The following is a 121896-nucleotide window of genomic DNA, read 5'->3' as shown; positions in this document are numbered from 1 at the left end:
TGAATATGTTTTCAATGCAATCTCCATTTTCCTCCCCTTCTGGAATACCCATGACTCGGATATTTGAGCTCTTAAGGTTGTCTGATATCTCTCTCAGATTTTCTTCAATGCCTTTGATTCTTTTTTCTTTTTTTTTTTGTCTGCTTGTGTTATTTCAAACAGCCCATCTTCAAGTTCAGAGGTTCTCTCTTCAACTTCTGTAAGCCTGATGGTTAAACTCTCTGTTTTGTTTTTTATTTCACTGAATAACTTCTTCAGTTCGGCAAGCTCTGCTACATTTTTTTTCAGGACATTCATTTCCTTGTACATTTCCTCTTTCAGGTCCTGTATACTTTTCCTCCTTTCATCATGATGTCTAGCTGAGTTTTCTTGTATTTCTTTCAGTTTCCTTAGAATTATCCCTCGAAATTCCTTGTCAGTCATTTCAAGGGCTTCTTGTTCTATAAGATCTAGAGTTTGAGATTTATTAACTTTTGGTGGTGTACTTTCTTGATTTTTCGTATTTCTGGTATCTTTTTTTGATGTTTATTCATTGTGGCAGGGGGTTTTACAGTCCACAGGTTTGACACTATTGACTGACTAAGATGTTGCTGTGGTTCCCAATTTGGTATGGCTACCTCAGTGACTACTCAGTTGGCCACTAGTGCCTTGCGTGTGTGGTTGCCTCGGGTCTTGGGCCTCTCTGGGGAGCCACCTCTCTGGTCAGCCTGGACTCTGCTGGGCTGGTGGATCACGGGGCAGTACCGCATAGTGTGTGGTCTTTGCTGAGCTTCCACCTCCAGTGCAGGACTTCTCCCTGTTCCGTGTGCTCTGGCCCCGGCTGCTGGGATGCGCTGAGGCACTGCAGAGCGTGTGGTCTCTGCAGAGCTTCCCCTTCCCCTGCAGGATGTCTCCCTACTCTGTGTGTGCTAGGCTGGGCTTGGGATGGAGCCGGGTGGCCGCGGTTAAGCCTACCTGCTGCTGGATCTTGCGGCGGCGGCCCCCCCACAGGGTGTGTGGACTCTACGGAGATTTTATCTCCCCTGCTGTACGACTCTGTGCTCCCTACACATTGGGCCGGGCTGATGGATCGCCCGGCAGCAGTGTGGTCCCCATGGAGTTCCCGCCTCCCCTGCTGGACGTCTCCCTGCTCCTTGCGCACTAGGCTGGGCTGGGAATGGAGCCGGGTGCCTGCGGTGAAGCCTCCCTGCCGGATCGTGGTACGGCGGCCCCGCAGGGCATGTGGTCTCCGTGGAGCTTCTGCCTCCCCCGCTGGACGTCTCCCCGTTCCATATGCACTTGATGTTATGTTTTTATAGTTTAAATTGGTTGATTTGTGGGAGAGAGTGACGCAAGGGACCGTCTATTCCGCCACCTTGACTGGAAGTCTGACAAATTAAATATTCTAAAAGCACAGACGACAGCAATGTAATAGAGAAGCAGACCCATAAGCTACTTGTCACGAAGTCCTCCAGAGATTTCTAATGCAAAGTCGTATTCCTGGGATAAATTTCCTTATGCCATGGCCATCAAAAAGCAGTAATGAATGAATGAGGACGAGGGACCCATATTTCAGTTTTGCTTCAAGTTAAAATCACATTGACTTCTGCCAAGGGCTCCGCGCTCACATCCCCTGCCCGAGGGACCCTCTCCACTGCCAGCTACAGGCCTGTTCGAGCCCTCGCCGCTGCGACAGCCTCTGTCTTCACCGCCCGCCCCCGGAAATGCTTCTTAGTCCCTGCTATGGGGTTTCTAACTACCTTAATTAAACCTTTAGTTCTCTATTAGTACACAAAAATTAAATAACTGCATTTCTTCCAATAAGACCTTTTACTTACCTCTGTTTTGTAAGATAAATAAAACTTCTATAAAGTTTGTCTTCCCTATTTTCTTCTCTACCCCACTTAAGGTCCTAGGTTTTGCTGATTTCATTAATTTCTTTAGTCCTGGGCTTTTTAAAAAAATTGGTTATGCATATTCATGGGGTACAAAGCAGACCGTTACCACTTGTGCCTGGGCTATTTTTAAGTGTGGATCTTTTATTCCAAGAGGCCTCACTTAAAAATTTATATATGTAGGTATTTCAAACATTTCATGGAAAGATTCCTATTATCTTTTATTTTTCCATGAACTTTTTTTCTTTTGAAGTATCCTCGAATACAGGATTCATGCTAAATGAGTAGATTTTAGCTGCTCTTGCCACAAAAATGAAATGGGTAACTGTGTGAGATAAATGATGTTAATTTGCTTCATTATAGTAACTCTTTTACCATCTATCTGTATCCTTTAACATTATGTTTTATACTTTAAGTATATTCAATAAAATTTATTTTAAAAAAATCTAAATGGATGATGACAGCAGGATTGCTAGATTCTGCTAGTAGAGGGTACTTCAAAAAGTTAATGGAAAAATAGAATTAAAAGATAATATGAATCTTTCCACAAACTTTTTGAATTTTATTGCTTGTAGTACTTGCGCTGGACATTAGCTTTCTAGACTTGTTCATCCTGTATATCTGCTACTTTGTATACTATGACCCACATCTCCCCACTTCCTTCCCGCCACCCCCTGCCCCTGGTAACCACTGTTCTGTTCTCTATCTCCCTATACTTGATTTTTTTTTTTTTTTTTTTTTAGATTCCACATATAAGTGAGATCATGCAATAATTTTCTTTCTGTGTTAGCTTATTTCACCTAGCATAATGTCTGCTGGGCTCATTCATGTTGTGGCAGATGGCAAGATCTCATCCTTTTTGAGGTCTGAGTAATATTCCGTTGTATATGTGTACCATGTTTCTTTCTCCATTTGTCCACTGACAGACACTTAGGTTGTTTCCATATCTTGGCTGTTGTGTATAATGCTGCAGTGAACACGGGAGTGCAGGCATCTTTACGAGGTGCTGATTTCATTCCCTTTGGGGCTATGCCCAGAAGAGGCATTGCTGGGCCATATGGTAGCGTTCACTTAGATTTAACTGTATCTATTGCTCACCACTGTTTCTCTTTGTCTTCTCCCATCTTGAGAGCTCTGCTCTGATTTAAATTGTCATTTGGTTAAAATACTTCCTGGGATATTCTACTCATGTGTGATTGTAGATGCATACATAGTATTCTCTCTGAGAACTTGCGTGTCCAAAAATATTTTGTTTTGTCCCTCAGTTGAGTAATACCTTGGTAGGATTGGTGGGATATAGATTCTTGGATCATGGTTATGTCCACTCAATCTATTGATGTTGTTTCTCTGTCTTCCAGTTTTGAGATTTAAAAATGAAAAATCTAATGCTTGTCTGATACTCCTTTTTTTTTTTTTGTGGCTGACAGGTATGGGGATCCAAACCCTTGACCTTGACCCTGTTGTTATAACACTGAGCTCTAACCGACTGAGCTAACCATTCAACCTTGATACTCTTTTCTTTAAGGAGCCTGTTCTTTCTGCTGGAAGATTGCAGATTTTTCTCTTATCTATTTTATCTTGGGAATTCAGAAATTTATCAACTTATACCCTGAGTATAAAGAGTATCAGTTTTATTTAAATATACCTGGTACTTAGTAAATCCTTTCAATCTGAGACTTGCATTTTTCTTCACCATAGGGAACTTTTCTTTTATCATTTCTTTAATTATTCTCTTACTAGTTAGGAATGCTTTCAGGTACAAGCAACAGAAAATTTGAGTAAAGAATAACTTGAACACATAGGTGCTGATTTTCCTCACTTAACAAGAAGCCCAGAGGCAGACAGTTGCTGGCTTTGGTTCAGTTGTTAACAGTGTCAGGGGTTGGGGTGACATCTCTTTGACTCTCCCGGCCCCACCCTAGTGGTCACAGGAAACCGCTGCGGCTCCAAGTACCATGTTTACACTCAAGGTAGGACAAAAGGAGGAAAAAAACCTGCACCAATTGCATATGCACTCATGTCAGGAAAAAACAAAATCTTTCAGAAAACTTGTGTCCCATTGCCACAAGTGTCATACAGCAAGGGAAGCTGGTAATGGGTGTATTTCACTCTTCCAGCCTCCACAATGGAGTCAGAGAAGGGCGAAGGAGCTGGGAATGAGGTTGAGTTAGGCAGCCAACAGCATCTGCCACGTTTCTTTATGTTGGATCCTCCAGGTCTCTTGTCTTTCCCTTTTGATTTCCACCTCTGTGTGTTTTTGCTGTTTTGTGCGATATGTCTCTCACTTTATCTTCCAGACCACTGATCTAATTCTCAGCATTGACTGTCTTCTATTGAATTGCTATATTTAAACGCCATGTTATTGGCCAGCTGTTAAAAACAAATAAACAACAAACAAAACAAAAAGCAAAAAATAAATACAAGCTACGCTTTTTAGTTTGTAGGAATCTTTTTGCATGTGCTCTAATTACATTTTCTTGAGAGTTCCCGTAACTTCCCCCTCTCCCTTTTCTCTTCTGTCTTTCCTGCTAGTTCACCTAGGGCTTCCTCCTTCATGTTACTGAGTCCTCTTAAACAGGTGTGATTGTTCTTTACTTGCTCCTGTTTATACTCTGGTCCTCATAAAGATCAGGCTGTTGATATTTCTAGAACAAGGCTAAACCAGTGTGTGCTGGAAGATCTGCTTTCTGTTCTCCTGGGCCTATGGCAAGGGAAGGGTCTGGCAAATTGTCTGTCAGTCCACAAGTACAGTCCCCCCCCACCCAAGTCCACAGTGGTCAGCTGGTTGGGGCAGGCTAGGCCCTGCAAGGACCACACACAGCCTGCAGGCAGAAGCAGCTCCTCCCTGAGGAGAGTTGGGGTTCTGCTGGTGGGATCACCTTCAGGAACCAGAAAATTCCTTCTACCTGATGCCGAAAGGGGGATGTGCCTTCTCTCCTGCCGCTGGTCTTTCAGCTCTAGCTTAGGACAATGAAGCCCCAAAGCTGTTCTTGCCCTGGGAAATGTAGGGGCTTTCTTCGGCCTTAGGTGTCCCTCCAGGCTTCCTGGTTATGTTAACCAGAGAGTAAGTGAAGTGGCAGGGGGAGGGATGAGAAATTCCTGCAATCAATGCTCAGTTACAGAAATCTCAGGATTCCCTTGAGCCACGTTTGTAATGGTTTTGCTTTTGCTTAATACCTGGATATTTTCTGTACAAACAGATGCTGTAAATCCAAGTGTGACTTACCTGTTTGCTAAAGCTGGCCTAGTAAGGGCTTCTCTGGAGGTGTTTTGTCAGCTGTTTGATTGAATTCGATTAGTGGTTTCAAACAGTGGGTTGTGACCAGAGTTAAAACAAAAAGGATAGCATAGAAAATATAAGAATGCATTGCGTGGTAAGGGTGAGTTTGTTTCGTGCAACTTTTGCTCAGTTGTGTATTTTGTATGTACACAGGGCTATAATATATAATACATTTCTGGGTAATGTTAAAATTATATGAGCAATACTAAATTAGAGGACATTCTGGGGGCACTTGATTTAGCTTCACAAGAGTAAAATTGGAAGATTAGCTCTTTTACTAAAAGAATTCCATGACTCCCTCCACCCCCAGCTGACTTTAATTACCAGCTACCCCGACAGCATTTATGATGCACTATAACTAACTACTAAATAGTAGACTAAACTGCATGCTCACAGTGAATCTTTCCCCAATCCCCCAGGAAGCCCAGGCTAGCCTGGTCTCTCTGCATCATTATGAAATGCTCAGGGCTACTTGCTGGGGCTGTGAGAAAACGTTGCTCCGGTGATTTGGAAGCTTGAGGACCATGGTGGAAACCAGCCCCATGTTCTGGTTCCTGAATGGATTCTAAAGGGCTGTGTGACTTTGGTCACAAACTCTGAGACTAAGTTCCCTCCTGATTCAGACAGGGAAAATTCTCCCTGTCTTGTTTTCCATACAAAGCTACTATGATGACCTGTGTGAGAAGAAAAAACAGCAGTTCAAGCAACGCACGTTGGTAACAGAAAATGATATTTTGCTAATGGAGGGCCTTTGGTTTTTTTCTGAGCGGGGCCTAGAAGGATTTGGTATGCAAGATAGAAAGTAGGTGATGTGGCTAAGAGGAGCTCAGGAACAGGAAGGAGGAAGTTGAGATGCCCTGAGGGAAAATATAGGAAGTGGGAGAAAGGAGCCAGAAAGTGTGGGAGCAGAGAACTGAGCCCTCCCAGGGACCTGACAAGAGTTTCAGTAAATGCCTGGGTGGTTGGATTTCTGGTGGAAGACTGGGGAAGGACAGAGCTCTGCAGTCTGATGTGGGGCTGCCAGCAGTCAGCCCACATAGCCGAGGGGACAGTGGACTTGAGGCATCCATATTTAATGAGCACCTATGTGTGCCAGCACCACCTCCTCCCAGGCACCCAGCCACCATGGTGGTATCTGGCGGTAAGATGGTCCTTCCCACCTTCTAGTGTCGACAATCCAGTGGGGAAGGGGCACTAGCCAAGTAAATCTAGGATGGGCAAACACTCCAATATGTGGGGTGGAAGTGCTTTGTCAATGTAAACTGTGAAGTCACCCTTCAGGGCTCTGGGGGTCCCATAACAACCGGCATGTGGCAGGACAGTGGCTTGTCAACTTCCCTGGCGTAGATCAGCAGATCCATATGTTTTCTGAGTATAAAATCCTTCCTTCCCATCTTCTGCCCACCTTCATTTATAGCTGCAGGATCAAGTCCAGACCCCACTTCTGTGTTCCTTGTCCCCCATCTGTGGTACCCTCGGATTGCCCTGGGACCCCAGCCGGCTCCCCTGAGGCTGCCTCCCCCAGCAGCACCCAGCCTTTCCCCAAGCAGCTGCCTGGCCCTCTTAAGTGACAGGTGTGGCTGCTTAGCCATGATGCTCAGGCACCCGACCACTCCCCACGTGAGTCACCAGGCCTGGCCCAACATCCCATCAGCCAGTGTCCCAGGCTACTTCCCCAGTATGCCTGGCTGAACCCCAAAAAGCCACCCTCTGCTAGCAGCTGGCTTTAAGACTTTTCCTCTGTCAAAGCTCTGTAAGACCAGCTTGGACTCTCCTGTGCTAGAAGACTCCTCTCCTGTGAGGATGAGAGGTGCAAATGGTATCTTCTCAGCCTGTCAGCCCTTGGCCTTAGTTACTTACAAGAATCTATGATGTAAATGGATAATGTGCAAAGGATAAAAACAGGAAATCTACAGAACTGCAAATGGCTAATCAACATGTTAATACACATTCAATGTCAATAATCATCAGGGAAATAAAAATTAAAATGAGAGAATATTTTTCTTTTAAAAAAACGTTCTATTGTGCAATACAGCACACACGTAGAAAAGGATGCAAAGTATAAATATACAACCGTGAGCAAGATGCTGCAGCTCTTTTAGCTGGAGTTTCTCTATGCATCCATGATGTCTAAGATCCTCCCAGCTCTGGACTCCTTGAATCACCATTATCGTCAGTCTTGGTTTACTGCTAATTCCCTGTAGTCGGGTGCGTGGGCATCATGGCTAAGCAGCCCCACCTGTCACTTGAGAGGGCTGAGCAGCTGCTTGGGGAAAGGCTGGGTGCTGCTTGGGGAGGGAGCCTCAGGGGAGAGGCTTGGGAAAATAGCCTAAGCTCTTTGTTTTCTCATTTGTAATTGGGCATTCAAACACTTATCCACTATGCCTCACAGCACTGATCTCAGTGGCTCCAAAAAGTTTTGGAGGAGAAAGCCAGCCGGAGGACAGATACCTTAGGAGGGAGGGTGCCAAGCACAAGGCCAGCGCCTGGGCTATGAGGAAGGGAAGTGGTTCTGGTGGTCTCCGAGGTCTTGCCCCACTCCAGGTACAATGGTTCTTGGTACATCCAACATTGGGACTGAACAGAGGAGTGTCAGCTGTTGGCAGATTTGACTACCTTATTTAGTCCTCAAAGGGTCCCATTTCACAGATGATACTGGTGTCCTGAGAGGGTAACTAATGTTCCCAGAGTCAGCTTGCATATGCCAGGGCTGTCATGTGACACCCCCTGTACTGTCCTCCAATATTCTGACTCTGAACCAAATGGTTTCACAGCCCTGTGCTGCTTCAGGGAGCTCAACTCTCCCTAAACCTGTCCCATTGGTCTTGCTTCTACCCCAAGGGATCCCTCAGAATGAGTCCCCTCCTTCCCCCATGACAGCCTTCAGATAACTGAAGATACTGGTCCTATCCCCAGTCTTCCCTTCCTGTTTCTCTTGCTTTTCCTCAGGGGGCACAGGTCTGAGGCCCACTGGCTCCTCCCCTCTAACATCTGTGACAGGGTGGAAGGACGAAAGAAGTAGGTGACCAATTGGTCCTGGTTTTACCCAGGACTTTCCCATTATTAGCACTGAAAGTCCTGAATCCCAGGAAACCCCTCAGTCCCAGGCACACCGTTAGGGTTTGCTAGGTACCATCCCGTTTTGAAATGGAAAGTCCTAAGTCCCTGGAACCCCCCTAACTTCTAGGCAAACCAGGATGACTGATCACCCTAGAAAGAAGGGACCAGAGAGAGGAAACAGATCTTGCTGGAACATCCATTTTCTCCCTAAAGAATCCAGAGGTTGATAAGTAAAGGAAGAGAGCCCTGCACCTTCAGTGTTCTGGGTAGGACCGTGGGGGATTCTCTCCCAGGTTGCCCTGGGAGCCAAGCTGAGGTGAGGGCCTGGCTGGCATCGTGTGTCTGGAGCAGAGGCTCATGTTCACGGTGAGTCAAGGCGTCTGGGAGAGCTTTGGGTGATGTGGCTGAATGAGCCAATCCTCATACCATCTTCAGGAATATGTAGCTTCAAGACCCTGTCACCTGACTGAAAAAGACTTGCTGAGGAATGAAAAAGTCCCAAAGGATGTGCGGACACACTTGGGGCTCAGGTGGGAAACTGAGACATATAGGAAAGAACCAGACATCCACTGGTTTTCCATCGTAGAAGAACCCCCTCCCACCTTCTTCTCAAATAGCCCCCCTTTACATAGAGGTGTGACCTCACACCCTGCACATGGAGGGGCAGTAAGTTTTGGGGAAAAGCTACTGAAAGAAAGTGAGCCAAGATGCTGGGTACTGTTCAAGCTTTATTAAAGGAAAAGAATCTGTCGGGCTGTGCTCAAAGTAGCAGGCAGCCCAGGGCTGCCCTGAAAATGATGGACAGCACCAGGTGTGGGGGTGGCAGAGCTTATATAGTGTGCCAAGGGCTGGCTGATACCATCAAGGAGGGTCATTATGCTAATGTGGATTGGGGTAGAGAACTGCGTCCTTGCAGGAACAAAAGGGGTTTCTGTTTAAGTCAGGAGGCTTCTTGTAAAGGGAAGGTGGGAGGGGAGGGGAGGAGGTGGGTGGCGCTATTTTGTACTTGGGCTTGTCTAAAGTGGCGCTGGTTATGTTGCAGATCTGTTAGCTACCCATATTGTACTGTTGGGTATCCCGCTCTGCCCCCCACCCCCACCATATCATGAAATGGCCCAGCACCCTAATAGTGAATGACCCCCTAGGTTGCCCCCAACTCATCCACCCATCTATCACCAAGGGGCTGTGTGCATTCAGAGCCTGTCCCTCCCCCAAAGGGCTCATAGGGCACTGTAGACAGTACCCTAGTAGGCTCTGCCAGCTCCTGACCCCATTCTCAGGCCTAGGACCCCACTCTGGAGTGACCATCTTCTGTAGGACCCTCCAGTTTGATTCTCTGGGCTCTGGCCTGGGCTACTCACCCCAGGACTCCTCAAACATCCCTTTTAGAGGAGGAGAGTAGTTCCTCCATAGGATCCACCCACCTGCTGGTACCACATCTCTGCTCCCTGCACCCACCGCTGTGTATGGAAGCCCAGAAGGCTTTGCTGAAGTCTCAGGATTAGAAGAACCTGACCTATGTCCTATCCTACTTCTATCCCCAAACACACTAACAGAGCCTCAGTATATGAAGAGCAGGTCCCACGACACTCAGTGTCTTCCTACATCACTTTCAATGGCTACACAGGGCTGCATGGCGTGACCGTGATATCTTTCAGGAATGGTCCCCCATGGTCGGTTAGTTAGGTTATAGACATGCTCCTCCCCCACCTCCCAACAGTGATGGCTCCTGAGGCCATCCACTCTCCTCAGCTGGTCAGGAGCAGCCTTGCAGCAGGGACAGCAGGGGTCAGTAGGAAGGAGGGCCTGGGCTGACTTCTATGGGAAGCGAGCATTCAGTGCAACTCATCCAGGATCATGTGTTAAGGAGGGGCAGGGAGGGGCAGGTGCAGTGGGCCTCTAGGACAGAAGGTTTGGCCCTGTCTGCCCAGAAGGAAGAAAGAAGTCCCCTGAGGCTCTGAGGGCCCAGAAACTGTCCTGGGGTGGGGGCTGCAAGGAGGGGTGTTCAGCAGCCAGTGTAGGAAGGAGGCCCTGGGACGCATGGCACGGGGTCTGGGGCAGTCAGCCTTCTCTGGGGGTGGACCACCCAGGGCAGTGATAGAGGGCGGGGAGAAAAGACCAGAAGGAGCTTTTAGAGGTAGCTCTTCAGGGGATTTCCAAATGGAAACCTCGAAGTGACTTGGACCCTCTGAGCCATGAGCATTTTGCATTTTCTTGGAGGCTTTTGTTCTGAATCTCCTTGGGCCCCAAAGTCATCAATGTGTGTCCCTCACACCACGAAGGGCCTTCGAGGTGTGACCACAGATGGGTCTTATTGACAATCATAGCAGAGGAAGTTGTGTAATTTTAGAAAGTCAAGCACAAAACATGAATAATCGCTGTTGTCTTTAGTTTTCCTCTTAATACAGAGCATATAAATTTGAGGAGGTCACTTTCAACTCCAAAAGAGTTAGAAACCAGTCCCATGGGGCAGCATTTCCCAAAGTACATTCTGAGGGATCCTAGTTTCTCTCTTTCTCTCTTTTTTTTATGGGCAGCTGTTCACTAGTTTCCTGAGATGTTAATAGCTGGTGTCTGGGGAAAACATGGTTCTGTCATTAAATGCAGTTGAGAGAGGCTGCATGCCCTTCTTTCTTCTTGATATACAATATTCGTTCTCATGTTAAAGGCTACGAAGAAGTCCTCCAGCATTTCCCAGACTTATTTGATAGATCCTTTTTTACAAAACACTTAAAATCTCAGTGAACTACTATTTTGCAGTAACCTACAATAACTCTATGTAAAGTTTCAACTCTAACCAGTATTAAATTCTCAATATTAGAGCTGAGTATATTGTCCCAGTTTGCTTTTTAAGCCATGTAGTTAAATCATTTCATTCTAATGCAGCTGGGACAACAACTGCATTAGAGTAAAAAGCACATTGCTTGCTGGGTCAGACAGCAATTTAACTTCCTAATGGAGAAAAATCAGTTTACTTGTCTGAATTTCAGTTTCCTCATCTGAAAAGTGGGTTTAATTACAACAAATTCCATGGGTTGTGAGAATTAAGAAGTAATTATGTGAAAGCCTTTGATCCGGATTGTAAATAAATAACTGGTAGAGAATGAATGTAGGTCCTTGAGAGTTGAAATGAGAAGGGGAAGAGGAGAAGTGGCCTAAAGTCTGAGCCAGGGGAAGGCACTGAAATGTGTCAAGGAAAGCTTGGAGAAAAATTGGAGTCCCCTCTCAAGAACAAATATTTAGGCTGGCCAGTTAGCTCAGTTGGTAGAGTGTGGTGCTGACAACACCAAGGTCAAGGGTTCAGATCCCTGTGCTGGCCAGCAACACCCCGCCCCCTTCCAAAAAATAATATAAACGTATATAAATCAACTCAAAAGTGCAGTATTTTAGGGGAAGAATTGCAGGAAGAGGAAAAAAGAGGATAGGTATTTGAGTTTTTTAATTCATGTTTTTTTTTTTTTTTAAGATCTAAGAACGTATCAGTTAGCTCTTGCTGTAAAACAAATCACTGCAGACTTTAGTGCCTTAAAACAACAATTATATATTAGTTCATGATTCTATGGGTTGGCAAATTTGGGCTGGGCTCAGCTGGGTGGTTCTGCTGGTCTTGCAGGGATTTGCTCACGTGGATGTAGTTAGCTGTTGGGTTGACAGACTGGATGGGCTAAGATGGTCACTCACATGTCTGGCAGTTGGTGGCCATCAGCAAGGAACCTTGGTTCTACTTCATGTGGCCTCTCCAGCAGACTAGCTCAGATGTGTCCTCATGACAGCAGCCTTCCACAGGGGCCAAAGCAGAAGCTGCAAGTCGTCTTGATTCCTAGGCTTAGAACTCAAACAACCTTACATTCTATTGGTGAAAGCAAGTCAGAAAAACAGCATAGATTTGAGAGATGGGGAAATAGATCCTACCTCTTGATAGAAGAAGCTGCGAAGAATTCATGGTCATTTAAAGTCTCTCACATAGAGGTTACTAAGTCTTGCATATTTGGTGGATTGGGAAGAAATCCACATATGAACTCCCATGTGAATGGTTTCATACCTTCCTGGTGGTGCGTATTTCCCTGTGTTATCCATACTCGCCTTCTCCATTTCTTGTCTTTCCTCTCCTCAATCCATTCTAATCAGGCTTCTGCCCCCGATGCTCCATTGAAAGAGATCCTATCAAGGTTGCCAATGACTGCATCTCGTGAAGCCAATGGTTAACTCTCTGTTCTGATGCCACCTGACCTCTCAGGACATAGGAGAAGGCTCGGTGTATGAATGGGAGTTCCCATGACACTAAATCTCATTCCACATCTCTTTCAACTTCTCCAAGCACCCCATCACCTCAGGCCTTGTTCTCCTCGGACCTCACTGGCTGCACCTACTCTGTTTTCTTTGCCTGATCCTCTTCCTCTCAATGTTGGAGGGCTTGGTCTGTCTCTCTTCTCTTGCCTTGCTGTACTTTCTCCCTAGAAGATCTCACATAGGGCCAAAGTTTAAATTGATCTGATGACTCTCAAATTTATTACTAACCAACCCAAACCTCACCCCTGAGCTCCCTAAACAACTCTGCCTGGATTTCAAAAAGACATCTCAGAAAATAAAATGGGCAAACAAAGTAACTGGTTTTGACCCCACCTCCCCTCCCCCAACTCTTCTTTGTAAATGATAGTGACTTCTACCTAGTTGCTCAAGGCGGGAAAAAACACCTTGGGATCATCCTTGATTTCTCTTTTCCTCACACTCCACACCCGATCCATCAATAGGCCCTGTAGGCTTTACCTCTAATATATATCCCCAGTTCAACCACCTGTCACTGTTCCCAGCGCTAACCCTCGTCCAAGCCAAAACCTTCCAGCACTGGGACTGCTGCACTGTCCTCTTGACCAGTCTTCCTGCTCCACCAGCATCATCCCTTCTTGTCCACCCTCCCTACAGCAGCCTTCTAAAGCACAAACCGGATTCTGTATCACTTCCCTGCTTAAAACCTACCAGTGGCCCGCACTGAAAATGGAACTAAGTGTAAGCCATTTACAAAAGCTGCAAGGCTTTTTCTTATGTCTCCAATCTCTCCTCCTCCTGCTCTCCTCGTAGCCCCTTCTGTGTGCCCACAGATCTCTCCAAGGCCTTTCCTGTCTCACAGCCTTTGCACTTGCTGTTTCTCCCACTTGGAATCTCAGCTCTCAGATCTTCAGCATGTATTCATATCTGGAATTGCCCTTTCCATGTGTTTGTTTTCATGTGTTCATGTCCCCACCATCCCCCACTCCCCAAGAGTATAGAGTAGAAGCTCTTGTCTATCTTGTTGGCAGCTGCACCCCCAGAGCCTGGGCAGGACTTGACTCAGCAGAAGCTCAGTATACATTTGCTGACTGATCTACTGACTGAGAATTACTGCTAAGACTGTGAGAGCTGGAAGAGGAGCGGTCCAACTTCATTGTTTCACAGATGGGTAAACAGAGGCACAACAGCACAGATGCAAACTTACCCAAGCCAAGTTGGTCATGCATGAACCTTAGGTTCCTTTTCATAAACTGTAGTAGCCACTAAAGGCAAGGGTTAGTAATTTTCCCCTAAATCTCCCTGCAATTTATCATGAAAACAGATCTCAGAACAAATTCTGCTTGCCCATACAAATATCTATAAAACAAACTTTAATGAACAAGCAGCCACAAAACCGGTTCATACAACCTCATCTGTAAAATCAATGAAGGCCCAGCTCTTTGTCCTTTTAGGAGCTCTACCACCTTGTAGAAAGGATACGCTCAAGGAAAATACAACAATCTAGAGGCAGGATTCAGTTGGACTGATGGTTTATCAAAACATCTCTGGACAAAGGCCCCCTCAAGGATTTAGCCCAGCGCATTGTCTGTGAGAACTACCTGCTACCCAAGATTCAATGAGCAGTGTCTTAACTATTTTAGCCAGTCTACATATCTTGAATACTATTAATTTCACCTAGGGACAGCTCACTTCTAATACCTGTTATGCTAATTAATAAGCTCAGAATTTCACCAATGCATTCATTATATGGGGTGGATTGACATGTGAGTAGCAGTGTGGATACTGAGCTGATTGTGCGAGACTGCGCGTCTCAACTCCCAGGTTCATTGACTTCAAGTTGGTAATTTAAAATCAGACAAGGTGGAAGCATTTAGACTATGGAAATTGGTAACAGGGTACCCCGCACTCCCACCCTAGCCAGTTTTTAAACATTTACCAGCACACCAGCCCCAGCTCTGAGTAAGTGACCTTTGGAGTGTGGTTTTCTGATAAAATATTGGCTAAACACTTCACCCTCATGACTACCTCTATACCAGTGATGCTTAACCCTGGCTGTGCTTTAGAAATTCCCTAGGAAACTTTAAAATATTACTGAATAATATCAGGTCCCTGCTGGCAGAGTTTTCAACTTGACTGGACTGGGGCTTGGATATCAGGAGACATTAAATCTCACCAGGTGGTTCTAATCTGCAGCCAGTGTCGTATGCACACCTGTATGTCACATCTATGCCACACATTCTAACAGTCCCATTAAAGGGTAATGGCAAAGCCAGCATCAGCATCAGGCCTGCTGACTCTCAGTCCAGAGCTCCTGGCAAAAGGAGGGAAAAGTGGAAAACAGGTGGCCACTTCTTCTGAGGTCTCAGTATTTGCACATTGGCTGAAGATTGGGATCTGGTTGCAGGTTGTGGGTGGGGAGTGACAATGAAGGAGCCCAGAAGCCAGGAAAGGCTGTGCCCACCCCAAAGAGCTCCAGGCTTCCTCTGCTGGAATGGCTCACCCTCTGCACTCAGGGCATCTTACAGGGGCTCAGGGAGGGCCGAGAGGGCCTGCCCTTGAGCTTGTGTGTTACAGGGAATATTTGAAAGATATGAAAAAGTGCAGCTGGCTAGAGAGGTCAAAACAAAGGTCAGGGGCAACTAGAAAGAAAACCCAGATGCGGGAGGAGGGTAAGTAGCTGGGGCTATAGAAGGGTACTTCAAAAAGTTCACGGGGAGATTTGCATTATCTTTCAATTCTATTTTTCCATAAATGTTTTGAATTATGCTTGTAGTTTAAATACAGAGAGTGGGAAGGAGGCTAGGAGGCTAATCTCTCAGAAGGCAAAGTGCTAGGCTAGCCCTCCAGGGGATGAAAAAGGCTACTAGTTTCTAGGGCTGGGGACAGTGACTGGCATCTGAAAGAATGGGTGTAAGGCTATCTCTGCAGGGCTGGGTGGAGGCTCTAGCCCCCAAAGAGTAGTAAAAATTTAGTTTTCTTCCTCAAAAGACAGATAGGACTCTTTTTTCTGGTGGCTGGCCGGTACAGGTTTCTTGTTTTTGTTTTTTCTTATTTTGGTGGTTGGCCAGGACAACTTTTAACATTCTGGTAAGATGTCTTCTAAAATGACCCTTTGACAGTAACTTGCATCAGTGCCTGGTTCCATTTCTCTACTCCACGCAAACACCCTTGCAGGGCTTGTTCCTTTAGTACCAGGAAATTGGTTTCCTTTTTACCCTTCCAGACAGAGCGCTGCCTCCCTCCCCACCCCTAACCTCACTTTCTTCCTCCTAGGGCAGAGCCATGGGGGCTAGGGCCAGCCTGGTCTGATTCTGTGTCTCTCTCTGAGTATGCAGGAGGCTTGGAGCCCAGGGCAGGGGACTGGGATAAGGATGTCATTCCTGGAATTACCACCAGGGACCCCACCCAGCACTGCTTGAGCTCATGACCTCTGGGCCATGCATTTACTTTACTTTTCTTTTCTTTTTCTAAATTATTTTGGTTTTTGGGCTGTGCATTTAATTGTTGAACACAACTCCCAAGCCCCAGGCTGAGCTAGGCCTGGGAGACAGAAGAACAGTGAGTAAAAACTAGGACCATCTAGCGTGGGAGACAGACTCCCACCTCTGATCCCAGGCCCCTCTGATCCCAGGCAGAGAAAAGTCCAGGTCGGAAGAGGCCAGGTCAGACCGGGCTGAGTTTGTGCAGGGAAGGGAGCTGCCTACTGGCCGTGGCTTAAGGAGGAGGTTGGGGGAGGGCTTACCGAGAAGAGGGAGCCCCTGGGCAGGGCTGGGATATCACCAGGCACCAAAGAAAGGGAATTCCAGATCGGTTGGGCAGATCTATTCCACAGTGGAACTGCAGAGTCTCATACTCCCAGACACCTTCCCAGATGCATCACTCCGCCTCCTTCAGGCTGGGTAACTCCACTTCCTTACCCCATTCATGTCTTGCACACTCATTTGCACTTTTAACACTTTGGCGGGTAATTCCTGCCCTTTTCCCATAGTCTAACCTCTTGACAACAGTGCAAAGCCTGTGCTTCTGTGTACCCCGACGGGGCACTGTGGCTGTCTCCCTATCATACTTCTCGTCCACACGCTCCCACGCGCCCCTCCGCGCCATTAGCACTGGCGTTTCCAGAGTTGCACGCGAGCTCATGCACAAACCCCGCGCCCCTGCCGTCCCCCTCCCTCCGTCTCCTCCGGCGTCCGGCGCCGCAGCCCCGCCCCCGGCCCGCCCCCTCCCGAGGCTGGGCCGCCGCCTCGCTCCCATTGGCCGCCTGGCTGGCTGGCTCCCGGGCGGTGGCCGTGATTGCGGCGCTCCGGTGTCAGTTCCAGAGAGGGCGCCGGTGGCGGGGCGGGCAGCCAGGCAGCCGCAGGTGGGGCCTGGAGCGGTGGCTGAGGGACCGAGCCAGGGAGCCCCGCAGCCCCGCGCGGAGCGCCCAAGATGCCCGGCGGGGACTCGGAGCAGGTGCGCTACTGCGCGCGCATCTCCTACCTTTGGCTCAAGTTCTCGCTCATCATCTACTCCACGGTGTTCTGGGTGAGTGACCCCCGTAAAGCCCGGGGAGAGTGGGGTGGGCGTCCACACTCCCTCGACGCCTCCACGCCGGGCCCGGGGTTGAGTCCAGATCTAGCCGCTCCAAGAAGGACGCGGGAGCGCGCCGGCTCCCGGTCCCACTCTCCCTGGGAACCGGGGGATTCTGGCGGCCCTAGCTCAGCCTGCACGGCGGCCGCCCTGGGGGGAGTGTTAGAGCCGGTGGCCGGCCGAGCTTCCCGCGGCTCGCCTGTGTGAACCGATGGGTGGTTTGGCCCTCCCGCCGAGGCCGCTGCCATCAGCGGGCCGGCTGGGGAGGTCGTGGTTACCCGCTGGCCGCGCCCCCCACGCCCACCAGGTATGACCGAGTTTGCCTTCCTGTCAGCCTGTGGAGAAGAGGTGGAAGAAGTTTGTTGTCGGGACTGAGAGGCCTCAATCTCGAGGTCTGGTCCCGCTACTGACGTGCCAATGCCCCTGAGCCAGACGCGTCCCCTGTGTCTTGGTTTCCTCTTTGGTCCAAGGAGGATGCACGTGCCTTTGGCGTGGGGTGGAGGACTTCATCAGACGACGTCTCCCGCCGCTCCTAGGTGCTCGGTTACTGTTTCCGCTGCACTGGGATTTACCTCCTCTTCTTCCTTGTTGGGGCGGGTTGGTAGGGGTTGGGCACGAAGCAGGCTTTGAATTCTACTGCTACCACTTTCTAGCCAGGTGATCTTGGGGAAGTTACTCACCTCTCTGGGCCATGGTGTCCTCATCTGCAAATGGAGGCAGTAATTATTTTCAACTGTTAGGATGCTCGTGGAGATGAAATGAAATAGACCAAGTGCAGTGGTTAGCGCAGAGACCAGCAAAGAGCCCAAGAAGTGTGAGCCATTATTGTGGGCAGGGATCCTGGACCCCCCTGGTATAAGCTGTCCCATGAGACTGAGTTTCTAGAAGGGCATTTCAGACTAGGCTGGGCCCTAGTCTAGAAACGAAGACATCTTTCTACAGGCCAGCTCTACCTCTGCCACTCTAGAATAGCTCCATGTCCCCAGTATGCCATAAGGGTAGACTTTCCCAGGGACCCCAGAGAGGTCACTGATGACACCTCATTTCCCACTCGCTCCCCCCACACACCCTCATGGTTTCTTCCTCAGCCCCTCACTGGATCTGGTCTGCTAGCAGGAGCTGCTGGATTTACCATCAGGACTGGCTCTCTGTGTGACCCCTTTGTGGGTGTGATCTTGACTGGTAGTCAGGAGATCCAGGTTCTAGTCCTGCTCTGTTACTGACTCACTGGGATATCTTAGGCAAGTCACTTCCCTGTCTTGGACCTTAGAGCAGTTAATTGACCTTTCCACCTAGAAAACCAGCCTGAGGCCAGCTTCCACTCCAATTGTCTGACTCTAGGTAATGTGAAAGAGAGATGAGCAGTAGGAGGTTAGCTCAGTTGTTTAGAGCACCAAGGTCAAGGGTTCAGATCCCCATACTGGCAAGCCACCAAAAAAAAAAAAAAAAAAAAAAAAATCATGTAAAGATTTGTATTATCTTTTAATTCTATTTTTCTGCAAACTTTTTCAAGTACCTTCCTATGTTTGGGGGTTGGGTTATGGGGTGAGGACCCATTGGTGAAAGCTCTAGGGAGGCAGTAGTGGTATGTGGGGTTGGGGTGGGGTAATTTGAGCTAGGATTCAGTGGTTCTCACCCACATTGCATCAGATCAACGGGAGAGTTTTTAAAAACACTACAAATTTCTGCACCCTGGCATAGGTATTTATTTAAATTTACTTAAGCTCCCCAGGTAATTGTAGTGTGTAGTCAGGATTGCAAACTGCTGCATTAGATGGTCCCTTAAGTCCCCAGGGATTCTTTGCCTGGATTCTTTGCCTTAAGTCCCCAGGGATTCTGTTGTCTGGTCGAGTGAGCTCTGCTCTCTGTAGGTCAGAGGTGAAGGAAGAAAGGCTAAGTTCGATGGGCAGGAAGGTGGAGCTTACTTTCTGGTTTTACCCCTTCCCTCAATGCGTAATCACTGACCAGTTTCTTAGCCTCTCCACCTCCATTTTCTCATCTGTAAAATGGGTAAGTGATATCCTGCCCTGCATGTCGCTGGACTGTTTTTAAGATTAGTGATATGAGGAGAGTGACATGTGAGCAAGAAAGGTGCTATAGAAAGGTAAATTATGCAGTTAAATAAAAACAAACTCGAATTTTCAAGGCCTCATTCTGTTGCTGTCCTCTGCTGCCCCCAGAGAAGCCCACCCTATCGATTTTGCTTTGCTTCTCTTGGGGCAGGATGTGGCTCAGAACTTGGAATCCTTCCTCTTTAGCCAACTGAGGTTGCCTTACCAAATCTTTGATTCATATCCCTGCAAGTATTTCTGCCTAAAAACCTCTCTAGACATGCCAAGAACTCAGCGACCTGTTGACTCTGCCAGGGCAGCTCCAGGTGCCAGAGTTTGACTGCAGGGCAGAGGCTCAGTGTGAGTAATTTGTCCTGGATGGGTTTGCTGTTAATTGGAAACCATTTACAGGAAAGCCCATTAGTTCTTGTGCCATCCCTTGGGAGAAGGCAGGGGCGGGGCACGGATTACTTGCTTTATAAGCCTGAGTGCTAACACTTCCATCCCAGTCTTTAGGTCTGGAGGGGGCCATAAGTTTTACGATAGCCATGCACCTTCTGTAGGACTTCTGGCTTTAAAAATTGTTATTGATAGGAAATGCATGGACGTGGCACAAAATTTAAAAGTAGGAAAGGGTAAGGGTCAGTGACAAGCCTCTTCCCTCTCTCCTGGCCTGCCCTGTCCAGATGGGACCTTTGTTATCAGTTTCTTGTGATTCTTTTCTGAGATATCCTAGGCAAAGGAGGTCCTAGATACAAACATGTGTGTGTATATATTATATATTCTTTTCTCTTCTCACATAAGGTAGCACACTATACGCAGAACTGTGTATAGCGCCTTACTTTTTCACTTAAATTTAAATCCATGTAAATTTTGGAGAGCTGCCAGGGGCTGTCTCAGTCTGTCTGATGGTTGCATGGACTTCACTGTAGGCTATGCCAAAACTGATTTAATCAGCCCGCAGCTAGGGAACTCAGGTTGTTTCCAATCTTTCGTTACTGTGAACAGTGATAGATATGGTGATTATCTTTGAATGTTATTTTGGTATGTGACTACGCCTGCAGGGTAATTTCTAGAAGTGAATTGCTGAGTTAAAGGGTATGTGAATGTATGACATACATACAGAAGTGTGCCTGTCATAAGTGAATACAGTTTTCAGTGTGAACACGCTTGTACAGTCAGTCCCCAGGTCGACCAACAGAGTGGACAGTGGAAGCCAGAAACTCCCTCACGCCTTCTTCTGGTCACTGTCCCTAGCAGCCTAGAGTAGTCTTGCCTATGTTTGTATGCGCATTTTAAATTTTGATGCTATTAAAAATAATAAATAAAAATTGATGCTATTAAATTGCCCTATATAGAGGTTATACCAATTTTTATATTATTAATATATTTCTTTGACTTAACTTTTAAACTTATATCACTACCACCAATGGGAAACCTCATCGTAAAGAGCAGGTAACAGTTAAAGTAAATATAGTACAGAGAAAACAAAATGATGTGATTAAGTCCTTAGCTACACGTTGTGGGTGCTGAAGGCTGTGACCCCGACACCCACCCTCTCTGTTCAAAAGGGTGTTGGCAAGTGCTGGAGTGTCTTAGAGACAAACTGGCACCCAAACTAAGACTTGGCTCTTGATGTGATTGGAGGAGTCGGGAGGGAATTGAACAAGGAAAACTTCTCAGTCTGTGAGTCAATGTGAATATGACTCTAAACCACTTACAATGATCTCCAGTCCCACACTTGGGGGCCCCGAGAGGTCATGCTTCAGGGTCACTCAGCAGAGCTGGCATGAGCCCCCAGACCTCCCCCTTTTCAGTCCAGTCTCCTTGCACCTTCCAGGATATCACTGAAATGTCTTCATAAGAATGGCGCTCACCCAGAGGCACTTAGAGCCTCCTCTTCCCACCATGCTGGGTGAATCATTCTGACACATGCACCCTCAGCCCGTTGGGGACACGTCTCTAATTTTAGCCCTGCCCACTGGGTATCATAGAGATCGTTTACATGGCTGCTTTTCCTTGCTGGACCGCAGGCTGCCGGAGGTCGGGGTGTAGCTTTTTCATATCCTCCTGAATGCCAGGCTTGAGGATGGGCACACAGTAGGTACTCAAGGAAGGCTTGTTTGCACAACGGTGATTGTGTCCCACCTGTGCTCACTGTGCCTGCAAGGTGGGGATTCAGCCTGGGGCAGAGGCCAAGTTGGGTGTGCAGCCGACAGCGGTCAGGTTTGCTGAGGCCTTGAATTTGCAAAGTGGGCAGGGCTGATCTTGGAGCCACTGGTTCTCTAGGAAGCCCAAGCCTGTTGCCTTGACAATGGGGTAAGGTTTCCAATTGGGTAAGGGTGTCAGGGCTGGGAGTTTTGGCTAATCAGGAGGAAAAGGACTTGGTAGGGGTGGAGGGTGCGTGGGTAGGTGGGTAGGTGGTGAAGGTAATGAATGTGAGGCACTGTGAACTCTCTCTGTCCTTCTCCAAGGGTGGGCCTGCTTACCAGAGCTCTGCCTGCGATTTCTTATATTTTCCTATAGTTTAATGGTTAAGAGTGTGGACTGTATATCAGGTGGTGTGGGTTCAAATCCCAACTCTGACACTTACAGGTTAAGTGACTTAGGTACTAACTTCCATATACCTCGTGTTGCCTTATCTGTAAAATCAATATTAGAACCTATCTGAGAGTTGCTGAGAAGATGAAATGACTTAATATATAGGAAGAGCTTGGAGCATGAGCCTGGCACATGAGAAATACTCCGTCAACGATGAGTTCTTTTCCTACCTTCCTCTCTGTTGTAGATGCTCAAGAGCCTTAGACAGAGCCTGGGAAGGGTGCTTAGAGACACTTCTATGCAACCTTTTTATTTCACCGAACTGAAAGCAGAGGCCTGGAGAGAAGAAAGGAGTTGCCTGGGAGTCCTCAGAAAATCAGTGACAGAACAAGACCAGGACCCATATGTCTTACTCCAGTGTCTTTACTGGGTCCCCATGACCTTTCCAGCCCCCATATTTATTCCTCCCTGGTGTTGGGGTGAGGGTGGATGATAGCTTTTCTGAAAGGAGCCTGGTACTTGGCCTCCCAGTTAAGCGCTAGATGAAGTCAGACAGAAAAGAAAGTGGATTGGGTTTCCAGCAGGAGATTTTTACTTTCGAAAAAAAATAGTATGTGCCCATAGTTTAAAAAAAAAAAAAAAAAATTCAAGCAATTCAGGAAAGTACAGTGAAGACAGTAAAAGTCACCTTTGACTGTACCACCAGCAGAGGACCACTGTTACATGTTGGTAAACATCCATCCAGGCAGCTCATTGTACATACTTGTAAATATTTTATTTCCTTAATTTTTTTTTTTTAACTATGCTTTATTCATTGGGCAGGTTGATTTTCCTCTTCTGCTAGGCAAGCATTTCAAAGAGAAAGCAGAGAAACTGAAGCCAAAAGTGGGGCAGCCCTCATATTGGAGAAGTGGTCAGCCGTGCCTAACGGGCTGTCAGAGATGATCTCACAGCATTGGACTGGGTTCAGGCCTCAGGCACAGAGAGGTCCTCCCCTCCCCCAAGCCTGGCCACCCAGCCTTTAAAGTCCAGTGAGTCAGGACAGCAGCCCTGCGAGGGGTTTGGAAAGCCTTCCAATGCCCTCATTTTACAGATGGGCAAAATACGGACCTGACAAATGTTTTCCTCTCTTAGTCTAGACTTCTGTGCACGATCCTTTACATGAAGGGAAGGATTGCTTTAAGTTGTAGGACTGGATTTTGCTGCCTCTGCTTGTTTAGTGCCTGGAGAAGCAGGAATAAACGACATGCCCGCCTTCCCTGCCCTGAGCCTCTTCTTGCCAGGTGACTTGCAATGCCAGCCTGGGGTGCGGCTCAGAGTAAACCAGATAAGGGACTGATAATAAAATTTCTGTACCAGCTGGCTCCCCACACTGGGGAAAGATATCTTCTGGGTAAGCCAGGATGGGGGGGTGGGGGGAAAGAAGAAAACAAAACCTTTCCTAGAGAGACCTTTGGGATGTGAATGGATTTGAATCGACATCTTGGTGGAAGGCAGGACATTCAGTCTTGACCAGCCATTCTCTCTGGGGGTGGGGGATGGTTTGTTCGTTCATTCAGCCAAGAAATAGTTATTTGATGCCTAACGTATGCCAGGCACTGTGATAAGTACGGGAAACAACTGAACAAGACAGGCTTAGTCCAGGCTTTGGAAGATAGACCAGGCAGTGAATAACCATTGCTTGTGACAGGTGCTAAGAAGAAAATTAGAGAGTAAGTGGGGAGGGATGGGAGTTCCTACTTTAGATGGTGTGGTCAAAGAAGGCCTTTATGGGGAGCTGACATTTCAGCCAAGGCTAAAGAGTGAAAAGGAGCCAGCCATAGAAGAAGGCCTATAGAGAACATCTCAGGCAGAGAGACCGTGAGTGCAAAGGCCCTGAGGCAGGAAGGCGAACATGGCTGGAGCAGATGAAGAAGCCCAGGAAGGGCCAGGTTGTGGGTGGAGAGGGTGGCAGGGGTCTGGTTGTATGAGGAGTTTGGGGTCTGTGTGACTGACAGGGGAGGTTTAATTGTCAGGAGGTGGTAGTGCCATCTGGAGACCTAGATCAAGTGCAGGCTCTTCTGTGTAACCCCAGTGAAGGACGAACTCTCCGAGCCTCCTGGACTCCATCCTGGATACCCCAGAGGGCTGTGGGAGGCTCCTCTAGGCTTAGAGATGTGAAAGCCCCAGGAACACTCTAGGGCCCCGTGCCCATGGGAGCCTTGCATTTCTCAGGGGTGGCTGGGGACATAAGATGTGATGAGAACCTCTGGCATCATCTTGTCAATGGAGGATAGTTTCCGCTGGAGATACCCTGCCTTCCTAGATCCCTGGGGCTGAGAGGGATCTTGGGTGTGCATGGGATCTTTACCAGGGGCTGGGCCCTTTCTAATCCTTAGTTCCTGGGCTACCGTGGCACACCGGCAGAGGCTGTGGGCCACACGATGGGCATGCGGGTGCAGGTGACTTGTTTGAGAACTACCACTGGCATCTGTCACTGAGACAAGAGCTATTTCACTGTGGAAACGGTGCTTGTTGTGTTTTTTTTCAAAACGGGACTTTCTTACCAAGGGAGGCATTTGCATCTTGGCCTTGTCAGGGATTGTTTTTCCCTCCCTCTTCCTGCCTGGGACAGCAGGAACCACCAACTCCCAGGGTGGCTGGAAGTCCCTCTCAGGATGTGTGGACAAGTCACACAGCCTTCTGGTGCTGTTTTCCCTCCCCTACCGGAGTTGGCGGTGCCCAGCCTCTTCCGCTGCACTGGGTGCAGTGTGGGGAGACTGCAGAGGTGGCCAGGGTCAGAGTGGTCACTTCTGTGCACTCACTGTGTGCCAGTGCTGTGCCAGGCGCTGGGTGCAAGGTAGTTGGTAGGCTAAGGCCAGCCCCTGGCCCACCCTATCGCAGAATGCTGAGGCTGGCACAGGATTCTGAGACTGGGTCACTTCCCGAGGTCTAGGCCAGTGGGTTGAGGCCTCCTACCCTGGGAGGATTTCACAAGGACACACGTCCACACTCCAGCCTCAGAGCCTCCGATTCAGTGAGTCTGGGGTGGGGCCCAGCACCTGTAATTTTTAAACTTCCCTGGGTGATTCTAATGTGCAGCTGGAGTGGAAACCCAGCTCCCAGCGGCATCTGTGAGGGAGTTCTGACAGCTGAATCCTGAGTGATATCTAGAACATTTTCCTGACCTTCCTTATGATCTGAGCAGTCTCCAAGCTGAGAGAAGTTAGCAAACATGATCGGGAGAGGCCTAGGAAGGGAGAGGACACTAGCTAGGAGTTTGGAGGGGGTGCAGGGGAGTCTGGGGGCTCAGAGTGGCGAGGAAGGGCTGGCAGAGAAGTGTGGGGATCACCAGCCTGGGGATGTGGGAGACTATGGGAGACTGGGCTTCTCCTGCAGGGGACTGGGGTGTATCCTGGGTCAGGGAGGGGAGTCTGGGAGTTCTAGAATTTAGCTTTTTTTGGTTATCTTTAAAACATTCTTTCATCTGCTGTAAAGGCAGTGTTTCTCTGCATTTAACTTTGTAACCTGAAGAAGTTTCTGTAGAATCAGACTTGATTCTCTTGAGTTAGGGTTTCACAAACTTGGGGGGTGGTCTGTGATCATTTTTTCCCCTTCACTTATGTCTCAAGTTGGAGAACTACTGAAGCTGGTTGTGATCTCTCGAGTATCAATGACCTACAGTTCTGACCCCCATGGGGAGGTGTGGCAGGTGGTGATCTATCCCCACCTTCCAGATGGGGAAAGAGTGCCAGACAGGTGAGATGAACTTGCTTGGGATCATGTGATGAGCTAGTGGCCAGTTAGTGGAAGGATAAGGACTTGAGTTCTGACTCTGACCATTGAGCACTTTAGTGGGTTGAATGGTGGCCCCATCAAAAAGCTATGTCCATTTGAAGGTAGAACCTGTGAAGGTGACCTTCTTTGGAGAAAGGGTCTTTACAGATACAAATAAGTTCGGGATCTTGAGATGAAATTATCCTGGACTCTCTAGGTATGCCCTGAATTCAATGACAAGTGTATTGTTTTCTCTTTTTTTTTGGTGGCTGGCCTATGGGGATCTGAACCCTTGACCTTGATGTTATAACACCTCACTTTAACCAGCTGAGCTAACTGGCCAGCCCCCCAATAACAAGGATCATTATGAGAAAGGCAGAGGGAGATTTGAGATGGACAGAGAGAAGACACAGACATGCGGAGGGAAGGCCATGACGGGGCAGACATGCTGAGGAGCGCTGGGGCCACCAGAAGCTGGAAGAGGCAAGGGAGGATTCTCCCCTAGAGCCTCTGGAGGGAGCGTGGCCCTGCTGACACCTTGGTTTTGGACTTCTGGCTTCCAGGACTGTGAGAAAATCAATTTCTGTTTTTAGTTACCTGTGTGCTGTAATTTGTTAGGACAGCCCTAGGAAACTAATACAAGCCCTTTCCACGTCACCAGGTTGCCTCACTAGGGAGGGGCCCAATTAAGCAGTCTCTGGAAGTCCCCCTCCCTTCTGCGGCTGGGCTGAAGACTGAGGAGGCAGGAGGGGGAGGAGCCAGACGGTAGCCCCGCCCACACTCTCCCACCATCCTGACGCAGGCCCAAGGTCATGCTTTATGGCTGGTTTCTCAGGGGCTTCCCCTCTGCAAGGACAGCCTGATGGAAAGAGGTTAAAACGGGGGGAGGGAGTGCAAGTTAGCTCTCAGGAAGGACTTCCTGGGTATGAAAGTAAGTTAAATTGAAATTGCTTGCCAAACGAGGCTGTAAAATATCTGGGATTCCTTTATGACCTTTAGAACAGGAGCGTCAACCACCTGCTGTGTGCTCTGAGAAGCGTGCTCTAAGAATCCTTTTTCTAGTAGGTCCACTTGGGTGTGTAGTAGGTAAGCCTGGACTTCCAGTGTGCTGAACTTCAGCAGGCCTTGGAGGGCATCTGGTGCTACCCCTTCCTTTTAGAGAGGAGGAAACCAAGCCCCAGGCCACACAGCACATGCCCTGGTTCTAAAACTCTGTGGCCAGTAGGGCAACCTCCTGTGTTCAGAGGGGACGATGGTCACCACTCAGTGATTTCACCCCAGTAGTGTCCTTTCCAGGCGAGGTGTGGGTGTCCACACTATAAATGGGCCTGGGGACAGAGGCCTGACATGCGACTTCTCTGAAAGGGGATGAATGTTCCCTGCAGGGGCAGAACCCAGGCAGCAGGAACCCAGTTTATGCCTCTGGCTTAGTTCTGGCTCAGCCTCTGACCCAGGGTGGGGAGAGGACCGCTGTTTGCCCGGCCTTGTGCTGGGCCTTGGGGACAGAAGATCCGGCCCCTTCCCTCTCCCTTGAGAAGCTGGCACTGAGTCCTAGCAGTGTGTTCAGACAGCTGCAGACATCTGCAATCTGGGTGGGGCAGGTGGGCCTGGCCAGCGGCTCCCAGCAGGCTCTGGTGGGGACACATGGTCATCAGCAGAGAGTTGGGTTCTGGGCTCCCACAGGGGTGGCAGCGGCCCCTTGACTCTGTCCATCCCTGGGGGGTGGACTTATGTTCAAAGCAGAAACAAGGTGAGGGCAGGAGTTGTTCTGGGACCCACAGACACTGGGACGAGGTGGGGCCTGGGTCCCCTCTTTTTATTTCTATTTTCCTTCTTCTCTGTGGTCTCCTCTGGTGCGGCCTCATTTGAAATTAAACTTGACTCTCTTCAACCAGGAGATCCCCCCTGTGCTGCCCTCTGTCTAGTTTGGTTGTGCCTTCTGCATCCTCCCATATTGTCATTTTAAAGTTAACAATTAACGAGGCCTTCCTGCGTGTGGGCTCTGGGCCGAGGTGTTTCCTAGACTGTCATTTACCCCTCCAGCAGCCCTAAGAGGCAGCGCTGCCCCTGCCCGTCTATACTGAGAAAGAGCGGCTCAGAGAGGTTGGGTAACTCGCTGCTGAGGGCTAGAGCGTGAAGCCTCGCTCCCGCTGTTGGCTCACCTGCTTGCTCCCCTGCTGCTCCAGATGTTTGTTCTTCCCTGGGAGAACTTTTCTCTCTTAGAGAGATGGGCCCTTTGGAGATGGGTTGTTTTTTCCTTGGTTCGGTCATTCAGTCATTCGTCAAACATTTTCTAGGCATCTGGGGCTTCTGATTCTCCCTGAGGCTCTGCTGGAGGAGCAAGGGCACTGGAGTGGGGACCAGCTGCAGGGGCAGGGGCTGTGGGATCCCCGGAAGTGGGCTGACTGCACCCTGGGTGGGGAAGGGAGGAGCAAGCAGACTTGAGTGGCATAAGGCACCTGGGCCCGGGTCCCATGGCTCTCTCTGGAACTGCAGGAAGGCAGAAATGGAGCCGGCCTTCAGAATCAGGATTTTCCCTTTTTTGAGAAGGATTTGCCAGGGTATGAGAACTTTTGTTCCTGATGAGGGAGGGCAGCCTGTGGTGGAGAGAGCATTGGCCTGGAAGCCGGCAGACCCGGGTCACAGCTGCTGACAGAGGGCTAATTTGCTGTGTGACCTTGTGGGAATGACAGCCTCTCTCTGGACCTCAGATTGCCATCTGCAGAATGAGGGGGTTGGGCCAGATCCGCATCCCTCTGCTTGTTCCTGGTGGTCCACCAGATGATTTTAGGAGGAACATTTAAAAATTTTAATATATACATAGTAAGGGTAATAATGTATGTTGAAGAAACTAATTAATACTTCAAATCTGTGATTTCATAAATGTTGCTTAAGTTAGGTCAGGCCCATATTTATTTGAGTAAGAAAAGACAGTCAGCATAAAGAAAAATACCAAGTCAATAACAGCACAGGTAGTTCGCCCACATGGCCTGTGCTGAGACGTGCTAAGAGAAAGCCTGGAAGTTCTCAGTGTCTCCTTGATCCTTTCTGATAACTTTGGTAATGTGGCACCTCCTGGTCATAACACAGTCTACGTCCTGCTGACCTTTATAGAAAGAAGGGGTCTCTCATTATGTGTTACAGTATCTTACGGTTTACCAGGGAGTTTCACCATCTTGGCTGACCATTTATATCCCCATCTCACAGTGGAGAGGCAATGGATGCTCAGAGAGAGACGTGGTCTGTCCAGCGTCACACAGCTCCTACGTGGTGGAATGTCTCCAGCTGGCATGTGCTCTTTACCACGTCACACCAGCCCAGCCCTCAGGGAGCTGCCCCTCGCCGTGGCCTTTAGCTCTTCCCATAATGGGCATTTGCTGCACTGGGGTTTCGTTGTCATATCTGTTTGTTGGGGGCATCTTCTCTTGTCCTAATCTTCTTAAAGCAGAGGAGGTGAGGATGTAAGGTGATGAGGGACCCTCTCCCCCACTTCCTCCAGGCTCCTCCCCACGCACAGTGAGGAGCATGCTCTAAAATAAAGCCCTTGGCATCCTGTTTCCTAGTAGGTTCACTTGGGTGTGTTACTAGGTAGGTTCCTGTGACAGCCTCTATTTAGCATCACTTAGCAGTTAGTGAAACATCTGGTTTGGGCATTAATTCCAGGCCAGCGGAGGTCGCCTGCCTGGGCCTCTGGTGAGCTGCGGCCTCTGGCTGTGACCACTGCGACTTCCCTGTGTAAACAGACCTCCTCTTGGAAAACATGGAACTTGGACCTTCCTTCCTCGGCTTTTATTGTAAAAAAATGTAAACATATAGAAAAGGCGAAAGAATGATACAATGACAACACTCATATATCTACCACCTAGATTCAATCATTTTAACATTGGCCATGTTGGAATAAATTGGAGATATCATGACAATTGAGCCCAAATGCTAGATAGTTTGAATATGTGTGGCCTTCCAGGTCTTATGTTGAGATTTGATTCTCAGTGTGGCAGTGTAGGGAGGTGGGGCCTAGTGGGAGGTGATTGGGTCGTGGGGGTGGTCCCTCCTGAACAGATGCATTAAATCACCTCCCCTGGTGGGGGGTGAGTGACTTGCTCTGTTAGTTCTGAAGAGAGCTGGTTGTTAAAAAAAGAAACCTGGTACCTCCTCTCCCTCTCTCTTGTTTTCTCTCTTGCCATGTGATCTTGCACACACCGGCTGCCCTCTTGCTTTTCTCCATGAGTAGAAGCAGCCCAAGGCCCGTGCCAGATGCAGCTGTCCCAGAATCGTAAGCTAAATAAACCTCATTTCTTTATAAATTACCCAGTCTCAGGTATTCTATTATAGCAACACAAAAGTGGGCTAATATACCAAATATCTCAGGATGTGTCCCCAAAAAAGGAGAATGTTGTTAGCTATAACTGCAACACAATTATCATGCCTAAGAAAATACCAAGACCATATTAAAACTCCAATTGTCCGTAAAGTGTCTCTCATAGTGCATTGAAAGAGAAAAAAACGATCCAGCATCACAGTTGGTACATTGCACTGAGTTTCTCTTTGACAGAAAAGGTCCCAGTGCATCTGAAACTTGAGGGATGACCTCTGCGGCCCTGAGCGTTATAGGTTCTGGAGTCCTGGGGAGGACTGTCCAGTGTTACTTGCCTTCACTGTGCCTGATCCAAGGCCTCCTGGGGCCTCTTGCTGCTTAGTGGAAATTCAGAAAGCCAATAGGAAAAGGCTTGCTGGGCCTGGAAAACTGCATGAAGCTTCACTCCCATTAGAAAGAGAGCTGCTTGGTGGCTAGAAGCCAGACCCAAGACTCTCTGAGTGCCTGCCCTTTATCATCAGGTGCACGTGCTGGGCCCTGTGCCAGGCATTGGTAGAGAAGCCCCAAGGAGCCATAAGACCCAGGGCTGGCTGCCCAGTCTGCTTGGGGAGACCCAGCATGCCCTGGTGTGGCCAGGTGATGCTCCGGAGGTTGTGGTGGGGCCGGGAGAGTCCCCTCTTCTTGTACCAGATGGAGAACACTTCGAAGTTGCTGGAGAAGCCCCCAATCAGTAGTTTCTATGTGGAGCTGCAATGGGGAAGTGGACTTTGTTTTTTCTTGAAAATTCTAAACCCTCAGAAAAGTTGAAAGAAGAGTATAAGCAACACCAGCATGCCTTTGAGTTAACAGCTGTTAACATCTCGTCTTAACAGCTCTCTCCACATACCACTTATTTTCTGCTAATTCAGCTGAAAGGATGGCTCAGGCACTATGACACCTCACCCCTAAGTACCAGGCATTCAGCTTTCAAAAAGGGCCTTCTTCCACCTACCACCATTGTCCATCTGGAAAAATCACCATGAAATGAAACAGCATCGGATATACAGTCCATATTTAAACTTCCCCAGCTGCTTCCTTTGTTATTCTAAATATATTTGGTCTTTGTCCCCTGTTGCTGGCACAGAGCTCCTAAGACGGTTGGAATTTCCTGATAGGAGTGTCTTTTATTATTAATGAGCCCATTTCATTACACCTGAGTTTATGTTGATGAGGTGACTGGGGATGAGGCCGGTCATTAGAAAAAACAAGTGATTAGGGGGCTGGAACCTTCAGCCCCACCTACGGACTGGACAGAAGGGGTTGGGGCTGGAGATTACTCTCTATAAAAAACACCTGAGTAATGAGGTTTGATGAACTGCTGGGTTTGGGAACACATTGAGGTGCCAGGAAGGCGATGGGCCCAGATAGGATATGGGAGCTCCTTTGCACCCCAACCCCCACCACACTGCCCTATGCCTCTCTTCCATCTGGCTGTTCCTAAGTTGTATTCTTTATAATAACCTGGTTAATGTAAGTTAAAGTGTTTCCCTGAGTTCTGTGAGCTGTTCTAGCAAATTATCAAACTCGAGGAAGGGGTTACGGGATCCCCGATTTATAGCTGGATGTTGAGGCCCGGACTTGTGATTGGCATCTGAAGGTGGGGCGATCTTGTGGGACCGAGCCCTTTAACTGGTGGGATCTGATGCTAACTCCAGGTAGGTAGTGTGAGAATTGAGTTGAATTGTAGGACACCCAGCTGGTGTCTGCAGAGAATCAGGGAATTGGTTGTTGGTGTTGGAAGGCACTTCATTCCCCAGTTGTCCTTTGTGGCTGATATTTTACTCAGTCCAGGTTACACTCAAGGTTCACCCATTACTTCTGGCCGTGTGTCTCTTCGATCTCCCCCAATCTAGACTATCCTCACTTCTTTTGAGTCCTTTGAACCCTCCAGGCCAGACGATCTGCAGAGTGGCTGGATTTGCCTCATGGTTTCCTCCTACTAGGTTCAGGCTACATACTTCCTGCAGGGGCATCTCACAGGGGACACAGCGGGAGGTACAGGGTATCACATTAGGAGGCACATGCTGTTTGGCTACACCACTGCTGGCCCTCCTGAACCTGACTACTAGTGTCTCCACTGTGAAGGCACTTTCCCTGTGATGATAGGGTTATCACGTGGATGACACTTGGGGCTGTGTGAATATTCTGTTCAGTGAAAGCTAATCCCAGTGCGTGACCCTCTGCTTAAGATATGTCAGTGATTTCCCTGTTCCAACCTCAAAGTAGATCAAATCTGCCTGCTCCTCGCCACCCTCATGTGCCCACCATGGACCAGGCCACTGTGGTCTTGCATCTGGGTTATGGCAGCAGCTTCCTGGCTAGCCTCCCTCTGCTCTCCCATCCCCCCATCTGTATTCAGCACAGCAGCTCTGGTGACTCATTGAAAAATCATAGTTTGATTGGATTACTTCTCCGCAAACTTCCAGAGCAAAAGTCAGAGTCCTCTCAATAGCCTAAATGTCCCCACCTGATCTGCCCCGCCCTCCATTTCCTATACTCTCCCTGTAAAGCTACACGACTATTCAGTTGTTGGGTTGAGGCAATAGCTACGCTAATTGTATGGCTAGGCATTTCATAACTAAAGCCAAAAACCTTTCATTATTTTAGTTATACTAAGTTTCCTTTTGTATTGTTGGGGCTAGGGCTCACAGACCCTTCAAACCCACTGTACAGACAGAGTCACCAGACCCCTCACACGCAGTTCCACTCTAAGTAATTGGGAAAGATCCTGGGAACCGTTGGCAGGTGACACGAGCTCAGTCTGCAGCAGCAGCAGTGGCCTCCCGGAGGGTCCTGGGGGGGCCATGGCAGCAAAAGCCTCCAGCAGCAGTCTCTCCTTGGTCCCCCTGAGAACATCCTGGGGGCGGGCGCCATGGATCAGAGCCACTCGTCCTTTATATTTAAGTCATTAACCCAGGACACCTGGGTGCACATGTGCAATTACATTAGACAATAACCAAGGAACACCTGGGTGCATGTGTGTATTTACATCAAATGCTCGGCAAGATTCTGAACACCTGAGGCGCCTTGACCACTTTTTTGTATTTTCCCTACACTCCCTCAGCAGCGACCACCTCCCCCTTGCTATTCCACTTCCAAGGCCTTGGTACCTGCTGGGATGCTCCATATATCCAAGTGGCTCACTCCCTGCCTCAAGTCTGCTCACCTTCCCTGCCACACCCACGGCCCCTTTCCCCAGCCTCCCTAGCCTTCTATCCTGTTTTATTTTTCCTGATAGCGCTTAGGACCATAACATATTATACATTTTTCTTATTTATTCGTCTCTCCCCAACTAAAACATGAGCTCCACCAAAGCTGGGATTTTTGTATTTGGTTCACCAGTTTTTTATATTGGGTTCCCCAATTCTTAAAACAGTGGCTCTCGAAGTGAGACCTCTGGGGTCTCTTTTCAGGGGGTCCGTGAGTCAAAACCCCTCTCCTCTCAGGAGTGTGTGGTGGGCTACCCCAGAGGCACGTGACTGTGATGCAGCAGTAGATTGAATGGGAGTCCAGCCGCCTTCTCAACAGCCAGACATTAGTATTTGCAAAAATGTACAGCCCCTGCCACTCTGCTCACTTAGTTTTTTATTTCTGGAAAATTTTTTATAACAAAGATGCTATTTATGTGAATGTATAAACCTATTGTTATTTCTAAATGAGTTAATAAATATTTTAAATGTCTCAGTTTTAATTTATTGTAACTAATTGATGGATATCATCCATAAAAACAAGAGATTTAGAGTCCTCAAAAAATTTTTAAGAGTGAAAAGAAGGCCTGAGGCCAAAAGTTTTGAAACCCACAGTCTTAAAGCAGCATCTGGTACATAATAACCACTCAGTAAACAGATGAATGAACTCAAATGAATGACCTTCTTGGCTCATGGGATGAGGCCTTGGTGATCTGGCTTCTGCAAGCCTCCCTGGACTCCTCCTGCTCTCATCTTCTGACTGTCCTTGGCTCCAGCCATGCTGACCTGCTGTCCCTGGGTACCTTTATGGGCATCTGGAACTCCATATCCCTTTTGTCCACCTCAGGAATTCCTGCTTGTCTATTAAATAAGCTTAGTTCCAACATGCCCTCCTCCAGGAAGCCTTCCCTGATCTTACCCATCTGATTTAGTATCTCCTTCTCTCTAGCCCCTCTGCACTCTTGATTACCTCTACCCCAGAGTTTCCCTGACTCTGCCGTGTTTGTTGGTCTTATCTGTTTATTCCCAGTGCCTGGTAAGTAATAGGTGCTTAATGAATGTATGCTGAATCAGTGCCTTGGAATTCAGAATAGGAACTCTCTCCTCCTTGGAATTAACCTTGGACCAAAATGGCTCTAAAGGGGAAATGGTTTCTGGCATCTGATTTGGAACTTGAATGTCAGCATTACAATAGTACTACATGATTACTGAGGTAGAAATAACATTTATTAAACACCTGCTGGGTGCCAGGAATTTTTGCATGGCATCTCGATTCAGGGGCTCTGTGATTCATTTGGCCATTGTTAGCTGGTTTGGGCTCCACCCACTTTCCAGATGGTTACTGTGGGGAGAGTATGGTCTGGGAGGTAAGTCACCAGACTTCCTGTGAACTTCTGGGGCATCCTAGCACATTTGCATAATACGTGAAAACTGTGAAGTTGCTGAGGTCAAAGTTGGTATGTGTTGCTAGATACTGTCACCGCACCCTGCACGCAGTAGGTAATATCTGTTCAATGGGCATAGTTAATGCTGTAAATGTTAGTACCAGTGAAGGCTTCCCATTGTTGTTGGTTTCATAAGTGTTCAGAAGTGGAGAGAGATCCCTACAGCTGGGGTGATGCAGGAAGGCTTCCCCGGGGAGGAAGCTTTGAGCTGAGCTTTGGAGGATGGGTGTTAACCCCTTTTGGCTTTATTTTTTCCAAAAACCATTTGGTCTTCTTTTTGAGGCTGCTGTGAGAGGCAGTGCTGGAGGTGTGTGCCTTGATCGAGGCTGGGGGGGAGGGCATCTTTGTCCCCTTTAGGGTTTTACCCGTGCAGAAGTGTGACGTCCCTGGGCCAGGTGGGAAAGCAGGGGTGGACCTGTGAAGGAGGACTCAGGATAGTGTGTGGGGCAAGAGAAGAAGATTTTGGACCACCCACAGTCTGCTGATCTGCCGGGATTCTAGGAGGGACAGTTAGGGCATGGGTTTTCATGGATTTCTGAAGCAGTGAAAGGAGCAGTGAGGTCATGGCCAACAGAGAAACTGAGGCCCAGAGAGGGGAAAAGATTTGCCCAAGGTCTCACAGGGGCTAAAGGCAGAGCTGAGATCAGAGTCTAGGGCTCAGTGCTCTTTCAAGGTATGGTGCTGCCTTTTTTTCCCCTTTGCCCACTTTGGAGTCATGAGCCCTTGGAGAAGGGCACTTTGTATTCTTTAAGTCCCTGTGCATGCTGGGCACTGGCATTTGTGATCTGATTGCCTCCTCCGCCTTCCCAGCCTAGCTCTGCTCAGTTCAGATATGGGATGCCATGCAGAGGGGAAAGAAGGAACCAAGGGCCACATACATATAAAAAGCGATTTGATTCATTTTTTCTTACATATAAAACTACATTGAACATGAAAAACAGCAAACGTGAAATACTTAGTAAGCCTTATCATTGTCAAAATTATGTAGAGACAACACTTAATTTATATGTGCCCAACTCGGCCAGATGTCCCCTGGGAAATGCAGCCATGGCTATGAGGCCTCAGCCCTCTGCACCTGCTGTTGGAATTTCCTTCATCTCTTCCTCCCTCCTCTCACCTCCTGCTCCCCCCACTGCCTGCTCTCTTTCAGGCAGCTCCCTCCTTTATTGTGGCTTCTCTCAGTATCCCAGAGGGGTCCAGGAGAAGTAAGATCACAGGAGTCCCCCTCCCTCCTATCCCTGAAATTTCTCTTGCCCTCATATTGGGTCCCATAAGGATAACTCCCAGGCAGTCTCTGATAAAGAGTCCAGGCAATGGAAGAAAGGGGATGCCTGGACAGTCCCTGGTGGGCAGGCTGAGCTCTGCTGGAGGGCTGTATAGGACAAAGCCCCCTTGTCTCTCCTCTGTGAGCCTGAGTCTCCTTTTAAAGGGTCCAAGAGAGGGAGACCTGGGCTATCTTACCCACTCCTGCAGGTGGCCTGCAGCTATGAGCAGTGGAGCCTCAGGTGACTGGGTGCTGCAGGGGCAGGCGGCCCTGGACAGAGGAAGGAGGAGGAGGAGGAGGGGTGACCTGTAGTGGTTTGGCACAGGGGTGTGCCCCTGAGCAGTTACTCTAGCAGGAAGCACCCCCCATCCCCACCCTACATAGCTCTTCATCTCTAGGCTCCCCAAGCCTGCATTGCAGAATCCCAGTCTCCATTCCGCATTCCTACCTGCTCAGCTAGAGCGCTAACCCTAGGCTTAGGGCGCAGCTTCCCGTGGCCTGAGCTGGAGGAATTCCTGTCCCCATTGCCAGGGCCAGACATCTAGGATACGTCCAGGGAGCACTGTCATCTGCTCTGGTTGGCCTCTGGCTAATGATTCAGCCTAGCCTGGGGGCTGATCTGGGGCCTACCAGGGCAGAGATCTGGGAAGATAATCACCCAGACACCATTACCCATGAAGTATGGGGACACAGCCCTGGGAGGCAGGCTCTGACTCTCTTGGTTCAGACACATGGAAGGTGGAGAGAGAGAGACAGAGTTCTGGAGAGGGAGGGGAGAAGAAAACCAGGGAAAGGAAGATGTTGGGTGGAGATGAAATTGCTCTTGACTCTTTCTTCCCATGGCTGTTTCTGTGGTTTTCTGATTAACCACGAGTCACTCTTATCCTTAAACCTTAGAAGGCTCTATTCCAGAATGGAGTCAACATAGATTTCTACTTTGGACTTATAGGCATCTGAAGCAATATCATTTCTCAGATTCATTCCTCCAGCAGATACACGGACAGTCCCGTGCTCGTGCAGGGTCCAGTTGTGTGGAGTCAAAGTCCATGCATCCTTCAAGGCTCAGGTCAAATGGTCCTTCTCTGGTTTCTCTAGGAGGAGGTCATTGCTCTGCATCTTGTCTCAGAATATCCTGGTCAGTTATTGTTACACCACTTTCCACACACCTGCCCCTAAGCCCTTGCCAAGGGCCCAAGGATTGGTCAGCTTTCACCTCCAGTGCTTGGTACGATTGTCATGGTTCTCAATTAGAAATTCCATTCTCTGCCCTGGCTGGATTGAATAACTGGGGCTTGCAAACCTGGCTTAGCTTCTTTACAGCCTGGAATGTGCTGTGTGCATGTGGGAGGCTTTTTTAAAATCAAGTTTCTGTCACCATTGCCAACAGGAGGGGTAACAAAACAGACTAGTGTGGCTACTTTGCTTCCTAGAGAGGCTTGTTTTCTAAAGGCCATGTTTCCATCCTTGGGCCTGGCTACAGGGCCTTTCCAGGCAGGCTAGGGAAATACTTCTGCAAATCTTTTCCCAGCTCTGCCCAGACAGCCATAGGAAAGCTTGAGGGAGGTGGAGAGCACTGTCATTAAAGAAGTCATAATAAAGAAGACATAAATAAAGGATAAAGCGTGCTCACGGGCAGAAAGACCTTCTAGAGTCAGTGTCAGTTCTTTCCAAAGGGATCTGTACCTTCAGTGGGGTACCAAGGAAACCCCGGAGGGTTTTTTCTTGGAACTTGATTAGATGATTCTAAAATATGTATGAAAGAATGAAGATTCAAGAATATCCAAGACATTTCCAGCAAAGATGGGAAGGAGGGAATTGGCCTACCAGGTGCCAAGATGTTATAAAGCTATAACATCTTTATAAAGGAGGTTTATTTAGGGACAGGCAGAATGACCGATGGAAGAGAGCCAGAAACAGACCTAGGCACATGTGGAACCCTGGGACATGACATAACAGATCAGTGGGGACAGGAGGACTGGTTAATAAATGGTGCTATGACATTACTGAAAGTAAAAAAAAGCAAGCTGTGCCAGAGACTGTCAGGGACCAAGGATTACAATTAATCAAGTTCTCTGTACTTGATGTCTACTTTTTTAAAAAGGAAGAAGTCCTGCCCTGGGTCAAGGCAGAGTTGACAGCAGAGTGGTAGTGACAAGACCAGGAACCAGCTCCTTTGCAGGCAGTGCAGGCAGCCTCTGCCGCCTTCTCAAGAGTTGGCTTTGGTGCGCTTGGGGAGGAGCCCCACACCTCATGCACAGGCCGCCTGGAGTAGGGCCGGGTCAGTGAGACTGAGGTCCAGGGCTCCCAGAGCCTAGAATACTGCCTGGTGGTCCTGGAGGTGGGGCTGGCACTCGGGGAGACAGAACAGGTTCTATATCAGTTTGGGTTGGGGGCACTGCCAGGACCTCCCTGGTCTTTGCTGCTTTCTTTAGGGGCAGGGTGAGTGGAACAACAGGGACCGAGCTGCTTTGGGGAAGTGGGAGAAGAGATTGTTTTCCCCTGAGTGAAGTGGGTGGCTTCTCTAGCTAGTGGCAGGATGATTTAGGCACATGACTTTTTAATAAGGTTAATCTGTACCTTCAGGAAGGAGCCCTGTGAGAGTGGCGAGGATGACACCCAGTGAGAGATGCCCTGGAGCTGTGCTGACCAATGCGGTGGCCACTAGTTACGTGGTCAAATTTAAATTAATTACAGTGAGGTAAAATAAACAATTCCGTTCCTCAGGCACCCGCTCCACATTTCAAGAGCTAGCTCGTCACATGTGGCCAGTGGCTGCCATACCAAGAATTGCTGTTGTCACAGAAAGTTCTGTTGGCACCTTTGTGCTTTGCAAAGATAATTCACATCAGTTCTCTCCCGGGTCTCCAGCGTAGCCTTGGTGGCAGGCCAGCCAGACAGGCTTCATTTGTGAATCCTGACTCTGCCTCTCCGATGTTCTATGGGTCTTGTCTGTAGAGTGAGGTTGGTCGTTTCTTGGGTGTGAAGATGAAGGGAGATGATGCAGGTATCGTGCTTGCAGGATAATGGCACAGTGTCATTGCTCTATAAATGGCAGCAGGCTTTACTACTTTACAGATGAAGAATGAGGCCCAAAGAGGGGACGTGCCATGGCCAAGGGCATGAAGCTAAGTGGAGGTCCAGAATGCCACCTCCTCTGTCTCACCTCTCCTGCCCCTTCTGGGGCCCGATTTGTACAGGAGAGAAGCTGGGGCCGAAGGTGCTGAGCAGGTGGCTGTTTACAGGGTGGGCTCCTGAGAGGGGAAGTTCGGGGTTTCTCTGGGTCGGTGGCAGGGGCCGTGCGAGCCCTTTTTATGCAAAATCTCTCTCAGTCCTTGGAATTTAGCTATTTCTCACCTCTTTTCAAGCTGGAAACACTGGAAAGTACTTTGTTTTGGCTCAACATGGAGCCCCAGGGCAAGTGCCCCAGGAGTTAGTTCCAGACTAAAGCAGTGCTTAGGCTTTCTAGGAAACACTGGCTCCTCCAGGAAGCCCATCCTGATGTTCTGACAGCTCCCTCTGGCCCCTCACTTCTGTTCAAATTCCAAGAGCTCCCTGCCCCTCTAAAGGTAGGAATTATATCTTGCTTCCCATAGTTGGACCGAGGGTTCTTCCTCTGTGCCAGGGACCCTCTTGGCTCTCTGGGGAAGCCTATGGACCCCGCCTCAGAGGAAGATATTTAAATGCATAAGATGAAATACACAGGATTCCAAAGAAACCGGATTCCAAAGAAATAATGGTTTCTTTAGAATCTTCTGTATTTCATCTTATGTAATTAAATATGTAAATTTCTTGGTGGCTGCACCCGTACGTATTGAGATAAAATTATTAAAATTTTATAAGACGAAATTTGAGAGGTAGTAATAATGTGCTTCTTGATCAATGCATTAAGTCACAAGATCTTGTGAGCCTAATGCTACCGTAATTTTGAAGTAATGAGGAATATAAATGATATTTTAAGATACTGGCAATAACAGTAACATTATTTCTATTGGTGACAAGGTCACAGGTGCTGTTAACACTGCTGTGGTTTGTTGCCTACATTCAAAATGGAAGGAATATTTCAGTTAGAGGTTAACAAAGTAAAAGTGTGACTTTTTCCTCCATTCCCAGGCCAAAGACCCCCTGAATTCCATCCATGGGACCGTCATTTCCAGACTCTCTTCCTCTTCCTTCCCCCGACCTTGCCCCGTGTCTATTCTTCTGACCCCTTGTAACCCTTTGGAGCCCAACACAGGGCTTGGAACATAACAGGAGCCTGGTATATGCCTTTTGGGGTGAAAATGGGCCTTGCAGGTCCCCTTTAAGCACAGAATGGCCCCAGCTGGGGTGAGTCAGCCAGGGACCAGTGACCAGATGCTTCTGAAGGAGACACAGGTGCTGGAATGCCTCACAGGGCCTCCTGCTGCCCAGCAGCTGCAGGAACTGGGCCTCTCCCTGCACAGGAGGAAGCTGGGTTCCAGGCTGCAGGGCTCAGAAGGGACCTTCAGGCCCAGTTTATGCTGGGCAACAGGGCTCCTCTGCAGCCTGTTGAAGATGCTGCGTGGTTGCAAAGCTGGGCTTTTGGGCCTGGCCTACGGGCTGACAGCAACATGCTCTTTCCCTCTTTGGCCCCAAATGGGCATGGCTGTGTGCCCTCCACCCCTAGCCCTGTTCAGCTGAAGCTGTCCTGCTTGACAGATGAGCCATTTGCTTCCTGCACTGAAGCTGGAGTGACTAGCTGCCTGGTGAAGGGCTATAATTAGCAGTGAGGAGCCGACGGGATTGCATGCTGGCTTGACAGATAATTTTATACTCAGATGGATAAACTGATGTCATCAGAGATGTAAATATCATTTGGGAATGTTGAAGTTCCTGGGAAGGTTTACGTCGGCCTCTCCTCATGCCCACTGCCCCTTGGAACATTTAAAGAGGAGCCCAGGTCATCCTTGCTGGGTGGGGAGCCACCTTGGAGTGCCTGCCAGGCTGCTGGGAGGGCTGGGGGGCAGCACTGTCGTTGGCTGGACCAGGAGAAACAGGGCCTGTGATGACGTGGTGCACAGTGTGGGGGGTGGGGGGATGTTGGGAGGTTGCATTTGACACGGGAGCTTTTCCCATGGCTTTTGTGGTCTGGAAATGTTGCAAGGAAATGGCAATGCTTTATAACAGGAGCAAGTGAGATCAGACTGAGGGAAGTTTTGTTTTCTGCCGACCAGGCTGTTCTGGAGTGGGTCCCAGGGCTCTGGGGAGCTTGTAAAAATAAAAGAAGCCACTGACTGCCTTTATGGAGAGGCTGGGGTCGGCTCTGCTCAGAATTGGGCTGATGACAGCTCTGGTGTTTGGGGGATGGTTTCCAAAGCAGAGTACCTTAGCCCAGAAGCACAGCCTCAGACAGGAAGGAGGCATGGGGACAGGCTGGGGGTGGGGTGGGAAGATGTCAGGGCTCACGTCCCCATCCTGCCAGGGAAGAACTTTTTTCCCAGCAGGAAACATTGAACTCTCAAAAGTATATGGAATCGATTCCGAAAATATTAAGATGTAATAGTTGTGCTCATTCTGTGACAGGGTGAGAATTATACTTTTCACCAAGACAGAAGATGAAACCCTTCTCTGCTCCCCTCAAGTACACTATGTCCTTGAATATTTCATTCATTCCATGCCTGGGCTCTGAAGACTTCAGTGCTCTGTGGGGTCTTGTTTACCCATGATCCTCATCTTGGAGCTGGAGGGTCTCTGGACTCTTTGTCTTGTTCAGGGTTAGGGTTTAGCGAGCGATTCCTTACAGGCAGAGTAATTCAGGAGGGGGCATTTGGCCTTCTAAAGGCTGCTCACCGTGTTCTTAGAGGGGCCATGAGGTCAGGCTGGTCTTGAACAATGATTTCACCATGTTCTGGGTTTTGGAGCATGACTGGCCAGATAGCCTCTGGTTAACCTTTCTCTATCAAAGGTGGGTTTTTCCTGTGATCACCATTTTCCTGTAGAGAGGTGTGCGTGCATGCATGCGTGTACACACGTGCGCATATGTATCCTGCCTTATAAATTTAAAAATTTACCCAAGTGGGAAATTCAGTTGATGTCACATCACTCACGATTTTCCTGATATGGCCAACTTGTTAATAAGTGGCCAATGGCAGAGTTCGTTAAAATGCCTTTAGCCCCTCCTGGCCCACGTGTACTGGAAAGGCATTCCTCCTAGACCGGGGGAATGGAGCTCAGTAATTCGATTGTCTTTTCAAACCAAGGGGAATGGCACTTGGCCTTGAAATACAGCAGCATGCTGGGCCCAGCAGAGATGGCTTCCTGGTAATCTGTTGGGCGGTGTTTCTCTGTAAGCTCAGTCTGTCTGTTCGACTTTTGGCATCCCCGTCATCGTCAAAGTTTAGGGGGAAGCAGGCACTTTTCTTTACTCAGGACAGTCCTGGCATTCTTTGGAAGGAGGTCTGGGGGGGCTACTGTGAGGACATGATGATCAATAAAGAGCCCCATGGTAGTCATTTTAAGGCTGGAGTAGACAGTAGGTAACAGGAGGGGTGGCCTCCGGGGTGTTGTGGGTGTTGGCTAGGATAGCCGTGTTCTGCCAACACCTTGTCTGCGTTTTCCCTCACTTCCTCTACGGGGACCTTAGTTGACAGCACCACGGCTTCCAGTTACTCTCCTGTGCTGCCTTTGGTTGAACGGAGAAATCTAGTTATCTGATGACTTTTCCCTGCCCCCAGGCATGTGTGTCCGAGAGAGTCAGAATCTTGGGAGACTGGGTACACAGCATCTGACTCAACTTCCCATGGGGGTCTGCTGGGAAGCCCAGCTGTCATTCCTCCAACACACATCGATCGTAAATGTCCGTTGTACTTGCTCAGTGTCAGGACTGTCTGGGTGCTGGGGGTGCCCAAAACAGTTGGAAAATCCTTCCCGCATGGAGCTTATGTTCTGGTGGGGAAGATAAACAATGAAAAGATTAATGAAATAATGTAGTGTGTTTAATACTGGTAAGTGCAAAGGAGAAAAATAAAATAGGAAAAGGGGATCAGGAGTTTTGGGGGAGGGACTTCCCATTTTTAAATAAGGTGGCTCCGAAAGGCCTCACTGAGCAGGTGCCAGTTGAGCAAAGACAAGAAGGAGGTAGGGGAGTGAGCCACGTGGCTGTCAGGAGTAAGAGCATTCCGGGCACTAGGAGCAGCCTGTGCAAAGGCCCTGGGGTAAGCACACTTGGTGTGTTTGATGAGCAGTAAGGAGCCTAGTGTTTATAGTGTTCCCACTGTTAGAAAGATAGTAATGAGGGATTCTACCTAAATATCCTTTCAAAATTCCTCCTGCTCCAACTTTGGCCTTCCCTGTTGTCATTCTGAAAGTAAATTCCCTGTTTATGGTACTGTGTGAAATGTCCGTCCTACCTTGGGTGACCTCCTTTAGGTGACCTGCCTGTTGAATCCACATCGCAATGGCCCCAAGCTTTCAGGTTTGTAGCGTTTCCACCTCATTATCTTGCTAAAACCTTGCAAAAAGTCATGGGGGTGAGCAGGGCAGAAACAAATGCCTTCTTACCTGTTCTTCAGATGAGAATACAGACTCATATAGTCAAATGCCTGTCCAAGGCCCAGGGTTAGCAGGTGGCAGAGCTGGAAGGTGAACCTGTGTTCTCTGACCCTCGTTCCAGTGGCTTTTCCCCAGACCCACTAGTATTCTCTTCTAAAATGGCATCTCCAAAAAGGGCCTGTATTAGTTTGCTAGGGCTGCCGTCCACAGACTGGGTGGCTTAAACCACAGACATTTGTTTTCTCCCAGTTCTGGAGGTTACAAGTTTTGGATCAAGTTTGGCAGGGTTGGTTTTCTCCGAGGCCTCTCTCCTTGGCTTGTAGATGGCCGTCTTCTCCCTGTGTCTTCATGTGCTCTTCCCTCTGTATGTGTCTGTGTCCTAATCTCTTCTTATAAGGACACCAGTCCTGTTGGATTAGGGCCACCCTAATGACCTCATTTGAACATTACCTCTTTAAAGGCCCTACCTCCAAATATAGTCACATTCTGAGGTACTGGGAGTTAGGACTTCAACAGAGGAATTTTGGGGGAATAATTCAGCCCATAACAGGGTCCCTCTTGTGCCACCTGGGGCGAGCCTCACCAATGGCAGATGCAACAGCCCCTGGATAAACTCTTCTTAGGAAAATCAAGTGACCACAGTCCGTCTCCCCCCTCACTCCCTGCTTTCTCACTGCAGCTGATTGGGGCCCTGGTCTTGTCCGTGGGGATCTATGCAGAGGTTGAGCGGCAGAAATACAAAACCCTCGAAAGTGCCTTTCTGGCCCCGGCCATCATCCTCATCCTCCTGGGGGTCGTCATGTTCATCGTCTCCTTCATTGGCGTGCTGGCTTCCCTGCGTGACAACCTGTGCCTTCTCCAAGTGGTGAGTCAGCCCCACCTATTCCTCAGGGGGGAGGTGGGGGGAAGTCCTTGGAGTCCCCAAGAGAGCTGGGGAGACTGCTCCTGGGCCCCTGGGCAGCTCAGTTTCTTCAGTCCTTGCCTCAAACTAGCTCTTGCAGAGGGTTTCCTAGACCCGACCATCTGACCATGTTGGCCCAGGAGTGCCGAGGCCACCTTCAGTTCTGCATATAAAAACTGATTTGAATACATTCTTACTTGCTTAAATTCTGTGTTCTTCTGGACCCTAAGTTGCAAGGAGAAACCATGCTCAAATAAGAGCAAGGAAAGACAAAAATGGAGGTGGTGGTGAGTCATTAGCTCATGTAACAAGCAAACCCACACTGGGTTCAGATGGCACCACAGGGCAAGTTGGGCAATCTCTCTAGGCACCTCCTAGCTGGGATTGCTCCCACCTAGCATTGTCCTCAGGCTCCCTTTGCCGTGGTCACTGGCAGCCTCAGGCCCACTGAGTCCTGCAGCTCTGAATCCCAGGAAATCTTTCCTGGTAACTCTGGCCACTGTCCCAGGACTATGGTAGGCCTGGCTTGGGCCATGTGCCCATCCTGGACTCAGGGTAGAGTCAACCCTACCTGCGTTCCCTTACTATGGGGTGAGGGGTGACCCCCCAAAGCTGGGGTACAGGGTTGGCAGATCTGTTCACTCTGCACTCACACGTGGGTCTTGACCTCGTTGCCTCCCCTCACATAGGGAACACCTGTAAGTCAGTTTTCTGTCGATTATAACAGAATAGCCCAAACTGGGTAGTTTATAAAGAAATGAAATGTGTTTCTTCTATTTTTGGAGGCTGGGAAGTGCAAGGTGCCAGGGGCGCATCCGATGAGGGTCTTCATTGGGGTGGGGATTCTGCAGAGTCCTGTCACATGGTGTGGGGGGAGAGTGTTTTCACAAGCTTTCATCCTCTCCTTATGAAGCCTCTGGTCTACTCCCTGATAAACCCATTAAACCATGAACTCATTAATCTATGAATGGATTAATCCATTCATGAGGGCGTAGTCCTCTTGATCCAATCACCTCTTAAAGGCTCCACCTTTCAAATACCATGTTGAGGATTAAGTTCCAGCATGAGCTTTGGAGGGGACCAACACTCAACCCGTAGCAAGCCCCTGTAAGCCAGGTCTTGGTGCTGCCTCAGGCCAGAACTTGCTGGAATCAGTTTGGACAATGCCTGTTCTCTGATAAAGGATAGAGGTGGCGTGCATATCCTCTAAGCTTCAGGCATCCCCCCTCATCCTTTCTGGGGGGTCTAGGAAGCCAGTTCTGAGGGGCTGTCTCGGGGGAGCTGGAAACACCGCCCCAGCCCACCCATCAAGCCAGGCCTGTCCCCTGTGGCTTAGCTGGAACAAGGCCCAGCTCTCCTTGTTGTGGGGGAGGGGCATGCTTTTCTACCTACATCTTGTTGAGGACCCCTGGGACACATGTCAGGAACAATCTGGCTGGGACAGCTGAGTCATTCTTCCTGTCTGTCTCCAGAGATGGGCTTTCCTGGGCATGACTGACTGTCCACGTCCTGTGTTCTCACAGGAGGAAGGGGCGAAAGGCCTAGGAGCTGCTATGTGCTCCCCCAGAGACAATTCTCTTCACTGATCTCGGAGCAGATGACACATCCCCTGCCCCCCTCCAGGTGAATCTCTGAATCTTGTTTTCTAGTTTATGTACATCCTTGGAATCTGCCTCATAATGGAGCTCACTGGTGGTGTGGTGGCCTTGATCTTCAGGAACCAGGTATGCCCGTGGATTCATTTATCAGCCATGTGTGTACTGAGTGCCCTGTGTGCGCCCTGGCCTGTAAACTGGGGTGCTGCAGTGAGCACGGTGGATGACTGCAGGGAGCTTCCCTTCTGCTGGGGGAGACAGGCACTGCATGAGTAAACCAGTGAAGGAGAAAATGAAGCAGGGTAGCATGACAGTGCTGGGCTGAGGGTGGGAAGACAGTCTTGAAAAGATGAAACGGAGCCAACCAGGTGAGGCTCAGAGGGAACAGAGGTCTAGGCAGAGGGAGTCCTCAGCAAAAATGAGCGTGACAGGTTTTTGTAGAACAGTGTGAAGACACTTGGCTGAAGGGGTGAGTGATGGGGAGACGAGTGGAAGGCACAGTTGGAAGGGCCAGCTGGGGTGGACCAGGTGGGTCCTGCTAGGCCATGGTTTAGGAGCCTGGAATTTTTTCTAAAGGCAGTAGAAGCCTTTGGGGAGTTTTATGCAGGGAAGTGATGTGATCTGATTTATATTTTACTTGGCTGCTGAGTGGAGAATGGACAGTAGTGAGGCAAGGGTGGACATGGGGAATCTGGCTGAGAGGCTCTGGAGGTCTTCCAGGGAAGAGGAGATGAGGGCTTGGACTGAGTTGAGGCAGTGGGCCTTAGCCGAAATGGTGGGAATTTAGTGTATTTTGGAGGCAGTGCCAATAGGACCGTTGTGCTCGGTACAGAAATGAGGCAAGAGCTGGTTGAGAGAGTCATGCATGGCATCTTGGCCCAGCAGGGTTTTCAGAACCAAGGCCCTGAAGAGCTGGAAGGTCCTCAGGGTTCCTGTCTCCCGCTCCTCCACTGCAGGCTGTGTGCATCATACTAGCTGTGTGGTTTGGGCAAGTCACTTGGCCTCTTGCATCCTTAGGGGATCATGATTCCTTACTTATGGAGTTTGGCGTGTGGATCTGATGAGAGAATGTGTGTGAAGAACCTGGCCTGGTTCTGCACACAGTGGACCGTCATAGCTCCTTTTGCTCAAAGTCCCACAACAAGCCAGTGGTGGAATGGGGCTGACTTACAATCCAGGGCTCTGTCTTTTCTCCCATAATCTTCTTCCTCTGTCTTCATTGGCTTCAGTGCTGTAGGTGGGGCTTGAGGAGCAGGGCATGTTTGTAGGAGCCCAGGCTTCTCTCCAGTCCCTGGTCGCCCCACCCCAGATAGCTTGGTTCCTGGTGCTCTTGGGCAGTCGCTGTTGGGATGGTGTATCAGGGCTGCAGCCAAATTATCTTTCATGTCAGAAGTTGAGCCCAAGGCAGTAGTCTCTGTCCCAGACCTTTGGTTGTACAGAGCTCTCAAATGTGTGCTGACCTCTGCCAAACTCTTCATGGGTGTGGCTGGTATTTTAGCCCAGGTGGGAGCAGGGACCACACCTGGTCTGCATAGGCTTCCTGCCATGGGACTTAACTCCAGGCATGACTGCACTCCTGGAACCTGGAGGTCTTCTTCCTGTTTTATGAACCCCAGGAGAGGGGAGAGAAGGGAAGATTCCCACCATGTCAGTGGAGTCATCAAGGCACAGAGAGGTTAAGAAACCCTCCCAAGAACACACAGCAAGGCAGAGGCAGCTCAGGGATGCTTCCCAACCCAGTCTTGCTACCTGCTCCTCCCTTTTCCTCTTTTCTACTTTTCAGATCATCTGCTCTGGGCTGGCTCACTTTGCAGCAGCCTTGGGGACGGAGATGTCCATTCTGTTTGCCCATGGGGATGCATGCTGTGCAGCCAGCAGGACTCCCGTGGCCCACAGCTTTCCAGGGTTTATGAATTAGTGCTTTCCTGGCTGCAGCCCAGGCCCAGTTCATGGTCAGCAGCATCCACGGCCTAAATAGGCAATCCTCCCCTAAGTGAGCAGAGCTCTAGTTTCCAGCGTACTGTACAAAGGTGGTCTGATTTGTCATTTTCTGGTGTCCTGTAGGTCAGTGAGGGCCATGACATTACCCCCTTTCAAGTGAGGGAGCTGAGCCAAGACAAAGGCACCAGCCTTTGAAACCTCCAGGGGCCCTTCAGTCCTAAAGCTTAGGATGCCGTGGGCTCGGGTCAGGGTGAGACTTTCCTGTTAGCACCAAACCCCGTGGGTACCTCGGCCTGTGAAGTGTGTGCCTTCCCCTTAGATCGGCTGTCCTCTCATGAGGAGGGTCATGGTGTGCGGCCCAGGAAGAGGCTTCAGGGGCTTTCTGCTGTTTGGGGGTTCAGTGTGGCCCACAGTATCATATGCCTGTGAAAATAATTCAGAAAACTATAAAATGGGGAACAAAATTGTAAATGCAGTAAGATCCACACAATGGGGTAAAAAAAAGTGGAAAAAGACAAAAGGAAATAGAAATATTAACATATTAACTCTTACTTCCTTTGAGGGATAGGACTGGGGTGATTTTTATTCTCTCCTTTATATTCTTTCCCTAGCTCTCAAATTTTCTTTGTTTTTTTATAATCAAGGGGGAAATGCCATGTAAAGAAAAATAATGTCCGTTCCAACTTTAATGCAATGTAGCTCTGTAAAACAAGAGACAGGCCAACGGTGAGGATGGGGAAGGAGCGACCTGGCTGTTGATGGGGGTAGGAAGGGGTGGTGTAAGGTGGAGAAAAAGGTGAGGAGCAATCAAGGCCAGCTTCCAGGAGGAGGGGAGTTCCCAATTCCATTTTTTTTTTCCTCAAGAGAAGATAGATTTCCCTGTGCAACAATATGAGGCCACTTCAAAAAGTTCATGGAAAAATAGAATTAAAAGATAATATGAATCTTTCCATGAACTTGTGGAAGTACTCTCGTATAACAAGTTCAGCCTCCAGAGCCACAGGCTACCTGTTAACTCTTGACAAATGAGAACAAATCATTAGGCTAATAACTTCATGCTGGGTTCTCAGGGAGGTGCACAGACCATGGCCACAGCCAGGCAGTGAAAGATAAACAGACTCCTGGATACGAGGAGGAAACTCTCCATCACCCCCTGACCTCAGGTGAGGCTTGTCCTGGCAGGCATGACCGAGCAGTCAGACTGAAGCAGCTTCTTGGCTTGTACAGGAGCAGGCGGCCATGCACAGAGCAGGTATTAGACGCAGGAGAAGTACAGAGCCCTGACCCCAGCCAGGGCAGGAGGACCTGAGTGACTTCCATAACTGTCTGGGTCTCACCCCTTTTGACACCTGCTGTTGTCCTAGTTTGTTCTGGGGGGAGGGTGTCAGGGTGTCAGAGGTCAGCTCCTGCCCATGTGTTCCCAGAAGGCAGAGCTGAGCAGGGACGATGGGAGGGACCTGGGCCATGGCTGGCACATCTGTACCCCCATCCCAGGCCTCCTCCTCTTTACTATCGGGGTTGGGGAGAGGAGGAGCTTCTTTCTTCGTTTTGATCAGAGGGTGTCACACCTGACATCAGGCCAGGGAACAGTGGGGAGTACCAGCCTGTTTATTTTTTCATGGCTCTGTCACGACCTTGAGTTCAGGGGCAGGAGAAAGGAGGCGGCACCATGGCCCTCTTGTCTGAGCACCTGAACATATAGATCCTTCTCATCCAAAGCAAAGCTGCTGGTGGGTCAAGAAGTCAAGAAAGTTCCGCATTGATCTGGCCAGACTCCCACAGCTGGTGTGCCCCACTGTGGACAGCCATTTGGGAGCAAGGGCGGGGGCCCCAAATCTTTGGGACACTGAAGCATAACCCTCCCCACCATGGGGATTGACCTGTGTGACTCCCATTTCCCCAAAGAGCCTTTCAGCCTTCTCTTTCCTTCTGGCTCTCTGGGTTCTCTTTGAGTCTTGGTGACCAGATTGGGACTATATCAGGGCTGGAGCAGAGGCTAGGGTCTGGGGCAGTGAGGAGGGACTTCTGGAGGGACTGGGGAAAGCCCAGAGATGCTGTCTCAGCCCCAGGCACAAAGGAAGAAAGTCTTAGGCTCAACACCACCCCCTTCAAGTTATGAGAGCAAGGCCGGCGTTGGTACAGGTGGGCTGCCAGCAGCAGGGCCTCCCAGGACAGCTCCATCCCCAGAGATGTTGGGGTCCCTGTGCCCTCACTGGCCTGGTGGGCGGCTGCAGCTGTGGCCCCTGGCACTCCTTTTCCTGCTCCTCTGGCCTCCCACGCTGGGGCAGCTGCCACCCCACGTCCCCACCCCCTTTCCATTCTTCATTCATTTAAAAACGCTCCAACACCCACAGAGAGGGGTAGTGGGGAGGCTCTAGATAGCTTTGAAACTAGATTTAAGAGAAGGAACTAGAAAGGATAGTTCTTCGTAGCTTTTCCTGGTGGCTTAAATAAGGCGCTCGGAAAACCCTGTGGCCTTCGACGTTGCTTACTCTTTGCTTCATTTAGCCTGGGCCATGTGACCCTCTGCGGCTGTGCCAGGGCTTTGCAAAAGGTGGTTTCTAGTCCTTGCTGGAGCTGCTCCTGCTGGCGTGACCTGTTTTAGAGCGGGGGTGAGGGGATGGGGGTAGTCAGACATCGCTGGTGCCGTCAACATTAGCACAGCACCTTACAGTTGACAAACTGTACAGCCTGCAGGCCTCATTTTCTCATGCACTCCCTCCATCCCCGCCACGGCCCCATCACAGCAGCCACCTCCGTGCACTACTGGTCTCTCTGGTGCTCACACTGTCACACGTGCACACGCACACACACACACATGCAGTGCCAAAAGCAGTGTATGCTGAGAGAGCCCCCTGATGGCAGCTGGGGCGGCTGCTGCCCAGGATCTCAGGACCATCTGTTCCTCCTGCCTGTTTCCAGAGGCTCCTGCAGGGCCTCCTTTCCTTGCAGGGGCCCAGCTCAGCTTACCAGATGGAAGCCTGATTTTCACAAAGAGGCCTCAGAGTCAGCACCCTTGGAAAGTGCTCAGGGACTGGGATGGTTTGAGGAGGAAGAGCCTTTCCCCACGGGCCACTAGCCTCTCCTCTGCCCTGAGCCTCCTGCCCTCATCCCATCCTGTTACCAGTTCTGTGGGGTCCACTCAGCAAAGTGACTCAGTGGAGGGGCTGGGGTAGGCGCAGAGGGGCATGGTGGACCAGGACTGTGTCTGCGGTGCCTGGGGACTGGGAGGAAGCCACGACACACTCATCCCCATGTGCCCGGCCTTAGGCATGTCCTTACCCTGTGCCTAGCTCAGCCTTCTCAACCAGTTGTCTGCCCATGTGCCTGGCCAGGAATGTCCTCACCCTACCCATCCCCCTCCAGTTACATTGCTCCCCCCAAAAAAACACAAGATCAGGTGTAGCTGCAAGCCACCTTGCAGGATTCCAGGGTGCCCTCACCCCAATGAGCAAGGATCTTCCTTCCTTGAGGTGAGAGTGATCTTCCTCAGCCCAAACCCCTCCCCCTGACAAGTCCCTTCAGTGATGGGGAGCTCACTCCTTGTCAAGTCAAGGGCAGCCCCAGTGGAGACCAGGACTGTGTCTGTGCTGCTTTGAGAGTGGAAGGAAACCGTGACACACATATCCTCACATGCGTGGCCTTAGGCATGTCCCTTTACCACCCCCTGACCCTAGCTCAGCCAAGGGTGCTGTGAGCTCATTCTCCTGCCCCACCCTGGATGGCAGACTGACCCCACCCTGGTGTCGTGTTTCTTAGGCACCCCCACCTACACCCCAGCAGGCTGGCCAGTCCCTTCATCACCCAGAGGAGCAGGCACTCGAGGCTGGAAAGGCTTCATGACCTGGGGGCCTCAGGCTGTTCTCTGTTCTGCCTAGGCCCTTGGCTGGCAGCCAGCTGTCACCCAGCCCCTGCCCCGGGGTCTGACGCCAGACCCCGGGCTGTGGGCTGGTGAGTTCAGAGCCTCTCACAAAAGCCTGTGTCTTCTCCCTCCTCTCGGGCTGACGTCCAGTATTCCTCAGTCCCGGGTCTGCCCCAGAACTGCTGTTTGTCGTCAGCAGAGGGTTTCCCTCCTGGCTGTGGGGGCTGTTTCCCTGAGTCGGTCTCCTCCATTACTGCGCGGCTTGGGCAGCCCGAGCCTCAGGGTGGAGGCGATCTCTGCGTCCTTTTTTCCTCTCTTCCTGACACCGGAGGTAGTTCAGGGAGATGACCCCAAAACTGGACCTTGGGTTCTTATCTTGGCACCTTAAAGTGTGCCAGCCTGGGAGTTTGACGGCCGGGTGTCCCGGCATCTCTTTGCCAGTGGCCAGCTGGGCGAGCTTGGACCAGTGACCTCATTCTCTGGGCTGCAGGGTGTTTGTGGGGCCCCCAGGCCAGGGGCTGGCTTGTCTTGGTGGCCCGGGTCTCCTGCTCCGGAGGCTGCCCCACTGCCGCAGGTCTTTTGGACAAGAGGAGGGGCTTCAGTTTCCCTTGGGACTGCCATTTTCCACTGGTGACATGGTAGGTATGAAGTAATATTTGTCTCCTGGAAAAATAGAGAAAAATTTATAGTAACAGTACCAGGACCTACTGTGTGGCAAGTGTCCTGCTAAACACTTTCCTCCCCTAGTGTGTTTAAGTCTTGTGACATCCCCCTGAGGCAGAGAGTATTTTCCTCCCAGTTTTGCAGGCAGAAAATGGAGGGTCAGAAGTTAAATGGACTGCCTGAGGCCTGGTGGCTGCAGGGATGCTGTCCTTAACCACAAGGCTTGACAGCCCTCTCAGCTTAGTCTTTCATCCTGAGCTGGAAGGGACCTTAAAGATAGGCCTATGGGCCGGCCCTGTGGCTCACTTGGGAGAGTGCAGCGCTGGTAGTGCCGAGGCCGCGGGTTCGGATCCTATATAGGGCTGAGCGTGGTGCAGACCACACCATGCCGAGGGTTGCGATCTCCTTACTGGTCAGAACAACAACAACAAAAAAAACCAGTTGAATTTAAATTTGACCTTTAAACTACAAAAAAAAAAAAAAAAAAAAAAAAAAAGATAGGCCTATGGTGTTGATTCAGAAATGGGAAACAGGCCCAGAGAGGGGTTGTGAGCTGTGATCGGACATGGAACCCAGGGCCCTGTTGTCTTGTGTACCCTGGGTGCCTCCCCCGGGAACTGTCCAGCTCTTTTCTCCACACTGAGCCAAGAATTCCCCCTTTGTCCCCAGTCTCTGCTGATACTCGGCCTCTGTACTCTGAAAGCTCCAATTGTCACACTGGGAGCTGGGCTGCCCACACTCCCGCCCCCGCCCTTTCCCGCTGTGGGGCCTTTTGTGCTCTGGGATCTCAGCACAACAGCCAGGCTATTGATCCAGAAAGCCCAGTGTGACTGGGATAGGGCGGCATGCCAGCGCTCTTCCCAGTGGGGACTGTCCTGGCCCAAGCCAGGAGTGGGACCGCTTGGTCCACGGGCCAGAGTGCTGCAGTGAGCAAGAAAGAGGCCCCCATGGGAGGTCAGGAGACCTGGATCCCAGCCCTGGCGAGGTCCCCAACCAGCCTGCTCTGCGACCCGGGGCCTTGGTTTCCTCATCTCTAAAACAGAGATTGGGTGGTGGAGGGGTGTGGAGAGGGGATCCAGAGGACAAAGGGAAGATTCCAGTTCAGGCCTGTCCCTGGGGGGTGGAAAGAGTACCAGGCTGGGAGCCAGGACAGCTGCATCCCAGCTTGGGCAGGCAGGCGTGGCTGCTTTAGAGCCCTGTGTCCCTAGGCTGGGCCCAGTCTCTCAGGGCCTGGGCAGCCTGATCTGTAAATGGGGTGAATCGCTCCTGCTCAGATGTGGTAGAGGGACTCAGGAGTCAGGTGGGCACTGGAGGCACAGGGAGGATATGTGGGCAGGGAGGTCATGGGCATTCAGGGTGGGGAGTGGAGGGGGCGCTCCATGCAGGTGGGGCGGGGGCTGCCTCGGCACACGGTGCTCTGTACCCATTCAGACTTCCGGGAAATCTTGGGTTGGACTCTGGGGGTGCGTGTTCCTTTTCCTATGTAATTTCTCCTTCCAAATAGACCATTGACTTTCTGAATGACAACATTCGAAGAGGAATTGAGAACTACTATGACGATCTGGACTTCAAAAACATCATGGACTTTGTCCAGAAGCAGGTGAGCCAGGCACTTTGGGTCAGAGATGTTCATGCCCCTTGCCCCCCATTCAGGGTCTTGCTTAAGAACGTGGGGGTGAGGGGCCAGGGGATTTATCCATTCCCAGAGCAGGTGGCTGGCCATGTTGGGAGGCAATGTTGGGCCTGGATGACCCTGGGGTGGTAAAGCTGGGGCACCCTTCTCAACTAGTCCTCTACCTGCCCAAGAATGTCCTCACCCTACCTGTCCCTCTCCGGTTGTTTTGCCCCCTCCACCAAAAAAACCCTGCAAGGTCAGGTGTAGCTACAAGTCACCTTGCAGGGTCCTAGGGTACCCCCCACTCCAGTGGGCAAGGGTCCTTCTTCCTTGAGGTGAGAGTGACCTCCCCTGGCCCAAACCCCCTCCCCCGCCAAGTCCCTTCAGTGATGGGGAGCTCACTCCCTGTCAAATCAAGGGCAGTCCTTCACTTGGGGAGAAAGCTCTTCACTGATCCCAGTTCCCCCACACTGGGGCACAGAACAAAACTTCTCCCTTTCCTCCAAGACACTTCCTTGAATGTATTGTTGATCGTCATGTCCTTTTGGGACACTGTGACTCTCTCTGGGGTCCACCCATGTCTGTTGGTTCAATAATAATAGCAGTTGTACGGCCAGCCACTGTCCCCGGTGGCTTTTAACTTTCTGTCTCATTTAGTCCTGAGCCTTGGGTTCCTCAGCTGCATAGGGAGGGATAATAATAGTCCCTTCTTGGTGTTGTAAGGATCACCCTGACTTAATTGGAGAGAAGTGTCTAGAACAGTGCCAAGCACATGGTAAGACCTCAGTAAAGTGTCAGTTGCAATGGTCAGCATTACATTCTCCTGTATGAAAACAAGCAGAGTTTGAGGGCCACAGGCCCACTCAGCCCTGGCAGCACTTCCTGGGACATGACCTTGGGGCCTTCAGCTGGCCCAGTCCCCTGTGTTAGCCCTCAGTAGAGACCACCCTCTCACCACACCCAGGGCCACCCACTGTGGCCACTCCCTTGGCTCAGATCTTCTTTGTAGTCACAACAGGTGCAGCCTCTGGAAGGCCTTTTTCTGCCAGGGATGCGTCTGTCAGCTCTGGCTGGGAGGGCTGAGTCCTGCTCCGGTGGAGCAAGATGTTTTTACTAGAACCAGCCTTTAGCTGGCTTGGGGATTTCATTTCTCCTGGGATGGGATTAGAGGGTGACTAATGCTCACTGAGCACCTGCTTGGTGCCAGGCCCTGTTCTGAGTGCTCCATGCACAGCATCTCTGTAATCATAGCTCAGCTGTGCAAAGCTGCCATTGTTCTTCCTGCTTTACAGAGGATCTGAGGCCCAGAGAGGCTGATCAACTTGCCTGAGGTCACACAGCTGGAAGTGGTGGTGTGAAGATTTGAACTGGGGTCTGTCAGATTGTAAAGCAAATGCCCTATGAACTGTACCACAGAGACGCACTTCCCGGTCCCAAGACCTGATAATCCTAAGGGGCACCATGGGGACTCCGGAAGGGTATCTGGCTTGGGTTTCTACCAGGACCTCCTATCACAGCACTCCCCTGGCTGCACCCTCCAGTGACTTCCCACCACTCTAGAACACAGTCGCAGCTCCCTCCTGATTCTGGCTGCATTGCTTGGCCTGTGCCCCCCTCTGCTGCCCGCTCAACCTTGTCCCCTCCAATCTCACTTGCAGTTCTAGACACGCTGGCCTCTGCACTTGCTGCTGAAACACAAGCTCGTTTCTGTATGGGCCCCTTGCACATGTGGGCTGGCTTCTTCCTGTCGTTCATGTTTCAGCTGAAATGTCTTCTCCCCAAAGTGGCCTTTCCTGACCTCCCAACAAGAAGCCGCCCCTCTCTTCTCCTTCCCCCATTTCTTCATATCTGGGGCGCACAGCACTGCCTCCCCAACCTTCTCAGTAGTGCTTACTCTCTGTCTCCCTCCAGGGGACGTGTTCCACATGGGCAGGGGCTGCACGGCTTTTGCTCACCCTCTCCAGTGCCCAGGACAATGTCTGGTACACACCAGCACCTCAGCAGAGAGAGCTGGGACACGGCAGCTCCTAGGGTGGGGTGAGCACAAGGTCAGTTATGGTGCAGGAACTTTCATAGAATCGTGGGCTCTGGGACCTTAAAGGCCTTCCTCTCCAGCACTGGCACCAGGGACACGAAGATGAAGAAGGCAGAGCCCGGTTGTCAAGGAAGGACACTTCCATCCAGTGTTTAGTCACCACCCTGATATCACACCAGGAAGCACCCGGCCTTGGCTTGCATGCCTCTCCAGTGATGGGGTACTCACCACTTGCTGGGCGGCCATGCCACTCTGACCAGACATTGTAGTCTCGTGTGTTCCCTGTGGCTCGCCCTTAATGAACTGTATCAATCTCCTGGTGGAGCCCCTTCGTGCCATCTCACCTGGGTCCCAGTGATGACGGCAGCTCCTCTTTCCTCTGGCTTCTTTTCTCAGTTTAAGTGCTGTGGTGGGGAAGACTACCAAGACTGGAGCAAAAACCAGTACCATGACTGCAACGCCCCTGGACCCCTGGCCTGCGGGGTGCCCTACACCTGCTGCATCAGAAACACGGTAGCTGCTGCTCCTGGGGGTGGGGGTGCGTGGGGGCCACCCAGCTGGTCAGACACCTCTTTCTGTCCAGGCTGAGGACAGGGGTGGTGTCGGTGTGTGGGGTAGGCAGGAGGTGGTGGTCACAGCCAAGGCTTTCCTGAACCTCAAGGGGAGAATCTGGGGGTGTGGGTGGGGAGGTCTTGTCTTATGGGTGTTAGCCAATACCTCCTGAGCATTTTCTCGTGTGTGAGTCTGTCTAGTCCTTACCACAACCTTGTGATTTACTGTTATTTTATCCACTTTACAGATGAGGAAATTGAGGCACTGAAAGGTTAGGTGTCTTGCCCAAGGTGGCCAGGAATGAAATGCAGGCAGCTGTTACCAGAGCCGTGCTCTGGAGTGCTGTAGGAGGTGAGGGCTGGGAGAGGAGGATTCCAGGCTAGGGGAACTTAGCGGGGGTGGCCAGCTCTGCAGCATCAGCTGGAGGCAGAGCAGGGCCTGAGCTCTGGTTGTCTCTGGTAGACTTTAGCCTTAAGCTCTTGGTGGTCATCAGCAATGGAGTGCTTGGAAGAGGGTCTCAGGATGTACATGTCAGCCTCTTCCTCTCCCAAGCACGATCCTCTCTGCTCTGTCACCATCTCTGTCACCAGGATGCTGTTCTGTGTACTTACAAGCAAGAGGCTTTGTTAATCCTTGTGTTTGACTAATGTGTCCAGAAACTGTTTGGTTTCTGGATTGGAATGAGGTGGAGAGCTTTGCAATTACTCATGCCCCGAATAGTCATGGAAAGTTTCTCTTCTGACATCTCCACCATGCTGTGCCCGCTGCCGGATTCCATAAACCAAGCAGCTGTGGGTGGGGGCCTCGCCCATGAGTTGGGGAGCCAGGCCAAGTGCGCTGGCCCAGGAGGGGAGCTTTATTAGGAAATTTTAAGCTGCCATTTTAGGGTAGTTCTCTGGGCAAGGCGAGTGCTGGGGAGGAGCCCAGAGTGTTCAGAGAGGCCTGTGGGGTTGTGATCCTGAACTTTGTCACTCTGGGCAGTGGTGCCTGAATGTCCAAGTCGAGATGTGGAAGCTCAACTTGTATTCATTGATTCATTCGTTCATTCAACAAGTATTGGTTGAGGACCTACTATGTGCCAGACACATTTCTAGGTTCTGGGGGTACAGCAAATAGAGGTATCTCTGCCCACGTGGAGATGACATGCTAGTGGGCAAACAAATGAAGTAAGATGGTACGTTAAAAGGTGGTAAATGCTGAGGAGAAAAATAGAGCAGAGGCATGGAGGGCTGCAGTTTCAGATGCTGAGAAAGTGAATTCTGAGTAAAACCCTGAAGGAAGAGAGGGACCAAGCCGTGCAGGTATCTGGGGGAGGGGCATTCCTGGTGGGGAGAGAACAGCACATGCAAAGGCCCTAAGGTGGGAGTTACCCTGGGGTGTTTGAGAAATAGCACAGAGACCTGTGTGGCAGGAGCAGAGTGAGCACCCAGGAGGATGGTAGGAGGTGGAGTCAGGGAGGTCATGGGTGCCCCCAAGGGCCTGGGTAGGACTGTGGTGTGCTCTGGAGTGACTGGGGCCATGCAGGGCTCAGTAGCAGTGAGGGATCTGACTTGGGTTTTACCAGGATCACCCTGGCTGCTGTGGGGGGGCACAGGTGGGGCTCATGGGCAGCAATCCATGGCTCACAGGTCAGCAGCCATCTCTGAGATGCTGTTTAGTGAGCAGGAGGCTTAGTTGGAGGTGCTCTTGGGTCAACACCTGTGGAAAGGAGGAGCCAGAAGCGGGGTGGGGTAGAGGGAGAAGCTGAGTGACGATGGGCCTCAGTGCGGTACAGCAGGGGGCCTCAGCCAAATCTGTGGGAATGATCCTTCAGAGTTGTCCAGTGTTGGGCGAGGGAGCTGGGCCTTCATACCCCCACACTGACCAGGCATTGTGTGAGTACAATCCCTGTGTCACATCCAGGAAGAGACTTGCTGGCTCTGTTTAGCCAAGGAGTAGATAGATAGATATTGATTGACTGATGGATTTATTACAAGGAATTGGCTCCCATGGTTACAGAGGCTGGCAAGTCTCAATCTCTGCAGGTGAGTTGGCAAGCTGGAGACCCAGGAGAGCTGATGGGTTAGTTCCAGTCCGAGTATGAAAGCCTGAGAACCAGGAGAGTCAATGGTATAGTTCTCATCCAAAGGCTGGTCGGACTTCAGACCCAGGAAGAGCCCATGTTTTAGCTCACGTTTGGGGACAATCAGGCAGGAAGGATTCTCTCTGTAAGTTCACGCAGGGGAGGGGCAGCCTCTTTGTTCTGTTTAGGCCTTCACCGATGAAGCCCAACCACATTGGAGAGGGCAATCTGCTTTACTCAGTCTGTTAATTTAAATGTCAGTCTTATCCAAAAACACCTTCAGAGAAATACCCAGAATAATGTTTGACCAAATATCTGGGCGCTCTGTGGCCCAGTCACGTTGACACATAAATTAATGATCATTTAAGGCAGTTACCACGAGGGCTGATAGCTAAGAGCTCCTGCCAGCAACATTCCCAGTAGATGACAGGGTTCTGGGCAGCTCCCCACAGCATCCACCCCACCAGGCAGGAGAAGACAGAGGCTCAGAGCCGAGTGGTGGTACTGGAAGTGGTAAAATGTGATCACATTCTGGCTGTGTTTTGCAAGTAAGCCAACAGGATTTGCTGACAGATCTGTGTGGGCAGTGGGTGAGAGAGAGAGATCAGAGGACTCCAGGTTTTGGCTTGAGCCACAGGAAAGACAGGGCTACCACGGCCTGAGAGGGGAGGACTACAAGGAGGCAGTGTTGGGGGAGCCGGAGCTCACTGTGAGCATGTGGGTTTGAGAGCCTGTTTGACGTCTCAGCAGGGATGTCAGAGAGGCAGCTGGATACAGGAGTCTGGAGTTTTGGGGAGAGCACCTGGATGGGGTTATAAACATGAGCGCTGTCTGCAGAGAGGATGGAATCTAAAGCTGGCGTCTGGCTGAGAACACAGGGGAGGGAGGCAGCCTTCACCTGGGTGGGTTATCTCCAGCTCTGTATTACAAAACCCATATTGACTCCCTGTGCCGCCACCCCAGGTGATTTTCTCTAAATATGAAAGGGGGTATTTCCTTCTTCAGTAGGATTGGTTTATTGCGTATGAATCTACTTATTCATTTTACATATTTCTTTCAGCAGAAGATTTAAATGAGCACACAAAATTTATGGAAGAAAAAACTAAAATTAAAAAAATTAAGACCATGAAAAATATATGCTGAAATAGAAGGCCCAGATGATGGAGAAAAATATAAAATACTGATAAGGGGCCTTATGGAATCACTGAAAATGGAACTTTGTGTTTAGTGGCTTAGGGCTTCCTGGCAGCCAAGGGAAAAAGGGAGACATGGCCTGTTACATTATTACTGTTCAAGAGAACAATACGCTGCTTTAGGGAAAGTAACTTTTTTTTCCCTCTAGCTCTCAGCTTTAAAAGAAATGTCTTACATGAGCTTCCTTTAGAGAATTTGGAGCAACAGAGCTGCACACAGGCTTATAAATTTTGGTTATACTAAGATACTCTGAGAGCTGCTTGTGTAGAGGACAGCTTGCTCTGCATTAAGTGGTCCAGACTGCTGGGCCTGTTGAGCTCTTGTGTCCAATTTCCATCCATACCCCCTTCCTTGTTGGCTGGCTGGCTACCTTTTGGGGGCCTGTCCTGAAGGCCTCTCTCCCCTTTCCCATTAGCTGCTCAGACCCCAGATAAGCCCCCTCGTTAGTTCTGTGTGTGAGGGTGAGAAGAAGCACCCACATGAATCACCCATGTGAACTCTGCTGCACTGATGCTTTGGCTGCTCAGGAGTCCTCTTCCTGACTTCCTGTCTTTGCCCTGTGCCAGCTGGAGGAGGCCGCTGAGGAACTGGTCTTGGGGCCTGTGAACTGCAGCAGAGTCTTCTCTAGAATATTGATTCTGCGGTTGAACCCAGGCAGGCTTTACCTTTGGGAAGGTCATGGATGCGTCTTTCCCCCCTACTCCTTGGTGAGGGACCCTCCTGGCAGGGGGAGGCAAGTACCCCATCACCCTACCCCCAGGGCCTAGGAAAGCGTTCTGGGCTCTGGTGTGAGGGAGGCCTCTGCCAGTTGCTGTTGCTGGAGACTAGGTGTCCCCTGAGGCAGGGGCTGTGGTTCCACCTCCAGGGCTGGCACAGTGGAGATGCTCCTGTCACCTTCTTATGTACATTATACTTTACTATTTTATTATGCTTATTGTGTGTCTCCCTTTCTACAATGTAAGTTCTATGTTATAGAAAGGTAGGGATTTTTTGTTATTCTAGATTCCAAGTGACTAGAGCTGTAATTGGCACACATGAGGTGCTCAATAATATTTATTCAATGGAGGGATGAATGAGCAGATGAGGTGGAGAGCCTCCATTCCCATCACGTCCTCCTGCACCTGCTCTCCAGGCCTGACCCATGGCCTGGAAGGGCCACAAACACTGACTGATTGATGCCGAGTGAGTGCTGGGTGTTGGTGGGTGTGAGGGCCCCTGGGGACCCTAGACCAAGGGAGCTTATTTGCCCACACAGCAAGCCAGGTCATTTGGATGACCAGGATAATGTCTGAGGTTCAAACTGCACTTTTAGAAGTAGAGTCAATGCCCTTCCTTACCTTTCCAGGGGCTGGGATTGTGAACAGTCACTCCAGCCAGTGCTCCTGTGATCTTCCATGTGCCTGGGCCTGTGATATGCCCCTGACATGCATATCTCACTTTATGTCCAAAACAGCCCCTGGAGTGGGTTTGCTGATCATCGTTACCTGTTCACTCGTCCATTCATTCATTTGACAGATCTTTATCAAGTGGCTCTGCCTGCAGGTCCCTCGGCAGCCCACCGACGCTGGTCCCAGAGCTCATAAGTGTCAGAACAGGATCTGGACCCAGGAAGGGGGATGCCAGAGGCCACGTGGCCACACCACCATTACTCTCCTCACTGTCACTGACACCATGGCACCATAACCCACAGCAGTATTCACTTAAATGTATGGGGGGGGGCTGGCAGGGGTCATGGCTGGACCAGAGGATCCAGCTGTCACATTATAGATGGAGAAGGAGACTGTGCAGGGCACAGACGGTGATGGGAAGTACTGCCAGCTTATGGCTTAGGGCCTGCCTGGGAAGGGGTTTGATGGTGTCTCGGGCCCGACCACAGCTTTCCCTGCACCTAGATTAATGAGTAGCTAGGAGTGCCAGGGAACCATTCTCTTCCCAGGAAGGAACTTTCGGTGACACGCTCCACTGGTGGAGCAGTGGGGGCAGGAAAGTGTGGCCAGGGGCCCCAGCCTTGCCCTCGGGTAAACCACAGCTGACCAGGGTACCAGCTGTGGTCTGAGGTTTTCCTCCATAAACTGGCAGAGCTGGAACAGCCCAGCCTGACCCCTGAGACGTGCATGACTGTGTCAGCCATAGTGGTGGAGCCTGGGGCAGCAGCTGCTGGTGCTGGGGGGCGCTCCCTGACCAAGCCACAGAACCAGCCTTCCCAGGTCTCCTCACTGGGCATTTCTTGGGGGTGGGAGTTAAGGTGCAGATTCAAGCCAGACTGCCTGGGTCAGAATCTCAGTTCCATTCATACTGGACAGTGCAATTCCCTGTGCCTCGGTTTTTTCATTTGTAAAATGGGTAGAATAATAGTGTCTTTTAGAGTAAGTACCTTTATAAGTGTTAGCTATTATACGTTTATTTCTGTTTCAGACAGAAGTCGTCAACACCATGTGTGGCTACAAAACTATTGACAAGGAGGTAATGTCTTTGAAATCTCTTTCCTCTGGAAATGTTGCTCTTCCTGTCCCACTCCCAGGATGATCAGAGGGGTTTCTAGAGGTGGGGTTCCTGCCTGCTGAAATTCCCAACATTCCCCCCACCCAGACGCAGAAGGGCTCAGGGAGCCAAGAATCCCCCCAAGCTAGGAGACAGCACATGCTTGGGTTAGGGGAGCACCTACTGAGAGCTTGTCTACATGAGGCCACCACAGCTCTTACCAGTACACCCAGCAGGCAGTGTGCCCACCTGTGCCTAGCACTAGCTGGCCTCTGCCCTTGGAGCCACCAATTTGCAGACAGCTCACATGGGGTCCCTCTGCCTGAGACATAGGAGTCCCTGGAAGACAGCAAGCCCTCTGGGGGTCTGCTTCCTGGGCAACTCCCCTGGACTAGGAGAGAGGCTGGGGTGTTGCTGGGAAGGGAGCTAAAAATAGTGGTGACCTGAGATGCCCCAGAGTAGCAGTTTACAAGGTGGGGTCCACAGACCAGCAGCAAAAATATCCCCTAGGAGCTTGTTAGAAATGCACATTCTTGGGGCCGGGCTCAGCAAGTGATTCTGACACACATGAAAATTTGAGAGCAGTGGCTCTCAGCCCAACAGAACCTGTGACCATTTTTTATAACACATACTTGGTAATGCCCTGTGTATTATCCCCAGATGAAATTTGTAGACAACATAACTTACCTTTATACCTAATTTCAAAACAATCAACATAATGATCTAATTGAGATAAAGGAGAAATAAAATAAAACAATTGACAGCTATATAACATATTTCAACATATAAATGCTCAGGCAGTAGTGATGCAGCAGAAGACGCACTGAAGTAATCAGCTGTCTGCACAGATGTGAAGAATCCCTGAGACTGGGACAGCTACGAGGCAGCCGATATGGGGTCGGGGGGTGGTGATTGTGTTAGTGACTTGCATCCATGGGCATCGTTTTTGCTGTTGGTTTTTTAAAATGGGGAACTACTCCTTGGTAAAGTTCTGAGTAAAATAAAGTATAACCATTCCTTAATTTACGTGGTAGTAGTACTGGAAAATTCATTGTATATTAAAATCATGCAGAAAACACTTTGTTTTTTATAGGTTCCTGGACTTAGCCTTTTGGCTCAGATAATCATAGATAGGTTTTCCACCCACACCAATGCCTGGGTGACATCTGAGAAGCAGCAGGCAGGGCTTTGTGGAACAGGATTACCCTGAGCTCTGCAGTCCCTCAGCCCCAACCCCAGTCGTTGGGACAATCAAAAGTGCCACCACAATATCCCCAGTGCTCTCTAGGGAACGGTACTGCCCATTGAGAACCAGTGGTCTGGGACCACCTTGTCATGTTGCATAAGACAAACTGAGACCCAGAGCTGTTGAGGGATTGGCCCGACCTCCAGTGAGTGGCAGAGTTGGGGCTCTGGCTCTGCTAGGCTGACCAGGCTCCTCCCCATGCAGCGCCTCAGTGTGCAGGACGTCATCTATGTGCGGGGCTGCACCAACGCCGTGCTCATCTGGTTCACGGACAACTACACCATCATGGCGGGCATCCTGCTGGGCATCCTGCTCCCCCAGGTGGGCAGGCTGGGCATTCAGATAAGTGACTTGGTGAATATAGGAGTGCACAGAAGGTGCAGAGAGGCAGAGTGAGGAAGGCTGTCGTAACAGCAGTCTGGGCTCGCTCTGGGTGGGCTGGAGGGCTGAGGGGAGGTGGTGGATGGCAGTAGCACTGGTTGTCAGGCTCTGCCAAGAGCTTGCCAGGCACTGTCTCCTTTAATTCTCTCTGTGAGGTAGGTACTATCATTATGCCCATTTTACAGAGGGGAAACTGAGGCTCAGCAAGGTTAAGTGACTTGCCCAGGGTTCCGTAGCTAGTGCATGGCAGGGCCAGGATGGAGGCAGGAATGCCAGACTGGAGGGACCCTTGCTGATGGGAGGTTCTCTGGGACTTCCTGGAAGGGGCAGAGGATGCCCAAGCTGGGGCTGCTCGGGTGGTGGGGGTTTCTCAGATGGCCAGTGCCAGAGTGGCTCGTGGATGGCTGCCTGGGCTTCTGGGTGCTGGGCCCTGCCAGGGAGGGCTGCTCTGTGTCCTGCAGGCTCTCACCGGCCCTGCCCTCTTCTCAGTTCCTGGGGGTGCTGCTGACGCTGCTGTACATCACCCGGGTGGAGGACATCATCATGGAGCACTCTGTCACCGACGGTCTCCTGGGACCTGGCGCCAAGCCCAACGTGGAGGCAGCGGCCACTGGGTGTTGCTTGTGCTACCCCAGTTAGGGCCCTGGCCTGGGACGGCGGCTCCAGCAGGACCGTGCCGGACAGCACCTCTCAGTTCACATCAGGCACACGCTGGGCACCGACCCCCAGGCTGCTTGTGCCTGCATGCGGCATCCCAGGGCCACTGCCTCCCCTAAGAGGCCTCGCTGAGGCCGCTGGGATCCTGCACCCACACTGCTGGGCCTGGGGAGCAAGGGCGTCCCTTCTCCAGGCCTGGTCCACAGGGGAAGGGGAGCTCGTGCCGTTTCATTTCGGCAGTGCCTTGGCCGGCGGTGTTTATGCCCTTTTGAGGGCAGTTTTGTAGTGATTTGTAAGCAGCAAGAGAGGAGTGTGTCCCACGGGGCAGGAGGGGTGGGTGCAGCCCTGGGCCCCCCAGTGCCCCCGCCACGCCCCAGAGCCCGGGTGGGACCATTTCTCAGCCTCCAGAGTGCCTTGAGCCCCTCCCCAAGGGCTGTGGCTTCGCTGACCCTATTTTATTTACATGATTTTTGCGACACTCATGTTTTGTACACAGTTAACAGGACTTTCTGACTAATCAAAGCTGGAAGTTTCTCACACACCCCATTGATGGCCCTCCAAGTTGGTTCATTAATTATACAATAAAGACATGATTTTTGGGGTCTTTCATTTGTGCTGATTTGGTGGGGAGGGGGTGGGAAGGGCCTCAACCAGGACTTGGAAGCCTCTTGTTTGTGCAAGGATTGAAGGGGGACCATGCTGGGGTGAAGATTCAGTACAGTTTAGGACACTGAGGCCAAGGAACACCTGAGAGCCAGAGGCAGAAGTAACAACACCTATTTTACAGACTGAGAAACTGAGGCTGAGTGACTACGGCATGAGGCTCCACCTCCCAGAAGTGGAGCAGATGGAGAACGAGGAAGACGAAGAGCCTGGGAAGGAGCAGTACCCACAAATCCACCCGTGGCTTTAGAACCAGAGTGACTCCCTGCAATAGCAGCTTATCGTACCAGGGTCTGGCGCCCGGGGCAGTCAACACTTGGTGCCAGGTAAAGCTTGGTGCTGATTGCCCCCTGCTGGATACAGCAGGACTTGCATGGATCGGTCCACCCAAGCCTTCCTGCCCCCAGACTTGGGTTCTAGATTTTCTGTGAGGTTCTTTGTAGCCAGGACACTAGAAATAAAACAGCAAGAGTCTGAAGCTCGAAGATCTGAATCTGAGAATGGGAGCTACTCATAACATCCAGAAGTTAGGGATGCTTGGCCTGCCATGTGTACAAGCCTGAGTTGTCTGGTGTGTTGTAAGAAAGGGCAGGAGAGGGGTTTTCAAAAGGATAGGACAGAAAAGAAAAATTTAATAAATGAAAGAATAGCATGGTGCAACAGTGGCAAACACCTCCTAGAGTATACTTGTGCCAGACACTTGTCCAAACACTTTCTAAATACTAACTTCTTTAATCCTCACAACCACACGTGGTAATTTTTCTCTTCATCTTATTGATGGGGAAACGGAGTGGTTAAGTAACTCACCAAGGCACAAGGCTGCTAAGTGACAAAGCCGGACTTGAGCCCAGGTGGAATCTTGCTGGGCACTTGCTCTCAGGCCTCTGTCGCCTTGTGTGCACACACGGTGCTGGGCATGCAGAACCCGGGCTGGCTGCAACTATGTCTGTGGCTCTTCCTGTGGGGGATGGCAGCTGCTACTGGAGCCTCTGTCTGGTCCCCATTTTGACCTTTTGGACATGGGCCAGGTCAAGCCCCGTGTCTAGCTGGTGGCCTTGTGGTTCTGGGGCTCTGGCTGTTCTCTGAGGATTCTCTCTGTAGAGAGAGGGCAGCCACCCTTGGGGACAGCAAGATGGACTGGTGGGAGTTTGAGACTGCTCTGAGTTTGCTTATCCAAAGTCACGTTTCCTTGGAACCTGGAAACCTGGTCGCCTTGTCTTCCCCTCTTTCCACCGCTCATCACAGACATGCCTACCCCCTGCTCCCACACACGGTGGCCCAGGACGGCTGCTCATGTGGACCAGGGCTCATGGGGTGGTGCCCACAGATAGCTGAGCCCCAGCAGGCACTCATCCCGTCTTTTCCAAACCTCAGCCTCTCGGGATGGTGAGACGGAGCACGTGGAGAGGGCTTTGTTGGTCCCATGGGGCCTCCCCTGCTGTCGCACCCTTTTGTGCTTCAGAGCAATGTCTTCATCTCACCACGAGGATGGAAGAATGACCCTCAACATCAGTCATTTTCCCATGCCGCGGCACACATAGAAACTGATGATAATTGTGCAGCCCACAATATTTACAAAACTAGAAATTTGTGGGCTTCAGTTTCGGACTGTTTTTTTGGTTATATAATTATAAGGAAAAACAAAAAAGTGCATTAAGGAAGACTCCACATAAAGAATTTGTATAGAGATGCCAAATATAATATTCTCAAAACTTATTTTTGGTCAGTTTGGTGAGGTATATTTGACATAATATAAACTATGTATTTAAACTAAGTGTATGTGTCATTGAAGCCATCACCACAATCAAGACAATGAACTTCAATCACGCCCCCCTAAAATGTCCTTTTGTCCCTTTGTAATCCTTCCTTATAGCCCTCCCCACCCCTCCACCCCAGCCCCCTCCCCAGGCAACCACAGATCTGCTTTCTGGATCTATAAATTACTTTGTATTTTCTAAAATTTTATATAAGTGGATACGTACGATGTACACTCTTACCTTGGTCTGGCTTCTTCTACTCAACAGTTGTTTTGAGATTCCTTCTGCAGCGTATAACAGTAGTTCATTCCTTTTCACTGCTGAGCACTATTCCATTTTATGAATGTATCTTAGTTCATCCATTGACCTGCTGATGGGCATTGGTGTTTCCAGTTTTTGTGGGGTTGTTATTACAGATAAAGCTGCTATGAACATTTGTGTACATGGCTTTATAAAAACATACTGTCATTTTTCTTGGGTAAATATCTGAGTGGAATGGCTGGATCATATGGCAAGTGTATGATTAATTTTTCAAGAAATTGCCAAACTATTTTCCACAATGTTTGCACAATTTACATTCGCACTAGCAATGTATGAGTGTTCCAGTTCCTCCACATCCTTGCCAGCATTTGATATGATCAGTCTTTTTAACTTTAGTTATTGTATGGGTGTGTGGTGATATTTCATTGTGGTTTAATTTGCATGTCCTTAATAATTAATCATGTTGAATGTCTTTTCATGGGCTTATTTGCAATCTATGTAATTTTTTGGTGAAGCATCTGCTGAAATTTTTAAAAACTGGATTGTTTGTTTTCATTTTATTTAGTTTTGAGAACTCTTTATATATTCTGGACACAAGTCCTTTATTAGATATATTATTTGCAGATATTTTCTCCCAGTTTGTGGCTTGTCTTTTTATTCTCTTAATGGTGTTTTTCAACAAATAGAAGTTTTTAATTCAATGAAGTCCAATTTATCAATTTTTTCTTTTCTGCATCATGCTTTTGGTGTCATATTTGAGAATTCTTTGCCTAACCCCAGGTCACAAAGGTACTCTCCTACGTTTTTGATGTTTTATAGTTATGTTATAATTATGTAAAACTATTACATTTAGGTCAATGATTCATTTTGAGCTAATTTTTATGTACAGTACAGGTATGGATTGAAGTTAATTTATTGTGTATATGAATATCCGATTGTTCCAGCACCATCTGTTGAAAGACAATCCTTTCTCCACTGAATTGCCTTTGCACCTTTGTTGAACATCAATTGTCCATATATGTGTGGGTTTTTTTCTGGATTCTCCACTCTGTTTTATTCAATGTTGAATAGCAAGCGTGAGAGCAGACATCTTGTGTTGTTCATGGTCTTAGGGGGAAAATGTTCAGTCTTTCATCATTAATTACAATGTTAGATGTAGGTTTTTTATTGATACTCTTTTTCAGGTTGAAGAAGTTCCCTTGTATTTCTAGTTTACTGAAAATTTTTATCAAGACAGGATGTTGAATTTTGTCAAATGCTTTTTCCTGCATCTTTTAAAATTTGTTAATTATGGTAAATTACACTGAATGATTTTCAGATGTTAGATCAACTTTACATTCCTGGACTAAGCTCCATGTGATCATGATGTATTACCCTTTAATGTATTGTAGTGTTTGATTTGCTAAACTTTTGTTTAGAATTTTTGCACCTAGGGACTGGGGGTAAAGGGGAGATATTGGTCAAAGGATACAAACCTTCAGTTATAAGATTAATTGGGTACTGGAGACCTAACGTACAGCATGGTGACTATAATTAATAATAATGTATGGTATAGTTGAAATTTGTTAAGAGTAGATCTCAAATGTTCTCTCCACACACACACACACATAGGTGCTAATAATTATATAAGGTGATGGAATGTTAATTAGTTTGATTGTGGTAATCATTTCATAGTGTACACATATACCAAAACTTCATGTTGTACACCATAGATATGTACAATTTTAATCTATCAGTTATACCACAACAAAGCCATGGAAAAATGAAATTTGGGGGGGTCAAACCAAAAGAAAAAAAGGAAATTTTGTACCAAGTTAGGAGGGCTATTGGGCTGTAGTTCTCTTGTGATGTCTTTACCTGTTTTTGGTATCAGAGTAATACTGTCTTCATAGAATTAGTTGGGAGGTATTCCTTCCTTTTCAGTTTTCTGGAAGAGTTTGTGTAGAATTGGTATTATTTTATCCTTAAAAGTTTGATAGAATTCAGCAGTGAAGCCACCTGTGTCTGGAGTTTTCTTTGTAGGAACATTTTAAACTGTAAATCTAATTTCTTTAGTGAATATAAGGCTACTCAGGTTATTTTCTTCTCGAGAGCTTTGGTAGTTTAGTTCTTCAAGGAATTTGTCCATTTCATCTGAGTTGTCAAATTTGTTGACATAAAATTATGCATTCTCTTATGCCAGAATCTGTAGTAATTTCATTTCTCTTATTCCTGATATTGGCAATTTGTCTTTTTTTTTTTTTTTTTTCTAATTAGTGTGGTTAGGGAGCTGGCCAGTTAGCTCACTTGGTTAGAGCTGGCACTGATAACACCAAGGTCAAGGGCTGGGATCCCCTTACCGGCCAGCCTCCCCCCACCAATTAGTCTGGCTAGGGGTTCTCAATTTCACTGCTCTTCTCAAAGAACCAGCTGGACCACGTTTTTTACTTTGGCAGCTGGCCCTAGACCTTGCTGTTATCAGCACCACACTCTAACCTTCTGAGCAACCAGCCAGCCCAGCTGGACCATTCTTACGAACATATGAACAAGCTATTGTTTTTCTCATCTTAAACAAGCAAGCAAACCTCCCCCCTCTAGCCAGTGCCCTATTCTCTGGTCACAACCTGGACTTCTTGTGGTGCTGGGGTCATGCGGGGATCCTAGCACGGACATGAACTCTGGCCTCCTGATCTTTAAGATGACGACCTCTTTTTTGGAGGTTGTCCTCTGTCCACTGCCCCATAGAGTCAATCAAGTTACAACTGCCCCCTTTTTTATTCTTGCTGTGCACAGACTCTGTGCTCGTCTCTTTTTACCCATAATGGTCCATAATCACTATCTTACAGAAAAGTGGACTGGGGATCAGAGGGTTGAGGAATGTGCCTATGATCCCCCTTCTGTCAAGTGGTATAGCCAGGAATTGAACACACATCTGACTTCAAGGCCTTCCCCCTCTAGCCTCCTCCCTGGGCCCCTGCTCCAGGCAGAGGTCCCTGGACTGACTCAGTTCATTCTTAGCTCACAGGGTTTTCTCCATCATCTCACCAGAAAGATCCAGCTCCCAACGCTTCCACATCCCCCCTCGCCACCTCCTGTGAGTCTCACTTTAGTTCTTGTGGAGGGACTTATTTTATGGTCACCCATTTTGCAGATGAAGAAAGCTGAGGCCAGACTAGCTCAGTAAGTAGTATGCTAAGAGGCTCTGCAGCAACCCCAGAACCTTGCTCCTTCCAAGATCTTGCCCTGCAACCACTTGCCTGGGGCCTGGGAGCACCCATAAATATTACGGGGCTACTGGTTCTGGCACAGGGTCCAGCTCCCCACAGCCCGTGAGCCCTCAGAGGGAGCCCAGGAAGGCAGAAGGCACAAATCTTCCTGGCAAGAAGTGAGCAGAGAGAACATGACTGGATGTGGCCACTAGGTGGCGCTGCCCACCCACTCCTCAGTGCCCAGCGCTCAGCAACCCCACCCTCCCCACCCACCAGAGCCTGGTCACCCGCTGGGGTGGCAGCTGGAGTGTTTCCTCCAGACCTCCTACCACAAAAGAGCAAACCAGCTGAGGGAGCCTAAAAATACTATTCGTACCTGTATATAGTAGACATTCGATAAACAATTGTCTAATGAATGAATGAATGAATGTTCTGTGAAGCTGGCCAGGATGAGACTTTTCCATCCCCATTAATAGACTGGGAAACTGAGGCCAGATGCTAACAATAGTAATAGTAATCAAAGTTACTGTTATTGGCTGTCATTACTATGTGTCAGGCACCATGCTGAGCACACCACACTTTATTCTTTATCCTATTTAATCATCACAGCAATGAAGCAGGTGTTTACTATTCCTTTTTTTGGCAGCTGGCTGGTACAGGGATCCAAAGCCTTGACCTTGGTGTTAGCAACACCATACTATTCCCATTTTGCAGGTGAAGCCATAGGGGCTTAGAGAGGCCAGTTGACTTGCTCAAGTCATGCAGTTTTCAGGAAACTAAACAGAAGAACCAGGGTTTGAACCACTGCCTGCAGCTGAGCAGAAGGTTAGGATCAGGGTCACCTGTTGGTCCCCCACTCTAGACAGGACCCCAGATGAAGTCCACCCCTCAGCCTGAGCATCATGTTGCCACCAGAGGGAAGCCTCAGTCCTTAGACAGGCATGGAGGAGCCTGGAATGAGGCTGGAGAGGGCTGTGGGGACTCAGATGCCAGAATAAGGCAGTGCAGGGCCCCTGGGATCTGGGGGCAGCTCTTCCTCTGAGAAAGGATGACGACCCTCAGTACCTGTCCGGGTCACAAGGAGGATGACTGAGACCATACCTGGAACATTCTTAGCCCCTGTGAGGGCTTGGCACCCTGCTCTCCAAGCCCTTGCCCCTGCACTAAGCAGGTCATACGAACAGGTAACACTAATAACATGGTGATCACCGAGTGGGCTGGATATTTTACCAACTTGGTTTTGTGTGGTTAGTCCCCCCACTGACGAGCAGGAATTTGATCTGCTTCATGCTCTGCTGTCTGCCAGAGCTTAGGTCGCGGTGCCTGATGCATGTGGGTGCTCACTAGGCAGGGGCCCACTGAGGGAGTGCAGGTGGCCTGAAGCACAGGGCACCTGAACTGGGGCCCCTGCAGCTCAGTGGATCCGCTGTACCCCACAGTGAACCCCAGATGGCCCCGCTCGGCATGTCGCACCGCCTTACAGGCTGTCAGCCTGGTCAAAATCTTTCTTCTTCCTGGGCCTTTATCGCCTTCTCTCCAGAGAGCCTCTAAGGGTTTCCAGGTGTGATGCCTCAAGGGTGACCATGCCACACATAAGGATGCTCTTTGACCACCTGTCACCCGCTCACGGCTGCACTGTCCCCTTTTCCTCTCTGCTCCTGTGTCTTGTCCTCCATCTGCGGAAGTAAACATGCCATGGCTGTCCCTCCCTCTCCCAATGTCTAGTGAGAAGCCTGGAGAAATTACTCAATAGAAAAATATCTGCATAACTTGAGAAACTAAGCCTGTTCTTGGGGCACATCTTGTAGCAGAAACCCTGGCTAAGACACCATTGGTGAGGGGCTGGTGGGGGCTCGGCCTCCTGGATGGGGTTTTTATGGCTGGCCTGAGCTGTCCTCCTCATGTGACCTGGGCTCCAGAGAGGGGGCAGGTGGAGCTTCTTTCAATTATTTTGGGTATATACCCAGAAGTGGAATTGCTGGATGGGATGGTAGCTCTGTGTTTAGCTTTCTGAAGAACTGCCAAACTGTTTTCCATAAAGGCTGTACTATTTTACATTCTCACTAGCAATGCACAGGAATTCCAATTTCTTCACATCCTTACCAATACTAGTTATGTTCCATATATATGTGTGTGTGTATATATATATGTGTGTGTCTGTGTGTGTGTACACATATACACGTGTGTGTGTGTATATATATATGTATTTATTTATACATATATATAATAGCCATCCTAATGAGTATGGAATGGCATCTCATAGTTTTGGTTTGCATTTCCCTAATGACTTAGTGATGTTGAGTATCTTTTTTTTTTTTTTTTTTTTTGATGTTGAGTATCTTTTAATGTGCTTATTGGCCATTTGTTTATCTTTTTAAAAGAAATGTCAATTCAAGTTCTATACCCACTTTCTTTTTTAAAAATTATTTTATTTTATTTTTATTTTATTTTATTTTAAAAAAATGTTTATTTTGTTGATATACAATGTGGTTGATTATTGTGGCCCATCACCGAAACCTTCCTCCCTCCTCCCTCCCTGCCCTCCCACCCAACAATGTCCTTTCTGTTTGCTTGTCGTATCAACTTCAAGTAATTGTAGTTGTTATATCTTCTCCCCCCCCCCCCGGTTTTTTCTTGTGTGTGTGTGAATTTATTTATTTTTAGCTCCCACCAATAAGTGAGAACATGTGATATTTCTCTTTTTGTGCCTGACTCGTTTCACTTAATATAATTCTCTCAAGGTCCATCCATGTTGTTGCAAATGGCAGTATTTCATTCTTTTTTATAGCTGAGTAGTATTCCACTGTGTAGATGTACCACATTTTCCGTATCCACTCATCCGATGATGGACATTTGGACTGGTTCCAACTCTTGGCTATTGTAAAAAGTGCTGCTTTATAAATCTGGCTGCTCCAACATTGGGTGTGTACATATTTATGATTGTTATGTCTTCTTGATGGATCAGTCCCTTTATCATTAAGTAGTGTCCCTCATTGTCTCTTTTTATGGTTTTTAGTTTAAAGTCTATTTTGTCAGATATAAGAATAGCTACTCCAGCTCGTTTTTCTTTTCTGTTTGCATGGTAAGTCTTTTTCCATCCTTTCACTCTTAGTCTGTGTGAATCTTTATGGGTGAGGTGGGTCTCTTGTAGGCAGCATATAGTTGGGTCCTCCTTTTTGATCCAGTCAGCCAGTCTGTGTCTTTTGATTGGGGAATTTAAGCCTTTTACATTAAGAGTTGTTATTGAAAAGTGTTGATTTATTCCTAGCATTTTATTGGTTGTTTGGTTGTCTTAGGTGTCTTTTGTTCCTTGCTTTCTGATTTACTGTTTGGTTTCTGTGTTTGTTGGTTCCTTAGGTTGTAGATAGCGTTTTTGTTTATTTGTTTTCTCTTCATGAATGCCATTTTTATTATACTAGTGGGTTTTGATTTTTCTTGGGGTTTTATGGCAGTGGTAGTTATTTTTCAGGAACCAAACCCAGTACTCCCTTGAGGATTTCTTGTAAGGGTGGTCGTGTGGTAGTGAACTCCTGCAGTTTTTGTTTGTCTGAGAAATATACTATTTGCCCTTCATTTCGGAAGGATAGCCTTGCAGGGTAGAGTATTCTTGGCTGGCAATCTTTGTCTTTTAGTATTATGAATATATCATCCCATTCCTTTCTAGCTTTTAGGATTTTTGATGAAAAGTCTGATGTTAGCCTGATTGGGGCTCCCTTATAGGTGATTTGATGCTTCTCTCTTGCAGCTTTTAAGATTCTCTTTTTGTCTCTGAGTTTTGCCAATTTGACTATGACATGTCTTGGAGAAGACCTTTTTGGGTTGAATACGTTTGGAGATCGTTGAGCTTCCTGGATCTGAAGATCTGTGATTTTTCCTATACCTGGGAAGTTTTCTGCCACTATTTTGTTGAATATGTTTTCAACGCAATCTCCATTTTCCTCCCCTTCTGGAATATCCCATGACTCGGATATTTGAGCGCTTAAGGTTGTCTGATATCTCAGATTTTCTTCAATGTCTTTGATTCTTTTTTCTTTCTTTTTGTCTGCTTGTGTTATCAAACAGCCCATCTTCAAGTTCAGAGGTTCTCTCTTCAACTTTGACAAGCCTGCTGGTTAAACTCTCCGTTGTGTTTTTTATTTCGCTGAATAACTTCTTCAGTTCAGCAAGTTCTGCTACATTTTTTTTCAGGACATTGATTTCCTTGTACATTTTCTCTTTCAGGTCCTGTATACTTTTCCTCCTTTCATCATGATGTCTAGCTGAGTTTTCTTGTATCTCATTCAGTTTCCTTAGAATTATCACTCGAAATTCCTTGTCAGTCATTTCAAAGGCTTCTTGTTCTATAGGATCTAGAGTTTGAGATTTATTAACTTTTGGTGGTATACTTTCTTGATATTTTGTATTTCTGGTATCTTTTTTTGATGTTTATTCATTGTGGCAGGGGGTTTCACAGTCCACTGGTTTGAGACTATTGACTAACTAAGATGTTGCTGTGGTTGCCAATTTGGTATGTCTACCTCCGTGACTGCTCAGTTGGCCTCTAGTGCCTTGTGTGTGTGGTTGACTCGGGTCTTGGGCCTCTCCAGGGAGCCACCTCTCTGGTCAGCTTGGACTCTGCTGGGCTGCTGGATCACAGGGTGGTACTGCAGGGTGTGTGGTCTCTGCTGAGCTTCCACTTCTCATGCAGGACTTCTCCCTGTTCGGTGCACTCTGGCCTGGGCTGCTGGATCACGCAGTGGCGGCCCCACAGGGTGTGTGGTTTCTGTCGAGTCTCCGCCTCCCTAGCCGGACATCTCCCCGCTCTGTGCGCACTAGGCTGGGCTGCTGGATCTCGCAGTGGCAGCCTGCAGGGTGTGTGTTTTCTGCCAAGTCTCTGCCTCCCTAGCCAGACGTCTCCCCGCTCTGTGCGCACTGGGCTGGGCTGGGATGTGTCATCTGCAACCCTCGTCTATCAGCCGGGTCTTCAAGACCCTGCTCAGCACCGCCTCGCCCAGGAAGTCTACCAGGTTTCTGTTAGGCGCAGACGACCGGTCACTCTGGGTGCCTTTGTAGCACTGTGTAGATCTTTCTCGGGACTTATCACCTTCCTCCTGGTATCGTGGTTATTTGTGTACTTGTCTTATCTCCCACACCAGAGCGTGAGCTCCTCGGGGGAGGAGCCTGCAGCATACGGTTCACCTTTGAATCCCCCCAGCACGGACTGACTCCGGTGCCCACCCACAGTCAGCTCTCCGGCAGGTTCAAGTGAGCTCGGGAACGCTCCGACCACACTATTCCTAACCAGAAATTGGTTAGGTGTTTTTCCGAACTGGTGGCCACAGAGATGGTATCTGCCTCCCGGTAACAGGAGGTTTACCGGGGGCCGGAGCCCAGGGTGCGGTGGAGTGACAGTTGGCCCAGCCCATAATTCCTTGCCCTCCCAACACTGGCCGGGGATGCTCCATGCCACCAGCCCTGCCAAAGAACCGTGGAGGGAGTGGGAGGGGAGGCCGGCCCGCAGGCCCCGGGAAGCCCCGCGCCAGGTCAAGCAAGTGGGAAGGCTTAGTGAGGAGCCGAGCCGGGCGAGGAGGACAGGCTTGTCCGAGCTGGGCCGGAGCCGCCACCACCTGAGAAAATGGAGGCAGCCCCGGGGCCGGTGAGTGGCCTGGTGGGGCAGGTGGAAGCCGGGCGGGCATCAACCCCCCGAGCAGGGCAAGGCCGGGGGTCACTCACGGGGCTGGGCTGGGCCGGAAGGCTCCCTCTCTGCCTCTGCATTGTTGCTGTCCCCATCCTCGGCTGCCGCCACCTCCACCTTGTCCTGCTCACTTGGTCCCGCGGCGCGGCTTGAGCGCTCCCAGGAATCTTCTTTTATGCCAGCCTGAAACCTCGAATCCTGAATAGGGCAGCTGGCCGCTGCACCTAAGAAACAGTTCTTTTCCTGCTCCACACTTCAAAGCTGTTGCCTGTAAACAAGGCAGCCTTTCCTGCTAAGGGCAAAGTGGCGGTCAGCCCCCACGACCAGCCACGAGCAGTGGTCCTCCCTTAAGAGACGGCAAGAGGAAGGTCCACAAGTTTCCTGGCTGCCTAAGGCCCAGTGGCCGCCTTTTCCACCTCAGCTACTCCACGCCGACCGCCGCAGCCACCGCCATCTTAGGATCTCCTAGGTCAGTTGAATTCTTCTCCCTCGCGCGAGTAGGTCTGCTCCGCCATGGCGCTGACTCTCGTAGGCTCTGCTGCAGGCTGTGGCCGGGCCCAGCGGCTGTGTTTAGCTTTTTGAAGAACTGCCAAACTGTTTTCCACAATGGCTGTACTACTTTACATTCTCATTAGCAATGCAAAGGAATTCCAATTTCTTCACATCCTTACCAATACTAGTTATGTTCCATATATATATATGTGTGTACATATATATGTGTGTGTCTGTGTGTACACATATACACGTGTGTACATATATATATATATATATATTTATTTATACATATATATAATAGCCATCCTAGTGAGTATGGAATGGCATCTCATAGTTTTGGTTTGCATTTCCCTAATGACTTAGTGATGTTGAGTATCTTTTAATGTGCTTATTGGCCATTTGTTTATCTTTTTAAAAGAAATGTCAATTCAAGTTCTTCACCCACTTTTAAATCAGGTTGCTTTGTTGTTGAGTTGTAGACATCCTTTATATATTCCAGATATTAATTTCTTATTAGATATATGATTTGCAAATATTTTCTCTTTTTTCAGGGGTTGTCTTGTCATTCTTTTGATAGTGTTCTATGATACACATGATTTTTTAATTTTGATGAAGTCTAATTTTCTATTTTTTCTTTTGTTTCTTGTGCTTTTGGTGCCATATCCAAGAAACCATTGCCAAACCCAACGTCATGAAGCTTTTCCCCTGTGTTTTCTTCTAAGAGTTTTATATTTTTAGCTCTTATATTTAAGTCTTTGATCCATTTTAAGTTAATTTTTGTATATGGCATAAGGTAAGATTCAACTTTATTCTTTTGCTTATGGATACCCAGTTTTCCCAGCACCATTTGTTGAAAAGACTGTCCCTTCCCCATTGAATGTCTTGGCCCCACTTGTGGAAAATCAATTGACCATATATGCTGAGGTTTTATTTCTGGGTTCTCTACTCTTTTCCAGTGGTTATGTGTCTGTCCTTATACTGGTGCCACTCTGTTTTCATTACTGTAGCCTTGTAGTAAGTTTTGAAATCAGGAAGTGTGAGGCCTCCAACTTTGATCTTCTTTTTCAAGATTGTTTTGGGTACTTGGGGTCCCTTTTATGTGCTTTTCAACTTGCCAAAAGAAAGAGAATGGAGCTGATGCATAGACTCAGGATTCACTCTGTACTAGGAAAATTTTTAAGAAGGAAATTCTCAACTAGATATACCCTGGCGGATATTTTAAGTGGCAAAGACAGAATCTGAGTAGAAAACAAAGGGTACTCATAAATTATCAGGATGATGTGAAACCTGATGGTTCAGTATTAGGAGTTTTAGTTATATTTTGTCAATAGATCAAAACCGATATCCATTTCTAGAAGAAAAACTCCTTTTTCATGAAGAATATAGAATAGTCACAAACCTTTGTGTGCCAAACTACACCACGCAGTTTAATAAGCACAACAAAAACTTCTAAAAATATAAGCAGAATATTACAAAAAGAACTTAAAAAAAAGAAAGAAAAAGAAGGAAAAGAAAACACAATCACAGTGGGTAAATTGAATATAAGGCTTTCAGAATTTGACAATTCAGTGGACAAAAAATCGGCAAGGAAATGGGGGATTTGAATAAATAAAATGATAAGATGATATATAGATGTATTATATATATATGCATCTCATTTATACACATATATACATCTCACAAATTATTTTGTCTCATACAAAACCTTATAAAACACTAACAAAAATTTATTGTGTACTTGGTCACAAAGATAACCTTAATAAATTTCAAAAAGAGATAGGTCACATTCATATAGGTCACATTCACTTACCTTAATTCATTGAAATGATTGTTCAATAATAAAAAGATAATTTTAAAAAGATCGAAACTAATTCAAGAATAATAAAGTTTTTAAATAACCACCATATCAAAGAGGAAATCAAAACTTAAATTTGGAGTTATTAACAACAGGGGGAACAAATTATATAAAACTTACAAGATACATACATTTAAAATTTTTCACAAGAGAAACTGTGTAGACCTAAAGATTTTTATTATTTGGAATAAAAGACTTAAACAAAATTAACTAAGTAAGCAATTGAAGATAAAGAACAATGAAATAAATAAAATAGAAAAGACAATATAGGGAATTTTTAAAAAGTTGAAATAAATACGTAGAGAACCAAAATATAGTAAAAATATTTAAAAAGGTTAATAAAACCAACTTTAGCTTTTATAAAAGATGAAAGGGTTACCGCCTGACAAGTCTGAATGAGGATGGGAGAATAGGGAAGACAAAACTAAAATATATGACTTTAGAAACAAGAAACATGATATACACTCAGATATAAAAGAAATGAAAAGAATTATAAGTGAATATGATGTGCCATTCTATGGCAGTAAATTTGAACTAGAGAAATGAATGATTATCTAGAAGAGTACAAATTACCAAAACTAATCCAAAAAGAAAAAAAGAACTTGAATAGGGCATAACTATATGTATGATTAAAAATCTATGGCTTAATAAAATCCAATAATAAAAAGACAAACCGATTAAAAAATGGGCAAAGAAACTGAACAGACGTTTCTCCAAGAATGATATGCAAATGGTAGGTAAGCACATGAAAAGATGCTTGACCTCATTAGTCATCAAGGAACTGCAAATCAAAACCACAATGCTGTACCACTTCACACCCTCTAAGGTAGCTAGAATCAAAAAGTCAGATAATAACAAGTGTTGGTGGGGATGTAGAGAAATCAGAACCCTCACAGATTGCTGGTGGCGATGTGAAATGGTGCAGCCACTTTGGAAAACAGTTTGGCAGTTCCTCAAATGATTAAACATAGAGTTACCATATGACCCAGCAATTCTGCTCCTAGGTATATACCCAAGAGTAATGAAAACATATATCCACACAAAAACTTGTACATGAATGTTTATGACAGTATTATTCATAATAGCCCAAAGGTGGAAACAACCCAAATGTCCATCAACAAATGAATGGATAAGTAAAATGTATTATGTCCATACAATGGAATGTTATTCAGCCATAAAAAATAATAAAATTCTGATACATGCTACAATATGGATGAACCTTTAAGACATTATGCTAAATGAATGAAGCCAGCCCTAAAAGGCCATATAATTATGGGATTTGATTCATATAAAATGTCCAGAATAGGAAAATTTATAGACAGAATGTAGATTAGTGGTTGCTTAAGACTGGGAATGGAGGTAGAGGAGTTGAGCTGTGGTAGCTAAAGGGTTCAGGGCTTCTTTTGAGGCAATGACAATGTTTTACATTGTGATGATGGTTGTATGTATCTATGAATATACTCAAAACCATTGCGCTGTACAGTTTAAATGGGTGAATTATGTAGTATGTAAATTATATCTCAATAAATCTGCTGGAAAAATCTGTGACTTAGAAATGTGTGAGGTTTAGATGATTTTATAGTTGATGTAAGTGAGGTAGTACTAGCTGCTAAACTTCCCTCCTTAAATCTCAGGGGCTTAGCACAGTAGACGTTTTTCTTTTACACATATAAAGAGCAAAACAGGTGTTTCTCATTGATGGGTGGCTGTTTCCTAATGGTAATTCAAGGGTCACATTCTTCCTATGTTGTGTCTCCACTACCTTCAACAGGGAGCTTCCAAAGTCATTGCCAAAGAATAAAATACAAGGAGGATGGACAATTGGAGGTTTTCATGGCTCAGGCCTGAAAGGGATCTGCTTCTGCCCCATTCCATTAGCCAGAGCTCAGTCACATGGTACCCTAAAAACAAATGAGGCTGAGAAATGTAGTCTAGTATGTGTCCAGGAGGAAGAAGAAAGGTTGAATTTCAACCAAATTTTAAAGAGCAGAAATTTCTTATGATATTCAGATTATTCCAGATGGCTAAAATATATTGAAAGCCACTTTATAAAGTAAGCATGACCCTAATAACAAAATTTGATGAATATGGCGCCAAAAAACTATAGCCCAATTTCACATAAGAGTATAGATGCAAAAATTCTGAGTACACACAATTTAAAATTAGGAAATCTGTTAACATAAGTAAAGGGTAATTTAAAAGACAAAGATCACATAATTCTATCAATAAACGCTAAAAATACTACTGATAAAATTCCACAGTTATCCCTAATAACAACTCTAACACAGGAATACAAAGACTATGCCTAGACACGATAAAGGCTGGGAGTGGAATAAAAGTTGCTCAGAACAGGAAAAATAGAAAGGGAGTAAAGAGCTGATCCAGATAAAAATGGGGCAAGGGACCAGAGGAGAGAAAGGGGGAGGGGAGGAAGGTTAGTGAGTAATTGGTAAAGGGCCACAAAAAGTGTTTACATTGTCTAATGATAAAATTTTTTTAAAAAGGTTAAAAAACAGAATCATCAGAATGAGAATAAGGAGTATAAATAAAATGTTATCTTATATTTAAAAAAATAGGGCAAGGGAAACAGAGTTAGGAGATCTGAGTAAGCAAGCCACCATATTTTAAACACTATATAAAAACAACAGGAGAGATTTATGTAGTAATGCAAAATACCTTGAATCATGCATCTTTCTAAAATTTCAGGAAAACTAATTTTACATAAAAATAAACAATCAAGAAATATTGAGGTCAAATATCACTCAAGATTGTTATAAGAAAAATTTATAAGAACCAGAATAACATTGCTACAGACAATAAAAGCATATAAAAAAGATATACTTCCACAAAAAGTATAAAACTGTAATCTATTATCTCAACACCGCACTCTCCCGAGTGAGCCACGGGCCGGCCCAATTGTAATCTATTATCTCAAAGTGGTAAAAAATACATTAAAAAGTTGATATAAAACACGAAAGACTAACTTAAATTAGTATTAGAAAAATCAGAAATATGGTTGCAGAACTCTGGGAAATAATTTGAAATAAAAGGGAAAACATTACTTCATAAATTAAGACTAAAACAGAAGAGCATAACAGTCACAACAGAAGATGACAAATATTGAAGATGGGTAAAGAAGATACAACATATGAATAATAGGAGTCCCCGAAGAGGAAAATCAAAATAAGGGTACAGAATAGATACTAAAAACTATTATTCAAGAAAACTTTCTTGAAGTAAAAAAAATTAGAAGTTATGTATTGGAAAAAATATACCACATATCTGAGAATATCAACCCAGAACAAATAACACCAAAACATACTCTAGGAAAGTTACAGGACTTTGAAGAACGAGAAACATTCTCTGGTCTTCTAGGCAAAAAAATCGAATGAGTTATAAAGGAAAGAAAATTTGATTATCATCAAACTTTTAGACAGAAATACTTTATGCCAGAAGAAAATAAGTAACATATTTAAGATATTCAAGGACAGAAAGTGTGAGCTAAGGATTTTATGTCCAGCAAAACTGACTTTTAAGTACAAAAGCAGAGACAAACTGTTATCAACCTGCAAGGACTCAGGGAATATTGTTGCCATGACCCCTTCCTTAGAACTCTGCTAGAGAATGAGCTTCAGACCACCAGAAGTCTAGAGAGACGTCAGCATAAGGACTAGTAGTGAATGTTAAACATACAGATATTTGCAGAGTGTGATGGCTATATGATCTGATTGGGTAATTATAGTACAATTCTCCAAAATAATTGGGGCAGGAGGAGAATGGGAGAGCATAAGCAACCATATATTAAACCATTTTCAATAATCATGTTGGTGGTGGTAATATTAGTATTGCTATTCTGATACTATTGTGTATGCGACATGGGATAAAGCAAATATGTGTTGATGGGATATTCTGTCATTCCATCCTCTGTGTATTGATAACAAGGAATCTTGGCATGGAAGAAAGAAGATACAGATGTAACATATCAGAGGTTAAATAAAAACGCTGTAATGTTAGATTTGAATTGAAAAACCCAGTATGAGCTGTTGAGGTATTTTTTCTTAAAATATTTATATATTTTATTTATATTTTCTATCTCTGTCCACTGAAAAGACCTGGAAACAATGACCAGCCCAGCATAACCTAGAACCTAGATTATGGTGGTGAGTACCATTTCTCATGAAAAGAAACCAGGAGTTTGGAGAAATAGATTTCTGTTTTGGAACCAGAAACATATAAAAGGAGTTTGGAACATCTTTCTATACTAGAGTGGAAGTTATCAAGTTCTTAAGGTTGCATCAAAGGGACTTGGGAACCAATTTGAAGAGGCTCCCATTAGCCAAAATGGGACAATTTGAACTTCAATGAAGATAATAATTATAATGGATTGAAATCTATCAAATTCTTAACCCATGAGTTCATAATGATACTAAAAAACAAACAAACAAACAAACAAACAAACCTCACAAAACTAATTTGTCTCGTTTGGATGATGACAGAGAAGCAATTTATTGTCTTAAAATCTGGTAAATAAAGGTTTTATAAAGCTTTATAAAGCATTTATACTACTTTTCTTATAAAAACAGTACCATGGAGTAACCAAATAATAAATAAGAGGAAATATTGCTTTATAAGATTATAAATGGAATATCTGGTGTGATTTGAGGGCTTCCACCCACATTGTCTAGGGCTAGTTTTCTGCCCCCTGGCACCCACACCCAACTCCTTGGGCTATGGTTCCCTTTATTTCTCTGCACCCTGGCCCTCTTTTTTGTCTGACACAAGCCCTTACATTCAGAAGGCACTCAGGAGATCTTAGCATGGCCCAGCCCAGACTGAGGCTTGACAGCTGCATGGCTTTGGGGGCAAGAGAATCTGTTTGCCATCCATCCTCCATCTCAAGGAAGAGCTGTAGAGATTTTCCTTACAACTCTCCCCCATTGTCCCAGGAGTTCTGGGGCAAAATCTGTGCTTGTTTCTAAAACCCAGACCAGAAGGAGCTTGGAAATGGCTGAGATGGAATAGCTCAGAACTTGAAGCTACTTTGTAGGAAGGAAGACCAGAGGTTATTTAGTCCATCCCACTGCCACCAACCCACGTATAGGACTCAGGGAACCACCTTCTTGGGAAGGAGAAATGCTCAGAATTCTGTCACCAAGCACGGGGCCAAGATGACTCAGTGAACAGGTTCCGTCTGACACTTGACCATAGCCTACCCCTTCCTGACTTTGGACTTTTCTCTGTGTGCACATATCCCTGGTGTTTCTCTCTCTCCTTATAAGGACACCATTTCTATCAGATTAAGGCCCCATGCTTATGACATTTAACCTTAATTACCTTTTAAAGGCCCCATCTCCAAATACAGTCACACTGGAGATTAGAACTTCAACATATGAATTTTGTGGGGGAGGGGGTACAATTCAAATTATAAGAGTGAATTTTAAGTATTACAATCAAGACAAGACCACTCTGCAGAGCAAGAGCGCCAACAGAGGCCAAGATAACACATGCCTAAATAGGGGGTATAAGCCAAGTGATCAAACTTGCAATATTCTCCTATTTACTCAAAGATGCCTTCATACAAACCTGGCACTGGCCCCTGGACCCAGCTCCCGGCCCAAGGCCACCCCATGTCTGTCCCCGCTTCAGTTCCTTCCTGTGCACTGAGGAGCCCTGAATGTACGTGGCTGAATGCCCCAGCCTGCATGTCCAAGCTCTGTCTACACCCTCCCCAAAGCCCCATCCCTTGGCTGTCCTTCAGTCCTGGGGGAATACACACTGGTCACGTAGTCTGCCTTTTGGAAAATGGACCTTGGGAAGAGACCTGCATGGCCCTGGAGGTGGGCTATTTGGACAGGGAATTCTGGGATCCAGAGAACCCAAGAGTGTGAAATAGGAGAGGTAGACTCTGGGTGTGCACATTCCTTTGGTCCCAGGCTTCTTGCCTTGAGGGGAGGTGTGTGGCCAAAGGAGGGCACAGGGAAGGGGCCCAGTTGTCAGGTCTAAGGCACAGGTATATTGTAGTGGGGCCGGAGAGGGAGGTCTTGGAAAGCTTCTCTAAGGAGGGACCTTAGACCTATAAGCAGGCAATGAGAACAAGTGGGTGGCGAGGGGGGAGGAGCACTCCAGTGTCACGAACACTGACGTGTGAAAAACAGCTCCACACATTCAGGACCCTGCAGGTGACTAAGGTGTGGGGTCACCCTGCAGGTGACTAAGTAGTGGGAACCGGCGGTGAGTATTTAAGCAGGAGTGACTGGCCAGGTCTCTGCTGTTGTCCATCCCTCTGGCAGCTGTCAGGAGATGGGCTGGGGAGAAGCAAGGCGGGAGGCAGGGGAATGAGCAGGAAATGTGTTAGTGTCCTGGGCTCCATAACAAAGTACCCAAAACTGGGAGGCTCGGAATGACCGAAGCTTACTGCCTCAATTCTGGAGGCTAGAAGTCTGAGATCAAAGTGCTGGCAGGGCCATATATCCTCTGAAGATGCTGGGGAAGGGTCTGTTCCAGGCCTGTCTCCCAGCTTCTGGTGGTTCCTCGGTGCGTGGCAGCACAGTGCTAATTTTCATAGGGTTTTCTTCCTGTGTGTAGGTCTATGTTCAAATTCCCCTTTTTTGTAAGGATGTCAGTCATATTGGATTAGGGGCCCAGCCTACTCCAGTATGATCTCATCTTAGCTAATTACATCTGCAATGACTCTATTTTCAAATAAGGTCACATTCTGAGGTACTGAGGGGTTAGGGCTTCAACATATGAATTGGTGGTGGGGGTGGGGGGTGCACAACTCCACTCACAGCAGCAGGCTTTGGCAATCGTGCTGGCATGCTCTGCTAAGGGCCCAAACTTAGGAAGTGATGGCCTAGATCCCAGGGAGGTGGGGGAAGGGGATTGTCTTAGTCAGCTCAGAATACCATGACAAAATACCATAGATGGGGTGGCTTAAACAACATTTGTTTCTCACAGTTCTGAAGGCTAGAAGTCTGAGGTCAGTGTGCCAGCATAGTCAGGCTCTGGTGAGGGCTCTCTTTGTGGCTTGCAGCTGGCTGCCTTTTTGCTGTGTCCTCACATGGTGGACAGCAGCAGCTCTGGTGTCTCTGGTGTCTCTTATAAGGACACTGATCCCATCATGAGAATGGACCTCATCTAAATCTAATCACCTCCCAAAGGCTCCACCTCCTAATATCATCACATTGGAGGTTAGGGCTTCAACATATAAACTGAGGTGGGGGTGTGGGGACACAAACATTCAGTCCATAACAGGAATGGATTTGAAAGATACTGACGGGGGTGCTTGGCCAGCTTGATGATGGCTGAACATGAGCTGGAGGAAGAGGTGAGTGGTGAGGACCCCGACCCCTAGGACCCTGGCTTTTCTGAGGGGGCAAACTGTGGCACCTTTGATATGCAAAAGGATGACAGAGGAGCAGGAGGTTTGTTTGAAGATGTTGAGTGGTTTCAGGCACAGGCTCTGGAGCCAGACTCCTGCGTGTGAATTCTGACTCCCCCACTTACTAGCTGTAGTGACCTTGGGTGGGTCCCTCAATTTCTCTCTGCCTTGGGGGAAGGAACAGGACCAAAGACACAGGAATGTCAGACTCCATGGAAGGTGATCACCCATAGAAAGTGCACTGGCAGCCTGGCCCGTACTAAGCACTCAGCGTCAGTCACCGTCATCCCCACCATGGTCATACAATGAGAAAGGCTCTGCAGGCAGCTGCAATGAAAGGAATTCTGGTTTGAGAGAGAATGACCAGCCAGAGTTCTTTTCTCACATCCAGTTCCTTCCCATGCATTGAGAGCTCGCGTGCACGTGGGTGGATGCCCCAGCCTGCGTGTCCGAGCTCTGTCCACAGCCTCCCAGAAGAGCCAGGTTAACTCACCCTGCAGTAGTGTCCAGGGCAAGGCAAGGAGGTGAGGAGCCAGCCACAGTGAGAAGCTTGAGGGATGCCTAGACAGAGAATGCAGGAGGACAAGGAAGAGGGGGAGAGAGCTCCAAATGAAGGGAATGGTTGACAGCGCTCAGTACTGAAGAGACTTGGAGTAAAATGAGGACTAGAAAGTGTCTCCTGAATTTAGCCCATAGAGGCCTTTGGTGACATTGGGAAAGACCATACCCTGGAGTTGTGAGCGAGAAAGTCTCATCACTGTGGACTGAGGAGGGTGTGGGAGGGAGAAGGAAAAGGAAGTGCAGGGCACTCTTCAAATCTAGGTGACAGGAAGGGGGACAGAGGGCTGTTGGTGGAGTGGGACTCCAGCTTGAGGGCTTGAAGGCCTCTGGGAGGTGGATGAGCTGAGCATCTGCTCCCAGGAGGAGGTGTGTGAGAGGAAATGAGCAGCAGAATGGGATCCCCAAGGGGCAAATGCCCAGAGCACACAGCTGTGCAGAGGAGGAAGGGCAAGGCCCTACTGCAAGATTGAGGGATAGAAAATCCACAGTAACAGGGCTCCAACAGGGCAGTTTTTCTCTCATGCTGAAGAAGTCTGGAGGATTCTATCGAGTCAGGGACCCAGGTTTCTTCTATCTTATTCCAGCCTGATGACATCCATTCCCAAGTATACCTCATGAGCTATATGGCTGCTCCAGTTCCAGCCATGTTGCAGCTAGCAAGAAGCTGGGAAAGGGGGTACAACCCCCTCATTCTAAGGAAAAGACCCAGAAACACAGAGATCATTTTTCACTTATATCCCATTGGCTAGACCTTAGCACATGGCCTCACCTAGCTGCATGGAGAGGTTGGGAAATGTAGTCTTTATTCTGATGACCACATACACTGCTTGAAATCTTCCTAAGATGGAAAAGGGGGGATGGATATTGGGAGATAGCTAGTCACCTTAGTCATGGGGTCATGAAAGTGAGGGGATTTCAACCAGATGGCATCTACTTTTTTCTCTGTGAATTACTAAGTGAGGTCGCCAACTATGTGATGTGGTGGGAGAGGTGAACACAGGACTTGAGGTTTTCAATTCTTGCTGAGAGGAATGGAAAGCAGAGCTGCCCTGAGGAGTGACACTGGCTGTGCAGTCTGTGGGTCTGCTCCACAGAGGATCTACCCCAGCACTGTTCACATGCTGCAGGGCAGGGCTGCCTCAAGGTGGGACTCTGTGCAGTGGAGGTCTAGGGATCTGGGCAAGTGGTCAGAGATTCAGGAATAGACCTTGAGATCCGGACTTGGTAGGGAAAACAGTGTGGCCAGAAGTGAGGAGTGGGATCCTGGAGAAGGTGAGAGGAGGTCAACGGCAATGTGTCCTGAGTTCAGGATGGAGCACTGGGAAGCTGCAGGCTTTTACAGCTTCAGAGTGGAGTGGCTCTGGGTGGTGCTGGGCTCCAGTGGGTAGGCAGCTGAGGTTACGGAGGTGAACATCCCGGGATGAGGAACAGAGATGCCAGGTGAATTTTCCACAGGATGCTGAAGTTTCCCAAATGATGGCAGACCTTGAGGGTGGGGGAGCAATATGATCCAGGTGCTGATGTCCTCTTAATATGTGGTCATCAGAACACTGGTCAGATAATGGCCGTGACTGATCACTGGGGACAGATCATAATGGCAAAGACATACAGGAAGGGTGATGGGATGTTCAGTGGTAGGAAGTGAGGAGAGGTGGGGACCCCTTTCATGTGCCACATTTGCAGGGATGCTCTTAAAATCAAATTGCTTCAGTGCCTGCTTGTGGGGGGTGGGTAGTGGGATGATAGCAGCCCAAGGGGGCTGCTCATAGCCTCAGAATGTTGCTGCCCAGCCTCGTCAGGGTCACTCCCAGGATTAGGGGAGAGGCCAAGTGGAGGGAGAAGCTTGCAGTTGCAGTCTGGTGATAAGAGGACCAGAACATGGGATTAGTTGGCTTCAGAGTTCCAAATGGCACTTTGGAGTAAAGTGGTTTTGAATCCCAGTGGTTGTAGTCTGACCTCCACTCACAGACCCTACCTCCAGCTAACGCAATACACCCCATCTTTTCTTAGAAAGCTCTTCCTAGTGCTGAGTCCCCACCTGTCTCCTGGTAACTTCCTGTTCTAGTCCTCTAGGCCTGGGGGCACTGTATGCCATCTGCTGTCCATGGGTGCAGAGGGAGTTCCCCGGAGTCCTAAATTCTGCAGGACATGATGGATTTGTGTCCTCATTCTTCAGCTGGACTGTGACCAGAGCAAAGAGGTGTGGGGACTCCCCTGGCCCTCATTTTGAATGTTAAGGGCATCCAAAATTGCATTTGCTTTTTAGGTAGTAAATCTAGTAATTAAGAGACACAGGTTCTGGAATGAGACAGACCTGAGTTTGAAACTTTCTTTGGCCACTTATTAACTGTGCAATTTTGAGCAAATATTCAACCTGTCTGGACCTCGGTTTCCACATTTGGATAGTGGGGGTAGGGGTGGGAGATTAATATCTCTCCCTTTGGGGGAAGTCTTCCAAGGTTAGAGACACACACCACCGCCTTTCATCCCATTTCCCGCCATTTTTTCACTTTGCCCACAAGGTCACAGGGAAGGACTCTGGCAGACGTCTGAATACATCGCAAGCCATTCCCCCATCTTCCTGACTGGGAACCCAGAGGGCAAGGGGGATACACGTCTGTGGCTGAAACTGAGGCTGGACAGTGCCAAGGTGGCTTCTGATTTGGTCGGCCCCCCCACAAGCAGTCATCTCCAAAGGGAGGTCGAGGTGTCTGTCCGTCCTCCTGCCCCAGCTCTGGCCGTGTCTCTCAGTCTGCTTTTCAAGTGCTCCTAACATCTCGGAACTTCCATGGAACTTACCCTCATGGCGGAAACTTCACTCCTTCCTCCGCTGTCCTGCCCCCTCCCATGAGCCCACATTTGGGGGAATACTCTTAAAATCAAATTCCTCCAGTGCTCACTTGCTGGGAGTGAGTGGTGGTGCCGATAGCATCCCAAGGGGACAGCTGGCAGCCTCAGAATCCAGCCACCCAGCCCCAGCCCAGTCAGGGCCACTGCCGAGCTGGCACGCTGGTAGGTGGGAGGGGTGGAGGGGACATTGTCGAGAAGACCTCCGGCAGCAGCTGCCCCCTGGGAGGCTGGGAGGCCTGAATAGCTTCACAGCTCCGGGCCCCTCCCTGGCGGTGGCCTGGAATAGATGACATTTTCATTGCAAGCTAACAAGGGGAGAAATCCAATTACCTCACAAAGGGTGCTCCCGAAGGGGCCTCACAGCCTGGGGAGAGGAGGGGAGGGGAAGAGGGGGAGAGGGAGTGAGGAAGAAGGGGGAGTGTGTGTGAGTGTGTGTGAGTGTGTGTAGTGAGTGTGTGTGAGAGAGTGTGTGTGTGTGAGTGTGTGCGTGTGTGTGAGAGTGTGTGCGTGTGTGTGAGTGTGGGTGTTAGTGTGTGAGAGTGCGATTGTGTGTGTGTATGAGAGTGTGTGTGTGTGTGAGTTTGTGTGTGAGTGTGTGTGTGTTCAGGCTCCCACCCAGGCCAGGCGAGAGGAACAAAGCCCTCAGCCTGCGGGACTCGGGGATGTGCCTGCAGGCAGCGAGGTGCAATTGGGGCTTCACACTCATTCCCAGCCGGTCGGGGGGGGGGGGGGGGAGGGCCTGGGAGCTCCAGGTCCCTGAGGGCTCCGGGCGGGCGGTCAGGCCTCCTGGCTGGGGAGCCACCTGAGTGGAGCAGAAGGGGCTCCAGCTCCCCTGGGCCAGTCTCAGTCTCTCTGAACCGCAGTCTCCACCTTCCCAGCACAGGGTCTCCCGTCGCACACTTTCCGACTTTGCCATGGGCACCTGATCTATCAATCTGTTTTCTTTACATTTATTTAAAGTGTGTTATTTAAGCTTCCTATTTAAAAAGATAAGTTTACATCCTAATGGCAAATAGAGCTAATTCTCAGAAGAAATATAATCCAAGTAACCCAGTGTTGTTAAACCTCAGCTAGGTATTGGGGCGGCCAAGGGCTTTGGAGGTGAAGCCTGGGGCTTTCTGGGGGACAGGTGGGGGGTTAGCAAGTGTCTGCAACCCAGATCTCCCGCTGGGTCTCTCCGCAGCGGTTCGCACAGCGGCCGTGCTAAGGCCGGGTGTGGCGGCTGCCGGGCCTGGCTGCCCTCAGCCTCGGCCGCCCACCTGCCGAGGGCCGCTTTGCCTCTTCCGGAGAACAGGGGCAGTGAGGATCTAGGGCGTTACCGATGGATCTACTTTCTGTGCTCCGTGCTGTGCTCACCCGGGTCCCAGAGGGTGTGAGGAGTCTGGGGGAGGTGAGGATGACAGCAGCCCCAGGGCGACGAGCGAGTCCAGTCTCCCCCCACCCGCCGGACATGGGGGGAAGGGCCGCAGACCCCCTTCGGGAGAAAATTAGCATTCGCTTCCTCCAGCCCGGCCAGAGCAAGTCGGCCCTCAAAAGCCCGCCTGCCTCGGGCCACACAGCGCGCCCCTTTGTGGCTCCCTCCCGGCCCCTGTCTCCCCTCCCCTCCCCCAGCTAATTGAACTCTCCCGCCCGGAGGAGCCCGAGTGGGGAGTCTCAGGAGGCGCAAGGACCCGGGGGCGTCTTGTGGGGGGAGGGGAGATCATCAGGATTGTTGAGACGCCCCGACAATGCCCCCTCCAAACTGGGAATGTCGCCTGCCTCTCCTGTCCCACGGAGGCTTTCTGAGGAGCTTTGGCCTGAAAGGAGCTTAGGCCCCAAGGATGGGACAGCGCTGGCCCCCACCTCCCCTCCACCCCGGGAAATTCAGAGAGAGAAGCCTGAGGGCTGAGGGAGGGGCGGCGCTGGCTAAGAGGCGTGGCTCAATTAAGCCCCGCCCACCCCCCGCGGGACAGTCAGCGACCGCTCTGCGTTTGCGGGACTTCCTGTTCCCCTCTAATCCCCCCGGCCACGCCTGCTTTCAGTGTAGTGGGGAAGAGGCGAATAAGGAAATGCTAGTCCGATCCAGAGACCCAGAGGCACCCCCAAGTCCTCAGGGAGTCGCCAGTCAGTCAGATGCCTGGAAGGGAAGCGGAGGGGCAGGTCTCAGGTGAGGGTGGTCTGCACAGACTGAAGCAGCTTAGAGAAGGTGTAAAGAGAATCGTCATAACTCGTGGAGCAGGAGCCAGGGTTTCCTGAACACTTCAGGGATGAACTCCTTTAACCTCTGCTACTCTAGGAGGTAGTTGAGGCTGGTAACTTGCTTAATTATACCGGCTGGTCAGTGACCGAGCTCACTGTGAACACTTACCTAAACACTCCTTGTCTTTTCATATTTATTCATTCATATGTTTCGTAAATATTTATTTATTTGATGCCGACTGTGAGTCAGGCTCTGTGCTCAGTGCTGGGAGAGGTAGAAGGGACCCAGATGCTGGCCCTGCCCTCATGGAGCATGGAGTCTAGTCTTCATGCTGTTGCACGTGCTCTTTTGCCATTCAGATACACCCTTTTCCACCTGGAAAATGCCTATTCATAAATAATTAGTCTTAATTTTCTTCCCACAGCCAGTGAAGCATGTTGTGCACGCACCTGTCGGAGTATGTGCAGTGCACTTTGAAGACCCCTGAGCTAAGACCCCAAAACAGGAAGTAAGTGGTCAGATTTTTTTTTTTTTGGTTGAAAGTGACAGAAAACCAACTCAAATCAGTAGGAAAGGGAATTTATTGGTTCACATAAACAGGAAGTACAGAGGTGGAGCTGGCGTCAGGGACTCCAGGGATGTCACTTGTCACTTGTTTTGTCAGTACTCTCTGCTCCTCTCCTCAGACCTTCTGCCCTGAGCTCTTCTGCTGCAGAGATTGGGGGAGGGGTAATGTATGGCTGCAGAAATTTGTAGGCTTACGTCTATTTAGCCTAGTGATGCCCCAGGAAAAAGCTTTTCTCTGCTAGCATCCATATAAAAAATCATAAGGAAGGGTTGTGATTGGGTGACGTACTCATCCCTGAACCAATAACTGAAGCAGAGGAATGAAGAGCTCTGATTGGCTAGACTTGGATCTCATACCCACCTCTGTCCTGGAAGGCAGGGCACTGTGATTGGCAGCCCAAGAAGAACCATATGGAATTGGGGAGGAGCAGTTCTCCAAAGGAAGATGGGTGCTGTAATTAGTAGAAGTGGGAAAATGACGTGGGGAAGACAAAAACAAAAAACGCCACTACAGACAGGGGGCAGAAGTAGATCCTTGATCTCTGATCTCTGATTCTTTCCATTGCACCACACAGCCTTATAGCTAGATGATCAAATAGAACATTCCTCAGAGCACATTCCTAAAATGGCCCAGGTCCTCACCGTTGCACAGAAACTGTTCATGGTAGAACATTTCCTCACTCCTGATGTTTCCATCTAGATTTCTGCTTCAAGTTGTAAGGGAAACCCTATAACGGGCAGATTTACCATCCTGCCATAAACAGCTGGAAAACTGGGCAAAATATAGGAAACAACGGTTTTCAAACAGTGGCACCAGGCAGCACAGGACTGTGATCCTTGAGAAAATGGAAGCAAATGAGATGAGCTCTATGAGCAGCTGGCTTTCTGCCTGGAGGTGAGTTCTGGTCTGTGGTGCAGTGATGGGGAACCCAAACAGAGCCTGGTGGTCTTGCTGAGTTGAGGAGACATAGAACAGAGTTCAGGAGATTGAGGTGGCTAGGAATTGCTGGGCAGAGTAATAGAGAGGAGAGGATATTGCAGAGAAAGTTCTAGAATTATGCATGGGGCTCTCTTGAGTCTTTGAATACTAATCTGCGCATGTGGCAGGTAAAACTCCATGGAGCCAGTTAAAAAAAAAAAAAAAAGCAACAGAAGAAAACAAACAAACAAAAAGCAAAACAAACTTCGAGGGAAAGGACAATTACTGGGGACCTGTAAGACAATAAATTCTCAGAGCTCACACAGGTTGGGGAATCATTTGAGATCAAGTTGGTGGGACACTGTTGAATATATGAGGCATTCATGCATTTTATGACATTCTGGAAGGGTCTTATTTCAGTAGTGGGTCTAAACTAGCTCTAGAGTAAGGGTTACTCTAGTCTCATTTTTCAATAGCTTAAAAACAAGCTTCAAAAAGATCATATTTGTCTTTTAATGGCCTGCTAGAATAAAGTGCAACTCTTCTTTAACAGAATACAACGAAGTCTAGCACTCAACAGCATAAATTTACATGCCCAACATCTAATCATGAATGACTAGAAATGCAAAGAAGCAGAAAAATGTTACCCATAACTAGGAAAAAAAATTAATCAATGGAAATATATCTAGAAATAACAGAGAAGATGGAATTAATATTTAATGATATTAAAAGAGTTCTTGCAAATATACTTATGCTCAATGATTTAGAAAAACTCATGAACATAATGAAGAAAGAAATGAAAAATTAAAGGACCCAAAGAAAACTCTTACACGATTAAAAATACAATATTTGGAATAAAAATTTCATCAGATAGCTAATTAGAACAGCTAATTAGACACTGCAGAAGAAAAGATCAGTGAACTTAAAGATACCAACTTAGAAATTACCTAAAATGAAGCATAGGAAAAAAGATTGGGATAAAAATCAACAGTCTTAGTGACCTGTGGGGCAATAACAAGTAGTCTGTCATACATGAAATTAGAATTCCAAAAGGAGAGGGTTGGGACCGAAAAAATATTCAAAGAAATAATGGGTGCACATTTTCCAAATTTGATGACAACTATAAATCCAGATTAAAGAAGCTCAGTAAACCCCAAGCAGAATCAACACAGATAAAATCACACCAGGAATATTACATTCAAATTGCTGAAAGCCAGTGGTAAAGACAAACTCTTGAAAGCAGTTGGTGAGGGAAAAGAGGACATTATGTACCCAGGAACAAAAATAACAGTGACAGCAGACTTCTCATCAAAAACAACAAACAAGCCAAAGACGACGAAACAAGACATTTAAAATACTGAAAGAAAATGAAACCAAAGAGCTGTTCACTGAGAATTCTATTCCCAGTGATAATATCTTGCAAAAACGAAAATGAAATGTTTTAAAAAAATACAAACTAAAGGTAATAGAATTTGTTGCCAGCAAAGTTGCTCTGTAAGAATTGTTATAGGAAATTCTTCAGTAGAAGGCAAGTGATACCAGGTAGGCACTTGGATACACATGAAGGAATGAAGAGAGCAAAAAATAATAAAGATGTGGGTAAGTATAGATATTTTTAAAAGATAGCTGACTTTATAAAACAAAAATAATAATGATATCATTGGAGGTCTGAAATATATGTAGCAAATGTATGATGATAACAGCACAAAGGACGAGAGGAGAGGATGGAAGTATCGTGTCGCAGGGCTGTCACAGCACACGTGTTAGTGGTATGCTGTCATTTGATGGTAGACCGTGGTAAGTTAAGCAAGCATACTGTAAGTCCTAGAGCAACACTAAGAGAATAACAAAGAGGTGTATCTCCTAAGCCAAGAGTACATAGGATGGAATGCGGATGTTTCCTTCTGTGCGTAGAAAGCCCCGTCAGTATAACTCACCGGGCCTCTGCTCTCTCCCTCATTCTGCTCCAGGGAATATTGAATGACTTATCTGATGGATAAGTTTGGCAGGAGCAGTGAGACTTGGGTAGCCCTGCCTCTCTCTCTGGGCACAAGCTGCCTGCAGGGTACCCACATTTTGCTCTGCCCTTGGGTAGGGAGGCTGGTGATGGTGCAGCGTTGCCTGTGAATTGGGGGTGAGTCTGATGAATTCTAGGTTTTCATGTTGGGAAGCACCCTTGCCCACAGCCATCAGCCATGTTCTTCAAAATCAGCTTCAGTGGTAGTGAATGTGATATTTGGTCTCTGTCTGCCTTGCTTCTTGGTCTAATTTCTTAATTGGTTTAGAAATCAGTATTTATGGAGATATTCCCCCACCACACACCACAATGGGTGGCTTGTCCATCACCTCCCAGATAGAAAGAGGATACTAGACCCCTCTCCCACCTGCCTTGTGTGGCTGACCATGGGGGCTTGAGCCTGGGGTCCTAGCGTGGGGAGGCAGCAGTAGTGGGAAAGGTGAGGAGGAATGCATGGGGACTCTGGAGAAGTGTGCTGGGCCTCTGGGCTCACAGAGGACTGAGGGTGCCCAGGAGAGCCTGGTGGGGGGAGGTCCTCTGCTGTCCTCCCTTGCTCCCCTGCTCAGAATCTTCAGTGTCTCTTCAGAGGTCCCCTCAGCCGGCAAGTTCTGGTAAAGACACAGGCTGGGGGCAGGAGACCTGGATTCCTTGCCCAGCTAGGCTACTAGCTCACTATGTGACCGTAACCTCCTCCTCTCACCCCAATCTGGCCTCAGTTTCCCCACCTAAAACAAAGGGATTATGCTAGATAATATCTAGTAGCTGTTCCTTCTGGCCTTTATGGTTTCTGTATCTAGACCAAGGACTCCAGGCTAGGGCTACATTTACACTTATTTTGTTTGCCTCAAACTGTGTTTAAATTTTTTCCCCGATTGGCTGCTAACGTTGGGAAGATTTCACACACAAATATGTATTTCCAGCCTCTCTTGAAAAATTCTAAGTCCTTATTGCTGCATAGAAATAATAAGCTGGACTTAAGTGGCAGCCGGGCCCTTTAGTGGTTTGTGACCTCTCCCGGTGACCACCGTTCCCACTTGGCCACTACAGTTCACACGTGTTGCCTGCTTGTCCTGCAGCACTTGTACTGGGGCCTCTGCACAGACAGTAGGGCAGCTGTAACATGAACCCAGGTCTCCGGATTCCCAGACCAGTGTGATTTCTGCTGTATTCTGTGGCCAGTCGTGCACTCCCCAGATGGGACAGGGGAGAGGAGTGACAATATTTCAGAGCTGCCTGAGTTTATACTAAGGGAAGCTAGACTTAGGGTGGGGGAAGAGACACAGAACTGCACAGACTCAGCGGGTCCCTGATGTTGAATGGGAAATGTCCCTGGCCTCTCCCTGCGTCCTCTTCCTCCCACACCTAGCTGGTCACCAAGAGGCTGCAGCTAAATCCCCTCCCCCTTTGGCAGCTTTATGGATCCCCCACCCCACCACCCCAGTGGTTAAATCATTGCCAGGGACACAAGGTCGGGTCACCAGCTGGCTGCCCCATGCAGAGGAGGCCAGTGGAGGTGTTCGGGGGTGGGAGAGCCTGCGGGAATCTCCGCCTTTCGTCTCTACAGCCTCAGATTTCACATTCCATGGCCCTGGGGACCCCAGTTGTACTCCACAGGGCTTCTAGCCCACGATGCTGAGAAGTAATCTCAGCTCTGGGGATAGACTGGCCCAGGGAAGGCTCACGGCTTGTAGAGTCAGATAGATCTGAAGTTGAGTCCTGGCTGCCCACCGCAGTGTCAACCAAGGAAAATCATCAAATACTCAGAGCCTCAGTTTCTGCACCTGCCAAATGCAGCAAAGAATAACGCCTACCTCACAGAGAAGTTGTAAGGGTGCAATGACAAGGAGTGTGGAGTGACGGCACTTGGCAGTGACTGTCCATTTTCTCTCCCTCCCTCTGGGCCCCAGGATCTGGTCCTGGGAGTTCTCCACTAAGCTGCTGGGTCTCAGCTGCAACATAGTCTAGAAACGAGAACATGGAGATATGATATACTTAAGCTTTTAGGATAGTAATTAGAAAGTCGCTTCTACTTTTTAATGATTAAACTAATCACAATTTACAAAGGCCTATGCCGTGCAGCTCCCTCAATCCCCGCAGCCATTGGGTGAGAATGATACAACTATTGTCCCCATTTGCAGATGGGAAAACTGAGGGCAGAGTGGGTCAGTTAGTTGCTCAGGGTCACAAAGCTAATAAGTATGGGAGGCTGCCTCTGTAGTCAGCTTCTTTCTTTCTCTCTCTCTCTCTCTCTCTCTTTCTCTCTTTCTTTTCTTTCTTTCTTATTAATTCATTTATGGTGGCTGGCCAGTTCAGGGGTCCAAACCCTTGATCTTGGTGTTATAACAGCACCCTCTAACCGAGTGTATTGTCCGTTTAGGTTTGGCCATGGGGCCTCCTGAAGACTTAGCTAACATGGTGGGGGAGAGTTGCCACGGCTAAGGGCAGGCTCTGGCTGCCTGCATCTTCTCCTTCCCCCCAAATGTGGAGCACTTCTTCCCAGCCCTTTGCCCTACCTGGAATACTCTTGGTGAATAGTCACATCCTTCTCCCCATTTGAGGCTAGGAGAAGTGTCACCACCTCTGGGTAGCCTTCTCTGGCTTCATCTCCCCTGGGGATTTTTCCCTTCCCCACCCTGACTTCTCTGCTGCTCTCAGAGTACTCACCTCCGAAGCCCTCGGTGTTCCTTACCTGCCTGTTCAGCAACTTCTCTCCCTGGGTAGAAGGCTGGGAGGACAAACCGCTGGAAAGTGAGATCCATGCTAGATTGGCCTCAATTCCAACAGCCAGCCACAGGCTGCTCGTCTCCTACCACATCCTCCTTACCCCAATCCAGGATGGACAACTTCCGACCCCAATAAACACAGGTACAATCCCTTAGCAATATGTATCGAACACCTGAATAGCCCATACCCTCTGACCTAGCAGTTCTACCTCGAGGACATTTTCTTAAAAAGATAATAAAAAGATATATGTATAAAAATGTTCATCTCAGTGTTATTTATAAACAGCAAAAAATGGACACAATCTAAATATCCAACAGAAGATTTTTGGTTAAATACATTATGATACTGTATTTCAGTACACAAATATATGTAGCAATTAAAATGATGAAGTAGATCTATATTTCATTAGCACCAAAAGAGGTTTATGATATATTCAGTGTAAAAAGATTATAAGACAAAAAGTATAGTTACATCTCTCCCTTTCTCTCTTCATGTATGTATATATGTGTGTGTGTAGATAAATACGTAGAGATATAATATCTGCCAAATAGCAACAGCGATTATCATTGGGTGTAAGGATTAACAGGTGATTTAAAATATTTTGCTAATCTATACTTTTCGTGCAGTAAGTTACGTAAAGAACCAAAAAAACTCATTATTTTAAAGCCTCAAGTTGGGCTCCAGGTGATACTCTTTAGGTCTCACTGTGAGAGACCAAATGAGGCCCGGTGAGGCCAGGTGGGGCCAGGTGAGGCCAGGTGAGGCCAGGCAAGGGGTGGGCAACAGAGGCAGCGTAGCTGGCTCCAGCCCACCTCTAGCCAAATCTGAGCCCAGGCTGAATGACACCAGGCTTGGTTCTTGGCCTGGGTCGGCCACTCAATCTCCATGAGGGACCTTGTCGGGCCAGGTGATTGTCCCACCCCAGCCCACACCTGCTTCATTAATCTTCCCCGTCCCAAGCAGGCTGACAGAGCCCACTTTGTCTGTTGACCTAAGAGGAGGGTGCGAGGGCCCAGGGAGGGGCTCCTGCTCTGTACCTGCCGTTGCTCGGCAGCTGGGGCTGGAGCCCTTGCGGGGGGTCTGGTTTGTCAGCACTGATGGATGAGGTGCCACAGGAAGGCTGCTCTCTCCTGCCACCATCTCCCCACTCCCTGGCCCAGGCTGTTTCTTGTGGCATTAGTCCCTTAGACAGGCTGGCTAACAAAAGCAGCCAGGTCCTTTCTGCAAATGTCCATGAACCACACACAGATCCCTCCCCCAGCATGCATTTGTGATACCACAAGCGTTCTCAATTTAACTCACCCTTAGCCCAAGAGCATGGGTAAACCAGATACTAACTTTTTATAGATGAGAAAATGAAAGCAATTAATAGCAATTAAAATGACAAATAAGATTTATATTTTATTGAGATTGAAAGATGTTCATAATATATTAAGTGAAATAAGCATAGTATGACAAAAGTATAGTTTGATTTTTTCCCCCATGTCTGGAAGGATTATCCATCAAATGCTAACAGTGACTGAGCTGGGATTTGACCAGATACGAATCCCATGCTCATTTGACTGTCATAGTCTCTTTATCCTGAAGTTACTCCCTCCAAAGCTCCATCTCCTCCAGGTGGCCTCCTGGGACACCTCCCCCTGATCTGCCTTGGGCCACCTTTGTCATTCTAGAAACCCTGTCCTCTCACAAGGACTGAGGCTGGGTGCCGTGCCCGATATCTGTACTTCTGAGAATCCCCTGGCAGATACCTTGGGGACCCTGGTCCTACCCCACTGGATGAGGGCTCTCTCCTTCCCATCCTCTGGCATCATCCTGATGGCACAGAGTCCAAAATCTGAAGCACATTTGGGTCATTCACAGGGAAGGCCCACGGGTGCTCATGTAGGTTCTGTTTATTCTTCTTTTGCACACAACCCCGCTGAGCCTGGGTCACTAGCTCCCCAGGCCATGGGCGATCAGGGGCAGCAAACTAGAAAGTGGTGTCAGTTGCCAGAGTCAGCAGTTGAGAGTAGTCAAGGGCCAGAACAGCAGAGAGAAGTGTCAGTCCCCACAGCAGTCTATGGCGTGTGACAGAGGGACGAGCATATCTTGGGAGGTCCAGGAGTGCATGGGATGGGGCCATAACTGACATCTGTGGTGGCTCCCTGATCATCAAGACAGGTGGGCCTCGGGAGCTAACATTTGCTGAGCACACCTGATGTATGGCTCTGTTTAAGGTGGCACAGAACAATACAATACTTTCAGGAGAGTGTATTAGTTTCCAGGGGCTGCCATAACAAATTACTGCAAAGTGGGTGGCTTAAAATATCAGAAAGTCATCCTCTCACAGTTCTGGAGCCAGAGTTCTGAAATCAAATTGTTGGTAGGGCAGTTCTCCCTCCCAAAGCTCTAGGAGAGCTTCTGGTGGCTCCTGGCATTTCTTGGCTTGTGGCTACATAATTCCAGTCTCTGCCTCTGTCTTCACAGGGCTTTCTTCTCTGTGTCTCAGTGTCTGTTTCTTCTTCTCTTCTCCTACATGGACTTGTTTTTGGATTTAGAGCCTGCCCTAATGCAGGATGATCTCATCTTGAGATTTTTAACTTAATTACATCTGCAAAGACCCCTTTTCCAAACAAGGCCGCATTTACAGGTCCTAGTGGACATATTTTGGGGGACGGGGCACTATTCAACCACTACAGAAAGATTCTTATCTAAAATGGTTACCAGGTCTGGCTGGTTAGCTCAGTTGGTTAGAGTGTGGTGCTGGTAATACCATGGTCCAGGGTTTGATCTCTGTACTGGCCAGCTGCAAAATATATATATATATATATATATATAAATTAATTTTTAAAAAAATGCTTATGAATTTTTAAAAAGTACCATCTTAATGTTGAACAAATTAAGCTTCAGTTTCTGGGAAATGTTTTTATATAGAAGAACTCATATCCTGAGTAGGCCAGGTGCTTGAGGCCTGGATCTACCTTGAATTCCCAGAATCTCCACTACAGTTCAGGGCACATAGGAGGAACTCAGCAAATTCCAGTGTGATCAACTGGTTTCATTTTCTTTACATCCCTTTCTCGATCTCTGCATGGTACAGTGGGAAACTGGAGCGGGAAGAGGAGAGATCATTAACCTTTGAGTTGGGAGGTAGGAGTTCAGACCCTTCCTGCACCTCGCTCACTGACAGCTTAGCCTCTGAGCACCTCTACCAAGTCCTCTACCTCATCCCTGTCTCCCTCGCCCAGCTTTCAGCCAGCTCAAACGTTCCATTCCTGCCATCCCATCAAAAGCGTTCCTGAAAATTGAAGAACCACTGTACTCATTAATTAAACCTTTTAAATGATAACATATCCCTCTAGTTTGAAAATAATACAAGCTCAGTGCAAAAAAACTAACAAAATTTAGAAATGAAAGAAAATCCTGCAATTGTGTTGTTTAATGTTTTTCAAGATTTTTTCTTAAGCATAAACATGCATATATCATTTCTACAAATAGTTTCATACTCTGCCTCTAGAAGAATGTTAGCCATTTTTTATCCAGAATTTCTAGATGTTTTGCAATGGGGTGGTTTGCAAGTTGCCTTGCCTGCCATCTTGCTTAAAATCTAGTTCCAGGTAGCAACATGTTGTGAACATTTTCCCATCTCAATAAACATTATTTTTATAACACAATTTTTGATAGGGCATAGTAGTCTATTGTGTGAATACATACAATAATTTAATCTGTCCTCCATGGTTCAGCATTTTCTTTGTATCTAATTTTTTACCATTATAGAAATAATGGTATGAATACCTTTGTTGACATATTTTTATGCAATTTCTGATTATTTCCTTAGGAGAAATTTCTGGGCCAACAAATTTGGCTATCTTAAGACATTTGATAATCTACAGACAAGAACGACTGAGTCAATTTTTTAAATAATCAAAGTAATATATAGACTTGATAAAAATTTTAAGGACAGTGATCAGAACAGCAACATTTACTGATGGTCTCACGCAGTCTCCTCTGTATATTATTATATTTTATATAGTATATACTTATTGTATATTGTATTATATTGTAGATTCTATATTTAACCTTAATAACTATCCTGTGAGAGAAGTACTTTAATTTTCCCTATTTCACAAATGACATTGGGGCTCAAAGAGGTTGCCCAACGTCACCAGGCTGGTAGGTAGCAGATCTGTCATCTGAACCCAGGGAGTCTGGCTCTAAAGCTGGTGTTCTTGAGAACTACAATCTCCTAAAAGAAAAAGTGGCTCTCACGCCTCTTTTGGAAAGCTCTGTGCAGAAGAGAGACATGTGCTGCAGCGGGAAAATTAGGCTAAGGCTGTGGGCTGCCCTGGAGGGAGAGACGACAAGGAGGCTCCAGAGAAGGGCCTTTGCATGGCTGGGGCGACAGTGCACTCAAGATCCATGGAGAGAGTGGGAGGGAGAGGCGAAGGTGGGATCCACAGGCCTTGCAAAGGCGGAGTCCACAGTGCGAGGTGAAGACAGTGCCAGGTGTCTAGCATGGGCGGGTGGGTAGCTAGTGGTGTCATTCACACGGATCGATGAGGAGAGGCCATGCACGCTGGGGATGTGCTTTTGAATCTGACCTGTGCCTCCTTCTCAGGCCGGTGTGGCTCCAGGCCCAGCAGGCAGGTAGGAGGTGCTCACCAGGGACTGTTGGAACCAGATCCTCTTGGACACCCTCCCGTTTCATGTTGCGCAGATGAGATGCCCATTGCCACCCCTGCCCCTGCCATGAGAGGCCTGATTCCTAATCGATTTGCCCTGCCCCTGGAGAAGGGGTGGGGGGACAACTCTCTCCTTCCCGCAGTGTTGATTGTTCTCAGAAGGGGAAGTGACTGGAAAGCAGTCTGGCTGCTAAGCACACACCCCTCTCTCCCCTCCCCTCCCCTCCCTTCCTTTGGGCCCAGTGTCTGAGCCTGGCAGCAAAGCCACAGCCCAAAAGGTGGCTCATAAGAGACCCCAAGAGCAGGGGCAGCCTGGCCCCCATGTTCTTCAGTTCAGTTTTATTAAAAACACCACCGCCATCATTGAACACCTCCTATGTGCTAAGCATTCGAGAGACACAGCAATAAACCGGACATGACACCTGCCTTCAAGCTGTGACCCTAGGCACAGACAACTAAGAGTCACAACAGGGGAATAGAGTCTGTGCCATGTGGGTGGAGGACTGGCCATTAGTTCTGAGTGGGGGAGTTTAGGCTGAGAGGTGGGCACATGTGGCACTGGACCCTGCTCTGCCACTAGCTCTGGTGTGACCTTGGGCCAGTCTCTTCCCCTCTCTGGCCTTCAGTGTCCACAGCTGTGAAGCCAAAGGATGGAGCTCAGTGGTCTCTGAGGCCATTTCCAGCCAGGGTATAAGGCAGTTTTGTTCCTGGACCCTGGGTCCTTTCTGCTGCTGCTGGCTTTTTGCTGCCACTTTGTGAAAGCAGCCAATGAGAAGGGGCTGGGTGGGGTGGGCAGCACGGGGACTGTAAAGAAATTCCCAGACTGGTCTGTTGCTTTTTTTGTGTGGACCGAGGGACTGGGAGGTGCTGGGGGAGGGCAGGGGAGAAGGGTAGGGATGAAGTGAGGAGGGGGAGGAGGGCGTGTGGAGGAGACAGAAGAATGAAATAAAGGCAAATCCAACAAAAGCGAGGGGACAGTGAGTGACAAGTTTGAGGCTGCAGGCCCTGGGCCGGCCAGGCCTTTAGGGCGAAGAATGGAGAGCAACGAGCTGGATTTTCATGCTTGGTGGACGGTGAATGAAAGAGTATCTTTTAAAACCCTATCAGGAACTCTTTGGATTGTCATTAGATCTGGAGAGGGGAAAAAGGCGGAGGGAGGGGACTGCTGAATTTGGGTGTGAAAAGATTCTAATTCTCCTCTGGCGGCTGGGGAATGGGGGTCTTCAAGCTCTCTCCTTGCCAGAGCTGGATGTGCCTGGGCCCCTCCAAGCTTTCAGTAAATTATTTGTCATTTCAAGGGCCCTTGACATTCAGTGGTGGGCTCCCCCTGCACTTGGTGGGTGACCCCACACTGGAGCTTGGAGAAGGGAGGGCTGAGGTGGGACCCAGGCATCTGGTTCCTTGCAGGGTAACCAACCGCTCTAGTTTGTCCACGACAGGGGACTTGCAGTGCTAACACTGGGAAAGTCCCAGACAAACCAGGATGGTCGGTCACCATACTTTAGGATGGGGGCTGTTGGGGACAAGAAGGGAGAGGAATGAATGGCTCAAGGCAGGTCCCACCAAGCCCTGGAGTCAGGGCCTGTGTTAGAGCTCTGGTCCTAGCGTCAGCAGGCAGCTGGAGGCCAGGGTGAGAGGTTGTTTGTTTGTTTGCTTGTATGAGGGCACTTCAAAAAGTTCATGGAAAAATAGAATTAAAAGATAATACAAATCATTTAACGAACTTTTGAAGTGCCCTAGAACATTAAAAAAAAGACAACTGGAGAATTTTGCATATGACTGGATATTAGATCATATAACAGAATTGCTCATTTCATTATGTGTAAAAATGGCTTGGTGGTTGTGTTTTTTAAAATGCCCTTATTGTTTAGAAATGGACACTGAAGTATTTACCAGTGGGATAATAGAGATCTGTGATGTGCTTTAAAATATTCCACCAAAAAAAAAAAGTCTTTGCAGGTTTGGGGGTCTGGGGTGGTGGTGGGGCCAGCAAGGTTGGCCATGAATTGATGATTGTGGAAGCTGAGCGATGGTGCATAAAGACACATTATTCTATTCTCTCTGCTTTTATGTGTGTTTGAAAATGTCCAAAATCAAAGCTTAAAAAAAAAAAAAAGGTAAAGGAGAGCATGTTAATGGTGCAAAGTAGCAGTGGTTAAGAGCACCAGCTCTGGGTCGAGAGAGCCAGGGTTCAAGTCCAAGTCCATGGCTCACTGGGTAACTGGTTACGTACCTGCTCTCAGCCTTGGTTTCAACATTTGTAAAATGGGAATAATAATTTTGATCTCACAGACTTATAAATGGAAAGCACTAGGACTGTGTTTAGATATAGTAAATACTCAATAAAAAATAGTTGCCACTAAAAAAATAAAAGGTGGTGATTTGAGCTAAGAAATGCCCTTTCAGCGAGAACCCTTCAGAGCTTTGATGCTGGGGGTGTGGGTTATTTTCTGGAAGAAATGTTTCCTGGAGAGGTCAGCTATTGGAACTCAGGCCTCACCTATACAAGGAACCCAGACAGGCTGGTTCCCTTCCCATGCCCACAGCCCCCTGCCCACCCCTCTTTTCTGTTCTCAGTCTTGTGTGTTGGCAGAGATATCTCCCCATCTCCTCCAGGAAGTCTCAGTACTAGGCTTATGCCTTCATGTCTTAGTTTGACAGTTTTCCTTGAGTCTCTGTCAGCCAACCAGGAATTACAAGTGGGCAGGTCTTAGTCTCCTTCTGGAGTCTTCCTTGCAGGCTCAGGACACAGAAGCTCAAGAATGTGCTGCTTCACATATGGGGACAGCACACACACACACACACACACAGAAGCAAGTGCACATGCATGTGCACATGCATGCACAACCTTCAGGCGGCTGTATCAGTACCTGCTCACAAATGGCATCAGTAGCAAAGAGGCTAGAAAATCTAAGATGCAAGAAGAGGAGACCTGGGCAGCAAGGCTGGAGGTGGTCAGCAATTGGAGCCAGGCTCACTTCTGAGTTCTGTGTTCTCAGAATCCAGTGCCACATAGAGAGGCATGAGTAGGCACTTGTCTCTATTCCAGGGGGCTGCACCAAGAGACCTGGATACTGGAGTCCAAGAGTTGACCCCCTGCCAGGATTGCAGCCATTGCTGGTGGGGCAGTGGTCACAGGAATGGAAATCTTAAAAGCTACCATTTATTTTACACAGGTCCTGGCACTTGCCTTGTGTTATTTCATTTAATCCTGACAATTACCCTCTGTGAGAGATAACATCATATCCTTTTATAGTAGAGGAAATGGAAGCTCAGAGACATTAGGTCACCTGGCTGAATGTCACACAACTGGGAAGGGGCAGAGCTTAGATTTGAATCTCAGGCTGTCTGTCTTCAGAGCCAATATTCTCAGCTGCTACACTCTATTATGCAGTTTATGCTGAGCAAGAAAAGACACTGGGGGATGATTTGCTGTTGAAATTGTAGGATGTCCAGGATTTGCTTCAAAATAACCCATGGAGGAAGTGGATAGGGAAGTGAATGAGATGTAGTCAGCTCTGGGATGATAATTCTTGAATCTGGGGGATGGCTACATGAGAATTCATTGTGCTTTTTGCTTTAGTTTCGAAATTTTCAACAATACGTTTGACGAGCTCTGGGTTCTACCCTGGCTGTGCCATCACTGGGTGACCTCGAACATGTTGCTGACCCTCTATACGCATCAGTTTCCCCACTGAACCTCGCCCATCTGTCCTCAATTCATTACAGGATTGCAATGCTGTTCAATCTATGCCTGGGGAGTAAAAGGTGTAACAACACCTGAATCTGTCGAGACATAGGTCCCTCTATTTCTAAGGGCAGCCACAGACTCTTTCTAACTGAAGATCATTCTTTCACCTTCCACACTTGAGAAAATAAAATTCTGGCAGAGGTACCTGTGTGTTGGATTCTGGGAGTAGAAAACATGAGAGAGAGAGAGAGAGAGAGAGAGAGAGAGAGAGAGAGAGAGAGAGAAGGGAATGTGCAGTGTCCTGCTCACTCCACCTGTGTGGGTCTCCTCTTCTCCTCTTCCAAGTCACCACCTGTTCATTCCTCGTTCAGAAGGGGCTTGCGGCCCCAGGCAGAAGGGTGGTGCCTGGATCCTGAGGGAGGCAAATGAGGCTCTGGGCCTCCCAAACACTGGGAATGATAAATGGGGTCCGAGTCTTTCAGGCTTCATTATAGAGTCGCCATGGGTTTTCCCAAACCATGGCAACCAATTCAAGCAATGATTAACCTAATAAAGCAGAGGCAAAGGGAGGAAAGATATGCATTCAAGACCCCAAGTCAGGCCCTGGTTTTCTAGAGGCGGTAAATTCCCCTTCAGTGGGTGTGGTGTCCAGGGCCCAGACGTTCTAAATCTCTGCTTCTGGGAGCGGGGGCGGGGAGGCCTGTGAAAGCAGTAAATGCATGTCAGAGATCAGCTGGGGTGGCTCAAATGCACACTTAGCAGTCCCCTCCTGGGCCCTTCTTGGAAGCCAAACCAGGACTGGGGACATAGAGACATCTGTTTTAGCCCAGGGAGTCAAATTACCTGGGCTTTCTTTTTTTGAAGCCTGTTATATTTGGCCCTGAGGAGGTAGGGTGTGTGTGTGTGCACGTGTGTGTGTGTGTGTGTGTGTGTGTGTGTGTGTGCATGCACATGTCTCTATCTGTCTGCCTGTCTCTGGGTGTGGAAAGAAGGTAGAAAAGATTTCTGTTACTGGCGATGTAATAGACAGCCTGTAAGATGGCCCCCAAAGATCTCTGCTTCCTGGTGTTCATGCCCTTGTATAATCCCCTCCCCTTGGATGTGGGATAGATTTAATGATTCCTTTCTAGTGAATAGAATGTGGAAGGAAGGATGGGAAGTCACTTTTGAGATTAGATTAGAAAAAGACTGCAGCTTCTGTCTTGGGTGTCCCCCCACCTCTTGCTTGCTTGTAATTGAGGAAAGTCAGTTGCTATGTTGTGAGCTCCCCTATGGAGAGGCCCAAATGGAAGTGCCAGAGTGTTAACATGCACAGGATATTATGGGGACAGCGAGCAAGGAAGGAGAAATAGTACAGAGAAAGCTTCTGGAAGGAGGCGATGTTCATGTTGAAGGTTTAGGAGGGGAAAAAGAAGAGAGGTTTGGATACACAAGACAGTATGGAATATGCAGGGGGTGGGGAGCATAGAAGGGGCACCTGACTGTGTGTATGGGGAATACTTCAAGCAGGCCAATATTTCTGGAGGGCAAACAAGGCCTTGTGAAAAAGAGGCTGGTGCAGCAGGACTCTGATCATAAGCATACATGATTTATGATGTTAAATAAATGATAATAGCATGTGTAATCCAATTTAATCCTGACCACAATCCTGTAGTGAAGACAGCTCATTACCTACAATCCATTCTTCACTTCTTCCTAGGCACATAGTCCCTCTTCCAGTTAGGTGAGGCCATGGGATCACATCCTCCCTGTAGGGAGGAGAAGTAATGTGTGCTACTTCTGAGCCTAAGCTTCAAGACTATGGGTAAGCCCCCACTATGCTTTATTTTCTCTTCCCACTGCCTGGGACCCATGGCAATGCAGCCTGAACTATATGGTTGGCAAGGATGTAGGAGCTGGTGGAGGAAGATGATGGAAGAAACCCAGGTCTCTGAATAATGTCATGGGGTAAAGCTACCCACCTACCTGGAGTGCTCACCTCAGATTGAGTTATTGGTGAGTCTCTGCTACAGCAACCTAGCTTTACCCTAACCTGAGCCCTAAAAGGTAACATTGTTATCACTCTGTGCAGATGAAGAAACTGAAAGAAAGGTTTAGGACATTGTTTATGGTCATACTGATGGTTAGTGAACAAGCTGGGGATTGAACCAAAATTCAGTGTAGCTTACACTACATCATACTTCCCTTTTGGAACATGGAAAATTGGAAACCACCTGAAGATTTTAAATGGGATAGTGACAGTGTTCTAATTGTTTATTATGTGGGAACTCTGGCTGCTGCATGGGGGGTACAATGAAAAGTGTTAAGATTAGGAGTAGGGAGAGCTGTTAGGTGGTCTCTCCATGTGAGAAATAAGAGCTGGAACTAGGGCAGTGGTCATATGGAAGTAAAGGAGGGGCAACATTCAAGAAAAGGTGAGAAAGGCAAAATCAGCAGGACTTGAGGGTTAATTGGATATGGGCAGTGAGAGAGAAGGGTAAAAATGAGACCCAGATTTCTAGTGTGATGCTACTTAGTGAGATCAGGAACAAGAGGCAGCATATTAGTTTGGTAGGAGAGGAGAGGAATTCCATTTTGGACATCTCCTTTTGGGTGCCCAAAAGACATACAATGCTGGACTTCAGTAAGGGGAGATCTCAGCTGGGGAGGGTTACCAGGAAGGGGTAGGGGGCCCTTGGCCTTTGTGCCAGTTTCCTATACATGGGGGTGCAGAGGAAATTCAAATTCAGACTGAATTCCTCCCTTCCTTCCACCCCCCAAACAGGGAAGAAAGAGACGTTTTTGAGACAAATGAAGATGCTAATAATAATAAGTACCATTTGTGGAAGCTTAGAAGGCTAAGCAAAAATATTTAATCAGTATGACAGCCCAATTAAGTGGCTACTATTTATTGTCTTAACTTCATGAATGAGGAAAATTGGCATTAGAGACAAAGGGGGTTAATTGAAAACCACTAGTTAGTGGCAGCAGGAGGATTTGAACCCATACCTGTGTGATTCTAATGTACCTGCTCTTAACTGCTCTGCTATGCTGTCTATGCATTCGGAGGGCTTCCTTTTGCCTTTGTAGTTGGAATAACTAAAACTTCATTTTAAGCCAAAGAATGAGACCCCTGTTTAGAGCAAACTTTCAAACCAGTTCCGCAGCTTAAACATCCAATGTTGTTCTGCCTCAGGCCTCTCAGATACTGTCAGGAATTCTTAAGCTGGCCTCTCAATTCTAGGTCCATCATTTATAATACAGGGTTCTAAGGCATAGAAAGAGAGAAGGACCTTGCTAGGGTCACCCAGGCAGTTAGTAGCTACTGAGCCTGTGCTTTCCTCAGAACATTAGGAAAACCTGACAGTCCTCTGGGTCTGCATGTCCACAGGGGCCTCCTAGGACTCTGGCCTGGAATCATGGGCAAAGGTTGTTGACAGGTCTTTCCATGTAGAGAACGCCTCCTTCTCAGGTGCTGGATTAACACGGTCGTTTCAGCACCATGGTCAGGGGCGCGCCGCCGCCTTTCAGGACCTCAGAGGAATTGCCAGACCGTTATCAGGCAGGCGCCTGCTTCGTGGCCCACGGATCCCAGAAGCAGAAACAGCAGACAGGAGCCTGGAGCTTTGCTAGGCCTCCAGGGTCGGCCAAAGCTCAGGGGACCTCTTGGCCTTACAAGACTCCAGGGACTGTGCTCCAGCCAAAGCACATGCTACTACAGACTGAGTCGCTGCCCACCAAGACTCCTATCTATGGGCACAGAGAGAAGAGCTCCAAACTGCCAGCTGAGAGAAAAAAATAGTAACTAGAGAAAATTGCTAGCTTAGAGTCAGGGCCCCAGTCCTCGTTTGCTGCAATAACTCACCGAATGATTGAGGGTCTTAGGCATGCCACTTACTTCCAGGAACTTGGGGTTCTGTTTCCATAGTTGTGACCACCCTGCCTTGTTCATCTCACTGGCTGTAGGACGGAACCTGAGATAAGAAGTGTCTAGCATCAAGTTGCCCACTGTGCACCTGGCCCTCTGAAGCCGGGGCAGGCAGGTAAAGTTAGCCAGTGTGACCCCTCCCCCATTTTCTTGAACGCCGGGATTTTAAAAGGGGGGGAGGGGGTGAAGGGACGCAACAGGGATATTAATTACATGAATGTAAAAATGTAATTGCAATTTACCCAGCGTTTATTCTGAGCTCCATTCTCAGTCGAATCCTTCCAACACCATCCCCACACTGTCCCCAGGGCCTGAAGGGTCTTTTCCACCGCTTCCAGTCATGGGGGTCTGTAATTCCTTTCACCTCAAGCACGGCCTTATCTTAGGCGCCCAGAAATCCAGTGAAAGTGTATTGAGACTCCCTTCAACTTCTCTTGTGAATTAGCTGAACCTCAGGGACTAGTCCAAGGTCACACAGCCCAGCAGCCCAGCCTGTAGGGAGAGGAGGGGCAGGGCTCGCCTTTGGGGTCGCGTGCGCCCCGGGCCCCTCCTGCCTTTGTGCCAGCCTAGAGGCTTTGCTCCCAGATATTAGCATTCCAATGGCCCCGGGACGCTTTGTCCTCTGACCAAGGCCGGCTGGGGGCTGGGGGGTGGGGGTGGGATGGGGGCAGGGCACCATAAATCTACCTGCTTGTGTGTGCAGACGGGGGCAGGGGGTGGTGGCACAAGATTCATGTGCTGTTTTTCTGGAAGCCAGGCTTGGGCTCAGACAAAGGCAGAAAAGGGGAAAGAGTCATTCGACCCGAGTGTTTTTTCTGCCCCAGCTTGGGAACCTATCCGGATTTTAGGGAGCTGGGGCACATTAGGCAACCTCAGACCGCAGGAGGCCCCACAGCCAAAGAAGCGCGGGCAGGCAGAGGGAGCAGGGTCTGGCTCTCAGTCGACCATGAGCAGCCTGACTGGTTTTAAAAGCCAATGAATACAAAATGCCCGCGGGCTGTGGGGGTCGTCGGGGTGACGAGGCTGGACTAGTTGGAAATGCTACTCACAGAAATGTTTCCGAGCCCTTCTTGCTGAGGGGCTCTTTGGAAAGAGGCATGGGCCAGAGTGCCACCTCAGCGCGATACCACGCACATTGATGGAGTTCGTCCAGGGCACCGAGTCCTAAATTTTGCAGTGATTCAACCAAACCCAAACCTTCCTCCGCTTCCTTCTGAGTTGAAGAGTAGGGCTGACAGCTCTGGGGTCAAATCTGCCCCAAGCCTAGGTGGCAGCCTAGCAGCCGAGTTGGTTAAACCATACGTGTGTGTGTGTGTGTCTTAATTTGTGGGGCGGAGGACCAATCTGTGTGTGTTGGGTGACTAATGGCTCCTTAATGAGCGCCATCGAAAGCAGGAGAGGGAGACTAGGCAGAGGGTGCAGCCACAGCTCCCAGGGTTGCCGCAACCGAGAATGCAGCGCTGATAGAGGCTGGTCAAGCTTCAGGGGGTCGTTTGTTTAACAAGGGAGTCTTCTGCCTAGATGAACACTATTTCCCACAGCCTTCCACAGGATCTCCCCGCCTGAGAAACTCCTCTTCAAACCTTGAGTCCTGGCCGAAATGGCATCTCCTCTGACAATCCTCCAGCAGTTCAGCCCCATCAAACAGTAACAGTCAGATTGCTTATACCTTTTCCTAGCTCCAATATTTCTTTGGCCTTGAATGATTTTGTCTATATCCTTGCTACTGTCCCAGCTGGACAGAGACATCCCTGCTTTTTATGTGTCTCCACACACACCCCTCTTCCAGCACCCAGCAAGTAGCAGAGTCTTGCTTGGTCTGTGCAACTCAGAGCTACTGACACCTGCCCCCCGGCTGGTGCCCCAGATGGAAAGTTGGCTGCTGCATAGGTCACCAATAACCCATTAATCTCTTCCTTTCAGATTAAAGCCATGAAATGAAACAACACTCCCCTTCATTCCTTTGTTTGCTGCGTACGCTTTCCCGCCCCCCAAATCCTGCCTGTGATAACTAAGAAATAGGTCCTCTGAGTTACCTTTAGGGAAGTGGGAGTAGAGGAGAGGAAAATGTCAGTCTGAAGTGGGGAGGGTTTAGAAGAGAGAAGCAAGAGGGGTTAACCCCTGAGAAGCCACTATGTTTGCTCTCTAACGTGCTGGAAAGCGACCTACCTACCAGCTCCCAGCCCCTGGCAGTGCTGCGCCCTACCTGGGCCAACCCAAGTAGGCCTCTGAGGTTTAACTAGCAGGTAGGGTGCCCGCCCTTCACCTTCCTGTTCCCAAGAGGCAGGCGGACCCTGTGGATTCCTACAGCTCAGACCAGCTTCCCTGAAGCTGTAGTGGTCCCAGGAGCCACGTAGGGGTGTTCCGCTAGCGCCCCGGGACAGGTTTCAGTGCCTGCTGCGCGCCGGCCCTATTCCACCTTGGGGATAAGAGAGATCGCGTGGCTTGAACAGTTTCTTGGTAAGTTTTCAATCAGGCTGCCAGGTGTGTGTGTGTGTGTGGGGGGGATGCTCTAGAGATTCCAGCTGGACTCTCCACCCTCTCTGCTCCCCACTGCTCCGCTTCGCGAGTCAAGACGCCGCAGTACCAGGGCCCAGTGCGTAAAATGCGCTAGATCTCAGGGATGCGCTAGGTCTCTAAATGCCTTGGAAAAATCCCTGGGATGCCCAGCCTGGCGGTGGTGTTTGCCAGCACTCTGACTCTGTGACCGAGTTATTACTCTCTCGCTTCCCCAAGTTAAACGGTCATTCTAAATCCAGGTTGGTGGCATCCGGGAAAGAGCCCGCAACGCAAGTCAGCCCTTGTTGGAGGCTTGTCTTTCTTGTACACCTCCATTTGAAATAAGGCAGGTCGCTGCCTCATAAAGAAAACAAGGGGGCTGGACCAATGATTTCTTAAGAGACTTGCAGCTCTCAGAATGCGATCTGCCTGGCCTCCACGCAGCCCCCGAGGGCGGGGCCCCAGGCCTCCAGAAAGAGTCTCTTCCCTGGTCTTGAACAGAGGCACCCCTCCTCAGCCGCAGCGGCTGCAGACTTTACCCGCTTTGAAATCCCATCAATAAATACAAATGTGTGAAACAGGGGAGGGGGGCATATAATTTACTGTACCAAAATTCACTTCGAAGGCCGTCATATAATTTACAATGATTTTTTTTTTTTAAACGACGCGCGGCGCTGCAGGCACCTGTAGCGCACGGCTCACGTTCCAGGCTGAGGACACAAGGACGCTGGGGAGAGGCTGCCGGAGCCGGGCTAGCGCCTTCCCAGTTCACAAACTGGTCTTTCACCCCTGGGAGGGCAATGGCTCCTAAAAGTGCACGAGGAGAAGGCAGGAGATGGCGTTCTTGGATTAAGGCAGAGTGGAGCGGCCCCCAAACCCGGACTTGATAGGGAGTAGAGAAGTTCAGCGGCGTCTTTGGAGCAAGGCGAGCGTAGCAAGCGCTGAGAGACCACACTGGATAAAATCACATTAGGGGGAGGGGTGGTAAGAGACAGGCAGGCAGATGGACTTGAGTGAGGACAGGGCGATCGGAGACGGTGGCGTCTCCGGCTGTGTAGTGCTACCGTCCTCATCTTTGAATGAGGTTTTGGGGCGGCCGCAGGCAGGGGGCCTGAATTGCGCGCAGCCTGCAATGCCCTCTTCGCGCCGGCAGCGGCAAGAGTTGCGTGCATCGGCGCGGCACCGAGGGCCTGGGGATTGAACCAAGCCCTCCCTCGCCTGACGGTGAGAGGCTCCCGGGCTGGCTAAGGGTCAGGCGGTGAGAGGCAGGGGAAGCAAGTGCGCTTGGAGACCGCCGCCGCCCACCCCGACGGCTCCGGCTTCCTCCTGGTTGTCCCAGCGGCCGCTTCCCAGCGGACTGGCCCCTTCACAGAAAGTCTGAGAAAGCCAGGGCGCCCGGGCGCAGGCAGGCCGGGGAGGAGGACTCCCGTAGCCCGGGGCGCTCCTCCGGCGAGGTGGCAGGGCTCAGGCTGCCAGCCTGGGAGACCGGGGAGTAGAGGGAGCCCCAGTCCCCGGGGGAACCGCCGTCCGGGCTGCCCAGATCCCCGCAGGGCGGCGCCGGCGGCTCCAGCCCGTAGAAGCTGTGGTCCGCTATGCGCAGCGTCTGAGTCAGCGCCCAGATGTAGTTGTGGGCGAAGCGCAGCGTCTCGATCTTGGTGAGCTTCGCGTCGTCGGGGAAGGTGGGCAGGACGCCGCGCAGCGCGTCCAGAGCCGAGTTGAGGTTGTGCATGCGATTGCGCTCGCGGTCGTTGGCTTTCTTGCGCCGACTCCGTCGCTGCTTGCTCAGGGCCCATTCGCTCTTGGGCCGGCTGCGCCCCCCGCGCCGAGCCCGGAGCTTCCTCGTGGCCCCTCGGCAGCCGTCCCCTTCCGCCTCGGCGCAGTCCGAGGGCTTGCGAGTGGGGCTGGGCGGGGCGGACTCGGTGCAGGTTACTTCGTCCCAGGCTCCAGAGAAGTTTTGCTCCGTCTCAGGGTTCGCTTGGACAGTGGGTACACCCGAGGGATGAGGCGCCATCCTGCGGCAGGTAAGAGGGAAGGGTGAGCGTGGGTCGGTCACCGGGAGCGGTCCCCGATCCCGAGGCCAGGTGGGGAAAAAACCGAGAAAGAGCCACCGCCAGCCGGATCCGAAGACCCCCTTACCCCGCCCGTTTTTCGCAGGCTCCAAGTGTTACCTAATTCTCTTAGGCGCAAAAGGAGCAGAGAGCGGCGAGAGCAGTGGCGAGCTGGGCCGGCCTTCCTGCCGCAAGTTCCGCTGAGCTGCAGGCTCCCCCACCTGGGAGTCGCCCTAGCCCCGGAGGAGAAGAGAGGCGCGAAGCGGGTGACCGGCCTCCGTCACTCTCTCTCGGCGCGGCGGGGAGACCTCGGGGATTTCCTGAGCCGCAGGTCGTGTGCCCCTTGGCACGCTTTATCTGCTCTGCCCGGGCCAGGAGCGTGCCTGCCCGGCTGCTGCCCGCGCCACCAGCCAATCAGCGCTGGGGCCCGGGGGCCGCGCCACGCGAGTCCGCTCCTCCCCCGCGGGGCACAGCTGGATTCCGGACAAAGGGCCGGGGTCGGGGGAGGGGAGCGCCGCTCTGTTTGCTTCCTCCCCGCGGGCTCTGTCCCAGCAACTCTCGGTTCCTCAAAGAGCCTCGCCCAGTGCGAAGAGCTGCGTCTGGCTCGCGTCTGGCTTACTCGAGCCGCTTTGCTCTCGTCCTATCTTTCCTTGGCATTTGCCCAGACCCTCTCTCGGTACCCCGGAGGGGGCCCTGCGTGTTACACAAGGGAAAATTTAGGCTCAGAGAGGTAGGCGGTTTGCCCCAAATTGCAGGGCAAGATAGTGGCAGAGACGAACGCAGAGCCAGGTGTCTTGAGTCGCAGCTTGGAGGAGCATCTACTAATTCTAAATGCCACCCTCCTCTCTGTGCCGTGGGCCAGGCTGGTAAACACATGGGGTCGTGTGTTTCACTGGCCTTCTCCACCCTGGGATGGGGCAGAGACCCTGCCTATGTCCCTTCCACTCAGAGACCTTCGCCTGGGGTGTCGGAACCCCCCTGCCCGCCCTGAGATGCCGCCCTAAGCTCTCCAGACTGAGGTTCCTAGACGCCCACACCACCCTCATCAGTGCCCTAAGACGTTTCCGTCCCACCCCAGAGGTGAGGGTGGTTGTGGCGGACCCCCCGATGGAACATTCCACTTCTGCACTCCTGAACAGTGTCCTAGCATCGGGGCCGGACCTGTGGCAGGGAGAGCTCTGGAAGGTGTGAGATCGAGAGGGGGCCGGGAGTTCCCAGCGAGCCCTTGTGTGTTTTGAAGCCCTGGTGTGCTGTCGCTGCTGGGAGCGGATCACCGCTTTCTCGCCTTTAGTCCCCCTGTCCAATCACAGGCGGGCAGGGGCTGCCAGCGGTCACCTGGTCCAGCCCCCTGCCTCGGCATCAAGCAGGGATTGCGCGGTGAGCACAGGACAGGACTCTCCAAGGCCCTCGGTTTGCCCCTGTTGGTGCTGTCTGGAAATCTTCCCAAAGTGAGTCTGAACACCGGATCCTTCTTTTCCTCCCCTGCCCCTCCCTCTTGTCCCCGCCTCGGACACCCCGTGGTCTTCTGCTTCCGGTCACTCAGAGTGAGGGGTCGCGGCTTCCGCTCCTCTCTCTTGATCGGGAGGTGCGTAGGGGAGGAAGTCGAGGCTGGGGGTTGTCTTCAGGGTTAAGTCTCTGTCGGCGGCAAAGACTTTGCTTTCTATCAGGTCCAAACATCCTGAGCCTCCCGGAAAATGCAGGAAGGGGCAGGACCCGGCTGGGAGACTAAGGGGATGGGATGAGGGGAAGAGGTAGGTCTGCACGTCTACCCTGGTGATGGCCTCTGGCCGCCCAGGATGCTTGGGGGACAAATCCCCTCCAAGGCGGGGGGGGGGCTTTAGAAGGGGGTTGGGGTGGGGGCACTGTCTTATCGCTCGCTACAGAGGCTCCTTCCCTTGCTGCAGGGAAATGAAGCCCGGGGTCAGGGTCAGGACGAACAAAGAAACCACAAGGGACTCTTGGGCTCAGCATTCTGCCTCTGTTCCTCCCTTAGGTCAGGACTTGCTAATTTGTCTTCTGGTCATAAGAACGGGAGTGCAAAGCCCACTTTACAGATGGAAAAGTCAAGGCCCAGAGAGGGGAAGTGACTCGTCCAAGGTCACACAGCAAGTTCTATTAGAACCACACAGAATTCAGATCCTAAGACCCCTAGTCCTAGATTTTCCCTTGCACCAGCTGCCTCTCCTTGATTTGGGGGAAAATATTTTTTTCAAGGCAAAACAAGAGTCTCCAAAATGCAGAAAACAGAGGAAGTTCTGAGTCTGTGAGGTAAAGGAGTAATGGCCCCATCTCCCAGCCAAGGGGAGCCAGCGTTCACTCATGCTCCATCTTTCCACTTTTCGGCCCCATATCCCAGTCTTGCTTGATTTACGCCCCTGCAAATTAGGACGTGGGAGAGGAAACTCAAGCATGCTTCCTCAGGATCCCGGAACCCAGCCAGACCCCGTGGAGGGAGTCTTGGCGGTGAGAGATTCAAGCGCCCCACGGCTTCCTGGAGGCCTGAAGCAGCCCACAGCCGTGACTCTCATCTGGCGGTGGACCTTAGATGGTAGTGGGACTCGCCCTGCCTGAAGCCCTCTCTGTGTGGCTAATGGGTACTGGCAAAAGCTGCAGAGTGAACTTCCTGCGCCAGGGGAGATTCTGGGGATTCTTGCAAACTTTCCTTCATTGGCAGAAAATTCTGAGACTCGCTTGGAATTCCTATTCAGCCTCCCTTAACCCCCTCTGGCTCAGGGTCCTCCAGGGTTTGCAGGCTGCCATCACTCCCGCTTTGCGCAAAAAGCATTCAGGGAGTGGCGCGCACAGCAGCCTCGGCCAACTGCCTCCTTGCTGGACGCAAGGACTCCTCACGTCCCCTCTTCTGGCCGGAAGGCCTGAGCCTGAGGTCGACGAGTCCCAGAGGATTAGAGATGAGGATGCGTGCCCACCCTCTCAACTGCAGGGGACTCACAGATTCCTCTCTAAACTTACTTGCCTTGCTTTTGGCTGCGAAGGCGCAGGCGGTGACGACTCCGTGCGCGCTGGCTGTTTGTGAAATAGCTCTTCCCGCGGAAGAGCAGAGCCCATTCCTGCAGCCCTTGCACATCCACCGCCTCTAAAGCCTTCGGGACCCCCGCGTCCCTCAGCCCCCTGAGATCTAGGCTTGCCTGGAGGCTGAGGGGGTTGAGGAGAGAGGCGACAGCCAGGCACCAGGAGACCGTGGGCAGATTGGAAAAGAGGGAAGGCAGTGGCCCGCCCAGCCTCCTTCCTGTCGGCAGGGGGAATCTTAGCATTGCTTGGGGGCTCTTTGAGAATGGAGCGGGGAGGGAGGGGGGCAAGGAGAAGCTGAATAGCTAATGACTTGCCAGAGGAGGGGGCTTCTTTCTCTCGCCTTCGCCTCTGCACTGAAAGAGGGGAAGACAAAAATCTGGCGAGCGAGCTGCCCGGGCCGAGACTGGCCACTTCAAACAGCCCTTCAAACAAAAGGAGACGACGAAAAGAAAGCCCCACCTGTCTCCAGTGTTTGCTAAAATAATAATAAATAGATTTCGTTTAATAAATAATTACAAGAGATTGTAAAGTGGAGTGCTTTGGAAAACATCTACCGCGGGAGTCAGCGCAGACAGCCGTCACCTGCTCCCAAGGCGGGCAACTTTATTGTTAAGCCACCCCCCAACTAGTTCGCCTCTGATAAACTCTCCCTCATTTTCACAATGACTGTTTACTCATAGTTAGCACAATATTACCTTTGCCGTGATAAACCCGGAGGGGGGGAGACCTGGCCCCTGGCCCCTGGGCACACCTGTCCCAGAAGCTGACACATGGATTTGGCACGGAGCAGGCCTCCCCCCCGGGGGCCCTGCCCCCGTGTACATTGGCCCAATTGCCACTCATTTATAACAGGTTGGCTGCAAGGCCTATCTCGGTCCTATTTGTCTTCTTTTATTGAAAGCATATGGTCTCCAGGGGCTCACCAGCCCCGTATTTCCATCTGCCAGGAGCTGGGGCGCTTCCGCAGACTGGTGCTGCCCAACGCGCTGCTCCCCACCCAACGGCTGCTGCGCCAGCTGAAGAGATGGTGGAGGTGGGGTGGGGAGAGATCAGGCGGGCTGCTCACCCGCTTTCGTAGAGAAGCCATTCCCTCAGTCTCCCCCTCCCCAGGCCCAGAGATCTCGTGCGCTCTTGAATGGGTGGCTGCTTCTTTTTCTTGGGTAGGTGAGAGGGCGCCATATGCCACCCCCCAGGGCGCACGAGGGAGCTCCGGCCCAGGGAGTCCTCAAACAAAGGAAGGAGAGGGCCCGGGTGCTCAGGAGAGCCCGAGGTCTTTATTTCCAGACCCCCCTTCCTGCCCAGGGCCGCCTCCCCCGCCGTCCGCAGCTCGCGCGTAGCGCCTGGAAACAAAGTGTCCACATTATCCCCGGTGGCGGCGGAGACGGTGAATGCGTGAAAAGGTGCATTGCGCATGGAGACACCTGTCGAAGCGGCGCCTCTTCTCAGCGCCTCTCTGCCCTGCGCCGGGTCAGGAGCTGCGCCTGGAGTGGGGGGTGGGGTGGGAGGAGGGAGAGATACTGTGATTTGTGGTGACATATGTTGAGCAGATCGGTGTGTACTCTCCGCAGGGACACATGCACCCTGGCTCCCATACACACCCCGCGAGAAGGAGCAGCTGCTCTCCTCACCTTCTCCCGGCATAATACCTGGGCCCGGCGCTTTGGCCTCGCCTTTTGAGACTCCAGCTCTCCTCCGCCCCCTCTGTCTTCCGCCCCCACCCGGCGCTTCAATCTTGGCAGCTTCGCTGTAGGAGTTTATTGTCAAAATTTAACAGATGCACGTTTGTTCCTAGCGCCCGGCCCCAAACACACACACACTCGCAGGCACCCACAGAAAACGCAGCCGAGAACACAGATGCAGAGCGCAAGATGCACATATGTCCCGCTCCGCGCCCGCCGGGCTGGGGAAACAACAGGCTGTGTGATTTTCCCTCCCCAGAAAGGAATAAACAACGGAGGCCTGCGGGGGCAAGGAGGCCACCTCAGGGAGGCTCCAACTAGGCGCTTGCACTTGGCGCGGTGGCGCAGGAGAGCGCAAGGGCTGCGGGCGCAGAGCGCGGACCGAAAGGAGGCCGGGAAAGGGGCCCCTGGGAGGAGCGGAGAGCGCAAGAAGGTCTGGAGGTGCCCGCTGGGTATTGCCTAATCTCTGGCTCTCCCTTGACCTTGGGCTTTTTAACGCCTTGGTCCTCCAGGGATTCCCAGAAATTGGAATTCACCCGAGGCGCACTAAGGGCCGGCCGTACACCGAGAGAAGTCCGTTTGGCACACTTTTCCTGCCCCCTTGTCTCCTTTGAGGGTCAGATGCAAGTTTTCTGAGCTGGGCTTCTGTGACAAAACGTGACGGAAAGAGTGCTGGTGGGGGGGGGCGGGGAAGGAACTGGCTCTGACACTATCCACTCTCCCTGTGCCATTGTAAGCAAGTTGTTTCCTTGGGACTCTTTCTCACCTATTAAAAGAGAGAGCCAAGCCTTAATGGGGAAGGGGGGCGGGGGGACGAGAATACTTTGTAATTTACTTTTCAAGTTTGCAAAGTTTGTAAGTCTTGGACATCGATGGGTCTTCCACTGTGAGTGGAGTAACCCCAGGGAGAGTGCAGCCCCCTCTTCCAACACACCTTGGATCTGTTTCTGGCAATGAGTTTTTTAAACCAACGGTTGAAGGGCTGAAGGCAGTAATGGTAGTGGGGAAAGACAGATTTGGCACTGAGGGTTTAGGAAGCCAATCTCTGCGCTCTCCATCTTTCAACTCTTGGGGCACAGACGACCTTTGGGCCACAGTGGCACTCAGCGACGGTCAGTCATGCTTGCCAATATCAGGTCTTCAGATCTTTGTTTCTTCCAGTGCTGGGATGGAGCTGGAAAGCTGTGTGGTGGCTGTGTGACTATTGAGTTCCTTCCTTTCTCCAGGCCTGTTTCTGGAGAAAAATGTGCCCCACCCACTGTCAGTGTGAGCTTGGATCAGCTCTTCTGATTTCCAAAGTTAGGGGCGACCCACCACAGCCTTACACAAATTGCTTTCACTTTCTCTGTGTGAATTTATTTCACAGAATGTGATCCTTACATTTCCAAGATTCTCTGGCCCAAGTCATGGGGTATTCTCCTTTGGGAATTACTTTTTAGAAGTCAGGCATGTGCCGGCAGAAGAATTTTCTGTCTGGCCATCCCTCTGTGCTCCAAACCTAGTGCCTTTTCCCCATGCACCCCCACTGCCCTGAGGTTCTGTTTAGGCAGCAGCAGTAAGAACCCAAAGATCTCAGAATTGCTATGAGTTTGCAGTGGAAGTGGGAAGAATTTATTCACCTCATTTCTTTAGGTCACTTCTTTAGGTCACTGTGGATGAAATATCCATCCCCTTCCAGCTATCGGCTGGAAAGGCAGGAAGGGCACAGGGGTTGTAGGTGGGGAGAGTCAAGAATTAATTCTAGATTAACCCAGTTGAAAGGCAATAGACTGCAATGCAATGTGGTTTTCCATGTAGTACTCAGTAACATGAATTAATATTCACATAGAATTTTGAAGGAGGCCTTTCACCTTCTCACACACTCACATAGCCTGTGGGGGAGGCAGAAAGGGATTTCTTTACTTCCCATTTTACACCTGAGCAATCTGAGGCTCAAATTCATAGAGCCGAGACTGGAACTCAGCTTCCTTTGTATCCACTCCAGCTAGCTGGCAGGGAATCTTCATTTTGTCACTCTCCTGGCCCCCTACCCACTGCCCACACTTCATAATCTCCATCTTGCCGCTCTTTGGAGCCCTTTGGAGGTGAGCAAGTCTCAGTTGGGTATATGGGGACACAAGGAATGAGAGGATTTTGGAACAATAAATAGTGGAGACTTTCCCTTCCTTTTCTTATGGAGTCCACTAGCCTCCCCTTGCTCTCTGTTGCAGCTGTGGAGGCAGGGCCAGCCTTGCACAACCTTGAGAGTGAGTGCTTCCTTAAACTTTGGGCCCTAGGCATCTCAACTGCTCACCCCAGTCCCAGCCCTGCTGTGGGGGGGCAATAAGCTTCATATTTCTCCTTTTTTAGGCTTTAAAGCAGGTGGTCCCAACTTTTTTGACTATGTAGCCCCATGAGAAAATTGTCTTGGTCACACTCTTCAAAGTGTGTTAGATACTCATGATTCTTAGTATATTATGTACCATATAAAACATATGCAAAGTATGATTTGTTTATAAATTATAGATGCACTTCTGTACCAGGCAATATCAAGTAGTGGGAAAGAGGATGGGATTTTGAGCCAGACAGCCCATGTTCCAATTCAGATCTTTTCACCTAGCAGCTGTGTAGACTTGGCTCAACCTCTCCGAGGCATCTTCATTTTCTCACTTATAAAAGGGGCTAATAATAGAGTACCTACCTCACAGGGGTTAAACAATCTGTTTCATGTGAAGCAATCAGCGACAGCATGCAGTGAGTGCTCAATTACTTATGAATACATATGATATGTACATTAGAAAACATGCCCCCCCAAAGAAATTTGCACCCAGGAAATAAAAATAAATGTAACTAGAGGTTCTAATACGTGATTCTTCTTATGCCTTCCCCTCCATGCCACCCACTTCAGAGCATGCTGTCTTAAGGGAACACTGTAACAATGTTGTCCAAAATCAAAGGCTGGA

General features: G+C 49.1%; 2 protein-coding genes and 1 non-coding gene across 3 annotated transcripts; 2 read left to right on the top strand and 1 right to left on the bottom strand.

Annotated features, from left to right (window-relative positions):
* The first annotated feature begins 11460 nt into the window (after nt 1–11460).
* TRNAV-GAC (transfer RNA valine (anticodon GAC)) lies at nt 11461–11534 on the top strand. The gene has a single exon. It is a non-coding gene; the product is annotated as a tRNA-Val (tRNA).
* Nucleotides 11535–16807: 5273 nt separating this feature from the next.
* On the top strand, nt 16808–64938 carry TSPAN15 (tetraspanin 15). The gene is made up of 8 exons (XM_063102919.1): nt 16808–17007; nt 43840–44025; nt 45711–45785; nt 53627–53722; nt 56169–56285; nt 61996–62043; nt 63512–63628; nt 64178–64938. Exons 1-8 carry the CDS (start codon nt 16912–16914, stop codon nt 64325–64327), a joined length of 885 nt encoding a protein of 294 aa, XP_062958989.1. The 5' UTR covers nt 16808–16911; the 3' UTR covers nt 64328–64938.
* A 48625-nt stretch (nt 64939–113563) lies between these two features.
* NEUROG3 (neurogenin 3) lies at nt 113564–114208 on the bottom strand. Its single transcript, XM_063101485.1, has one exon. The coding sequence runs from the start codon at nt 114206–114208 to the stop codon at nt 113564–113566; it is 645 nt and encodes a 214-aa protein (XP_062957555.1).
* Nucleotides 114209–121896: the final 7688 nt, after the last annotated feature.

Source organism: Cynocephalus volans, chromosome 7, assembly GCF_027409185.1.
Source record: "Cynocephalus volans isolate mCynVol1 chromosome 7, mCynVol1.pri, whole genome shotgun sequence".
Lineage (NCBI taxonomy): Eukaryota > Metazoa > Chordata > Mammalia > Dermoptera > Cynocephalidae > Cynocephalus > Cynocephalus volans.
The sequence above is the reverse complement of the archived record's forward strand: the minus strand, read 5'-3'. Positions and strand labels throughout refer to the sequence as shown.

Excerpts from the sequence above, each read along its gene's own strand:
- TSPAN15 (XM_063102919.1), top strand. The coding sequence starts at position 16,912 with ATGCCCGGCGGGGACTCGGAGCAGGTGCGCTACTGCGCGCGCATCTCC. Across the intron at positions 17,008-43,839 it reads TCTACTCCACGGTGTTCTGG|CTGATTGGGGCCCTGGTCTT; the intron begins GTGAGTGACCCC and ends TTCTCACTGCAG. Across the intron at positions 56,286-61,995 it reads CCTGCTGCATCAGAAACACG|ACAGAAGTCGTCAACACCAT; the intron begins GTAGCTGCTGCT and ends TTTCTGTTTCAG.
- NEUROG3 (XM_063101485.1), bottom strand. The coding sequence starts at position 114,208 with ATGGCGCCTCATCCCTCGGGTGTACCCACTGTCCAAGCGAACCCTGAG.